This window comes from Cydia amplana, chromosome 12, assembly GCF_948474715.1.
Source record: "Cydia amplana chromosome 12, ilCydAmpl1.1, whole genome shotgun sequence".
Classification (NCBI taxonomy): Eukaryota; Metazoa; Arthropoda; class Insecta; order Lepidoptera; family Tortricidae; genus Cydia; species Cydia amplana.
In genome coordinates, this window is record NC_086080.1 from 4,394,308 (window position 1) to 4,538,486 (window position 144,179).

Consider the following 144,179-nt stretch of genomic DNA (forward strand, 5'->3'; position numbering starts at 1 on the left):
GCGTGCGGCGGAGTATACCCGCACCCGTACCCGCGTGCGGGCGCCCGCTCCGTGCACCCGCTCACGCTAGCGGACGCCCTTAATACAATGTGCCATTGATAAAACTTTAAATGCCTTTGATAACTTATGTTTTGTGTCTTTCTGACAAATTCAAATGTCCAATAATTTCGACTAAAACAGTATATTTAAATTTAAATGAGCTTTGTAAATAATTAATTGAGTAATACCCAAGGTCATGTTTACATTGCAAGTCAAAATATTAGCCTTTTGACCCCCACGACTATAAGTAGCACATTTTATTTTATATCTTAAACTTTATTAGAATGTATTAAGGTTCATTTTATAACGTAACCTTCTGGCGCTCAAACCGACGTCTAAAAAGGGACTCGTATAGAAGTAACTTTAAAACAAGGCCCTGAGATATCTAGCCTCCTAAGGCCCGAGGTCCTACCTATAGTACTTCTTCGGTTCGATGAAATTTAAACCATATTCAATTGGAACAGTTGCATTTCTTTTGTTACTTTAAACTTTCAAACAAATGAAAATCAACTCTATTCCCTGCACTATAGGTTCAAATTTCAGTGGCAAATTTAGGGATTTTATTTGTATGGCCAGCCATACAAATAACCTCCTAAGACCCAGGTCTTAGGAGGCTAGAGTTATTTTTTATTTGTCTAATATTTTCATTTATGTTTACACTTCAAATAATTTTTACTATACATAGAGTGGACTAAAACATGAATTGTATAAACGTATAATAATAAATAAACACTCTTACAACGCCAAGACATACACATCCTACAAATGAATGGAAGAGGTGGTCACTGTGAGACCACTTAATTTCACAAGTAATTTGTTTCTTTATTTCACAAGTTTTATTTTTACTGTCTTGTAACTTGTCTACTTAGTTGGCGGCGTAGATCACGCCGATTTACTGTGGCGTACCGTTAAAAATAATGCGTTTTAGGCATTAATTTTAACGGTACTTTACTTTTGCCAATAATATCATATAAAGAAACCCCTTTGATTAATATTGTCAAAAAAAAGTTCAAGATAGATACTCCGCACGAATATTTTTTTTAAACGATACATTTGACAAAATATATCGCGACAAGTCACACTAAAATTAACGCATATCAAAATTGCTAAACTTTACGTGAAACAATTTAGGTATAACAGAACGGAATGAATGTCAAATGACTGCCAAATTTAGGGTAAATTTCTCGATATACGTAGAGCCGAGTGCACTGGCTTGTTAATATAACTCAAATTTGTTTCTAATCAAAGCGTTATTTATGGCAGAAGAGATGTAGTCCGAGTTTGACAACTGAAGATTGAATTGTCAAACGTAAACTTTTGACAACCAGGCTACCGTGATGATCGAAAGTTCACTATCTGTCCTATTATTATATTCAAGCGATACAGCCAAATAGAAGAACGGGCGACCTAAGTGGTTCGCAACCCTCTAAATTACCGGACAATGTCAACTTCATCAGCTGTCAAAATCAAAGTACATAAATTCCTTTGAACGCCACGCCTTTCATGTGCAGCGCGTCATCGTGAACCTTGTTGGAATGCACGAAGCATAAGACTAGGAATCCTCTAGACGGAGTTTAGAGCAATTATTTCATGAAACCGATGCTGCCAAAAATACTAGGGTGCGGGGGACGAGGTGAGCGAGTCCCGTGCCGTGATTGGTCCGTTCAAAGACACAGACGTCACACAAAGACACTTTGACTCGAAAATGGAGTAAAACTACCGTATATTTGTGGCAGAGGGGGTAGCGCTACTATGCTCAGTCTGGAGGATGTCTTGTCTGTGGCACGAAGGTTTGGGCGGTCGAAGGATCTACACGTCTTCCTACCTGTGAACAAGCCTTTGTTTCTAGTCTAAAGTTATAGTTTGTAGCTTTCTAATAGACCCCGAAGGCTAATCCTATTGTCTATTGTTCAGTAAAACCGCACGTGCTACTTACCTGCAAAAAAGGGTCCTAATTATTCTATTTGGCACCTGAGCGCGGGCTAGTCCAACGCTCAAAAAACCAGTGTAGGTGCGCTCTCCGATAACGCGCCTTTGTTACGCATCTCGATGACACATTTTAGACTGGTTCTGTAGCGTTCGACTCGCCGGCACTCAGTAACCGAAGTACCGATTTTTTATGCAGGTGGTTGTGGCACGTGGCACGAGCGGTTTTTCTTAACAATAGACAATAGGATTAGCCTTCGGGGTCTATTAGAAAGCTACAAACTATACGTGCCGTGTTACTGTTCCTCCTTGTCATCGAGGTCCTGAGGGTCCACCATCTCAAAGTCGCGGTCGGTCGACGACCGCTGGCTGTTTTCGCTCTCCGACTCGGACTGTTTCTCGCCCGGCGAGGGTGCCTCCTCTCTGGAAACAAGAGATATTCAATATTAGTGTAAAAGACAGGTCGAAATATTCCTTTTCTCCAATATGCTCGGAAATGTTCACCTTATTGTAGCAAAAATAGTACCGGAAGTACTTCTTTATTGTCAAACTCTAATTTAATAGTACATTATTGTCGAGGTTCGGAAGTAGCTACTTGCAGGCTGAGGATTCGTTTTAAACGGACGACCTTGGGAGTCCGTTTAATTGAATCCGAAGCCAGCAAGTAGCCTTCCAGCCGAGTCATATATAGTGCTTTTCTCAAAAATGGTGCAAGAAATAGAAATATTTTACAGAACTTACAGAAGCAACGTTCTAATTTTCCATTAATTTTCACAGAAAAAAATACAACCATTAAAAAAATTAGCTTGCCGCCTTTAAAAAAAAAGAAGTGTATTTTTCTGCTGAAACTACGCCAACCTATTTGAGATACCTAAATAGTCGCGGTACCAACATTAAGCCTGTAACAGACTATCGCACCGCACCGCGACCTTGGAGCGTCGCACCCATAAGTGAGAGCGAGAAAGAGATATCTGTTTCTCGCTCTCACTTATGGGTGCGACGCTCCAAGGTCGCGGTGCGGTGCGATAGTCTATTATAGGCTTTATAATAATAAGTGCTGATCATCTGTTTGGCTGTTTAAGGGACCTAAGCCTTCATTTGATATGGCCATTTGAAGTTTTAAAAAGTTTGGAACTCGTTAAATAATGGAATTTGTATGCGACATTGCAGTCCCGAAATCGAGACTGCAATGTTTTTAACTTTTTAATTTTTTGTATTGTATGATATTTTTTAACCGGCAACGTCGACTTTGCCGTCCATTTTTGAGAAAAAAAATAAAACTATCGCTGTCCTGTTCTAGCGGACGGGAAGTAAAAAAACACTACAGTAATAACTTATTACTGTAGTGTTTTTTACTTTTTAAAAATAAAAAACGCAAACAGCTAGCCGCGGGCCGCGTCTACACGACCCGATCAGCTATCATTTCAAGCTATAGGATAGAGTGAGATAGTAATATAAACGACCTTACATGTCTCGTTCTTACAAGACCGTTGTGCTCGTGTATGATCGTGCGAATACTGCTTAATAAAATCAAAGATTATTTTTATATTTTTTTAAGGATCTCATCCGTGTTCATAAAGCTTATATTGTACAATTATAGTTTGACATAGACAGAGAGAATCATACTATCTTTGTCTTACACCAGTACTAGAACCCAAAAGAAAAGGATGAGTATAGTTTTTTTTTTGTTCTTATTTACTGACAATTTGGTTTGACCAACTATATTTTCAATGAACGAATATTGAATGGTACTGAATGGCAGAATAAGTTTGTGCCTTTAACTTTTAAAAATAAATTAAAGAGGGAAATTGTTTTTGACGTTTTTGATGTAAAGTTTCGATTTGAGTGATGCTCGATGCTTAAATAATTATTTCTCAAACATGCACTGAAATGTCGTCGCTCCGGGCGTTATATCAGGCTTCGAAGTATCACGTTTAGGGCGGAGCAACTCCAGAGAACTGTAAAGGAATTTCATACGAAATTGAAGGCCTAGGCCGGGAAGTAATTTTTTTTTAAATTCTAATGTAAACATGGAGTCTGTGTCCATAAACAGGCTAAACAGCCGAATTATATTTTTTTTTTAATATTTTTAGTGAATAAATGGTTATCGGACCAAAATATCCGTGTTAACGCCTGTTATACACGAACGTACTGATATTAAGAATACGAATCTGTATGATTCAATGTGTTGATGAATAAATTTAAAATTTTGTCTATACGTAATTCATCAGAGACCATAGACAATATTTAAAATCCTCTGCATTTATTTTATTTATAGAAATTGAGATTCTTATTATCAGATTGTGTATAATGGCCCTAATAAGGTCTATTCGAACACACGCAAAATACGGACGACTTCCGTAAAAAAAAAACAATTATGGCGGGATTGGAAGGAAAATTAAAAAACTTTTGTTGTGAAGTTAGATTTTTATTATAAAGATTATAAATTTTTTTTTTTTTTTTTGAGTGGTGTATTTTTTTATTTCATTGCATGTTTGAGAAAAGCACTATACATGCCTAGCCGTGAAAAGGTCTTGCCGGCTTCGTATCACTATCCGGCCTCCCTACGGTCGGCCGGCTATACCTACTCACCCGGCAAGCCCTTCTTTCCCGGCGTCTGCAGTAATGTACTATTATTTTACTTTATTTCCTCGCATGTTTTGGAGAAAAGCACTATATATGCCTCGGCAGGAATAGCAATTCGTGGATTCGTCTTCTTTGTCGAAAATCATCCACGAATTGCCCTTTCCCGGCCTCTGCAATAATGTACTATTAACAAATATGTAAATTGTAGGAATAAATCTACATTTAACTTAAGCACCATGCCTTGTGTTACGCGTTGTTGTGTGAATTTTTGGTAGATTGGAATCTTGTAGATCTGATATGTATGTAATTGTGCATGTAATACATTATCTACAATGTAACAATATTGTCGACTTGTACACTTGTAAAGTTTTTTGTTATAGGGCCCAGATGTCACGTAAAATGTTTGTAGAGATTTTTTGGAAGTAAAGCATTTTAATTTATTTAGAAATGTAACATTTCTGTATAACACTGTGGCCGAATATTCGGTATTTGGCCAAGACGTACCGTGGCAGACATTCGTGGCATCTCTCATTTGTATTAACAAATGCTGGGCGATCGGTAACAACGTCGATCGAAGTAGGAGGTATAAGTACAGTAGAGTCCGGTTATATTACGTCGTACTAACCGGACGTCGTACAAAACGAACTGCCAATTTTAATATTTTTTTAAACAAAATAATTACGTCATTTTGTATTTATTAATACTTATGCGACAATCAAAGAAAAAAAAAGATTTCCTTTAGAATATTTATTCCTTTAGAATATTTATTTACGTCAGTATTACAGCACTTTGTCTTAAATGGAGAGACTTGTGTGTTTAGAAGAAGCCACTTTTTAAAGGTACGCGTAGTCAATTCACTCGTCATCCGCAAATTACTCGAATCCCGTAAAATAAAAAGTCGTAATTCTTGGGGATCTAATCCAGCTGACGTTGTTTTATCACACAGTTCCTATGGCCATCTTCTGTGTCCATAGATCAGCTCGAAGGTACCTACCAAAATATTGCATTGTACCCAACTTATGTACATAATTAATGTATGTGAAGTTTAAGCTCAATTGAATAATGGGAATTGGGTTTTATTTAGTTTGCAAGATTACGAAAAGTCACATGTCTATTTCAGCTTGCTGCGTATAGGCAAAAGGGGGAGGGGAGCTTCTTACCAACTATTTATTTGTAAAAACTACGTCGCTCGTCGTTGTAACCGGACTTGACGGACGGATTTTGAGTCAATTTCCGTCGTTAAAAGCGATCGGTCGTTATAAGCGGAGTCGTAATAAACGGTTGTACTTTCATAGTAGCTCATTTTTTATAATTTATAATTTGACGATGCGTGTTGCGGATGACATATGTGACAAAATGCATTTTAATTTGACGAAACCTGAGGTGGATGAGCTTTCTGTATGATGACGAAGCCTGCGCTGTGGATCCTATGCTACCTATGCTGTTATTATTATGTTGGTTTAATTTTCAGCTTCATTCAAAAACTGATAGCAAAGTTGCATTTTATTCACATGTAATCAAATGCAAATTTTGAGTTGTTTTCTTATGTTGCTAGTAGAATTGACTTTTAAATGATAATTTTGAATGATAAATATTTAATAACATACATTTGGATTTGATTTTGTTTGATATCTTACAGTCAATATTTTCTTCGGGTTGGTGTGGTGAAAATGTTTGTGTTTCACTCGGGGGCAAATTTTGTTTAACCGCTCGTGCTTTGAAACGCTCGCAACGCTCGAGATCCCATTTTTCGAATCTTTCGCTTGCTCGGGTATCAATATTAGCACGAGCGGTTAACCTTTTCGACGCCGTGTCAAACACAAAAGCTGTCACGCTGACGCCACGTCACCGAAGTGTCAAAACTGAAATTGAACTTTATGCATATGCACGTAGGTCTATGTTGCTCTGTGGTCTGTGACCGATTAATCGGTCTTTGGCGTTGAACCTACGGTGCGGATATATCAGTCATTGGCGTCCAAAAGGTTAAACAACAACTACCCCCTTGTAAAACAAATAACTAATGTACATACTTGGCATGCACCGAAAACTCCAGGAAGAGCTATTGGTCAATGAAACACCTGATGAAGGGAGACCTACCTCTGTCACTCAAGCGTAGGCTCATGGACATGTGTAGTAAGGCGGCCAGGGGGCCTCCAACACTAATCGATGTGACTGGACAGTATTATTATACTGTCCAGTCACATCATCATGTCATGTCTGTATTATTGGACAGTATTCTGACGAGTGGTATGGTTGTGTTCGGTAGAGTTTACTGAGTACGAAATGAGAACTCGTCACTTTCTAAGACTGTGGAGGGGATAACTGTGACGTCACAAAGATGGCGGTCCCGGGTTTCAAAGTTTAGATAATTACTCGGCAAGTTCTTATCAGATTTTAAAAAATGAGGTGTCCTATGAAAGCTGATAAAATGTAGAATAAAACATGCCATGTAACTAAAAGTGTAATTTCATTAATTATTTTTTTATTTACAAAAATCCGAAAACATAACATTTGTCTTCTTTTTGTAGCCCAAAAAACACAATGACAACGGCCACTTAGATGAAAATTGTGTCATATAAATCATTTAGGTACATTAATACGCTATACGATACTTCTTGAATTTTGTGAATCGGATAATAAATAAGCAAGCTACGATGATTTTACCGCGGGCGCGGCGTATCTCGCGGCGCGCGCTCGGGTACTAATGGGCGCGGCCGCGACTGAGGACGCTGTAGTGTATAGTTTGTAGCTTTCTAGTAGACCCCAAAGGCTTATCCTATTGTCTATTGTTCAGTAAAACCGCACGTGCTACTTACCTGCAAAAAAGGGTCCTAATTATTCTATTTGGCACCTGAGCGCGGGCTAGTCCAACGCTCAAAAAACCAGTGTAGGTGCGCTCTCCGATAACGCGCCTTTGTTACGCATCTCGATGACACATTTTAGACTGGTTCTGTAGCGTTCGACTCGCCGGCACTCAGTAACCGAAGTACCGATTTTTTATGCAGGTGGTTGTGGCACGTGGCACGAGCGGTTTTTCTTAACAATAGACAATAGGATTAGCCTTCGGGGTCTATTAGAAAGCTACAAACTATACAGTGGGCTGCCGCTCGGCGCGCACGATTGTAGTGTCACATGGCGCTCGCGCAAAATTTAAAATACACAATGGCTTCGAAACTTACTTCCGCGAGAATCAGACATGCTATCTTCGGATAAAAAATGTATGTTTACGTAATCAACGTTTGTAATTCTTACATATTTATCTTAAAAACAATAAATCAGTGGGTATAGGTATAACAACTTGTCAAGTGATAACCCCGTGCCGACGCTCACAGCTCGGTCATAAAACTGCGGCGCGCAAAGGAGATTCACGGTTCGTGCGCGGTTATAAGTTTCAATTTTGCTTGCGGGCGGCGATATATGTGTAATTTTATACCTAAACCTGACTTTTGTGAAGGAGTGAATTTTCTGTACGGTAGTACTATTAGTTATTCTGTGCCCACGAGTCTAAACGGGAACCCGGCAGGCCTCGTCGGCGATGGCGGGATAACTTGGACTCCTTGAGAGACTGGCCAGATATTGCACTAAATAGAGACGAGTGGAGGAAGAGGGGGGAGGCCTTTGCCCAGCAGTGGGACACAGTGGGCTCTTTATAATACTAGTGGCTCTGTGAGCTGTAGACCTCGCGAGCAGAGCTTAAAACTGAATAAATGTATGGCAAAAATATTTATTAAAATATAGGTATAGTACATGTAAAATAAACAAAAAATTAAAAACTACATAAAGCTACAAACAAAAATTAAACGAATACGCTTAACCCGCGCTTGATAAATAAAAAATACAAAATTTTTAATTTTTTCAAAATAAAAAATAAAATAAAAAACAACTACTTATACGAAATTTAAGTATAAAAAAATACAAAAAGTTATGTAGCAGTACACAATTACTGGGGATGGAACCAGGGACCTGCCGATGCAAACAAAAAAAGCGAACGTTTGCAAAATACGCCATTATAGTTCTTACTAAAGCTGACGAAATTTAGCTACTCATTCTGGAGTAAAAACTAAATATCTAAATACCGCCAAAATCAGCGATACAAATTTTCTGAATTTTTGGCCATTTAATCTATAAACATATCTCAAAAAGAAAAAACTCTTATGATACCGATACGACTATTTGTTTAGGCGGGAGCTATCACAACTCCGCCATTTTGTAAAAATTTCCAAAAACCGGATCGACAAAAATTTTTTATTTAGTCATAGAATTCGGTCACAAAATTTCACGAAAATCGGTTAAGAATTGCGACCTGTAGAGGAGAACATCCGGACATACAAAAGCAAAATGCCCGAGTCAAAACGTAGACCTTCGCTACGCTTCGGTCAATAATATAACATACTTGGTATCGGTGGGCTCGCCGCAGGCCGACGGCGCCTCGCTGTCGGCCTTGCCGGGCAGTAAAGGCGCCTTTTCCTCTTCGTCATCGGACAGCTTGTCTTTCTTGCGTTTCTTCTTTTTAGATGACTTGTCACTCTCCGAGCCGGGGCCGCGGTATTCGTACTGAAAATATACATTTTCTCAAAAATGGACGGCAAAGTCGACGTTGCCGGTTAAAAAATAGGTCGCGAAGTGCGTAGTTTATGGTCATTCAAAAAATTAAAAAGTTAAAAACATTGCAGTCTCGATTTCGGGACTGCAATGTCGCATACAAATTCCATTATTTAACGAGTTCCAAACTTTTTAAAACTTTAAATGGCCATATCAAATGAAGGCATAGGTCCCTTAAACAGCCAAACAGATGATCAGCACTTATTATTATAAAGCCTATAACAGACTATCGCACCGCACCGCGACCTTGGAGCGTCGCACCCATAAGTGAGAGCGAGAAACAGATATCTCTTTCTCGCTCTCACTTATGGGTGCGACGCTCCAAGGTCGCGGTGCGGTGCGATAGTCTGTTACAGGCTTAATGTTGGTACCGCGACTATTTAGGTGTCTCAAATAGGTAGGAGAAAAATACTTCTTTTTTTTTAAGGCGGCAAGCATATCTTTTTAATGGTTTTACTTTTTTATGTGAAAATTAGAACGTTGCTTTCGAAAAATATTTCTATTTCTTGCACCATTTTTGAGAAAAGCACTATATATGACTCGGTTGGAAGGCTACTTGCTGGCTTCGGATTCAATTAAACGGACTCCCAAGGTCGTCCGTTTAAAACGAATCCTCAGCCAGCAAGTAGCTACTTCCGAACCTCGACAATAATGTACTATTATTTTAATACTAGACTCTGACCAGGCGTCTCACTCCGCGATTTCGTCGCTTTGCTACAGGTAGCTAAAAGTACATCCCCAATTTTGGGGAAAGCCATAAGCCGCGCGTGGCGCTGTCGCCACCTAGCGGCCATATCTGTGCTGATCGTAACAGACGCGTTTTGTTAGATAGTGAGTCTTCTGTACTTAGTACTATTATTTATTCTGTGCTCTGACTCTGATTTTTCAGACGAAAGGAGTGCCTGGCGTCCGTTGGCTTGGGTGGACGATATTCGGAAGATTGCGGGTCACTTCTGGATGAGATTAGCTCAGGACCGGGACAAGGGGCGTTCTAGAAGAGAGGGCTATGCTCAGCAGTGGGCGATAAAAGGCTGATATGATGATGACTGGACTCTGACCGCTCTAACTTTGCACAAACTTGGCAGTACCAACGTATACATATCCCTATAGACGTCATACTTGACGTAGCACTTGGCTTGAAACCTTAGCGTAATCAGACTCTAAAAATAATGTAAATGGACGCCAAGAAAGCTTAATGATTACACTGCATACGTAATAGGGTCCCGTTTTTACCCTTTGGGTACGGAACCCTAACTAGTGCCCACGCCAATTCCTGGGATTAGTTGCCAAGCGGACCCCAGGCCCCCATGAGCCGTGGCAAATTGCCGGGACAACGCGAGGAAGATGATGATGATTAATATGTAGTTTGATTTATTTCATTGGCGACGAGTAAATAAACATACAGTAAAAATGTCTGGAGTTTGAAGCACGGGAACTGAAATTTTTATACAGAGAGATTGGACATGTATTTTGCGGCTAATAATGTGAAAAGTTACAAGAAACTTACTGCGCTTATTTCGGTGATGAGTGAAGATATTTATGGGCTGTTACTAGTGTCGGTAGAAACTCGAGTTCTTTGTAGAACTTGAAGAACGCAGCTCGTTTTTACGAGACTGCGCTTAAAAAACTTCCGGGTCTTTTAAGTTAACTCCCGAGTCGGGTCCTTTGTCTCGGGAGTTCTCTGAAAAGGACCGAGTCTCTACAAAAAATTCGTGTCTCTATCAAGTTGAAAAGAACTTTAGTTTAGACTTATTATAAGAGTCTGTAAAACTGAGTCGAGTCTTGAAGCAGAGGACTTTAAGGACTCGAGTCCTACTTAACACTAGTTGTTACTGCTGTCAGCTTTTTTGCCAGTCCCGCACAGCCGAATGATTTGTTCTATGATCGCGCGGTCACTATTTTATCGCAACGTTTGCAACCAAAATCGTCTGTTAAGGCTGAAACGTACAAATTTAGATAGTGGCCAGGAACCCACCTTATACAGCGGCCAGAAGGAGGCGAAGAACCCACGTCCTCGGTCAGGTTGGGTAGCAGCCAGAGATGGTGCCGCGACAACGTTAGCAGCCACACTAGACAGTACACCACGAGCACGGCCAGCTATGATCAGGAACCCACCTTATACAGCGGCCAGAAGGAGGCGAAGAACCCCACGTCCTCGGTCAGGTTGGGTAGCAGCCAGAGATGGTGCCGCGACAACGTTAGCAGCCACACTAGACAGAACACCACGACGCGCAGTACGGCCAGAGCGATGATAAGCACCAGAAACGCGGCGGCCGCGATCGATAAGTAGTATACGCCTTTTCTGAAATACCAAAAAGAACATGAATTAATCAATTGTTCCGCTCACCGCTGTCTGGGAGAGATCGCTCTTTAATTTGAATTATTGTCCATTTTATTTGTTGTCCTTGTCTCGTGTCCTATACAACATATTTAGTATCTCACCTGACAGTAGCGGGCCACAGCGGGAACATGCACACGCCGATGGTCCCGAACACGACTAGCGCGCCGCACACCCAGTAGTACCACGGCATGGGGTCGTACATCTCTCTCACTCTTTATGTCCTTGTCTTGTGTCCTATACAACATATTTAGTATCTCACCTGACAGTAGCGGGCCACAGCAGGAACATGCACACGCCGATGGTCCCGAACACGACCAGCGCGCCGCACACCCAGTAGTACCACGGCATGGGGTCGTACATCTCTCTCACTCTTTATGTCCTTGTCTCGTGTCCTATACAACATATTTAGTATCTCACCTGACAGTAGCGGGCCACAGCGGGAACATGCACACGCCGATGGTCCCGAACACGACCAGCGCGCCGCACACCCAGTAGTACCACGGCATGGGGTCGTACATCTCTCTCTCTTTGTGGTCCTTGTCTTGTGTCCTATACAACATATTTAGTATCTCACCTGACAGTAGCGGGCCACAGCGGGAACATGCACACGCCGATGGTCCTGAACACGACCAGCGCGCCGCACACCCAGTAGTACCACGGCATGGGGTCGTACATCTCTCTCTCTCTATGTTGTCCTTGTATTGTGTCCTATACAACATATTTAGTATCTCACCTGACAGTAGCGGGCCACAGCGGGAACATGCACACGCCGATGGTCCCAAACACGACCAGCGCGCCGCACACCCAGTAGTACCACGGCATGGGGTCGTACATCTCTCTCACTCTTTATGTCCTTGTCTCCTGTCCTATACAACATATTTAGTATCTCACCTGACAGTAGCGGGCCACAGCGGGAACATGCACACGCCGATGGTCCCGAACACGACCAGCGCGCCGCACACCCAGTAGTACCACGGCATGGGGTCGTACATCTCTCTCACTCTTTATGTCCTTGTCTCGTGTCCTATACAACATATTTAGTATCTCACCTGACAGTAGCGGGCCACAGCGGGAACATGCACACGCCGATGGTCCCGAACACGACCAGCGCGCCGCACACCCAGTAGTACCACGGCATGGGGTCGTACATCTCTCTCACTCTTTATGTCCTTGTCTCGTGTCCTATACAACATATTTAGTATCTCACCTGACAGTAGCGGGCCACAGCGGGAACATGCACACGCCGATGGTCCCGAACACGACTAGCGCGCCGCACACCCAGTAGTACCACGGCATGGGGTCGTACATCTCTCTCACTCTTTATGTCCTTGTCTAGTGTCCTATACAACATATTTAGTATCTCACCTGACAGTAGCGGGCCACAGCGGGAACATGCACACGCCGATGGTCCCAAACACGACCAGCGCGCCGCACACCCAGTAGTACCACGGCATGGGGTCGTACATCTCTCTCACTCTTTATGTCCTTGTCTCGTGTCCTATACAACATATTTAGTATCTCACCTGACAGTAGCGGGCCACAGCGGGAACATGCACACGGCGATGGTCCCGAACACGACCAGCGCGCCGCACACCCAGTAGTACCACGGCATGGGGTCGTACATCTCTCTCACTCTTTATGTCCTTGTCTCGTGTCCTATACAACATATTTAGTATCTCACCTGACAGTAGCGGGCCACAGCGGGAACATGCACACGCCGATGGTCCCGAACACGACCAGCGCGCCGCACACCCAGTAGTACCACGGCATGGGGTCGTACATCTCTCTCTTTGTGGTCCTTGTCTCGTGTCCTATACAACATATTTAGTATCTCACCTGACAGTAGCGGGCCACAGCGGGAACATGCACACGCCGATGGTCCCGAACACGACCAGCGCGCCGCACACCCAGTAGTACCACGGCATGGGGTCGTACATCTCTCTCTTTGTTGTCCTTGTCTCGTGTCCTATACAACATATTTAGTATCTCACCTGACAGTAGCGGGCCACAGCGGGAACATGCACACGCCGATGGTCCCGAACACGACCAGCGCGCCGCACACCCAGTAGTACCACGGCATGGGGTCGTACATCTCTCTCTCTCTATGTTGTCCTTGTATTGTGTCCTATACAACATATTTAGTATCTCACCTGACAGTAGCGGGCCACAGCGGGAACATGCACACGCCGATGGTCCCAAACACGACCAGCGCGCCGCACACCCAGTAGTACCACGGCATGGGGTCGTACATCTCTCTCACTCTTTATGTCCTTGTCTCCTGTCCTATACAACATATTTAGTATCTCACCTGACAGTAGCGGGCCACAGCGGGAACATGCACACGCCGATGGTCCCGAACACGACCAGCGCGCCGCACACCCAGTAGTACCACGGCATGGGGTCGTATATCCATACGTAGGCGTCCAAAGTGTCCAGGAAAACTTGCTCCATGTGCATTTCTAGCCGGATCTTGCGTTTCTTCTTCTCTTTCTCTTTGTTGTCCTTGTCTTTTGTGTCCTGCAGAACAGATCAATGTATTTCTTAATAAAAATTTCATGGATTTTTGTTAGAAGAATAAAAAGTTATGTCCAACCACGTGTATGGCATCGTTCCACAATGTGCTACGAGCGTAGCTTAGCGTGATCAGAGTATTAACTAGAACTATAGAAATATAGAAGAAGATAATTAATAATACATAATATATTATATAGCAAGCTTTGGGACAAACTGAAGGGCGCGGGTGTACCGGCTGAATGTATATCTATATTATCTATCCTGATGTACTGGTACGGTCATCAACAGAATCAGGTGAGGTGGGGCTCGGCTTTGTCACACTCGTATGGCATGGAATGTGGTGTGAGGCAGGGGGGACTTACGTCTCCTCTGCTTTTCAACCTATATATCAATACCTCATAGGCGAGCTCAGCAACGCTCATACAGGCTGTCATATAGACAATGCGTGTGTTAACAATATCAGCTATGCGGATGATATGGTGTTGTTGGGGCCGTCGGTGAGGTCAATCCGAGAACTCGTCGCTATTTGTGAAGCCTATGCGACGGAACACGGGCTCAGATATAACTGTGATAAGAGTGAAGTGCTTGTTTTTAAGAGCGGTAAAATAAAGCCGATGAATGTTCCGCCCATTAAGTTGAACTGCAGCGCACTTCAGGTGGTGACTAAATTTAAATATTTAGGTCATGTAGTCACCGAAGACTTGAAAGATGACAGTGACCTTGAAAGGGAGCGCAGAGCATTGGCAGTCAGGGGTAACATGGTTGCTCGCAGATTTGCTCGATGCTCTAAGCCGGTTAAAGTGGCACTTTTTAAGGCATATTGCTAATCTTTTTACGCGAGCAGTCTGTGGGTGACATACACCCGTAAGGCTGCCAATGTTCTGCGCATCCAATACAACAACATTTTCTGTAGCGCATCAGGTATGTCCGCGGAGGCGCATACGGACGGGTTCCACGCCATCATCCGCAAGAAAGTGGCCTCCTTGCTCAGTCGCGTTCGAAGCAGCAGCAACAGCATCCTGGGACTGTTTGCGTATAGGTTTGACTGCCCCATTTATAACAAATAGAGGCAAACAATGCTCGGGCTTGTGTAAAATATATTAATTTATTTAGTTGTTATTTTAATTGTTATTAGTTTTTACTTTTTTGTATACTAACATAGACTAAGGCATTGTTACTAACAACTTTTTATGGGCCACAGGCCTGAAATAAAGGAATATTTAATTTATTTATTTATTTAATAATTATAGTAATAATTCTTCTACATGATAAATAAAACTGTGTATAAGTAAAAAAAAGATAATAGATAATAATGAACTATAAAAAGACAATAAGTAGTTAATACTATTACTTAAACATAGAAAACAACACGTTATTTTAATTTGTTGTTTTTACCGCAGTAGAAATACAGTCAACAGCAGAAGTTGCTAAGCGGGTGAGGTGTTCAAAATTACCTCGACGCGCTCTTATTCTCACCTTGTGTTTGTGCACCTTATGTATGAGTATGTACCTATAGTTATACAGGGTGCTTCCTGTAACAGGAGCAATAAATTAAACTAAAGACTGTACTCCTCAAACTGACCAACATTTGTTCAGAGACTTTTAAAAATTATGAATCCTTTAGACTTCCTCTTTTTCATACAAAATAAATATTGCCTTCAATGTACGCTGACATCAGTGTGTTTGACGTTGCTTGTCACGCTTTAAACATAACAAAATTTGCAATACATTGCGTCTTAGAATAAACTTTAAAGTGTAATAAAAATCAAAATATGAGTTATTTTCAAAAGTTGCTGAACAAATGTTGGTCAGTTTGAGGAGTACAGTCTTTAGTTTAATTTATTGCTCCTGTTACAGGAAGCACCCTGTATAATATCATTGTATATCTTACCTTTCCCTCACTCGCGCTGACCTGACTCTTCTCGTCCTTTTCATCGCCACTCTTGTTTTTATCTGCGTCCTTTTTCTTCTTGCCTTTTAACTCCTGTTCGCTCACTGGTACCTAAAATAATTATGAATTTAAATATTTTTAATTATCAGAGGCAACTAACTATTCCACATAGAGAAAGATCATAAAATTTGAATAGGTACACACTTATTGCCAATTTTAACTTGAAATTTGCACAGAGCTATCATGTGGAAGATAAAAAACTTGACCAAAAATGTACAGTCTTTTACGGCAGCTGCTAAGCTTTAGATCATTGGTCGGCAACCTTTTAGCAACCAATAGTAGTTAACGAAGTTGACGCGGGCCGTACTTTGTTAATATTTATGACATTACCAGACATTGTCGTTTGTCAATATTACATACAAAATAGCCAGGGAGGCTCGCGGGCCGCAAGGGACAGGTTCACGGGCCGCAGGTTGCCGACCGCTGCTTTAGATGCCAGACGTATAGTATTAACAAAATTTAACAAATACAGTCGAAGAGGTCATTTACCTAAAAAAATCTGAAGATTTAATGGCTTCGGAGAATTTTATACGTGATAGCACAGAATAAATAATACTACTAGGTACAGAAGATTTACTCTCTAACAAAACGCGTCTATTATGACAGATATGACCGATAGGTGGCGCAAGCGCGAGCAAGCGTCCGTTCCGTAGCGGTGCGCTACAACTACTATGGCTAGACACCAGAATTGGTGTGGGCCGCATGTACTTGTAGGTACTTAATTGTAGCGATTCGACGAAATCGCGGAGTGAGCCAAGTCTGGTGATAGTAGACATTGAGCTGAGATTTTATTTAGCTTTTGCCATGTTGCGCATATTGAGTGGTACTCATTTCTTTTACTAACAAGGAGATTTACTATAAAATATTTACAAAGTATAATAATTAAAACTTTCGCGTTTTGAACACATATTAACTCACATTTATAGACGGGTCTAACGCGAAATTTATTCCATTACAAACGTCAGTTAGCCGCGACCATGACCAGTGAAACCTGTGTCGAAACCACAGAACATATTAAAGGGTTAGAATGGCTATCGCACACAGTTAGTATCGAAACCTGTGTCGCCGCTCGTTCCTCTCCACATTCACATACTAACACTCGCGCAACGGTAGTAAAAACTAGCTAGCGCCTTGTGTGCGTGGTGAATGGATACGCCTCCTTTAGACAGATTTGATGTCTGGCTTCTTAATCTGAACGTTATTGTGGCGCAAAAGGCACATGCCTTTACAAGTAAACATTTACTTCGTTTTCGGTCAACGCGGGCGAGTAGCATGCGAGCGTTTGCTCAAAACCGGTAAATAAAGGTAATGGAATAAATTTCGCATTACACCCGTCTATAAATGTGAGTTTCTTAGCCCTGTTTGAGTTTGTGCAGCAGGATTCTTGCACGTCGCCAATTTTGACGACAAATAGATTCAGCGGTTTAAATGTGAAGAGGTAACAGACAGACAGAAGGATCTTACCTTCTTAGCCCTGTGGAAGAGATTGTGCAGCAGCATCTGGTGCAAGTAGTCTGTGACCTCGAGTCGCGTTGTAAAGATGGGATTCTGGCCCGTCGCCAATTTTGACGACAGATAGGTTCAGCGGTTTAAATGTGAAGAGGTAACAGACAGACAGACAGACAGAAGGATCTTACCTTCTTAGCCCTGTGGAAGAGTTTGTGCAGCAGCATCTGGTGCAAGTAGTCTGTGACCTCGAGCCGCGTTGTAAAGATGGGATTCTGGCCCGTCGCCAATTTTGACGACAGATAGGTTCACCTGTTTAAATGTGAAGAGGTAACAGACAGACAGACAGAAGGATCTTACCTTCTTAGCCCTGTGGAAGAGTTTGTGCAGCAGCATCTGGTGCAAGTAGTCTGTGACCTCGAGCCGCGTTGTAAAGATGGGATTCTGGCCCGTCGCCAATTTTGACGACAGATAGGTTCAGCGGTTTAAGTGTGAAGAGGTAACAGACAGACAGACAGAAGGATCTTACCTTCTTAGCCCTGTGGAAGAGTTTGTGCAGCAGCATCTGGTGCAAGTAGTCTGTGACCTCGAGCCGCGTTGTAAAGATGGGATTCTGGCCCGTCGCCAATTTTGACGACAGATAGGTTCACCTGTTTAAATGTGAAGAGGTAACAGACAGACAGACAGAAGGATCTTACCTTCTTAGCCCTGTGGAAGAGATTGTGCAGCAGCATCTGGTGCAAGTAGTCTGTGACCTCGAGCCGCGTTGTAAAGATGGGATTCTGGCCCGTCGCCAATTTTGACGACAGATAGGTTCAGCGGTTTAAGTGTGAAGAGGTAACAGACCGACAGAAGGATCTTACCTTCTTAGCCCTGTGGAAGAGTTTGTGCAGCAGCATCTGGTGCAAGTAGTCTGTGACCTCGAGTCGCGTTGTAAAGATGGGATTTTTGCCCGTCGCCCATTTTGAGGTCAGAAGCGCGTCCACGGCTTTCACTCCTGAAAAGATATTCGTGTTATTAGTAAGATCACAGAATAAATAATAGTACTAGGTACAGAAGATTAACTCTAGCAAAACGCGTCTATTACGACAGATATGACCGCTAGGTGGCGCAAGCGTGAGCAGGCGTCTGTTCCGTAGCGGTGCGCGGCAACTACTACGGCATAGACACCACAGTTGGTGTGGGCCGCATGTACTTGTAGGTACTTGTAGCGACGCGACGAAATCGCTGAGTGAGCTACGCCTGGTAAGATGTATTCTGGTAATTCCAAATCACTTCCGCTTTGTAACATGATAGACTTATGAGTGATTATTGAATTTTACGCAATAAGTTTTTGCCTTGAGCATAGTTGGTTAGTTGCCAAGCGGACCCCAGGCTCCCATGAGCCGTGGCAAAATGCCGGGACAACGCAAGGAAGATGATGATACTTGGTTATGAGGTACCTAAATAAAAAAATACAAAGTGCATTTATATAATTTTTCTAAGATTTCGTAGATTTTGGATACGCCAAAGCTAATCTTCTATTTTCCTATCTTATCTTATTGGTGTCGGAAATGAAACATGGAAAGGATACACCGATTTTAAGTATATTAGTTTGTCAAAGTACTGTCTCACTTCAAACATAGACAGAGAGAATCATACTATTACTAGCACCCAAAAAGAAAAGGATAAGTATAGTTTTTTTATGTTCTTATATTTACTGACCAATTTGGTTTGACCAACTGTACATCAAAATTGACAGTTATTCAAATAAGCCGCGACCGACATTTGTCGCCACAGCGCACAATGATTACATTAAACTTCCTAACATTTTTCAACAAACAATTTCAAAACTAGAGCAAATCCGACCGCTCCACAACCACATGGAGAATTGAAACAGGGGCGCGTGTTATTAAACATTTGCTCCGACAGTCGATAAGATGTGTCCAATCGATTCGATCTGTGCTTCTAATATCGATACCTAGGTATAATAAAAGATAAATGGCTGTAACATACAGGCAGACGGATGTATGGCGAAACTATAAGGGTTCCGATTTTGCCATTTTTGCTACGGAACCCTAAAAAGTGGACCACAAAATTTTGATGATCAGATGATCTAAAAGGAATGGATGGACGTAATGGGGTCGGCCGGTCGAAGTATTTAGCAGATAGCGCCATCATAGCTTGCCCTGTCAATCCCTAGAATTGTGTCAAATTTTTATTTTTCTAATGCACTGGACGTCAAAGGACAATTTGAAGTTGTTGAAACCTAATTACCTACCTACTGCATTTAACCGAATTATTTATAAACTTCAATATTAAATGTTATTTTCACATCAGCAGCTCGAACAAGGGTACTTTGCTAACTAAAAACAGTGAGCAAAATCGCACTCAGTGAGCAAAATGCGATTTTGCTCACTGTTTTTAAGTAGCAAAGTTTTGTTCGAGCTGCCGAGGTGAAAACTTAATTGTTGGTATATCTTAAGAAAACATGAGTGAATAGGTAAGTGATGGAGAAGGAATACATTTTTCGGGTTCTCTAATATGTTCTCACTGCTGAGGTGAAAAGTTTTGTGAACTACACGAGATCAAAGTTATTTATATCTCGTGCGCTTTTGAGTCCCTTACTACGCTCAAGATTCTAAATTAGATTCATTCGCTACGCTCGTGAATCTAGTATAGAATCTTTCGCTTGCACGGGACTCAAAATAAGCACTCGAAGAAATATCAAACTTTGATCTCTTGTTGTACAAATAACTATTTCATTATTATTTACCTACCATCGATACTCGAATCGGGTTAATCGACAGGCATTAGTTAAAACGCAGTTCCATTAAAGAACTGTCAAAAATATACAATGTGTATTTACACTTAATAATAATTGTAATAAGCCGGTATAACTCTTTCTCTGTTTTTACACACTTTTATTTAGCTTCACTGCGTATTTATGTTTCTTTGTATATGTGTAATATATGTTTGATTTTAATCTTGTAACTTCTACTTCCTGGGCCCATTTCTCAAAAGCTTGTAATACAAGCGGATGTCACTTTTTGACAGCTTTTGTTAGAAAGGGACTTCCACTTGTACTACAAGTTACAAGCTTTTGAGAAACGGGCCCCAGATATCTGATTCAGTAAAATTGAAGTAGGTACTTCCGTAACGACGTTGACGAGATCTTTGAAAATTAAACTGATTTTGTACAAAATTATCATGCATGTAACTTTACACTTTCTATGATGTCATTTTTATTACCTACTTTATCTGATGTACTTTTTTTTGTGATTGAAGTTTTGGAATTTTATTTATTTGTTGACATGTCCCGCTGTTATTTTATAATTTTATTACGTGTATGTATTAGTTTTCTAACACAATATCATATTGTTATAGAAATAAATAAATGAAATGAATGAAATGTCGACGACAACAATGCAATAATATGCTAACATGGAGCTGATCTGATGATGCAGTCGGAAGGTAACCAAAACAACTCGACGGAACACAAATTAACACATCCAGTTTAGGGTCATTAGAAAGGTCTCGAAAAGTACTTGATAAATATGTATAATTGCATAATATATGATGCATCGGTCACGGATATATAATGATTAGGAAAGCAAAAAATAAAGCATTCCGTTCAATTAAACATACGAATGAGCTGGACTCATTCGATACGGACGATAATAGTAAGATGAGTAAGATCAAAAAACATCAAGTGAACTGAAAGACACGTCCCGTCTTTCTTTAGTAACAAAAAATAGAAAAATAAATTTACGAATGAAACGAGTGGTGTTTCTATTTCGGGAGTCGTAAGCATGGGTGCATTTTCAGATTAGCTACGAAGTTTAAAAAGGATTCTGTGACACAGTTTAACATGACACGAGGCAGCGATTAGACAGTCGCCATCAGATATATCGGAGCGGCCAAGGCCTTCATAAGAACTGAACAAGCACTCTAACGCCTTGACAATAGAGGCGTGCTCAGATATTTGCGAGCACCTTAGGCGCTCCGATATATCTGATATCTGATAGTGACTGTACAGAAAATTTTAAGAAAATATCAAGCAGTAAATGGTTAAGTAGATACGAAGAATCAAGGTTTTAGGTTTTTAAACTTTAATTACATTAAAAAAAATTCGCAGTCAACCTACGTTCGTACATTTCCGTGAAAATACGATGGAAAATAATTGGGGCTCATTTAGAAGGTGCGAGAACTCGTATGCGACTTTCATTACATTGCGTCATTTGATCGGTCTGCTGGATTGATGTCAGTAATGTCACCTCAATAGTCCGCAATGTAACTAAAATCGTAAACGAGTTCGCGCGCCGTCTAAATAAGCCCTCATGAATTTGCACTACATCTGTACAATATTACTTACCTGAATAGCAAGTGTACCTAGTAAAGTACTTTAATGAGAATAAAAAAAATAGCCTATGGCAGCATGGTTTTTCTCTGGACTCTTCAAATTTGTCGGGTTCTTAAGTTCCACGGTGTATGACAATTGAGTATGTTAACATACCAGTGAAGTATTCCACATGATGGTTCAGGAACTTGGTCTTCTTGGTGGGCACGTTGGCCTTCAGCCACTTGGCCACGGAGTACTCCTCGCGCGTCGGCTTTTCTGACTCGGGGGGCTCCCCGTATTCCTGGAATGGAAATACTTGGTTTGTACAAGACACACGCCTCGGCCCCGTAACACACACTCAAGGGACCCACTGATTAACAGTCCGCCGGACGGTATCAGCCTGTCAGTTAGAACAAAAAGTTGACAGTTCCAAACAACTGACAGGCCGATATCGTCCGGCGGACTGTTAATCAGTGTGGGCCCCTTCAGAGCCAGCTTGACGCTGACGCCGACCGCTATACATTAGCTAACACAAATGTATATTGAGGCATTGAGCTGTAAAATTGCATGGCCATATTATGAATTAATTCATTCATTAAGTGTCCAGGCAATGTTGCAATGTTGCAGCTGGGTGTACGTCGGTCGGCGTCACGTCAAGCGTGCACGCTCAGCGCGCGCGTTCCGTGGCCCTATGATAAAGACATTTTGTTATTCAGAACAGTAGGCTTAATAGTACATGAACAGTATGTCGCGAGCGAGATAGCCTACTCGTCCCTCGTAATTTACATGGTCTGAAAAAGACAGGCTAACTCGAGCGCGAGATACATTCGCGGAACTCCTGTGCTAAGCTAAGGCTATTGACTTTTGTGAAAAGGCGGTCAAATAGATACGCTTGAAACATTAGGAAAAAAAAAACTCGTAGATAAAGGTGTGGTATTCTAATAACTAATAATAGTGACAGTGTTAACTTTACAGACCTTATAGTATATTACAATAAACAAAATTTCGTCAAGGTTACGTTATCTAATATGTATAATGATAAAGTCAAATTTATAATACGGTTAGTAAATCGCATTAATAGGATAAGTAATTTGTTAACCGATATTATAAAGTCCTGACATTGTACAGATGGAAGAAGCAAAATATTAGTTGTTCATGGATATTCTCCTCTAAACATCATTCTTTCTGACACAGTGAAAATACATCCTCTACTTTAGGTCCGTTTCAAACCGACCGAACACAAAACTAACTTACTAACCAATATTAACGAATAACCGTCGCAAACTTAATTCTAATCTGCACGTCATCAAACTTAATTGAAATATTTGAAATTGAGTCTTATCACAACATGTGTAAAGTTTAATATTCTACTTTCAAGACGATCTAAACGCGTAGCTTAAACAAAAAACCCGACAAATAAAATTGAGTCATATCACTACGCAAATAGAGTTCAACTTTAGTTACAGTTCGGGTGTTCCACTTGCCTACTTGATAGTTGGATAAGCATACTAATGAAACGGTTCAGGTGTGTATCACGATCATTGTCATGGTCAGATATTTAAGTAACAGTTACGACTGTGTTACTGTTATAAGGTAATAGTGTAATTAATTGACTAACTAAAAAGGGAAAGTAATGTTTTTAGAAGCAATCCGTCAGTGCCGCTTACGAACATTAATCTTTATGTTTGTAAGTGAATGTTGATGTACGTAAATGATTAACCAGGTTTGTTTTAATAACTTTACAATTGTAATTACCATGTCACCTGTATCAACATCAACTGTTAAAATCAATAAGAACAGTAAAGTCGTCCTTTTACATATTATAATATCTGGGTGATTTCCCTGAGATAAGACCTAGCCAGATTTTTCTGAATGTTTCGCCCCCCAAACCCCCATATAGCAAATTTCATCGAAATCGTTAGAGCCGTTTCCGAGATCCCCGAAATATATATATAAATAAATATACAATAATTGCTCGTTTAAAGGTATTAGATATGTAATAATACTAAAAATCAAAATACTCTATGTATTAGCTTACTGATTGCTTTTATATTTATTTAAGTTTAAGTTCAAGAGGGTGATTTTAGTTATTCGAGGGTTAAAGTAACAAGGAAAATAAGCCAGATTACAATAGAAGGGGTCATCCATTAATTACGTCACACGTTTAGAGGGAGGGCGGGGGTCAAGAAAATGTGACATGTTGTGACATGGGGGAGGGGGGGGAGTCACAAACATTGTGATGTCACTTTAAACTTCATCAGTAACCGAAAATTAATTTATATTTTTTTATTCGCTGTACAGTTAAATAATGAGATTTTGGATGTAACTTTCGTTGTGTTATAAAATTACTAATATTTATATATCAAAAATATTTTTTTATTAAAAAAAATAATGCCGATTTAATATTGTCAATTTCGTTGAAAACAAATTTGCCTAAAATGTGACCTCTCACCAAGGGGGGAGGGGTTTGCAAAATGTGACCAAGTGTGACAAGGAGGGGGGGAGGGGTAAAAAAACCTAGAAATTCGTGTGACGTAATTAATGGATGATCCCGAAAAAGATATCTACTCTATACAGGTCGCTACTATACTAGAATTCTCCACACATTCTCACAAACTTACACATCTTGACACAAACACAAAAAACAGAAATACATAAACTTAGACTTTACAACAACTTTTTATCAAGTAGCCCATCACACAAGCACTCATTCCGCAACGCAGGGGTGTTAAACATTTATAAAAATATAAAATAAAGCCGGACACTCACATACCACCGTTTAACCATCGCGAGCTTTCACGACCGCTCTCAAGCGCGTTAACTGTGATACTAGTCTAGAGTGGCTGGTGAAAGTACGGAAAGTGGGACATAAAGCCGCTAAGACATGTAGGCGCTTTGAATTGGCGCATAGCGGTCCTGATTTGTCTTTATTTTATTGGACGGAGACATATTAGTTAGAATTGGTTCGGAAAGAGAAGAGTCGTGAAATGTATGGGGCTCAATACATTTCACGTCTCTTCTCTTTCCGCACAGACTCTAAAAGTGTTACTCTTGTAATTTTTTTATTATCAGTATCACATGATTCGATTCGTTTAGATTAGTGTTGGTAAGAACTCGTGTCCCTCGAGTCTATATTTGAAAAACTCGACTCGTTTTTACGAGGCTCTGAGCTTTGAGATTCCATAGCGTGACGTGACGTACGCGTTTGCGTTATGTCATTTTGTAAGGGATTTTGAGTTTCCAAAACGTCCCGCTTGGCGCGCTGTTCAAAATCCCATACAAAAATAGACATTATGCGAACGCTCGTTACGCTATCGAATGAAATTTATTTACACTAGGGGTTCTGTACACAAATCATACAATAACGCATGTTGATTTAGATAAAACCACGATAAAACCTGCAAAATAGTTTATGGAATCTTTATTAAAACCGGCCAAGTGCGAGTCGGACTCGCGCACGGGGGGTTCCGCACCATCAACAAAAAATAGAGCAAAAAAATCGTGTTTGTTGTATGGGAGCCCCGCTTAAATATTTATTTTATTTTATTTTTAGTATTTGTTGTTATAGCGGCAACAGAGATACATCATTTGTGAAAATTTCAACTGCCTAGCTATCGCGGTTCATGCGATACAGCCTGGTGACAGACGGACGGAAGGACAGTGAAGTCTTAGTAATAGGGTCCCGTTTTTTACCCTTTGGGTACGGAACCCTAAAAAGAATGCAAAAAACGACTCGACTTACTACTTTGATGCGTGACCACTGACCGTGACCACATGACAAGAAAAGTCCTAGAACTTGAACCGAAACCAGGGCATAAGGAAGATCTGAACTTACACGGATGACAGTCATAAATAAAAAATACAAGCCTTCTCACAACCTTCAACAAGCCTTCTTGAGCTTACTGTGGAACTTAGTCAATCTGTGTAAGAATGTCCTATAATATTTATTTATCTATAAAACACCAAGAGGCGACCCAGAAAAGACCACTCTAGAGATTAAGGATTAGGAGAGCCGACTCCAAATAAGGATGGGAGTAAGGGTGATGCGTGTTGTCGAATGTGGATCTCTATAAAGCAGCGGTCGGCAACCTGCGGCCCGTGAATCTGTCACTTGCGGCCCGCGAGCCTCCCTGGCTATTTTGTATGTAATATTGACAAACGACAATGTCTGATAGTCATAAATATTAACAAAGTACGGCCCGCGTCAACTTCGTTAACTACTATGTGGCCCTTGGCTGTTAAAAGGTTGTCGACTACTGCTATAAACTACTATAAAGCACAGTAAACACCTGCTAGCCAACCTTGAGTTCTGTGTGCAACCACCCTTAAAATTGATTGCACTAATGCGCGCGTTACACATATTGGCCGAGCTGATTACTCTGATAAGAATTGTTACCTACATTGTATGCATGCTGTATGCTGTATATTAACTTTGTTAGTAAACATGACACTACACACGTGTTAGTTTACAGATAACAATTAATGCATGCTATTATATCACACGGAAGCTGAATGATAAAAGGAAATTCTATCAATTTGAAATCATTTCTTTCCTTAATAACGAAAACATATTAGTTACAGGTATAAAAAGTTACAATCGGAAATAAATCGCTTTTTTTTACAGATTACTTACGCGATATTGAAAGGTTTCGGTCTGTGGATCTAATCCACAAGTGGGTCTATACTATAAAATTACAAGCTACATGCGAAAACTTTTTTTCCTCACTGCGCTCAAAGATCATATTTAATATGTAATAATTTTGCTCAGTTTTCTAGGATCAGTATGCTTGTTTGACGTCATGTCAATGATTTAATGAGATAATCTCTTCTTACTAAGTAATATCTGGGCGACTGAGCTTTGCTCGGAAAATATATAAAAAAAACTCAAAATGTGCGTTTTCCCAGAGACTTTGCCAGAGGCCCAGAGATAAAACCTAGCTAGATCGATTTTTTGCCCCCAAAAACCCCTATACTTATAGCAAATTTCATCGAAATCAGATGAGCCGTGGCCGAGATCCCCGAAATATACATATAAATAAATAAACAATTGCTCGTTTTAAGGTATTAGATAGAATATCTGGAGAAATCCTTTCACCTCCGAAAACCCCCATATAGCAAATTTCATTCATACAAGACTTGCTTGTTTAAAGGTATAAGATATAAAGCATTTAAAATATGTACACAGATTATTTTTTACATTCATTCATTCAGTCTATTTGTGTTAGATTCGGTGAATTAACTTGTATCTATGAACAAAGTACTTATTTCATGGTTAGTGACCACTAACTGATCAGTATCATTACTTGTACTTCCATTACTTCCAACCTTGCGTAACAGTTGTTATTAAGGTAAATCTACAGGTAAAACTCATAAAACGCATGACAAAACGTACTATGTCGGCAATCACCAACACACGTTTATTTTAACTGAAATGCCTAAACTACTTTAAACTTCAGTTTTCGGCGTAATAATTATCTAGATTTTTTAGTCTAAGGTTTTTATGGTAAAATTTAGGAGTATTACATACTTAACAAATTTGTCCGATAAAAATGTGCATAGCGTTTACTACAGCGAAGTTCTTTCTTATGCTAACATAACTAAGCAAACACCTGGACCTCATAGCTCAAACACACCAAAGTGGTTTCCACCAATTTTTTATTTAGATTTATACATTTGTGATCCTACCATATCAAGTTATCATTTATCACATTTTAATTGGTAAGTTGTTAGTTTAAACCCACATAGACCTTTAAATCCAAATAACCATAATTTTCTAAAATTGTAATGTTAATTTAATATGGTTTTCCCCCAAAGGTCAATGTGGCTAATTCCTTCGTAGCAGTCCACAAGCGTTTATTTCTTTCAATCGTAGGAAAAAAAACCATTTGCTTTTGATTGCTGAAACTAAAAGCGATCAATGCTTTGTCGATAAATTTACCAATTTTGTTTGTTGTTCGAGAAAAACACTAATGGATGTATTAGCCACATTGACCTTAGTGAAATAATTCAAACTGGCAAACTAACCCAATAGGCACATAATATATACCAAACACAGCAACACATCAATATATTTTCTCTCTCTGCACCAATTGAAGGTATCTCTGTTTGGCCCTATGGTTGACTGGTAGAGAATGTCATTTGGCATTAAGTCTGCCATTTGTACATTGTTGTATATATTTTGTGCAATAAAGTTTAAATAAATAAATAAACACATCATGTAGTCAGCTGTAGAGGTACCACCCCTGCATAGAGAAGAATTATATTTGATTCTAAGACAGACTATGTTGTAATACCTTTCCCAAAACACTAACCCCCTTATTCATTAAACTTTACAAGCCACAATTAGTTAATTTATGTTTTTTTTATCCCTTCCTTACAAAAACACAAGTTTAAAACAGATTAAGCCAAGAAACGAATAAGCTCAGGGCTTCCCAAACTGTGTGTTGCAGCAACCTAGGGTGCCGTAGACAGTAGATAGCCAAACCGTGAGGCAATCCACCTCACCATGTTACCTATTTCGAAGAGCCAAGTTAGGTTATAATTTTAAACTTACAAGTGCGCTGCAGACTGAAAAAGGTTGGGAACCCCTGTATAGCTAATTGAAGCTTGTAACATGTTTATAAATAACACAATAATACTACAACACAAGTTCTTATAGTTCTTTGCTGCAAAGTGGTGTTCTAGACACAGAAAACAAAACACAGTGCAGTGAAACCGTGAGGAAATGTAAACAAACATATATCTAACCTTCTTTCGCTGGAATGGAACAAAACAAAGTAACATTAATTAAATTAATTGAAACGTGCATGAAATTGCTACATCCTACTTTACCATAAAAATCAAATGAAAACTTTAAATTTCTTGTCTAAACATACAATAAACATGCCATACTAACACAAGCAACCAAATTTATGTGATGTTTTATGATGCAAGCAAGCTTCAGAAAGTCAATAATAGACTCAGAATTAGTTATTTTATATGGGCTTTAAACTAAAGCAACACAATGAAATCACGGAGAATATAAATAACATGGGTTTCTAATGGAGTGCGGTGAGCGTGAATGTACATAAAATATAGAATGCGTCATTGAAAATGACACGCACGTGAAAAATATGCGACGCAAAAGCCTAAATTGAACGGAGATTCTCGAGACGTTGGGATAACAGGGAGTATCTTCTGGCACCGGGAAATCACGCGTAAGTACACAAAAACGTAGGCAAATCACCACAGAGAATACTTGAACTCTGTACGAGCATAGTAATGTTGAAATCATACCTCTTTACGTTTTTTGGTTTTTCTTTTGTCTGCCATGGTAAATTAAATTTGTCAACGTTGCAATGCGTGTCAATATGTGGAAATGTTGCTTATTTCGATTTTCTTTATCGTACTGACGGCGACCGATTGTTTGACAGTTCCACGACAGATCGACGAAACCACGGCAGTCGGCACGGCAGCAACCAATCGTGAAGTTCAAAAACTAGTAGTGTGCACTGGTACTGATATTTTGTTAAGGAACTATCAGCAAAATAGGAGATTTAGGCACAATCAAATATGTTTCATAAAAACATAACATTTTTATTTTTCATTAATCAGTCTCGTTTGAACTCCTTTCAAATTTAGAATATTTAATTCAATAATTATGATGAATAAGTTTTCGAACGTAACTACATAATTCTGGCAACATTAATGCCACAGAGTTGGAAACTTCTTTCTTCTTTTATATAAAGGGCGTTGTTCACTGTCCAAACGTTTTCAACTTATATTTAGCTGGTCAAGCATATCTTGTCAGTAGAAAAAGGAGGCAAATTTGAATAAAAAGCGGCCAAGTGCGAGTCGGACTCGCCCATGAAGGGTTCCGTATTTAGGCAATTTATGACGTATAAAAAAAAACTACTAACTAGATCTCGTTCAAACCAATTTTCGGTGGAAGTTTACATGGTAATGTACATAATATATTTTTTTTAGTTTTATCATTCTCTTATTTTAGAAGTTACAGGGGGGGGGGACACACATTTTACCACTTTGGAAGTGTCTCTCGCGCAAACTATTCAGTTTAGAAAAAAATGATATTAGAAACCTCAATATCATTTTTGAAGACCTATCCATAGATACCCCACACGTATAGGTTTGATGAAAAAAAAAATTTTGAGTTTCAGTTCGAAGTATGGGGAACCCCAAAAATTTATTGTTTTTTTTCTATTTTGGTGTAAAAATCTTAATGCGGTTCACAGAATACATCTACTTACCAAGTTTCAACAGTATAGTTCTTATAGTTTCGGAGAAAAGTGGCTGTGACATACGGACGGACAGACAGACGGACAGACAGACAGACAGACATGACGAATCTATAAGGGTTCCGTTTTTTGCCATTTGGCTACGGAACCCTAAAAATGTAGGCGCGAAGGGATATCGTCCCATAGAAAATTTGAATTTCGCGCCTTTTTTATTGACAAGATTTGCTTGACCAGCTTTACTTACTTTACTCTTTGCTCTTGACCAAAGAATACAATACAGAGTGCCTACCACCTACCACGAACCACGTTCGACGTGTTGCCTCTCTGTCGCACTTGTAAATTCGTACGTAAGTGTGACAGAGAGGAAACACGTCGGACGTGGTTCGCGGTAGACCCTCTGACTACTCTTGACGAAATGAAAACACGTCACTTTCGTATGCAATATAGAGGGTGGTGGATGGTGTTGTGTTTAAAATAAGGCGAGTATAGGATTTTATATATTTTTTATCATGCTAGCAACGTGCATGTAAATCCCCTGGAGTTGCACGCGTACTCAGGCAATGGTAATCGCGGCAGGTGGCCATTGTTTGGAACATGAGTAAAGTAAGAAACTATATTTAGTAAAACCAAATTTGTCTGTAAATAAGAACAAAAAAAAACCATACTCATCCTTTTCTTTTGGCTGCTAGTACTAGTGTAAGACAAAGATATGATTCTCTCTGTCCATGTTTGAAATGAGAGAGTCCTTTGAAAAACTATATATACTTGGTCAAGCAGATCTTGTTTTGTTAGTAGAAAACTTCGGCAAATTTGAAAAATGTAGGCGCGAAGCGATATCGTCCCATAGAAAATTTGAATTTCGTGTCTTTTTTTACTGACAATATATGCTTGACCAGCTTTTGGAGATTGTATCGTGAATAGACCCTTTATTCTGTTGTTGTATTTGCAAATTTTGAATGTAGGCAACATTATTATTATAAGTTGCGACGCCGACTCGCCGCGCCGCCCGCCACTTTTTCCCTGAGTAGTCGAAGCGTCAAGTCAATAACGTTTTGCAAACGCCGAAAGTTTGTTGGAAATCTATTGATAAACCGTTTTATATGATTATTCTCCAATAATGGCTGGTATTAAATCTCTTGCCGTGAGAGGCATACGAAGCTTCGGTCCGGACAAGAACGACGAACAACGCATCACATTTCAAACCCCTTTGACGCTTATATTGGGTCAAAATGGTTGCGGCAAAACCACTATTATTGAATGTTTACGCTATGCTATCACGGGGCAAATGCCTCCAGGTGGCAGTGATGAGTGCTTTGTACATGATGCTAAAGTAAATAAATCAACAGAAGTCCTAGGAGAGGTCAAACTGGAGGTGAGGTTACTTTTGTTTTATGCCGGGCGTACATACAGACTTCATAATAAGATGAATATTGTATGTAGTTGTTGTTTAGCAATGCAATATTAATTGCTCGTCTAATACGTAACAATGAACTGTTTAATATTAAAACAATATTTTCATAATTACTACCACTATGATATACATTCCTTACCTACCCTTTTACCAGAGGGAGTTAAAGTACTTAACACACACTCACATCATCACAATAGCTATCCATGACTCTTGATCTTTATTTTTTTTATCGATTGATCATTGATCTTGATTGAAGTTTCGAAAAAAATAACTAAAAATATTTTTTGTCTAATTGAAATAATGCAATAATTTGTATGATGCGGATGTACCTTATTAAATAAAATATAAAATGGAAAAACAATGGTGCTCCACTCTAAATTTGTGATTATAATGTTCACAATTGTGATCAAATGATAAATTATGTATGAGACTAGCTCAGGGCTGGGACAAGTGGCATACTCAAACCGTATACTCAACAGTGGGTGATCAAGGCTCATATGGTGAAGTGTGATTTAAGAGTTAATTTTTTTTATACAGATCTTAGCTCCAAACGATGAACAGCTGGAAGTGACTCGCGCCATGCGTGTGACTGCCCTGCCGGACCGCAAGGTGAAGTTCCAGACCCTCAGCTCGACACTGCGGCTGACCAATGAACATGGGGAGTCTAGGGATGTCACGTTGGATATGGATCTGAGGATGCATAATGCTCTCGGTAAGGACTAGAAAGCTGGAGATTATCCCATGAACCAATCAAATAGAATACTTACTCATTTTTTTTATTTAAAAACTACAAATGTTTATTACCTTAACACAAAAACAGTACAGCAATGGAAAAAACAGAAACAATATGGTGTAGGTAACTTAAACTATAGTAAAGTGTGGTACATTTTTAGTGTTTGTATTATTCATAGACAAGTATTAAACTCAATATCATATTAGTGGAATAATAAATATTTTATAAGTTAAGGTAAATATTATTCCTGACAATATATATATATAATAGTACAAAATATTTTTTGATTTTTAATTGCACTTGAAATTTTAAATCCCAGTGGTAAGTATCAAGGAAAAGCTATAAAAAATTAATTTCCTGTAATATATCCGTACTGGGCGGGAAGAAGTTGATAAGTCGATATATTTTATTGAAGAAATTTGAACTTAAAATTGCATATGGTTCAAATTTCTTCAATTTTTTTCCGCGAGTTATCAACTTCTTCCCGCCCAGTACGGATATAATCTTATCAATTTTCTGAGTTAATTTCACTAACTCGTCAAATTTCTACAAATACAAAACAGTTTAAACAGAACAGCAGCAAGGGCACTTTTACACGTCATCATTGAATTTACATACAGACAAATAAAAAAATAAATAATACATCATCAATTATAAAATACATCTAACTTCAACTACCAAATCAAACTAACGTATTACAATTACTTAGAGATGTATAAGGTCTTTTATTATTTTTCTATCATTCCAGGTGTCTCCGATGCCATCTTGAACTCCGTCATATTCTGTCACCAAGAAGACTCAACTTGGCCGCTGGATGACGGCTGGAAAGTCAAAGAGCGGTTTGATGAGATCTTCGACTCGGAGAAATACAGCGAGTGCTTCGAACATCTGAAAAAACTGAGGAAGGAATACAGCCATGATATTAAATTGCTTGGTAAGATTATTACTTATTAGTCTAGTATTTAACCATTTTAAATATCACTCCATTGTAAAGTTAACTTTATTTGAATGCATGAACGTTGATATTAAATGCTAACTGTGTGGACGTTTTTGGTGTTCGTAGGGTTAACTAATGGTAATGAAACTTATGTTGTGGAGACTTTAAATAAAAATACATAATTGAGGATGTTGTAATAAATCATGCTTAAACAAAACTTATAAACTATTATTAAAATTAATTATAAACTTACAAATATTAAAATACATAATTACATACGTAACTACAAGTCAAACCCGTTCCTTATCGCTAAAGTGCCCATAATGCTCACGGCATTACCCCGCTGGATGGCTATGGACAGCCTCTGCACCAGAAACGACAAATAACTAAATGCTTAAATAACATTAAATTCTTATGTCTCCAAATAATTTCCATTTGAGTTACAAGCCTTTTCTTAAAATCATGCTTAGAACAATAAGAACGAATTTGATTAATTTTAAAAATAGTTTATTAGCTGTGATATTTCTTTGTATCAAATTGATTATACATTCACTAATTTTGCCCCTTAATTTCTTTAGCACATAATTAAAAATGAATAGAGCTCTATTTCTATCTCTTTATCTCATTTCTGAGAAATTGATGAAATAAGTATAGTACGGCCCTTCTGAGGTGAACTTTTCGCTTCAAACCTTAATCTTTCAAACAAAGGCCATTGCCTCTATTATCGCAAAACCGCTAGCTCCAGACTTAGCACGTGCCAGTACAACATTCATTTTGAAAAACAACCGGTATCGTCATAGTATTAAGGTTCAAATTTAATGTCCCTGATATTCTAGATATTACGTTTTGGTAGTGTAGGACGATAGACCGCCCCGAAGCGATACGGCACTCATATTATTTTGATACTTAGTGTAGTGTTAAAAATGAAACACGGTTATTTGTTTGGAAGATTAAGGTTTGAAGCGAAAAGTTCACCTCAGAAGGGCCGTACTATAAAGAATCGTGGGCGATTTCAAGCAATATTACATAGTATACAACAAAGTCTGTCTGTCTGTATGTATGCTTAGATCTTTAAAACTACGCAACGGATTTTGAAGCGGTTTTTTTTTAAATAGATAGAGTGATTCAAGAGGAAGGTTTTTGTATAATTTGTTAACCCGTGCGAAGCCCGGGGGGTCGCTAGTTCATAAAAATCATAAATAAAGTAAAAATGCATCTAAATCTGTTTATTTGTGAAAATATCATTTTGTTTCTTATTGTAGAACAAGAAGTAGACCATCTATTTGAGAAGAAAGAAGAGTTAGAAAAGAAAAAGCTTGACGTAGAGAGCATAGAAACTCTGATCACGGAGGCCAATGCTAAAATAGAAGAGCTGACCAAGGAGCTGGAGGAAGTGTCCGCTAAGTTGGAGACTATTAAGACTATGGAGAAGAGCATTGTGGGTCTTGAGAACAAGAGGGATAAGATTAAAGTCAAGTAAGTTATAACACTGATTTAAACTTTCACGATTTTTACACATTATTAAATTATACAACGGGACTTAATCGCGTATCTAAGTTTTAAGATTTACCTCCGACGTTTCGAGGACGGCGTTGTCCCCGTGGTCTCGGAGAAGACTGGCTTAAGTTGACATCAGCATCGTCTAACCGCGCGAGTTTTTCGAACTACCCGCACTTGGTCTTGTTTATCCGCTTGAACGTTTTGCGCACTAGGGATGTCACTCTGTCGACACACAACACTAACGATATTCGATTTAACGTCGGAGGTAAATCTTAAAACTTAGATACGCGATTAAGTCCCGTTGTATAATTTAATAATAAGTAAGTTATACTTGCTAATTTTGAAGCTAAAGGTCAGCTCAGACGGGTTCAATTTTTGGGGACAGTGGTGGGTACGCAAACTCCAATTTCGCTCGCCGATTTCGACCGCCAATTATGACTGATATTACATGCGGACTCAATAATACCAATTTGTGACACTAATATTCGCGTTTGGGGGCATTTTTTTTAACACATTCACTACCAGACAAAAAACGGCGCACTACCCCAGAAACCGGTCGTCTATAGCTGCGTATAAAACAACCCGCCCAGCGGGTTGTCCGGCATCTGAGCAAAGTTTACGAGCGCCCACCAGGCGGGTTCCTGGTAGTGAATCTGTTAATTTAGAGCGCTCAAATATCACCATAAAATCTAAAATTGGAAATTGACGCCAATTTCTTTTCTGATCAGTTGGGTCGATTTGATCATCCCGCTGCAATGGTACCTGTTACCCCTGTGGAAAAAGGCTCTTTTCTTTGTGGCATCATCACATTAAAAACTGCAAATTGCTCGCTGCAAAGGTTAATCTATTTCATTTTCTGTTATCTAATAATCCAATTAATACATTGACACAAAAACATTGGGTTGCATCTGGTCTGGAGTCGCGCGCAAATTAAACAGGTGTTTTCTACATAAGCTGACTGTTGATTCTTTTCATTGGTCCATCTGTAACATTGAAAATAAGTAAACATGAAAAATATGAAAATACTTTTGTTTTCTGTAGGTTGGAGAATTTCCAGACTCAAGAAAAGGAATTGAAGATCACCATCAAATCTTTGTTTGAAGGAACCGTTGAAGAATTAAATGAAAGCATTGGTAAGATTTGTACATTATACACTTTAATAACCGATTTACACTCGCGTGCTAGCGGCGAGACGAGCCACGAGACGCGAGTGTAAAGACGCGATTAGTTTCACTAGACTTCGACCGGGATATGGACCTTACCTTTTGTATTGATGCATGTTACTGCGTCGAAATATCGGGAGCTCGAAAACAATACAAAAGGTAATCATGGTCTATAATCGGACGAGCGGTCTGGCTCTGGCCATAGAGAATAAAATCCATATATTGCTCACTCCAGGAGTGAGCACTCTTGTCTTACTATATTTCTCTATGCTCTGGCCTAGTGGGTAGTGACACTAGTGACCCTGCCTATGAAACTGATGGTCCTGGGTTCTAATCCCGGTAAGCGACGACAGTTCTAAAATGCAAAAATATGATCAAAAATTTAGTCAGGATCACATAGACAAGAGGTGAATAATGCTAGAAAAAGTAGAATATTTTTCTTCAGAATTCCCAGTTTCTTGCTAGGTACGAAATTTTTTTTTTCTTTCAGCGACCCACGACCAAACGGTAAGAGACAAACAAAAAGAGCTAATAGAGATCTACGAGAGGAAGTCGGCCTTCGACAGAGAGAGAGAGAAGATAGAGAACGAGATGACATACAACAAGGTTAAACTAAACGAGTTCAACTTCCTGGAGAACCAGAATAAAGAAAAGGTTGAAAGGAGGAACAAGTTGATTGAAGAGGCTCTGGTGTTAGCAGGTACCATAGACTAGGAATCCTCTAGACTGAGTTTAGAGCAATTATTTCATGAAACCGATGCTGCCAAAAATACGGGGGTGCGGGGGGACGAGGTGAGCGAATCCCGTGCCGTGATTGGTCCGTTCAAAGACACGGACCAATCACGGCACGGGATTGATTCGAAGATGGAGTAAAACTACCGTATAAGTGGCAGAGGGGGTAGCGTTACTATGCTCAGTCTAGAGGATGTCTTGTCTGTGGCAGGTACTATTTTATTGTGTTTATAAAAAAAAACAGTGCATGAAAACCAGGCCCCGTTATTATTATACTCGCTTTTGCCCGCGACTTTGTCTGCGTGGTGTTAGTAATTTGGGCAGCTTATTTTTACTGAATCTGCTTTTTATCGATTTCCCATACAAATTTCCACCCCGCTTGTCGCCCCCTTAAAGGGTGATTACTGGGATAAAAACTACCCTATGTCCTTCCCCGGGACTCAAACTATCTCCATATCAAATTACAACTAGAGTTGCACCGGATATCCGTTACTATCCGGTATCCGGCCTATCCGGCCGTTATTTTAGTATCCGGCCGGACCGGATAGTGACCTACTATCCGGCCGGATACCGGATAGTATAATTAACACATTTTGGGGTAAAAAATGAAATCTAAAAAACAGTCACGGTCATAACTCATAATGCTAAGGACACAGTAGATAGAAATGAATACGTAACCAATGTCACACAATACACTTATTTGTTTACACAAAAATACACGCGCGCACTCGTAACTATAAACGAACTTACTACGTAATGTAATGACATGATAAAACTCGTTACGATCCTAGAAATGTGTCCGCGCGTACGTTCACTACGAAACAGGTCGAAACCTGCACGACGCGCACCTGCAAAACTCGAAATATAGGTATAGTTCCGCCGGCCGAATATCCGGCGGCCGGATACCGGATATTCGGCCCGTGTCAGGGCCGGATATCCGGTATCCGGCCAAACAACTATCCGTTGCATCTCTAATTACAACTCAATCGGTTTAGCGGTTTAAGCGCGAAGAGGTAAAGGATCCCGTTTGGGTAAAGGCCTCCTCCCATTTCTTCCATATGCATTTCATTAAAATTTCACCTCTGATAACGGGGTCTGATGAAAACAAATAGCCAAAAGTAAAAATTGTATGGTTACTAAGGCCCACTTGCACTATTCTACTAACCCGGGGCTAACCGGTTAATCCTGGAGTTACCATGGTTACCAGTACAATTTGACACTAGGTTAACGGTTTAACCGCTTAACCCCGGGGTTAGTGGGATGGTGCTAGTGGGCCTAAGAATACTAAGTTATTGGACAGCCATCATCATAACTACCTATCTAAAAAACGAAAAAATCATCATCACTATCGGAATTGCAGAAATGGAATCAAAGGAGATACATTCAGAAGAAGAAGCAGACAAGGCCATCAAAGATCTCCAACAGAAAGTGAAAGAGCTGAACAAGGATCTGACCACTACCCAATCCCAGGCTGACGATGAGGCCAACAAGTTGCAGTCTTACGTGAACGCTTGTAGAGATGCTTTGGTAAGTCGAGATTTATAACTACACTAGCGAACCGCCCCGGCTTCGCACGGGTTAACAAACTATTGGTACATAAACCTTCCTCTTGAATCACTGTATCTGTTAAGAAAACCGCATCTAAATCCGTTGCGTACTTTTAAAGATCTAAGCATACACACAGACAGAGAAGCGACTTTGTTTTATACTATACTTGGTCAACCAGATCTTGTCAGTAGAAAAAGGCGGCAAATTTGAAAAATGTAGGCCCGAAGGGATATCGTCCCATAGAAAATTTGAATTTCGCGCCTTTTTTACTGACAAGGTTTGGTTGACCAGCTATATGTAGTGATATAGCAAAGAGGAGTTCAATAGAATTGCAAATAAATCAAATTATGTGAAAAAAAAACCTTAATTACTTTTTAAAACCAAACAGTATAGGTACTTAAAAATATTTTTATTATTAAAATTTCAGTGAAAACAACCTTCATTCTTCAAAATTTGTCATGTATTTACGCAACGCAATTTGCAATTTTTATTGTACTTTAGACGTAGGTAATGTATAAGGTAGCAGAGTACATAATACATGTCACCAAATCCTGACTATCTTAATATTATTTTTATTACATTTACTTTTAGATAGTTTTAATATATTTACAACACGAACTAAGCATAAATGTGGAGATTTTTGTATGCCGATCAAAGCAACTAAGCATTTAGTTAGTCACTGGCTAAGTAGTCACTATTTGACTCATTTTGACCATGATCATCTTCCTCGCGTTGTCCCAACATTTTGCCACGGCTCATGGGAGCCTAGGGTTCCGCTTGGCAACTAATCCCAAGAATTGGCGAATCATTTTGACCATGACAACTCAATTTACATCTTAAAAATCCTCATGTATTTCCTTATGCTGTAAAGGGTTAAGTAGATACCCAAGTTACATATCAACTACCTAGCTTGCATAAACATAAAGGAGCCTCGTCTGCCAACAAACCACTCTGTGGTTTGGCAGAAGAATATATGTAATTAGTTGTAAGCAAGATTTCTAAATAAACGTTTTTTTTTTTTTTTAGTCGCGACACAAGGAGAAGATATCAAACAAGGAGTTGGATATAGAAACGGCCAAGAAGCACATTCTGAAGAAGGATAACGAAATTAATGATGCCAACGTGTCCCGGTCCCGGCTCGATGAAATCGAGGCCAAGTTGAAGGCAGCTGAGGAGTGAGTATAACAATCATCATCATTTTTTTTTTTTTTAATTTATTCAAACATATTACACAGTATTACAGTGAGACACTAAGGCACTGTGGAATGTATACAATATGATTATTACTTATTCTAAAACGTTAACATAAAGTTGTGTTATACAATAACAATAATCTTAAAGACTAACTGAAGACGGACGATCATCCATCGCCTCACATAACCTCTTACATTCGTCACATACCATCTTCCAACTACTGGCAAAAACATCGCAGTCAGGTGTTGACTTGAGAAGTGCGTTTAGGTACTGTAAGGCGCGAACTAATGGTGAGTCATCATCATCATTTTGGTGATCCAATCGGGCGTTTTCAAAAATAAATATCGAAAACCTGATTCTTTCAAATCTGGACATTCTTGGGCTCATTCTACTCAGAACCGACAGCATTCTCCATCCTTCCATAAAAAAAATATGTCCCAAAATGTCCATTCCATTACGTCACATTTTATTATGAGAAAATTTTTCACTTGTATGGACGTGACGTAGTGGAATGTGCAATTTTCATAAATTTTTGGGACAAGTTTTTTTTATCATCAGGATTGAATATGCTAGTGATTCTGGGTTGAAAGAACCCAAAAACACCAGGATCTGTGAGAGTCGGGTTTTCAACATTTATTTTAGAAAACGCCCAAATTTCATGTAACAAGTTAATAATCTGTGATCCAATCGTGAATACCTTTTCCTGATTCTTCCACTCCTGTCGATTTTTTTGCGCGACTCATCCGGTCCCGACCTTCGTGTCGTCGGATGTGTCGTATTTTAGATTTTATTAACTCATAAATTATTGTTAACCAGGGAACATCAGGCTGCCATAGATGAACTAAACACTGAAGATCTACAGAAGGAAATGAATGAAGACGAGAAACTGATTGAACAAAATGAAAAGGAGCTTGAAGAGTTGAATCAGAAGGTAATTTCTATTTTGAGTTTATCTCAGTTTCAATAAAGTTAAACAACATGATTTAAATGGGGCATTATCTATGAAAAGGGACCTTATTGTCGAGGGCGCTTACGCCGCACAGCGTCACGCGACATTGTATTTATATCGGAGCACCGTTAATAATGGCGTAAGCGCCATCGACAATAAGGTCCCTTTTCATAGATAACGTCACAAATTATGTCAGGTGAACAATTTTTTTTATTAAACCATTATCAGGTGGTTCTGTTTTTAAATTGGCTATGTGCGAAAAGCGTAGTAGAGGAATAAAAATCGATAATAACTCAACATGGAAAAATTGCAAACATTTGTTGGCTAAAACTTTCATACAAGTCGGCAATTTTGGTATCACTTATCTGTGAAATAATTAAATGTGATTTTGGGGTCGCCATGCGGGCGCTACTGTGCCACACATAGGCAATCAGCTATTCCCGAAAACATGTCAACATGTCTATTTCTCAACAGGTGACCAAACTCCAAAAGCAAAGCGCCAAGATAGCCGAACGCGACACGATAGACCGCTCAATCAAAGACAAACAAGAACAGCTATCCGATCTCCTATCAAAACACAGCGCAACCATCACAGAGTTGCTCGGAGCCTTGCCCGAGGAGAATTATGCTGTCGCAGTGAATAAGGTTGAGGCAGAGTGGAGAGCGGAGGTGAAAACTAGCAAACAGAAGCTGAAGGAAAAACAGAAGGAGGTTGGTACCGTTCTTTCTAACTTGCATGTCTCTCTGATTAAGAGGCCGGTATCGATTTTAGTCCCAAAAATGTAAAATTGATAGATTTAGTCAATGAAATTGTGCACCTTTTGTTACGTAATAGAAATAACAAGTACTGGTATCTATTAGCACGTCTTCTTATCTTGCATTTGTACATATCATTTTTTTGAAAACGGACTCTCTAAATTAGTAATGATTTTTTTTCTGATGGACGTTTAGGTAAACGCGCGTAAAGCACTGATTTAGTCGATCTTATTTGTAAATTTCGTAAAGTTTGGACTGCTAAAAATGGTAATTTTGCATTACACATATCCTGTACTCCAACTTGCATAGACTACATTTTTTTATATGATATTGAACAAGAGTAAATGAAAGTTAGACGAAATCAATTTTCACCAGAAATTACTTCAAAACAAGTGAAAATTTTTCGTCAAAATCGACTTAATTTCAACGTAATTTTGATACTTAAACAATCTACAACATTTCCTGAAACTGTTCCTATACATCATTTTTTATAATCTATAACAGGGATGTTGCGAATATCCGCATCCGCAACCGCGGAACTTCCGCATTATTTTCAACATCCGCATCCGCATAAAATCGATGCGGATGTAATGCGGATGCGGATGTGGAACAGGTCGGTACAGGAACATCTTAGCATCGACGTAGCACTTACGTCAGACTGCTAGGTAATTTAGTCATTAACCAAAAAACCTATTAGAAATGAGCAGTCAAGCGTGAGTGGGACTTATTGTACGGAGCCCTTGGAATGCGAGTCCGACTCGCACTTGGCCGGTTTTTTGAAATAAAAATTACTGAAATGTAATATTTGACTTTTTTTTATGGTACTATCTTGACATCCGCATCCGCATCCGCGGATGTGAGCCTTTAAAAATCGGCATCCGCGGATGTCAAAAAATCGGCATCCGCAACATCCCTGATCTATAACTATAATTTTTTGACGAATTTTTAAAAACTGCCCCTTCTCGTCATATATTGCCGGTGACGCACGCTCGGGACCTTATTATTAAAAGGCAAGATGAGAAGACGTGTTAATAGAAACCAATACTTGTTATTTAGATATTACGTAACAAAAGGAGTACAATTTCAACGACTAAATCTATCAATTTTACATTTTGGCTCTGAAATCGTTAACGGAGCCTTAAGGGTCGGTTGCACCAAACTGTTCGTAGGTATCGTTAGAGTTCGCTAAATTTGTATGTATGGAAAGTTTCATAGTAAAGCGCCGGGGCGCGCCGGCTGACGTTGATCAGTCTGTCAAATGTGGTTGGTGCAACTGGCCCTAAGATCGTGAACAATAATCGAGTTATTAGGATCACTTAACCCAGGGGTCGGAAAACTTTTGAGAAGAGCCATCTGTAGTAGAAATCCCCAGTTTAAGGAACCTTAAGAGCCGTTTCGCACTACTACTAGATCCGTCTGATTTCTTTCCGAAATCGGATGACGGAGTGCGTAGATTACCATAGAAATAGTTCTACGGCTACTTCGGACCATATTTTCACGGATTCGTATCGGATGTAGTGCGAAACCGCTCTTAAGAGCCGCAAATGTTGTTTTCAGTGGTGTAAGAACTCAAGGGTTAATTTTATGGGTGACCTAAAGTCTATTTTTTTATTCGGTAGACTGAAATGACAGTTAATAGTATGAACATGAAATGTAATTTCATACTATTAACTGTCATTTCAGTCTACCGAATAAAAAAATAGACTTTAAAGAGCCGCAATAGGGTATTTGACTATGAGTCAAATCAGTTTCTTTTTCGAACTGTCAAAACGATTTTACTATTATATGTAAAATAATTTATTTTAAATAAAGTCAAATACTCTAGATTTAACCCTTTGCTTCCCATCGAATTGATACCGCAGCATATGGAATCAAAATTGAATGGCACGAATGAATGCTATTATGCTTACAAATTTATGTTTTTTTATTACAGTTAACCAGTCTGGAAGCGGAACGCAAGACAGTAGGCGAGATGCTCTCAGAGAAACGCGCTGAGATCGTCAAATCCGACGCCAAGATCAAGAAAGCTTGCGGCAACCAAACCTATGATGATACACTTAAGGAGCTCACTAGTCTACTAGAAGATTTACAGGTAAGGTTCAACAGTGTTACGACAGGACTGACCTGACAGGACCTTTTGGGACATTTTTTTATTTTGTCGTTTTTTAATTTTTCTCAGATTTTGATAAAATTTGGTGGATAGATAAGAGTTCCTTATTCTGTACAACATAAGCGCAATTTCACTGTATGTGCTACAGAATTTTCCACTGAGTTACAGAAAATGTATGGAATTTTCTAGAGATGCCACGAATATTCGGCAAGTATTCGGTATTCGGCCTATTCGGCCACTTTGCCGAATATTCGGTATTCGGCCGAATGTTGTCTACTATTCGGCCGAATACCGAATATCTGTTGCACCTAGGGTTGCCAGATGGTCGGGATTCGGCGGGATTCTCCCGATTTTTAGCATGTGTTCCCGATTCCCGACGAATTGAAAATTGTCCCGAAAAACAGCTTCACGTTATAAAACAATAATTTCAACTTCCGAACTGTCGTCGAGCGAGCAAGCGATCCGCGTCGAGCCCGTCAGCGCGCGCGCGGGGCGCGCATGGCGAGATTGGGCAGAGCAGCTGACGTAGTGCCAATAATGTAAAATAGCGTTGTTTTTAATACAATTAATATAACTTGATAGGTTTATTTCCCGACTTAAGGCCCAAAATCCCGAAAAATTAATATTTTTTCCCGATATCTGCCTTTGATCTGGCAACCCTAGTTGCACCTACTTAAAAAGAAAAATTGCACAATAAAAATAACCAAAAACTGTGTAGGTATATTTAATATGTGTTCTTAGAAAGTTGTTAAATATGAAATGACCCTTTTTTGAGCATTTGTTGATTAAAAAACATTTTATTTTTATCATGAGTCTGTTTTGTTTGACTCAATTCATTAATGCTGTTCTACAAAAATATATCTTAGCTAACGTCATATAACGTTTAGCTTTGTTAGCGATCAGTTTTCATAATAATTGTGACTCAAAATGTTCGCATGTCATGCCGAATATTCGGTCGCCGAATATTCGGTAATCGGCCGAGAGAGGGGCCGAATATTCGGTATTCGGCCAAAACCACTATTCGGGGCATCTCTTTTCCGTAACTCAATGAGAATTTTCATACATATTTTTGTCCCTAATTTGGATTTTGTGTTTATTCCAACCAGAGGAGCTTTTCAAACTTACCAATTTTTATCAAAATCGGACAATACCATAAAATCGACCAAGAAATAAAAAATCGCCCTTTTAACCTTTTCGCCGCCATTGACTTGATATAAAGTCAGCACATATCGTGCCCCACACGCCACGACTTCATATCAAGTCAATTTTTGACATGGCGTTGATGACGCTTTAGCACGTTATAGTATTTCATTGACCGGCGAAAAGGTTAATTACTAAACTCCCGTGAGACTCGAACATAGCTTGACGTGTTGCGATCCGTTTTGAACACCATACATTCTGCCAAATATACCGCAAATCATTCTTATTCCTATCATAAGAAAGGCGTGTTTCGTCCATAACGGATTGAAACGTGTCGAGCGATAATGGACCTAAATTGCATTTTATATAGATTTAGATTTATTTATTTCATAATATGAAATTACAATATAAATTATTTTACACTAATCTATACGAATTTATATTATGATCGTCAAGTAGGAAAATAACAATTGATTATAATTATACAAATGTCAAGCAATACACAATTTAAAAACTATTATAAGCAATCGATTAATTAACTAAATTATTAACAATGTCAATATGGCTAAGCTAAGCACGGATATCTCATAATGATCGTCAAATTAAAATAAAATAAAATGAAAAACAGGTCAATAGAGAAATGGATTACATTCAATTTGGATTATTTTTAATCTTTGCTTTTTCTTGTATCACCTGAATCATGTCTCACGAAGCTTATACAGATGTTGTGCATAATTATTTTTCATCGTATTTTCACAGAAACGTAGGTACGAACGTGTCTTGCTATTTCAGTCAGGCTCGGTACAAAAAGTACTGAGGTTGACTGAAGTAGCATGACAAATACGAGCGTTTCCGAGAAAATACGATGGAAAACAATTATGCACTATAGTTCGTTTTTTTAGCATTGGAAATAAGGTAAACAATCTTGATGTGTCTTTTAATTGAAAAACACATTTTAAAAATAAGTTACGGCAAATATGTAACAATAGGGATGTTGACATGAATCGCCAATATATAACATGTTATGTTTTTACCATAGCAGGGAATATTAGAACGCGGAAAATCATATTTTGCAAGTGTAAATACGCGTAATAAATTAATTAAAAATAATTAAAAGTATTTAAAATAATGCCCAGTATCACGTGACTGCAAACGCCAATCGGAGCGCGTGACGTAATCACAGTAGAATCACCAAAGACAAGTTATAAAACCTGCCTAAGTGTCTACAGATTATCGTACCGAAACGCGATCTTGGTGCGGTGCGGCGCACGAATCGATAGTGTGTAAGGTGGTGCGTTAAGGACGCAGCTATAAGTTAGAGCGAGAAAGAAGGTCGCTGTCCGATGCGGTAGTGTGTTAAGGCTTAAAAAAATTGTCAGTTGCCATATAAAGAATTTAAAAAAATGACTGACAGCAGTTTGTTTAAAACGTCGTTACGTCATCAAGGTCACGTGACAGTTTGGAGCGTTTAGGCGCGAAATTTAAACACGAAATTTATTATACATGTTTTTTTATTCAAAATTAATGAATATATTTTTTTAATATTTTTTTCTGTAATTATTACGTGTCTATCTACAAAATCAAACCAGTTCCAAAAAATTGTCAACATCCCTATTATGAATCTAATACGATCATTTATATTCTTCTGCTTTCATAAGTAATAGTTACTGATTTTTAAAAAGCGTTTTTCAATTAAAAGACATGTCAAGATCGCTTACCTTCTTTCAAGTTCTTTCTAATGCCAAAAAAAACGAATTATACATCTGTACTTGGTCTTCCTCATCTTGGCTTGTTAGAAAAATGTTCAAAGATTTGTACTCTTAGTAGTTTTGTCCTTCTCTCACCTAGTATGATACCTATCTAGTATCATCCTGTTTTTTTTTTCAGGAAAAACAAGCCGTATTGCAAGCATCAACTGTCGTCATCGATAAGTACAAGTGTTTGCTGAAAGACACCAACTGTTGTCCGCTGTGCAACCGAGGGTTCAACTCTGACCATGAGGTATGTAATACAATCCATACTTGTAGAAAAAAGCGTTATAGGCTTGTCAACCTTGGGGCCATTGGGGGCCAAGTGCGCGTCGGCTGTATAAGTGTAAGGCCTGAGTGGACGCTCGAGTTGGGCGTGCAGCGGGGCGGGGCGTGCGGCGTGCATGTTAAACAAATGCAAGCGTATAGGAGTGGCCTTAGTGCACGCTGCTCAACCTCAACCACGCTGCACGCCCCGCCGAACGCTCCGCTTCGAGCGTCCACTCAGGCCTTACACTTAAGATTTGTCGACGCGCCTAAATAGAGGCCTCGGGCGACCAGGCCCCAATTTCACCACTGTGACAGGCGCGACAATTGTAAAACATCACTGTTGCTGACGTCACAGGCATCCATGGGCTACGGTTACCGCTTACCATCGGGCGGGCCGTATTCCTGTTTGCCACCATCAGTGTATTATTTTTTAAAAACTTTATTATATAGGAAAAAACAGATATTTCTCTTACCAAGTTTCTGACAATTGTCACAAGATACACGACAATTGTCACATTCATTCATCATCACACATCATTTCCTGTCAAGAATTGCCGACAATTCTTTTAAATCTTGTGACAATTGTCAGAAACTTGGTAAGAGAAATATCTGTTTTTTTTTTCGATATAATAAAGTTTTTTTAAATAATACAATGATGGTGGCAAACAGGAATACGGCCCGCCCGATGGTAAGCGGTAATCGTAGCCCATAGATGCCTGTGACGTCAGCAACAGTGATGTTTTACAATTGTCGCGCCTGTCACCGTGGTGAAATTGGGGCCAGGAACTGGCCACTATTTCGCACAGCGAATGGGGTTGGCCGGTCGGAGTATTTAGCAGATGGCGTCATCATAGCTTGCCATGTCAATCCCTAGAATTGTGTCAATTTTTTGTTTTTTTAATGCCCTAGATGCCAGCCAATTAAGCCAAATCTCATAGAAAAAGGGGCAAGTTATGATGGCGCCTTCTATGGAAACCTTTGACAGTTGCCAACCCCATTAGTGTCGCTATACTCGTACAGCGAGGAAATACGGCCAGCCTTCTGGGCATCCTGCCCGTTGACGGCGATTTAGGCCAAATTTTTTACCTGTAGCACAAGTAATTTGGTGTGGTGTAGTAGGTTTAGTAAGTTTTATTATGTTGGTTTTTAGTTTGTGTTAATAATTAAATTTCACTTGTCATCATCTTCATAGCGTTATACCATCGTTTTTGCCACGGCACATTGATTTTACTTATTTATTTAGACTTTATTTCACATAAAATAATAAGTACAAATGGTGGACTGAGATGGAAAAAGAGATGTTTTTTAGGTGGTAAGAGACATATAGCCAGCAGACCCAACCCTATTCTGCAATCTTATCTTATCCCTTGCTAAGGCACTAGTTTTTACCCCCCCAGCTTTATCTCTGGAACTACGGATTTTGTTTTATAAGGCGTAGTGATTTGATTATTTCCTTATTTCCAGGTGACAGACCTCATATCCTCGCTAGGAAAGCAGGTGTTGAACGTTCCCGCCGAACTGGAGAAGGTGACAGAAGAGCTGCAACGCACTTCAGCCAAGAAGGACGAGCTACTCGCCCTCAAGTCCGTCAGCGGCAAGATCTCCGGCTTGAAAGACAAGGAGAGGGATATAGTGACGAGGCTAGAGGGACTTGATGAGGTAAGTCACACACATGTAGGGTAAATGACAAATATGACCTCTCTTTAAGCACAGTACACTAAGAACAGTAGTGAATCTAAGGCCGCTCGGCAAGTTATTTACCTACTCTTGCGATGGCGCTTAGGGTTGTCACTTTTATTTTTACTTAAATATTATTTGCGTATTATGAGTAGCACTAGGTTTCTATTTATATAATATAATGAAATGTTCTATCAATTCATAAATGAGGTATAAATTAAGGCCGGTAAGAGCAGGCAAATGCGAGCGTACTCGAATGCGCGCGATCACAGTCGCGGTACGGCCCACACTGCCGCCACCGTATTCCCCCGTATATTATGCGAATGTGTGCGTGGCAGCGCGTGCGTACACGGCGCCCGGCGCGCACGCACACATTCAAGCCGGCAGCGGCACATTTCTATGAAGATTCACTACTGTTCTTGTACTGTGCTTTAAGGCACTTAGAACACTCAAATGGAGGTGGACAGGACATATGATCAGGGGAAAAGAGAAATGGAGTAAGAGAATAATATGGTGGTTCCTGAAAGATAGAAAAAGAAAACAAGCACCACCAAAAATGAGATGGGAAGATGAAATTGTAAAATTCGCAGGGAGACATTGGACCAGACTAGCGAGAGACAGGGAAAAATGGAAAGGGATGGAAGAGGCCTTTGCCAAACGGCATACAGACCAAACCAATGTTGTCTGAAATAGTTTTAATTAGTAATTTGATAAATTGTGTTCAATAATAGTTAAACTCTTAAATTGTAAAATAATTGTCTGAATAAAAGGCTTATTTTATATTATTATAATTAAGGCAAGAGTGAATATGTTATTAGTGAACCGGTGAGCTCCATGTCAGGCTCTGTCTTCACTTTCCACCAGCCGGGCTAGCACATGATTGGCGCGACAGTATGTCGCCCGCGAGATAGACTACCCGTCTCTCTTTAATTAATACAGTTAGAAAAAGACGGGTAAGTTTATCTAGCGGGCGAGGTTCGACTAGGATAAATCGCCGGTCAGCTAATACATATTAAAAAAAAAGTAAGGAAACCTGCCATACTGGTTTTGTATGACGAGAACTTGGAATTTCCGTTTCCGGTATTATTTTTGCTAGGCAGCCACGAAACCGAAATCTGGTATTTACCGGTATATTTTTAACCGCTGAAAAACCTTGGTCCGTTGCATCTGAACTTACTTTGGTTTCTTCTTGAGACTTAAGCCAGGGGTCACCAATGGTTTCTTCACTCCAGCTTTTAAAATAAAATGACCACGGCGGTCCGTTTCTACTTGAGTTTATTGAATAAGCAAAAAAATAAGATAGGCAAGGTTAGATAAGATAGGCCCGCCATTTAGTGACCCTACTAATCTAAAGCTAATCCCGACTGGTGTCTACAATATTCACATATTAATATCAATTTAATTATGTTCCAGAGAATCAAAGGCCTCCAAACAACAGTTGAAGAGCTCACAGCAGCGCTAAAAGAGCCCGAACAGAAACTGCAGAACCTCAAGCAGATATCGGGACACATGCCGCTCTTGGACCGGTACAAAACTGAGATCGCTATATCTACTAAGAAAGTAAGTTGGGTCTCTATTGTTTCCCAAAAAGTTTCAAGTCATAATGTAATGTTTGCACGCATTTTCGTTAGTCATAATTTATTTGGTTCAGAAACGCGTCATATTTCAGGCTTGCCATAAAACAAACCTAACCTAACCTATCTATAGGATAACCTTACGTAAATCCTGAAAAGAGGTTTCAATTTTATGAAATATTTGGGTGACCGAGCTTCGCTCGGAAAACATATAATAACTCGGAAATGCGCGTTTTCCCAGAGATAAGACGAAGCTAGATCGATTTTTCGCCCCTGAAAACCCCCATATAGCAAATTTCATCGAAATCGTTAGAGCCGTTTCCGAGATCCCCGAAATATATATATATATATAAATAAATAAATAAACAAGAATTGCTCGTTTAAAGGTATTAGATGATAATACGACTTGGCTAACGATGATCGACTAAACAAATAATAACTGGGAGTAATAATATTTTGACCCATCACATCACACGAACGTTTTTTCAGTGATTCGAACGCAGGATCAGTAATTTCGCAGATTGAGTCACTATCATGTCAAATCTAGATTGACTGACACTTTTAACTCAACACTCAACTTCAATCGAGAAAAAAAAGATAAATCACATTCTCATTATAATTTACAGTTAGAAGACATCCGCTCCCAATGCGACAACGGAATAGACACCGACATGACTCTAGATGAAGCGACCAGCCGCCAGCGCGACCTGCGACACGAGACCAGCACGTTACGGACCAGGGTCCGGACCAGTCAGAAGAAACTCAACGCTCATGTTCGCAAGCTGCAGACCAAGGCTGATGCCAAAAGCAAGCTGAAGGAAAAGATGCTCAATATACAGAAGAAGGTAAGTTGTTATACATTATACATAATTTAGTTGAGGACCCAGTCCCGAGCTAGTCAGAAGAAATTCAAGACAACGGACTAGACATCAATATGACTCTAGAAGCAAGTGAAGCGACCTGCGACACGAGACCAGCACGTTACGGACCAGGGTCCGGACCAGTCAGAAGAAACTCAACGCTCATGTTCGCAAGCTGCAGACTAAGGCTGATGCCAAAAGCAAGCTGAAGGAAAAGATGCTCAATATACAGAAGAAGGTAAGTTGTTTTACTTCATAGATGATGCTAGGAAAAGCTCTGCTCGCGAGACTTGGAGACAAGCTAACTTGATGAGTACCAGGATCTGAGCCAGTACAGGTCGATTCACGAAAGCTGGCACGAATGGAATGTACGAATATTTCATTGTATGAGTGACACCTGTATCGGTATACAGTCAGAGCCACCATTTTATTGGTTATGTTAATACACACGTAGATACTTTCATTCACTCATTCATTCCGTTCATGCCAGCTCTTGTGAATCGACATTATGGGCTCGTTTAGACGGCTCGCGAACGCGTATGCGATTTTAGTTACATTGCGGACCATTGAGGTTACATCAATTCAGCCGACCGATTAAATGACGCAATGTAATGAAACTCGCATGCGAGTTCTCGCAACGTCTAAATGAGCCCTTAAAGGCCACGCACGTGTTTGCAAGCTGCATTCGAAAGTTATGTTATGTTTAGTATGTCGCAGGTGAAGTAATAGTTAAGTTTTTTTTACCTACACCAACAATGAAAAATGTGTACGTGTATGGAAGTCAGACTACTTAACTAGAAATTTGATCTGAAATATTGTCCAGAAAGTAATTATACGTAAAACATTTTTCATCAGGTCCAAGGCATTTGCACTCTCCAAGAGGCGGTGAAACAACTAGAACAAGACAAGGACCGCTACAATGAAGAACTGAAAGAGTTTCAGGCGGCCACTGACGGCTTCAGGAAGGACTTGCAAGACAAGGAGGATGCTAAGACTGATGCTGCCAAAAAAAACAGGTGAGTCGGTGATAACAGGCTCCCATTTAGGTCCTTTTTTTATCATTTATTTACAAACAAGATATATACAGTGTATTACTAAAAGAAATTAAAAACTAGCTTAAATCTAAAATAGGCCCTTGAGGCATTGTACCAAGGATGCTGGCGACATTTCCTCGCTGTATCGCAATGCTGATACGTTGTGCGAGGTAGCCGCCAGTTCTTCGGTCACCAGTTACGTCAACCAGACGCTTCGCGATTTCTGCGAACAACTTATGCGCGCTGGGACCCCATGGACCTAGAGTTTCAACTCCAAATGGTACAAAATGGTACTCTCTACCGAGGCTCTTAGGTCCTTAGTTACTGACTTCAGGCGGCCTAGCCAAGGTGACTATCGCTTCGCCATCGAATCGCTTTGTGTCTCTTTCACTCTTCCATATTAGTGCGACAGTGACAGTTGCGTTTCGATCGCTACGGAGCGTAAGCGATTGGCGCGTTGGCTACCCGGCCAGGGCATCAGCTTACGGTATTTCTATCTTTTTCAAAATAGGGTATTTGACTACTAGTGAAATCAGTTTCATTTTTCGAACTGTCAAAACGATTTTGCTACTATGGAAGTTATATGAAACACTAGCATGTTACGTCACTATGAAATTACCTACTCTTTATAGTTTTATACGGGTTTTAAAATAGAAATTTTGTCTAAAAATAACTGCTGTCTATATGTTTGTTGGTGCTTTATTTCATGCATGGTGTAAAATAATTTATTTTAAATACAGTCAAATATCTATAGCATATGATCTAACATCAGATTTTTTTAAAAACCGGGACACGATATTCCTCAAACCACTAACGGAGCGGCAGCTGACGTTCACGAGACTTCATTATCCATCTCCTTTAAATATTTTATGAATTATCGCCCGATACTCGCTCGGATCACGGTCTATTAGTCGTATTCATTGTGACAAACTCTTTGAGAAACACTGGGTGCCCCACAACTATAGTCTGTCAAGCTGGATATATCAGTAGCAAACTGAAGTTCGGTATGATATCCCTAGGAAACGAACAAAAAGCAGCAATGTACTTCGAACAACGATGAAATGTCAACAAAACAGTTCCACAGATAAGACAAATGATACGCGATTTTCTAAAAATTCAAACGTAGTTTTTCTAACAAGCGATTTATCAAATTTGTCGCCTTTTTTCTACTGACAAGATTTGCTTGACCAACTAGACCGCCTGTTACCTCTACTTGTGTTTCTGTTTTCTTTTTGAGGTGTGCAATTGTTGTGTGTATTGTATTGTATATTTACAAAACTTTCTCTTCACAGATTAATAATAGAATCGAAGCGCAACTACATCGCCAAAGTAGTGAAAGCCGTGGACAGAATCAAGACAGTACTATCCGAGCTACGGCAGCACGAAGAAAAGAAAATCCCGCTGCAGATGAAGATGTTCAATGAACTGAACGACAAGCTTTCAGACAAGAGGAAACAGATACTCATCGATGAGAGCGTGCTGGGGAAGCGGAGGCATATCTTGAGGGACGAAATTGCTAAGCAAGAGGTATGGAAAGGACCCTGGGCAACTTTGTATGGAGCCTGGACCATAGAGAAATATAATAAGACCAAGAGTGCTCACTCCATACATCAGTTCAGACTATTAATTTCAGTGTCTACATCTAGCATCGAGTAGCGGAACTATCAGTACTGCTACTTGACAATAGATGTAGCACCGACCGGAAAGTCTTATCTCAACAGCATAAGACTTTCCGGTCGGTGCTACATCTATTGTCAAGTAGCAGTACTGATAGTTCCGCTACTCGATGCTAGATGCTAATAGTCTTTTTGGTACTAAAACTGATGTATGGAGTGAGCACTCTATGTATTTTTTTCTCTATGCCTGGACCCAACGCCAAGAGAAATGAGAGTAAGGTCATTAGATAGGTATTTCTATGTACTTCATTTTGTTCTATGGGCACCAAGCGGAATTCCATTGCAGAACTGAGATATTGGTATTTTAGCCAAAATGTCGTCACCCTTATTACCTAGGCAATAGAGTCCAAGTAAGTAAATTAATTGCTGCAGGGTAGATATTCGCGCACGGGGGCGAACACACCGAATGATTTACCGCGCTCGCCCGGCGGTGGACTCTATTGCCTAGGTAATAAGGATAATTTTGACTAAAATACCAATATCTCAGTTCTGCGATGGAATTCCGCTTGGTGCCCATAGAACTAAACGAAGTACAGAGAAATAGCTATCTAATGACCTAACTCTCAACTCTGTTGGTTTTGGGACCATTTTGACGCATAGTCCTTTGTGGATATAATTATCGTGTTCCCTAGCTTAGTGGGGCTGGAGACACATTTGCCATCTTCTAAAGACGCAGTCAGGCGTGACTCCGCGATTTCGTCGCGTTGCTACAAGTAGTAGTAGTAACACAGTACATACATAACACAGAGAGAATACAGAACAAGTACATGCGGCCCACACCAATTTTGGTGTCTAGTCATAGACTACTATGCCGCGCACCGCTACGGAACGGACACTTGCTCGCGTTTGCGCCACCTATCGGTCTTATCTGTCGTAATAGACGCCTTTTGTTAGAGAGTGAATCTTCTGTACCTAGTACTATTATTTATTCTGTGACGCAGTACAACGGTATTTCTCTACGTAGGGTCGCTAAAACATACAATAAACGAATTATTTTTTCTATGTACAGTCAGCAGCAAAAGTTGCTAAGCGGGCGAGGTGTTCAAAATTACCTTGTCGCGCTCTGGTTCGCTTAACCTTTTGGACGGCAATGACGGATATATCAGCACCGCAGGTCCAACGCCAAAGACGGATTAATCGGTCACATACCACAGAGGAACATAGACCTACGTGCACATGCATAAAGTTCAATTTCAGTTTTTACACTTCGGTGACGCTGACGTGGCGTCCGACATCGTTTGTGTTTGACACGGCGTCGAAAAGGTTACCATAAAGTCGCGTCAAGCAAGATCAATTAGCAACTTCTGCTACTGACTGTATTATTAGGTGTATTATGTAAATATGTACTGTATGACTGATGGGCGAGATAGAAAATTGAAAATAACATTTCACGTTTTCTCCATAGTAAATGTATGAAAAAAGTTTTATTTAATCTGTGGCTTTTTAGTACATTACCGTAAGTTGACCCCAAAGAAACTATTAATACTGGATAGGAATGGAATCGATTGGCATACAAAAATAGCATGTGAAAAATAAGTTTTCATTTTCATACAAATTGTATGGGAAAAGTTTTCCTCGATTTGTGGCTTTTCTAGCCGGAATTTTTTTTTGGTTCCATACAAGCTTTTGATCCTCAATAGGAATGGGATCGATTGGCATCAAAAAAAAAGTTTGTCAAAAATACCCTTTTTCTCGTATGTTTTTTCGAAAATCTGTAAAAGCCAATCTTCATTAATTTGAAATCGAGGGAAGGTCTTTTAAGACCGTTTTCTCGTAGCAGCACGGGATCTGGTAGCTGCCCTCACTGACCCAAAAAGAAAATCCACCCTGTATATTATAAAGTTTCTTTTTTTTTTTTCCAGCTCAACCAGCGAGACTTGGCCGACAACCTGAAACTCCGCGGCATCCAGACAGAGATAGGAAATTGCGAGAAAGAGATCTCCGAGATAGCGGAGAAGACCAACGGTTTCAACATGGACCTGCTGAAGGAAAAAAGCGCTCTTGGAGCCAAGGAGAAGCAGATTAGCAAGGAAAAGGAACAGAATAGAGGAAAATTGAGTGCGCATAAAGTAAGTATACTTACTACATATTTGTAGTATGATTTACTGAGATAGGTTCGTCAGTTACATTGTGTTAAGGGGACATCACACGTTTAGGGGGAGGGAGGGGGTCAAGAAAATGTGACTTATTGTGACATGGGGGAGGGGGGAGACACAAAGTTTGTGACGTCACTTTAACTTCATCAGTAACCGAAAATTTATTTAAATTATTTTATTCGCTGTACATTTAAATAACAAGTTTTTAAAACGATAATCGTTTTTATTCGTTTAATTTTCTTTCCTAAGCAGTTTTGGGTTATAAAATTACTAATATTTATATCGTCAAAAATATTTTGATAAAATATTAATAATACTTAGGTACTTACTTAATTCGATTTGGCGGTTTCGTAGAAAAAATGTGACGTCACACTAGGGGGGAGGGGTTTGCCAAATGTGACCAAGTGTGACAAGGAGGGGTCAAAAAACCTAGAAATTCGTGTGACGTAATTAATGGATGACCCCTAATATGTTCCTTAGGGTGGTATTCCCCCTGTCCAATTTCTTTGTCCAATGTGTATTTGCGTCTCTTTGCTTAGTGAGAGAGTGAGACGCAATGCATATTGGACAGGTGGGATACCACCCCAAGAGAAATAGAAGCTCCGCGAAGCGGGGTTTCGTAGATTAGTTGATTCCATTTATGTCAATCTATCAATTGCGTTCCTGCCAAATTTCGTCGTTCGTCGTTTAGATCATTCAATATATTACAGATGACAAATGTCTAGTATTGCTGCATTAGTCAACCGAAATAAATTATTATAGTAATATTACAAAGACTTACAAGTATATATTTGAAGTACATATTTCAACGTTAGTGTGTGCTTGAGACGTGGTTTCGATGTAAGTCAATATTTAAGTAATACAGATCACCCAATCGTGTGATATTTGTAACAATGAATTTACGGTTAAATCATTAAATTATTTATTCATTCGCAAGATTGTAGTACACAAAACAAGTTCTTATAATATAAAATGTCCAATAATTTCATCTATACTAAACTTAATTAAATTATTTATAAACCATCTTATACATACAAACTAATAGTATTTTATGCAACCGTTGTTTAAGAGGGGTCAAAAAAGGCGAGTGGCGTGAGTAACAATTTGAGGCGAAGCCGAAAATTGTTAATAAAGACGCCACGAGTATTTTTTGACTCAGTTAAACAACGTTGCATACAATACTTTTTCTACGACCAAGCACTTTGAAATAAAATTGTAAATTTAACAAATATTTTTAATTCTTGAAGTAGCAAAAATGGAGGGTACGGGCGGGAAAAGAATGAATGAAATTAAAAAAAATACATGTTTATGGTTCACTTATTTGTCAGAGATGACATTAAAAATAAGGTTGGCAACGCTGTATTTCATTCAATATTTTTTAAGCGGTCATTACACGAAGTATCGTAAAATCGCCAAAAAGATACTTCGTGTAAGCACAAATTCTTTTTTGGGGAATAGACTAAAGACTTGTCTTGACAACTATAAGGTGGGGTTTTAAAGGTGTGTGCACGACCCTTTAAATGACAAATAAAAGTACGGGAGTAGAAATAGTTATTTTCGATACAAGTGCGAAAAAGAGGAAATTCGAAACGAGTGGCGATAAATTAAAACACGACCGAAGGGAGTGTTTTAAATCGACACGAGTTGCGAATTACCTATTCGCACGTGTATCAAACAACGTTTTACAGTACATATGGCACTTTAAAGTTTCGACATACGCACGAAAAGTGCTATTTTACGCACTAGTGCGGAAAAGTAGCCCCATATGTACTGTAAAAGATTATATCATTATATTCATTATACTTAGTTGTTTCAATATATATCTTTATCTTTTTACAGGACAGACTGAAACAGTGCAAGCAAGACTTACAAAACATGATAGACGAAGGCATAGAAAAGACCTACAAGGAGAAATACTACCAGCTCACGGTGACCAAGGCCATCAGCAAGGACATCAAAGATTACTATATGGCGCTGGAGAAGTGCTTACTAGAATTCCACAAGGAAAAGATGAAGAATATCAACCTTATTGTAAGGTATGAGGTTATATCTGCAGGTTTTTATTGACCGAAGCGTTAGCGAAGGTCTCCGTTTTAACCTTTTCGACGCCGTGTTGACAAAAGCTGTCACGCTGACGCCACTCACCGAAGTGTCAAAACTGAAATTAAACTTTATGCATATGTATGTAGGTCTATGTTGCTCTGTGGTCTGTGACCGATTAATCGGTCTTTGGCGTTGAACCTACGGTGCGGATATATCGGTCATTGGCGTCCAAAAGGTTAATTCGCCCATTTTGCTTTCGTATGTCCGGATGTTCTCCTCTACAGGTCGCATTTCTTAACCGATTCTCGTGAAATTTTGTGACCAGATTCTATGATTAAATAGTTTTTACAGTACATATGGTGCTAATTTACCGTCCTAGTGCGGTAACTAGCACTACGTTCGTATGTCGAAAATTTAAAGGGCCATATGTACTGTAAAACGTACAATACACGTGCGAAAAAGTAATGCGCAACTCGCAATTTATCGCCACTCGTTGCGAATTTCCTACTTTTCGCACTTGTATCGTAATATACTATTTTCTGTGGATCCAGTTTTAGGATTTTTTTCTAAATGCGAATATTGGGATATGCATATAGTGTCTATGGCGCTTAAAACCATTGTGAGTTCACTATGATAAGCTATAAGCGATTGTGTTTTTATCAGTCATACAATACAATACAATTACTCTTTATTGCACACCTCAATAAAATAAGACAATACAAATAAAACAAAAATACAAACAGAGGTAAACAACAGGCGGTCTTATCGCTAAAAAGCGATAAGACCGCCTAAAAAAGTAAAAACCTAAAAACTATATAAAAAGTTATATATTAAAAGTTTTTTTTTTTTAGAGAAATGTGGAGGAAGATCTACAGAGGAAACGACATAGACTATATCGAGATAAAGACTGATGGCGGCTTAACGGACGACGCGGACCGGTACAAATATAACTACAGGTAATTTTGAGTCTGTTATTTGTTCAATTATTTATGCTGCATCTCTTTATGGCAAAGAAAACGAATGCAGAACCAATTTTAACGATTAAATATTAGCAGTAATATTGTCTTTTGATGCAAAAGTATTGTAAAGTAGGTATACAATACAAATACAATGCATTAATATGCGAAATTAACAATATCAATTGCGTGGAGACTGAGTTGTCTTATAGGGTGATCTATTATACATACTTCTATAATAGGCTAGATGACAAATTTTCATTTATGGTATCAATCGATCAGGTTTGTTTTTGGGATCAAACGTCTATATGGGACTCATTGCATTAAAGCTATTGCTTCATTCAAAAGGCAGATAGAGTCAAAGGCCGAAAGTCGCACTTCACTCGCGAAACGCCCTTGACAAAAGTATAAGTGAACGTGACGTCAAGGTCACTGAGAGTCCATCTTGAAGTATGGACAAAACAAGAAAATTGCGTTTTTGTCGGTGAAATATTGCGTTAATCTATATAGTTGCTATACAATCTTTTTTTGGATAAAATGTAACGAATCGAATGGTATCCTTACTTATTTCCTTTTTGGAAGTAAAAAAAAAACTTAAATTTTGAAACTTTCAGGTCCTGTATTTTTGTATTATTTGCGTATATTATTTTAATATCCACATTATTGTGATAAATTGCTCGTTTGCTATCTATTTTACTAGATTTTGTTATAAAATTCAACATGTGTCATCATCCCTATTATTGTAGGAAAGTGACATTTCGTTAAAAGTAATTAATTCGACTAAAGTCTATTTTTTTATTTGGTAGACTAAAATGACATTTCATAGTATGAACATCATGTGTCATTTCATACTATGAAATGTCGTCTACCGAATAAAAAAATAGACTTTTCTCAAAAATGGACGGCAAAGTCGACGTTGCCGGTTAAAAAATTGGTCGCGAAGTGCGTAGTTTATGGTCAGTCAAAAAATTAAAAAGTTAAAAACATTGCAGTCTCGATTTCGGGACTGCAATGTTGCATACAAATTCCATTATTTAACGAGTTCCAAACTTTTTAAAAGTTGAAATGGCCATATCCGATGAAGGTGTAGGTCCAATTAAACAGCCAAACAGATGATCAACACTTATTATTATAATGTTGGTACCGCGACTATTTAGGTGTCACAAATAGGTTGGCGTATTTTCAGCAGAAAAATACACTTCTTTTTTTTTAAGGCGGCAAAGAAAATATTTTTAATTGTTTTACTTTTTCCAGTGATAATTAGACCGTTGCTCCGGTAAATAATTTCTATTTCTTGCACCATTTTTGAGAAAAGCACTATATATGACTCGGCTGGAAGGCTACTTGCTGGCTTCGGATTCAATTAAACGGACTCCCAAGGTCGTCCGTTTAAAACGAATCCTCAGCCAGCAAGTAGCTACTTCCGAACCTCGACAATAATGTACTATTAGTCGGTCGAATCACAAAATAAATACAGTACAGAAGTCAATCACATGTATGCACTTCACTTTTCATACCTACTCTCGGCGGTCGCTCTAGGGTTGTCAACTATGATTTATGCACAAAAAACTATCGTGGTAGTGGCACTCGTATCTAGTAGTGGCCGGGGCGGGGTGCTTACCTACCTACCTAACTGTTCTGTTTAACGTTAAAACGAACCATCTAAATACAAGCAGATACCTACTTACCTCTCTGAAACCACTGGTAGCTTAAAAAACGACAATTCACCATTTAATGTTGAATTTAAACAACCGTCCACTGAACAGTTATAATAACTTTTTTTTTGTTTCTCCATTATTGCACAAAAAAGTTCACAGACGCGTGTCTCAAGCGGTTGACACTCGCGCTCGCACTGGTCCCAACCGGTCCGAGATATCGTGTCTGTGAGCAGTGTCTATGTGTACGTTGCTCGAGTGCACTTTGTATGTAGATTGATTTCTGTACTGTATCTGTTTTGTGGTCGAATCCCCAATTTGAACCTTATGGAACGTGGTTGCAGAGTGGTGCAGTGCAAGAACGGCGTGGAGATCGACATGCGCGGGCGCTGCTCGGCGGGACAGAAGCTGCTCGCATGCCTCATCATCCGCCTGGCGCTGGCGGAAACCTTCAGCACCAGGTTAGTCATATTTTTCTCACTTGCTCCGTAATTATTATTATTATTATTTTATTCTTTTATTTATTTCTCTTCTTAGGTTGGTTTTTTACAATATGGATATAAAAATAAAATACAAAAACACTTATTATTTGTATCTCCTTTTTTGGGATCACGGGCCTATAAATCCCGGTCTTTTGATAGGCTTGCGTGGGGATATAGATCCAACACGTAGAGGCCCCTTGGAGAGATTTGATGTCATGTAGAACGCCTGCTGGAACCCGTTCATTATTATTATTTGTATCTCCGTTACAAACTCTCGGGTTTTTAAGCCCGGTCATTTATAAGGCGTGCGTGGGGATATAGATCGTATGCCTGCTAGAACGCCTGCTGGAACCCATTCATGGGTACATAAATAGATACCCATAAACCGGTTTCAGCAGGCATTATTATTATTATTATTTGTATCTCCTTTTTTGGGATCACGGGCCTATAAATCCCGGTCTTTTGATAGGCTTGCGTGGGGATATAGATCCAACACGTAGAGGCCCTTTGGAGAGTTTTAATGTCATGTAGAACGCCTGCTGGGACCCGTTTACAGGTGCAACAATAGACACCCATGAACCGGTCTCAGCAGGCATTGGGACTATTGTAGAAAAAAGTGAACAGAATACCGGTCTATGGATTGAAGTTTGGTTGGACTATGAGACTGGGCTATTGCAAAGACTTACGGGCACCTGCCATAACAAGGTTTACACAAGTTATCGAGGCAGGTGGTGACTTGCCGCGCACTAGATGGGCCCCTGAAACTGCCGTCGCGAAGACGACCAGGGGCAACATCGGTGTGAGCGGCTCAGGGGTGTCGAGAGGTGTACACCGCTTTCTACCCAGTGACTTAAACAGCCACTGTGCCAACTCGCGCTTACGCAAATTTCACTTCCACCCCTGGAGCATATAGCTCTAACGACTCCTCTCTGTACGGCCAATGAAGGCAAGCCAGAGCCGAGAGTCCTGCGGGTCCCCTTGGGGTTCCACTCCGACCGACGAAGACACGCCGGAGATGGAGACCCTGACCGACTCTCTGGAGCACTCGGGTCCGTGGGGTCGTTACTCCCCAATAGCTCGCCACAAGCTGCCCTGCGGGCTTATTATTATTATTATTTGTATCTCCGCTACAAACTCTCGGGTTTTTTAAGCCCGGTCATTTATAAGGCGTGCGTGGGGATATAGATCCAACACGTAGAGGCCGTTTGGAGAGCTTTGATGTCATGTAGAACGCCTGCTGGAACCCATTCATGGGTACATAAATAGATACCCATAAACCGGTTTCAGCAGGCATTATTATTATTATTTTTCTTATTTCTTTTATTTTCTCAGCATTTCATAAAATACTGGTGTAATGGGATGCACGGGCCAAAGCCAAGTGCATCTCATATTAATCTTCTAGGTGTTGGTCGTTTTGGGTTTGGTTTGATCCGGGTAGAGTTTATGTGACAGATGGACGTTGATTCTGTGTATTAGGGAGCTGTAGATCATTCTGAAGAAATTTCCTAACTATTCGGCATGTGTTCAAAATGACTGCTTTTTGCATTACTACATATGAAGACGGCGGCAAAGACAGGGTTTTTATGGAGGCATGTAGCTGTTGTGGGATAACACCTGTAGTGGACAAAACGATAGGAACTATGGTAACGGTTCTGAGTTTCCACATCCTGGCTATTTCATCCTTAAGGTCAATATATTTAGTTAACTTTTCTGCTATTGTACTTTGAAGATTATGTGTGTTTGGGATTGCAATGTCAATTTATTATTATTATTAAAGCCTTTTTTATCCCTTAAATGTGTTAATCTCTAATTTAAATATATTTAATTACATTATATATATTTTATATTAAGGACCCCTGTCGGGTATAGGCCTCCTCCATGTTTTTCCATTTATCTCGGTCTTTGGCCTTAATTGCCCAATTTTCACCGGCTATGTCTATAATGTCTTTTGACCATCTCGTTTTGGGTTTTCCTGCTGTTCTTTTCCCATACTTTTGCTCCGTAATATTTTTGCAAAATCATGCCTAATTTTTGAGGGTATATGAATGGTTTTTAGGACTCCCTACCTCAAAAGCTTAGCGTACCCTTCAGCACCAGGTTCTCCGTTCTAGTATCTCCGAAACTATTGGGTCTACAATTTTGAACAAAATACACAAAATAGTTCTTTACCTATAGTATAGATGACAGAAACCTATTAGAAATGTCAAGCCTAACTCGGTCTTAATTACTTCGTTTTTGATCCGACCCATGCGGGTTTTGTAAAGACATTTCACTCACATTTCACATAAACGTAAATTATGTAATGTACCCTTGGAACGCGAGTCCGACTCGCACTTAACCGTTTTTTTTTAGATTACACCTCCGAGTCGAATCTTCAAGCCTTTTACTCTATTATTTACTTCTAACTTTCTATTCTCAGGTTCGGCGTCCTAGCACTAGACGAGCCAACTACAAACCTGGACCAGGAAAACATAAAATACCTGTGCATGGCGCTCAACGAAATAGTCCAAGAGCGAATGGGCCAGAAGAACTTCATGTTTATCATTATCACGCACGACAAGGAGTTTATCGACTCGCTGGGACATATCGACCAGGTGTCCCACTACTATGAGGTATCGAGAAACAACAAGGGAAAGTCCGAGGTGAAGAAAGTGTGCTTCTCTTAATGTGCAATCTCAAAATTTAAAAAAACTATTGTGGAAAACAATTTTTCACCCTGGCAGTGATGTTTTTTGAGGGCAGTAAATGTATAATTAGCCACGTAAAATGTATGCGTTATTCTTAAGGAAAACTATAATTGCCTGCCAAAAACTTGAATTATTCAAGATCTTGGTGTAAATGTCTGATGGATTATTTTCGTGAATTGTTAACTGGACCAATGGTCAGGGCAATAAATAAGGGCTCATTACAGTGCGAGTACTCGCATGCGTGTTTCATTACATTGTGCATAATCTTTTACCAATTTTACCATCGTATTTTCGCGGAGACTACTTTATGCTACTTCAGTCAACCTTGTACTGAGACTGACTGAAATAGCATGACAAATACGAACATATTTGATCCCTACCCCTACCCTCAATAGTCGGCAATGTAACTAAACTTGCATGCGAGTTCTCGGGCTGTCTAAATGAACCCTACTCCTCAGACTGAATTTCTTTCCTTTAGTGTTCGGTATCAAACTTGGATCAGGGAACCAGGGCTCGGAACCGGTATTGAAAAATCTATTAATATCGTTCCAAAACCGTTATATTATTTCGTTCATTAAATACCGGTTAATTGATGGAGCGCGAACTAAAAAATTACGTTCTTTCTCCTAACCGGTAAGAAGAGGGAACGGAATTTTATGGTTCGCTAGGAACGATATAATACCGGTTACCCTTGGCTTTCGGAGACTCGGTTAAACTCGTTGACATACGTGAAAGAGATAGGAATACTTATTCTATCTATCTCGCTTCGATATTTTCAATTTAACCGGTTAATTTCGTCCCAAAAAAACGGAAGGCGAACGAATTTGACATAATTCAGTATCTCAATAGTTCTTTAACCGGTAACCGCAAACGGAAACGAAATCCTTTTCGTTCCCGAGTGAATGAACGTAACCGGTTTGATAAATAAAACGGTTTCCGAGCCCTGCATGGAACACATTTACTGTCTGAAGCGTGAAACATTAATTAGTTTTGCAGCCCTAGATGTGTGGTTGAGCCAGGGTGTATTAAGTTCACAACTTCCACGTATTTCGAAAGACGTTTTTTTTATTAAAATTATATATTTTTGTTCATAAAGGTTGCTAAGGGCTGTGCCTTTTTTTTTCTATAACGGAGTTGTATTTTCAAATCGATGATGAATATTGGTTTGTTTGAATTTCCATTATTATATGAATATGATTTATAAAGTATCTAATTAAAATTTAATTGAAAACTGATTGAGCATAGAACTATAGGTACTCAATAGGTTTTACCATACTTTTCCTAAATTGCGATATTAATTTCCTATTTTTTGACATTTTATTTCGATGATAGTTATACGAATTATTCTGATAATATTGTGTAAGTAATTAGTGCATTCTGTTTAATTATCATCCAACAATATGTGTAAGTGGCAAAATGTTCATACATATATGTTATATACATACATGTTATAATAATATACACTTATGGCAAATCTGTTAACCCTTTATTTGGTCATGTGCATTAGAATGCACATATTTTTTTACTATTTTTGTATTTTTGGCTAGTCTTTCTTTAAGGCTTGGAATTACAAATATTACAATCTTTATTTCTTAATCAGTATCAAATAAGGGGTTACTGCAGTGCTAAAATAATAGTTATACAAATGTATGATTTCTCCAGTAGAATAAATAAAATGTTTTAGGGTTGTTTGTTGGCAACTACACTAAAATTATTGGAAGTATATGCTTACTTAAAAAAGCTCGTATCCTCGTAAGGCCCACCATAATTTTTTTTTTTAAATTTCAACCTCGTATAGTAAATTGGAATGAATTTCGTTTTTTTGGGAAAGCAATGAAACGAAAGAAATGTTACTTCATTGGTATGAAAGGATCTAAACGAAACGGATTCTCTTCTCTTTGAAACGGAGTGTACACTGTAATGCACATTGGGCTTTACGAGGTTAAGATCAAGTATCAATTCAAAACTGAGACTAGTTGTTTCGAGTAGTGACAGATGTCCACGTAGTTGTCTAAATAGCATAATAAACATGTAAACTGATGTGATCAATGATTATTGGTCATATATAAATCGCTGATACGTACTTTATCGTTATTAATTTTTTGGATACTATTTAGTAAAGTGGTCAACACTAAGTGTAAGGCCTGAGTGGACGCTCGAAGCGGAGCGTTCGGCGGCGCGTGCAGCGTGGCTGTGGGCTCACGCGTGATGTGAGCAGCGTGCACTAAGGCCGCTCCTATACGCTTGCATTTGTTTAACATGCACGCCGCACGCCCCGCCCCGCTGCACGCCCAACTCGAGCGTCCACTCAGGCCTTACACTAAGAGTTCAGCTTGCTAACAATCCAATCTAGAAACCTAAATAATACAAGAGTTTGTTATATAGCGATCGTTTATTCATTGACGTACAGCGTTTGAAGGGTTAAGAAAGTATTGTATTGTGTGCTTGATTGTAAACAAATAGCTATTGTGTATTTGAGCACGTACTGCGGGCATTAATTGCAATTCATTGACATAGATATCTAGGGACTGGCTTTACGGTCAATAATAATGAGGCATGACAGCGTACAGCGGTGTGAAATCGCTACAACACGATTGGTTGATGAGTTCGCATCACGGCGCGATTGGTTGACGAGTTCGCATTACGCGCGCTATTGGTCACAACTAGTTGCGTTAGATTGCACGATTGGCTGGAATTCGTAAGTAACACCGCTGAACTATCAGTACCATTTTTTTAGTGCCCCATTAGCCCGTCCTTAGATATTATACGTCAATGTTACAATTATTAAAAAGGATCCTAAATTATATCTAAAACTGCCTCAGGATGCATATATTATTTGTCAAACGGGCCGTACATTTCGTGAAAATTTTAAAAACATTTTGAAATGTATTAGAGAAAGTATTAGTGTTAGCCTTTTTTTACTATGCCCCATGTACGAATTAGATTTCAAAATTGTTTAATAGTTTTAATTAGAATTTTCGTAATGTAGGTACCTAATTCATGTCTTATTTCTAAATAGCTGTAAGGAAAGGTGAATAAGCTATCAATTAGAAATAAACAGATTTCTATTTAACATTCGTTTTATTTGTTTTCAACATGAACCTAGTATTTTAACTGGATAAGGCATGATGGGTGGGGGAAATGAGCGAACGGGATAGTCTTATGTATCTTTCAGTAGGAGTAGCAGCGAAAGCGCTATTTTTGTTTGTCCTTGTCACAGTCTCACATTTTTTTTATTCTCCGCCGTAAATTAGTATGGGGTATGGGTTATTTTATCTGGGCAACAAATAAATTCGACCAATCATAGTGTCGCATTGCCCATGTTTTGTTCCTCACGGATACACGCGTATACCACTTCTATAGGATCATGAATCTAGTATAACTGGATTGGGCATGAGTGGTGGGGATAACTGACAGAACGGGATAGTCTTATGTATCTTTCAGTAGGAGTAGCAGCGAAAGCGCTATTATTGTTTGTCCTTGCCACAGTCTCACATCTTGTTTTATTCCCCACCGTAAATTGACCACCGTGATTGGTAGAATTCATTTGTTGCCCACCATAACAAATAAATTCGACCAATCATAGCGGCGCAATGCGACGCTATGATTGGTCGAATTTATATGTTTTGTCCCTCACGGAGGCACGCGTAGACCACTTCTATAGGATGCTACCTTCTATGTATAGGATCCTAACTTCTATGGTTTTCAAATGTTGCAAGCTATACTTGGTCAACCAGATCCTGACAGAAAAAGGTGGCAAATTTGAAAAATGTAGGCGCGAAGGGATATCGTCCCATAGAAAATATGAATTTCGCGCCTTTTTTACTGACAAGATTTGGTTGACCAGCTATAGATTAGAGCCACTTCCCATTACTTCTCATACATATATAGTCAGACCGAGAAAGGTCTGCAGCGATTTTGATAGTCCACGCAGTACAAGTGTCATTTTAAACGTCAAACTTCTATGAATTTATGACGTGTAAATAACACTTTCACTGCGTGGGCTATCAAAATCGCTGCAGACTTTTCTTGGTCTAACTCTATGCGAGTTGGTATAGGTGAACCAGGATCTATTGAGGGTGCGCCATGTTGCGGAATTTCACTGGAACTAATTATTTCATACTACACTGAATTGTCACCCTATACATGAGAATAACAGCGCCCTCTTGACAATTATCATATATTACTGGTCAGGCTATAACTGGGTGGTGGTGGGTTATGTTACAATCGAACTGATCTGATGATGGACATGGCATGGGTGGTGGCCATAGGAACTCTGTAATAAATCGACGCAACCTAATTGTGTTTGCTAGAATTGTCTAGATGTGTATGAAAGAAAAGTACAGTCAGGGATTGCTATAAAAATTAAACTGGATCAGGCATGAGGCATGAGGGTTGGGGGGAAATGACCGAACGGGATAGTCTTATGTATCTTTTAGTAGGAGTAGCAGCGAAAGCGCTATTATTGTTTGTCCTTGTCACAGTCTCACATTTTTGAAGTGAAAACTTCTTTAGCGGCGCTGTGCACTTTTTGAGGTGGGGAAAAAATGTTAAACTCGCGACAGACGGACACGTGACCGATCGAAAAACTGTTATTAAGTTTTCACTTCTGCCGGCACTCTCGGAGTGCAACCCGTTGTTTTTTTTATTCCCCACCGTAAATTTAGTATGTATTATGGTGGGCAACAAATTAATTCGACCAATCAGTGTCGCATTGCGTATGTTTTGTCCCTCATGGACGCTCGCGCACGTCTATAGAATCTTACCATCTATGCTCGTCTGGCTAATAATGAAAGATGAACCTGCAAAAACGCCTAATCGGATATTATTCCGATTTCATACACAGAGCACAGTTAAAACGGTACCTCAAACAGAGGTGAGTGATGTGACACATATGTGACATAGATGTGACACTGACAGAATCGTGTCGTGACGTGAGTGACACTAGGCGCCCGTTCGTCTGTCATGCATGGTTACTTCACTTGCTCGAGGCGTGATAATGGGATAGGAAATCGATAAATTTGCCATATTATCGTTGCATTACTTCGCCGACGTGTGACGCGCACACACTATTATATTAGTTAATTACTCATCCGCCGAACGGGGTTAGTTCCGTAACCTTTCTCGCGCGGCGGTCACCTTCGCTTGCAAGGAAATGGAATAAATTAGCGTTTTCCATAAAACTGCACTTTGACCTGTGGTGAAACTGTGTTTATGTTGAATTAGTGTGTCTATAAAGTTCTCTAAATGGCTGAAGGAAAAGTTAACGGGCATAAAATCGTGGAAGGTAAATATTAATATACTTAATACGGTTTTTTTTTTAAATTTGTTTCCCTAACAAATTGATTCTGTTTATATAATAGTTTTGTTGTTTCGTCTATTTTAACTATGTAGATGCTTGTTTTTAATACAAATGCTTAATTTTCTCATTTCTCAGTGGATCTTTTTATGAAAATTTAATACAATCTCTAAACTAAGACCTTTTCAATATGATTGCAAAAATTACAAGCAATTTAAAACCAAACTTTGTGGCTTATCTATAGTTCATCTTTTTTAGCATTAGAAAGACCTTGCAACAAGGTAAGCGATCTTGATATGTCTTTTAATTGAAAAACGCTTTTTAAAAATCAAAAACTATTACTTATGAAAGCAGAAGAATATAAATGATCGTATTAGATTCATAATTGTTACATATTTGCGGTAACTTATTATTAAAATGTGTTTTTCAATTAAAAGACACATCAAGATTGTTTACCTTATTTCTAATGCTAAAAAAACGAACTATATCTGTAACCGTACAGAATAGCAGTAGTGGGTAATTACACTTAAAATCCCTAAACCAATCTATCTGTTAATATTAGAACATCACACTTTTTTGTTACTACAAGTTTTTTTTTAATTTTCTTCATGTTATGGGCACTGTTGCACCAGTAGGCCTAGCACAGGAGGGGTGCGACAGTATCTCGCCCGTGATAGACTACCCGCCTTTGTCAAATTGAATTAATTAAATAGGGATGTGTAGTTGATCTCGCGTACAAGATAATGTCACGCTAATCATGTGCTTGCAATAAAGATGACTAACGATTTTCTTTCACATCTTACTTTTGTTTTATCTGTAATACCTTTGTATAATTGTATATGTACTTAACTCAAAAGATGTATTCATGATTGAATGATTACTTTCGTGGCAAAAAATACTAAAACTTCATTGTTTTCTTAACTAGTTAGAGTCACGAGTATAGGCAAACATTCAAGGCCACTAATCTAAACAAAAAATAGATTAATACTATTAAACCAGGGACTGAAAATCCGCAAAAGACCGGTAACCTAAAATAAAGGTATCAATTGAATAGGTACCCAACAATAACAGTACCCGAATAAAATGGCAAAAGAACGGTAGCTAAAATAAAGCTATCAATTGAATAGGTATTGAAGCGGCAAAAGAACGGTAACCTAAAATTAAGGTATCAATTGAAAAGGTATCCAACAGTAACGGTACCCAATTAAATAACATTTAATAGGTATCTTTTTAAACGGTACCGTTAAGGTTGACCGTTTCAGATAGAGGTACCCAAAGGTACCTGACCGAAAAAAACCGCTTTTCTAATTTTGAAATCAGGGCTGTAACCGCAAAAATCGAAGTTTGCAAATTGAGGCCATCTGTCTCTGTCTCTCTAATTTGGAATCCAAAATGTCTGCCGTGCACTTTGTCATAAAAGTCGTCATGGGTGTCGTTTTATAGGTTTCAGGGAGTGACGGTTTCGAAAATGATGACTATTTTGGAATCTAACATGTCTGCCGTGCACTTTGTCATAAAAGTCGTCATGGGTGTCGTTTTATAGATTTTAGGGAGTGCCGGTTTCGAAAATGATGACCATTTTGGAATCCAACATGTCTGCCGTGCACTTTGTCATAAAAGTCGTCATGGGTGTCGTTTTATAGGTTTCAGGGAGTGCCGGTTTCGAAAATGATGACTATTTTGGAATCCAACATGTCTGCCGTGCACTTTGTCATAAAAGTCGTCATGGGTGTCGTTTTATAGGTTTCAGGGAGTGCCGGTTTCGAAAATGATGACTATTTTGGAATCCAACATGTCTGCCGTGCACTTTGTTATAAAAGTCGTCATGGGTGTCGTTTTATAGGTTTTAGGGAGTGCCGAATTCGAAAATGATGACCATTTTGGAATCCAACATGTCTGCCGTGCACTTTGTAATAAAAGTCGTCATGGGTGTCGTTTTATAGGTTTCAGGAAGTGCCGGTTTCGAAAATGATGACTATTCTGGAATCCAACATTTCAGCCGTGCACTTTGTCATAAAAGTCGTCATGGGTGTCGTTTTATAGGTTTTAGGGAGTGCCTAATTCAAAAATGATGTCTATTTTGGAATCCAACATGCGAAAGTGCGAAATGCATGATGCGGATTGCGGTAAGCAAAGCAATCGCAGCGCATGCGGTGGTATAAATTGTCACTAAGAAACGAAAGATGTGGATTAGACCTTATTTTAATAGACGAGACACTAGATATTATAAGTCTAGAATAGGTCTTGATGATTGGGCGAAACATTATCCCGTCTGAACTTGCCTTAACGGACGTACGGCGATCTACTCTACACACGATCGAATGGCCTCAAACCGGACCAAGATCGCGGTCCGGTACGCCCGTCTGTTACGGTATATAAAACAAAATGTGCCAAATCAAATTATCAAATATGGCGACTTGGCGAATTTCATAGCAGGTAGCTAGGTAGGAATTTCATAGCTAGATATTTTTTTAGTTTTATATTTATATGAGCCTAGAGTGTCCCACTGCTGGGCAAAAGCCTCCCTTCTCCCTTTCCACGTATCCCGGTCTTGACCCGTCTCCCACCAGTCCCTGTCAATGGCGTCGAGGTCACGTCGAGGTCATCCCGCCAACGCGGTCGAGGTTTGCCGCGACCCCGGGTTTGATGTGGGACCCAATTGGTTGTTATTTTGGCCCACAAATCCTTAGGCATACGACAAACGTGTCCCGCCCAGTCCCACTTCAGCTTGGCGGCTGTTTCAGCTACGTCCGCTATTTGAGTTTTGGAGCGTAGTACAGTATTTTTGATGCGATCGGTCAACTTCACGCCGAGAATACTCCATGGCGCCCTGACAAACCTTAAGGGTGGATTTCTGAACTTTTGTCAAAGACCAAGTCTGTGCTCCGTAGGTCAGGATGGGAAGAATGCACATGTCCATGAGCTTTCTTTTTAAAGAGATAGGGAAATCTCCCATCAGGCCATCATTTGCTCCTTCATAGACCAATAGCTCTTCCAGGCACTTGCGGTTCGTCTTGCGACCTCCTTGTCCTGTCGTGCCTGGAAAGAGACTATTTGGCCCAGGTAAATGTATTCTTGGACATATGACGTTTCTTCTCCATCCACTACCACTATTATTTTTGGACTGTTAGTCATAAGCTTGGTCTTTGACATGTTCATCATTAATCCTACCTCAAGGCTCGCCCTGCTTAGGTCTTGTAGCATGACGCCGAGCTCCGTAGCTGAAGGCGAAAACAAAACTATGTCGTCAGCGAAGCGGAGATTTGTTAATCGCTGTCCACCGACGTCGTCGACTAGATTAATGGCGAATTTTAATCATTTTATGATTTTATTGATTATTGCAATTTGCGTCACGCGACACGTTGCGCGTTGGGCTTTATTCTCGTGTTCTTTCTTTTTTGCTCATGAATAGCTGCAGATTATTTTACAAGATGAAGGTGTTTCGTAGTCGAATTTAAACTGTTGTGAGACATACTAACATTGAATAATTTTACGGTTTAGACTCACTTATTTTAAGTCACTCGCGCGACTTGTTTCGGAGAGCCTAGGTCTCCTTTCTCAAGCACTAACATGTCGCGCGAGTGACTTAAAACAAGTGAGTCTAAACCGTAAAATTATTCAATGTTCAGTGTTTCGTAGTCTTTGTAGTAAGCCGGTCTCTGCTAAATTCAAAAGGATGCACTTTGCTTTGGGACGCTTATTTTACAAGATGAAGGTGTTTCGCAGTCTTTGTAGTAAGCCGGTCTCTGCTAAATTCAAAAGGAATCACTTTGCTTTGGGAGGATTCAATCGTAAGATTTTGTAATTATTCACCATTTCACTGAAATTATTATCTTATGTTTTGTAAAGTTAAATTAATGCATAATTAATGTATGTTCGTCGTTCGTTGTCTTAAAAGCACTTGCTCAGTATAATAAATCTAATAATTATTTAAGTACATTTAAACGAGCAATTCTTGTATATTTATTTATTTATTTATATATTTATATGTATATATATTTCGGGGATCTCGGGAACGGCTCTAACGATTTCGATGAAATTTGCTATATAACTCCCATATTCGGGGGTGAAAAATCGATCTAGCTAGGTTTTATCTCTGGGAAAACGCGTATTGTTGAGTTTTGACAAAGTGCACGGCAGACATGTTGGATTCCAAAATATTCATCATTTTCGAAACCGGCACTCCCTGAAACCTATAAAACGACACCATGACGACTTTTATGACAAAGTGCACGGGCTGCACGGCAGACATGTTGGATTCCAAAATAGTCATCATTTTCGAAACCGGCACTCTCTGTAACCTATAAAACGACACCCATGACGACTTTTATGAAAAAGTGCACGGCAGACATTAATTGGGGTATCAGATCAAACGCGATAAGGTACTTTTATTTAAAGGTACCGTTTGGACGTCAGCTTTTATGTAACGGTACCGTTTGGACTAAAGCTTGTTTGGATACCTAAAGTATTGATACCGTTACGAGAATGCTTCTTTAACGGTCGGATACATATAAAAAAATCCGTAAAGGTACTTGTATGTAACGGTACCGTTTGGACTAAAGCTTGTTTGGATACCTAAAGTATTGATACCGTTACCAGAATGCTACTTTAACGGTCGGATACTTATAAAAAATACTTATATTTAAAGGTACCGTTTGGATATCGGTACCGTAATGCTATTTTAACGGTCGGGTACCTTTAAAAAACCGGTCAAAACCGTTTTTAATGGTACCTTTTCAGTCCCTGATTTAAACTTAAAACAGACAGGCACAATACGTAGAGCTGAAGTTTGTAATTACATATACTTTGTTGTACATTGTACATTTGTATGTCACACATGACATACAAATGTACAATCGGTCTACAGGTCTAGCCTAGTGCGGGGACCCCTGGAAATTCTGTACTTTTTAACCCATGCTATGCACCTACCCGATGTCACATCAATTTCTGTATTGTTCTGTCTGTTTTGTGTGCAATAAACTAATTGAAGTGAAAACTTCTTTAGCGGCGCTGGGCACTTTTTGAGGTGGGGAAAAAAATGATAAACTCGAGACAGCGTAAGGCGATCACGTGACCGTAAGGTTTAGATGGCCACTCATTTAGATGGCATTTAAATCAATAAAGAAAAACTCAATGACATTACATGAAAAAGGTTATAATCTTGTACGGGCTCAAATACGAGGATCTCATAGTTACATTCTAACTTTATATCACTCAAATATAATTCAATAAAGCTACATCTTGATGAAATCGCTAATAAAAGTGAACTCTAGTACTGGTGAATAAAACTCAAAATATCATGACCAAATATATTTAGATGCGAGGTCTGCAAGGTAACTTTACAATTTCTATTCGAATTTTAAACAATTAGTTTCGACATACGCACGAAAAGTGCTATTTTACGCACTAGTACTGTAAAATATGTACTGTAATAGTTATTTTCGATACAAGTGCGAAAAAGAGGAAATTCGAAACGAGTGGCGATAAATTAAAACACGACCGAAGGGAGTGTTTTAAATCGACACGAGTTGCGAATTACCTATTCGCACGTGTATCGAACAACGTTTTACAGTACATATGGCACTTTAAAGTTTCGACATCGCACGAAAAGCGCTATTTTACGCACTAGTGCGGAAAAGTAGCCCCATATGTACTGTAAAAACTATTTTGTGTGTCCTGAGACATTTATATGGTTAAGATTTATAAAAAAAAACTTGTTGTTGAAAAATTAACTGTGTTAACAACATGAGTTGTTTGAAGTTTGAACTGTTTAGACGACAAATGTTTCACTCACTTGAATTTTTAGTCGATATTGGCGACATGTTCGGGCAGGGTTGTTAGGGGCAGTTTAAAATATGTCTCACGAAAGTTTAATATCGATGAGTTGTTTGGTAAATTTGTAACCATTTTCTAAGACCATGCATTAGTATAGTATGATCATAAAATAATCATAGAAAAAATATTTTCAATTATTTTTCTATTATTCTGTATAAGAATCTTGCACATAATCTAAATTGTTTTAAGTACAAAGAAATCCTATTATTTTTGATTGTTTAGTATGTACTTTCGTATTTTCAATGGAGTCATTAGTAGACTATTGTATTTATGTTAATAAAGTATGTTGTTTATTAGTATTGCTGCTTGCATAAAATAGATTTTTACATAACACTTGTATTGTAACTGTACGAGTCAATAGCTCAAGACATGTTTGTTATTTAGGAACAGAGTTTTTGTTGCTACTCGTATATGATAATTATAACAGGTTTTTGAAACATGGATTGTGAACGTGTTGTTTAATATTGTTAGTTAACAATTATTAACTTGATTTTTTTCTTGAAAATATTTGAGTAGTCTTAGCTAGATCAACCTAGCCCCAAACTAAACAAAATGTGTATGTACAGTCGCCATCAGATATATCGGAGCGGCCAAGGTGTTCACAATATCTGAACATGCACTCTAACGCCCTGACAATAGAGGCGTGTTCACATATTTGTGAGCGCCTTAGCCGCTCCGATATATCTGATGGCGATTGTACAATATGTACCGAGCGACAATATGTACCAAGTCTATCAAGCAATTTCATTCAGTAGAAAAAAGCCGGCACATTCAAAAAATGTAGGCGCGAAGACCTAGTCGTCGCAAAAACCGAAAATAGTTATTTGTACAACAAGAGATCAAAGTTTGATATTTCTTCGAGTGCTTATTTTGAGTCCCGTGCAAGCGAAAGATTCTATACTAGATTCACGAGCGTAGCGAGTGAATCTAATTTAGAATCTTGAGCGTAGTAAGGGACTCAAAAGCGCACGAGATGTAAATAACTTTGATCTCGTGTAGTTCACAAAACTTTTCACCTCAGCAGTGAGAACATATTAAAGAACCCGAAAAATGTATTCCTTCTTCAGCACTTACCTCTATTCACTCATGTTTACCAACAATTAAGTTTTCACCTCAGCAGCTCGAACCCTACTTTTCACTTAAAAACAGTGAGCAAAATCGTATTTTGCTCACTGAGTGAGCAAAATCGCATTTTGCTCATTTTGTCTCACTCAGTGAACAAAATGCGATTTTGCTCACTGTTTTTAAGTAGCAAAGTACCCTTGTTCGAGCTGCTGAGGTGAAAACTAAATTTCGTTATCTGCCTCTCTATCAGGGATGTTGCGAATATCCGCATCCGCAACCGCGGAACTTCCGCATTATTTTTTACATCCGCATCCGCATAAAATCGATGCGGATATAATGCGGATGCGGATGTGGAACAGGTCGGTACAGGAACGTCTTAGCATCGGCGTAAGTGCTAGACTGCTAGGTAATTTAGTCATTAGCCAAAAAAACCTATTAGAAATTAGCAGTCAAGCGTGAGTGGAACTTAATGAACGGAACCTTTGGAACGCGAGTCCGACTCGCACTTGGCCGGTTTTTTGAAATAAAAATTACTAAAATGTAATATTTGACGTTTTTTATGTACCTATCTTGACATCCGCATCCGCATCCGCATCCGCGGATGTGAGCCTTTAAAAATCCGCATCCGCATCCGCGGATGTCAAAAAATCGGCATCCGCAACATCCCTGCTCTCTATCGCTCGAAGAGGCGAGAGTGGTAGAGAGAGAGGCAGATAACGAAATTGGTATTTTCGATTTTTGCGGTTGGCCCTTTCTTTATTGGCGAGGTGACAGACTCGGCACTATGTACCTAATGCATATTATTATGTAGAGATACTAAATTATTAACAATCTATGACTTAATGTGCCTCTGGTCACTTATCACACACTCACACAGTCACACCACCTACAAGTTAAATAAATAAATATCATATTTAGGAATGTTAAATTTCCTAAAAGTTATTTAAAATCCAAATCATTATAACTTGCCTTCGATTTTATATAATGTTGGGTAAGGTCTAGTTATCTATTCCCTTATGATACTTACAGAACAACCTTGTAAAAAAATCTTTATTATCATAAGTAATCCATTCTATATCAATTGCACCACTATGGGCAAACTTCAAACTCCTAATTTGCACTTTAGACTTAGATAATATTAACATCTAATAGGCTTAGTATTATAGTATATCTGTTCAATGATGATAAGTAATTTATTAGGCGTTTTTATGGTTAGAGGCCTGTGCAAGTGTGCACACCTGGTGCGTGTGCGTAGACGTGAATGTACGCATTGTAATATACAGTTGCTTATGAGAGACGACACACCGCTTGCGTGACGTGTGCGTGCGCGGGCCAACATTTCCAGCCAGTCTACATCGTGCTTAAACGTGGTACCTACATTAAGTTGACATTATCAGCATAAGCAGGTATCACATAATATGTAAATAAATCGTGTCGTTGCCCCGACTACGATAAAAGCCAGGCCACACCGGCTGCGTATGCGTAGACGTGCACGTGCACGTACGCGTCCCGCTGCGTTGTAGAATACGAAAACTCATAAGAGAGGACACACCGCTTGCGTGACGTGTGCGTGACGTGCGCGTACGCGTGACTTGCACGCAACGCAGCTCCGACGAGACAAACCGGCTGCGTACTGCGTGCATGCGTCCACGCAGCGGAGCGGCAACGTCGCTTCGTTGCGTGCAGTGATGACGTTGTGTTTAACTGCGTTCCCTATGAGAGGGCGAACCGAGCAGGTTCGGACACGCACAGCTCGGTGCTGCATAGGTGCTGTGCGTGTACACGCGCAGCTCGCTTGTATTTATTTACAACTCGGTCGGTGCGCGTGCTGGTTTTTAATATGGATTCAGTGATAAAAGAAAAACTAATTAAAATCGTTTGTCAATACGAATTTATATTTACAACATAGCACAAAGATTACAAAAAAATACGTCTTATAAATATAAATTTAATTTGGCCTGTGGGAACAAATCGATGTTAGGTATTAACCAGGCATGTTATATGTGTAATAATTGCAATGGCGGCATTAGGTGAGCTGCTTCCATTTGCAACGGGAGTTATAATAACATGATGTAGGTACTGTCGCAGGAGTATCTTATTTTACTGCACGCATGACTGAGCTGCAGCGTGCACCTGCGTGGCGTGTGCAGCACACTGCGTGGCGTGCGCTGCGTGACGTGCGCGTCACCCGGTGTGACAGGGGTGCTGCGCACGTCACGCAGCGCACGCCACGCAGTGTGCTGCACACGCAGCCGGTGTGGCTCGGCCTTTATGTTCTGTGGATATAATGATTGCAATAATCACAAACTGCGCAAGTACAAGCGCATCTGTTATCACTATCTGTACAATGTTGATAAGTAATTTATTAGGCGTTATCAACGATGCGATTTAATATCGTCACCATTTTAAAGCAGGGATCTACAGAACCTAAAGCGAAGGAAGAATGGATTTAGGAATACAGGTGCCCCCATACGGAATCATATAAGGACTTAGGGAACTAAGGTCTAAAATGTGTATAAAAAATTATAGTTGTAACAATATGTATGTAACTAACTATTATCTACCTAACTAGGGAACAAATCAAATTATATTATGAGAATATTTTGATTTGTTGATTTGTTTTTAGGGTTCCGTAGCCAAATGGCAAAAAACGGAACCCTTATAGATTCGTCATGTCTGTCTGTCTGTCTGTCTGTCCGTCTGTCCGTCTGTCTGTCCGTCCGTATGTCATAGCCACTTTTCTCCGAAACTATAAGAACTATACTGTTGAAACTTGGTAAGTAGATGTATTCTGTGAACCGCATTAAGATTTTCACACAAAAATAGAAAAAAAAAACAATAAATTTTTGGGGTTCCCCATACTTCGAACTGAAACTCAAAAAAAATTTTTTCATTAAACCCATACGTGTGGGGTATCTATGGATAGGTCTTCAAAAATGATATCGAGATTTCTAATATCATTTTTTTCTAAACTGAATAGTTTGCGCGAGAGACACTTCCAAAGTGGTAAAATGTATGTCCCCCCCCCCCTGTAACTTCTAAAATAAGAGAATGATAAAACTAAAAAAAATATATGATGTACATTACCATGTAAACTTCCACCGAAAATTGGTTTGAACGAGATCTAGTAAGTAGTTTTTTTTTATACGTCATAAATCGCCTAAATACGGAACCCTTCATGGGCGAGTCCGACTCGCACTTGGCCGCTTTTTTAAGTAGTCGTACTACGACACTACTATATTTAAATTATAAACTGCAATAGATATCATACACCAAAGAAAATGTGACCAAACACACCGGTGGCCGAGCCGGGAATCGAACCCGTGTCTTCAGCTACGCGGCTAACTTTTCATATTTTTTGACAGTTTCAATATGGCGGTTTGTTTACTTAGTTAGCAAGTTCCATAGAATGACACATTACTTGGTAACGTTATCTTCATTATTAAATTGTACAACGGGACTTAATCGCGTATGTATGTTTTAAGACTTACCTCCGACGTTTCGAGGACGGCGTTGTCCCCGTGGTCTCGGAGAAGACTGGCTTAAGTTGACATCAGCATCTTCTAACCGCGCGAGGTTTTCGAACTACCCGCACTTGGTCTTGTTTATCAACTTGAACGTTTTGCGCACTAGGGATAAGGGATGTCACTCTGTCGACACACAACACTAACGATATTCGATTTATCGACTGTCGATATTCGTTTACGTTTACATTTACTAATGACTGGATTCCATGTGGATGAGATCTTGAAACCCTCGTCCCGATTGAAATTACTATGTTTTTTGATTTCAATGGCTTCCCGTTGTACAATTTAATAATGTGTAAAAATCGTGAAAGTTTAAATCAGTGTAACGTTATCTTCAAACTCTTGAATGCTGTATTTCGATTCCGCAAAAGATTGAAGTTGCACTTTGTACCTTGTTGTAATACCTATAGTAACAAATGTCGAAGGACTTCATCTCCAAGTACAAAGTACATTTAAATTCGAACGCGCCATGAATTGAATCTTATCGGAATGCACGAAGGTGGATATTGGGCTGTAGCCGCCCGTATCAGTTGAGGTCTTTGGCAGTCAATGAGGTAAAGACTGTTTTGTCTTGTTCCAGATCTTCCACCAGGCATTAAGGTCGAAGAAATCGAGATTCCGGTACCATGGGGGCACGTAGCTGGCCGCTGGTGGGGTCCGCGGAACAAACAGCCAATAATAGCTATACACGGCTGGCAGGACAACGCAGGAACCTATGACAACCTCATACCACTCCTACCAGTCACCACTTCAGTCCTCTGCATCGATCTACCAGGCCATGGACTCTCTTCGCACTATCCCACTGGTATGATTTACTATATTTTCTGGGACGGATTGGTCCTCTTAAGGCGGATAGTGAAGCATTTCGGCTGGAAGAAGATCAGTCTCATGGGACATTCTCTCGGAGGAGCTTTAAGTTTCATGTACGCAGCGTCATACCCCGAGGAAACTGAACAGATTATCTGCATAGACATCGCTAGTCCTGCCGTTAGAGAACCATCTTCCATGGTCAAAACTACGGGATGGAGTGTAGACAAACTTTTGGAATATGAGAAGCTTAATGACGATAAAATACCCAGCTACAGTTACGATGAAATGATCGATATAGTTGTAGATGCGTACAAAGGATCGATATCTAGAGAAAATAGTGAAACGCTTATGAAGAGAGGCATGTGCCCCGTTCCGGCGCATGTGAAAAAGGGGGGTTATCTCTTTAAAAGGGACCCTAGGCTTAAGGTGTCTGGTCTGGCCATGATGTCGATTGAAACCGCTTTGGAGTATGCTTCAAAAGTGAGGTGCAAAGTCCTGAATATAAGGGCTTTGCCTGGACAGAGATGGGAGAGGGTAGACTATTACTTGGATGTGATTGAGAAAATGAAGGAACGAGCTGACGTGAGACTTGTCGAGGTGGAAGGAACGCACCACATTCACTTGAACGATCCAAAAGCTATAGTTGACACTATTGAAGATTTCTTAGAAGAATATTAGAATTAGTTTAGACTAATTACTTTGTGATATCATGTGATCAGGTTAAGTTTAAGCTTTGGTCGTTGCTCGTTTAAAACATCTGTCTCTTTTTGTTAATTGAATAAGAAAGAGATGGATACCTATTTCACGTGACCGTTGTGTTATTTAGATGACATTACACATACTGTAAGACTGCAGAGTTGCTACTTTTGGGGTTAAATTCGTTTTACTTACATTGAGATTCATTGCCCATCAAGTATTTAACGGAACTTAGAACAAAAATTTGACGGACTAAATTATCGTCCTTAAATGTAATTAATGTCACGGAGAGAGATTTGTCCTCAAGGCAAAATGTAGGGATATGATGGTTGCGCTCTTATCGTCTATCGTGTCATGCATCACTGTCGCACGTCCACAATGTAAGAATGATACAGCCACGATGACACGATATATACGCAACCATCAAGGGTAACCATCAAGACCCACTGTATAAAATATTGAGATGATATAATTATATTATGGCGACTATAGTGACACGCTTTTATTGTTTGATTGCAAATATCTATAGACCTTGTATTTGCTTAATCGTTTCAACATGCAAAATAGTTATACAATAGTTATTTTCGATACAAGTGCGAAAAAGAGGAAATTCGAAACGAGTGGCGATAAATTAAAACACGACCGAAGGGAGTGTTTTTAATCGACACGAGTTGCGAATTACCTATTCGCACGTGTATCGAACAACGTTTTACAGTATACATATATGGCACTTTAAAGTTTCGACATACGCACGAAAGGTGATATTTTACGCACTAGTGCGGAAAAGTAGCCACATATGTACTGTAATAGTAGATTATACAACAAGGGCATAAAATGGCGTTTATGTGCCGGACGCCATGGCAGTTTCTAAGTAGGTTTTGGACTTTGCTAAGTCGGGTCGTAAATGTCGTAAGTACCTAATAGATTTTTTTGTTGTTGTATAATGTATTAATAGTTATTTGTTTTACAAGGGGGTAAAGTTGTTGTTTAACCGCTCGTGCTAATATAGATACCCGAGCAAGCGAAAGATTCCAGAATTGAACCACGAGCGTAGCGAGTTGTTCGAATAATGGTATCTTGAGCGTTGCGAGGGTTTCAAAGCACGAAGGTTAAACAAAATTTGCCCCCGAGTGAAACATAAAAATTTTCACCACACCAACCCGAAGCAAATATTAAATGTAAAATATCAAACAAAATCAAACCAAATCAATTCCAAAAATATTTATCATACCAAAATCATCATTTAAAAGCCAATTCTACCAGCAAACATAAGAAAATAACTCAAAATTTGCATTTGATTACTTTGCCTTACATGTGAATAAAATGCAACTTTGCTATCGGTTTTTGAAGTGCAAAGTAAGCCTTTCCGAGCTGGTGTGGTGAAATAGTTATTTTCGATACAAGTGCGGAAAAGGGGAAATTCGAAACAAGTGGCGATAAATTAAAACACGACCGAAGGGAGTGTTTTAAATCGACACGAGCTGCGAATTACCTATTCGCACGTGTATCGGACAACGTTTTACAGTACATATGGCACTTTAATGTTTCGACATACGCACGAAAAGTGCTATTTTACGCACTAGTGCATATGTACTGTAAAAATATATATTTCAAATAAACATAAAATGACAATTACATTCACTAATTATATAATAAAACTAATATAACTTAACCTAACTCGAAAAAAATAAAAAAAAACTACTTGATTGATTTACTTTATGCATTAGAAGGGCTCTCCAAACCCCCGCCAAATGCGGCCCGCGACGCATTCCAATCCGGCCCGCCGACACCCAAAGCCTCCGGCAATTTGTCATTTTAGCACAAAATTGGTACGGTCGGTGCCCCAACTTGTACCCAAGTTGCCATACCTACTAACAATGATTTATAACTCAAGATAGGTTATAGGCGTTCCAAAATTGAAGCGCTTAACTTGTGACAAATTGGACAAGTTGCCTTTAGACGCGGCTGGACAAGCGAGAAATGTGCACCTGCTAACGAGCTCCCGCACACCGAAAGAGAAAGAGACGACCTTATGTTTAACAACTAGTGTGACAAAGATGAGCGGAAAGAGAAAATTAATCAAAAATAACAGATTTCTTCGTAGGCACAGAAATAAATATGGAAGTATTTTTTATGCTCCTCAAGTATGAGTATAACCTATCTAATATATAATATCATTGCCTACTAATTGTATAGTGTGTATAGTAAAAGTGGATACTTATGTTAGGGGACCCTCGGTACAAAAAAGAGAAATAGATTTGCAAATCGAACCGTCATTTTATTTGGGACATAAATTACAGCTTATAAGGTAAACGTACTAGTGCTCGACATGCTAATGCCCAATAGATGGCACCCTGCTGTCACCTCTATTGACAATGACTTAAGTTTCAAGATGACATGTACTGGGACCACATCGAGCACCCGTACGTTTACCTTAGTATACATTTTTTTTACATAATATATAGTTGCGTCACTGCAGTATTGTAAATACAGCTGTATAATTACTTTTCACCTTGAATTCATTGCATGAATTACTTAAAACAAATATTGAATGTGTGAAGAATAAGGTTTAATTTGACGGTATTAAAAGTTCAGTCACCCACTGAAATGTTAATTGTATCTTATTTTAATTTTAAATCTTTTTTAGTCTCATAGTTGAACCGAGACGTACCTTTTCACTTTATTTAAAATTGTAATTAGCTACTTATTTTTAGCTAGCTACGTAGCTACCTTTTTTTTAACGTTGGACAGATAATTTATTTTATTATTCATATGCATAGGATGGCATAGATAAGGAAAGAAAAGGCGAACGAATAAAACGAACATAGATAGCTTATATTTTTAATACAATTACAGTAGTTATTATAGAAAATAAAAGAGGTTCCATCTGCCATTTGAATTAAAGTCTTATCTACAGCTGCACAAAATCGATATTCCTTCTAAACGTCAGTTGGGACCTTTCTATTTTGTAGCACCATACTGTTATTTCGATCACGATTTAGGAATAAAATGCATTATATTGTTAATGAGTTTTCCTTTTTACACGACGAAATACACTTGCCTTGATCGTTCATGTCATAGACATTGGATACCTGTAATAAATATAAGTAAGTACTTATTTACTATCATTAAATACACGGCCTGTTTTTATAGCTTTAGGTAATCTTCGTGTCTAATAAATAGGTACAATGGCTATTATTAAAAGCAAGTTCAGTCCTCTGAGAGGACTCGACTAGTTCTTGAGAGTCATTAGAAATTGAGCAAAGATTTAATAGCCACCGATTACACAAAAACCCATTATGATACGTTGAGTAATGGGCACGAGGTCACCACACAGGTGCAATAGGGTATTATACTGCATTTAAAATAAAATATTTCACACCATGCATGAAATAAAGCACCAGATAATTATTAGAAAAACAAGAAAAAAGTTATTTTTAAACACAAGTTCTATTTAATAAATCGGACACAAATATAAAAAGTAGGTGAGTTGACCGTGACGTCACGATGTAATGTTTCATATAAATTCCATATTAGCAAATCGTTTTGACAGTTCTAAAAAATATAAGCGGCCAAGTGCGAGTCGGACTCGCCCATGAAGGGTTCCGTATTTAGGCGATTTATGACGTATAAAAAAAAAACTACTTACTAGATCTCGTTCAAACCAATTTTCGGTGGAAGTTTACATGGTAATGTACATCATATATTTTTTTTAGTTTTATCATTCTCTTATTTTAGAAGTTACGGGGGGGGGGGACACACATTTTACCACTTTGGAAGTGTCTCTCGCGCAAACTATTCAGTTTAGAAAAAAATGATATTAGGAACCTCAATATCATTTTTTAAGACCTATCCATAGATACCCCACACGTATGGGTTTGATGAAAAAAAAAATTTTGAGTTTCAGTTCGAAGTATGGGGAACCCCAAAAATTTATTGTTTTTTTTTCTATTTTTGTGTGAAAATCTTAATGCGGTTCACAGAATACATCTACTTACCAAGTTTCAACAGTATAGTTCTTATAGTTTCGGAGAAAAGTGGCTGTGACATACGGACGGACAGACAGACGGACAGACAGACGGACAGACAGACATGACGAATCTATAAGGGTTCCGTTTTTTGCCATTTGGCTACGGAACCCTAAAAAGTAACTGATTTGACACACACAAACACACATTGGCAAGGTGCGAGGTCGGTGGAGGGGGAAGTGACGCTGATTCTCACAAACACGTAATCATATAGAATGTCGAACATTAATGCTATAGTTCGTTTTTTTAGCATTAGAAAGATAAACAATCTTGACGTGTCTTTTTATTAAAAAAATATTGAAACGCTTTTTTTTTGGTGACGGTAAGAGCGTTTTCGCATTGTCCGATCCGATATCGGATATCGTATACGATACGACCTGTGCCCTATTATATTAATTAATTAATTATTTGAATAAATAATAACTAATATTTGGGGGACAATTCCCCCACAATTTTACACAAATTCGTCCTAGCCCTAAGCTAGTCAAAGTACTATGGGTACTAGGCGACGATATACAATTATACACACTTATATATATATATATAAATATACATACTTAAATACATCAATAACATCCATAACTCAGGTACAAATATTCCTGATAACCGCACATACCGGGATTCGAACCCGGGACCGTGAAGCTAGGCGTTCGTTTTTTTTAGCATTAGAAAGAACTTGAAAGAAGGTAAGCGATTTTGACATGTCTTTTAATTGAAAAACACTTTTTAAAAATCAATAACTATTACTTATGAAAGCAGAAGACTATAAAAGATCGTATTAGATTCATAATTGTTACATATTTACCGTAACTTATTTTTAAAATGTGTTTCTCAATTAAAAGACACATCAAGATTGTTTACCAAATTTCTAATGCTAAAAAAAACGAAGTATAATAAAACCCCCGACTGAATGACAGCATACTTACATCAACAGTAGTTGTATGCGTTTCACACTTAAGCGTTATTTTGTCGCCTATAGCGTTTTGCTCCACCAGTCTCGCGTTGATTTGCCTCCACAGCCGACTAGAAGATTGCAATACGTCCATGTTTCCGAATATGTAAAAACCTGAAGAAAAAAAAATGGATACCTATTAGGTAATTTAGTAATTAAGTCGGTAAGCTTAGTGCAAATACAACGTTTACCTATAGGTACAGAATAAATAATAGTACTAGGTACAGAAGGTTCACTCTCTAACAAACATCGTCTATTACGACAGATATGACCGCTAGGCAGCGCAAGCGTGAGCAGGCGTCCGTTCCGTAGCGCACCGCAACTACTATGATTAGACACCAAAATTGGTGTGGGCCGCATGTACTTGTAGGTACTTGTAGCGACGCGACGAAATCGCAGAGTGAGCCATGCCTGCCTATAGCTTGGAGGATATAATCAAACGGAGACGCCATGTCTGTAATTTTCTGTACAAAACAGTCTGCCGATTTTTGCGGGGGAGGGGAACGTCAAATGTATGCGTAACGTAAAAATAGCCATGTCAGATAAACGTCAGTCCATACATTGTGTATGACCGTTGGCCGCCTATTTTCGACAGAGGGGAAAGCCTGTTAATGGCTACTCCGTTTAGTTGTATCCTCCAAGGCCTATAGGTACATTTTCTATCGCATAAATTACGCTAATAATAGTCAACACAGGGCGGTCACGTGTTAGGGTGGTATTCCACCTGTCCAATTTCTTGGTCCAATGTGCATTGCGTCTCACTCTTTCATTAAGCAAAATGTGAGACGCAAATACACATTGAACCAATAAATTGGGTAGGTAGAATACCACCCTTAGCACGGAAACCGTTTCAGTGTATATGTGAGAACGACTTGTTTCTATAGGTACGCATCACTGACTTAATATAAAAGAAATAGACACACAAAGCAGAACAAAAACGTCAAGAAATGTGGATCCCAATGACGTTTCGCACCATTTGCATTGATGATAAAAACGCTTACGTAAATTTTGAGTCAAGATAAATGTTTCGTACAGAAAAGAGCTTAATGTCGTAAGCATTAAGTGTCAAATTTGCAAACATAAGTACCAACACTGTTAAAAAATTTAGTCCGATGGCACTAAACGTAACGTATTTACGTCAAACAACGTCAAACGAGAATAATTAACGAATGGAGTCACTTTGGTACACTTTAATATGTATTACTGTACAGGAAAACCAATTGAAGTAATAAATAAAACAAATTTAATTTAATCGGGAGCTCAAATAAAATTAATTCGTGGTTCAAATTCAAACAAATTAAATTTTTAATTCGTAAGTATACGTCTTTAAATACTAATTTCCTTGAAATAAATTCTACTTATTAAATAACTGTGTATTTAAGATCTACATTTACTCATAGCGCGGGTGCACGGGGACATTTAGATACTGATTGGATTTTTTTTATAAAGTCTACCTATACTTTATAAAAAAAATCCTATGGTTTTCACTGTGTTCCGACAGGTTTAGCATTTACAGTTAGTCGATATAAGCCCTTATTGGTGGTGTATATGTCGGAAACAGGGAAATGGGCCGAACACACAAGTGCCGTTTTGCCTTGTTTAAAACTGCATCACCCCTATCTCTTGCTATAATTAAATAGCAGTCCACTTTGCAGTCGCATAGGTTTTCTTGGAAATCTTGAATTTAAACATAATATTATTTCTTATGAATTCCATATAAAATATAAAAAAATATTGACCTCACATCGACTCATTAGATTTTTGTTCCTTAACATCCCTTCTTTGGTACTAACAAATTAATTTATTCAAAACCATAAAATTACCACCAGATTACATAAATTATGTAATGCTATCCAAAGAACTAACCGAAAGAAATACATTCCATCCTTTTTCCTTGTTTTATCATTGTTATTTTTACATATTTTAACGGCACATTTCATAATTGTTGACAACTTCACATTTGAGCGTTTAAAACAAGACTAAACGAAAAAGTAATGCATGATCTGTTTTGACATCACTTTTGTGGGGCCATTTTTGGCGGCTGATTGGGTATCCAGTTCTTTATACTATATCAATGGTACGCATCAATGTATGTGTGCGTTCGTTAGGATAGTAAAATTGATAACATGATAACACACTATCGCACCGCACCGCGACCTTGGTGCGGTGCGATAGTGTGTTACCACTTTAAGTTGAAAATGTTTTGGGCGTAACCATGGCAACGTAGTACAGAAATAAGTGTTATTTACTGAAATAAACCGGCATTTTTGAACGCACCGTCATGCGTTGCTGATCGAATGTAAATTCGGTCAAGTTTGGGTCAAACTGCCGTTGCAGGGTCAGATCATTTACATACTACATATTAATACATTTACCCACTTATTCTGTGCTGTGCTACAATGCTAATTACCTTAATGAAATTTAAACCATATTCAATTGGAACAGAATTGCATTTTTATTTAATTATATTTTTTTATAAAAAGAAACTCGACCTTATTTCCTACACTTTGCTTGTATTTATTTACATTACATTTATATATTGGGTTCAATGTACTTTGCTCGGGAATTAACGAACCAAATAAAACAAATGCTACTTATGAACATAAGGTTGTTATTGCTACGCTTTGGTATTTGTCGGCTACGTTCACTTTCAATTTGAACTCTATACTTATACAAATAACGTCTTTATTACATCACTTACCCTCTTGAGCGCGGGACAGAGCCACACAGATCCTATTTTCAGCGGAAAGGAAACAGATATTGCCGTCTCTGTTACTCCTCACTAGCGGCAATATGACTATCATATTCTACTTTTGCAGTTAGATCTCAACGACTGACACTTTGAACTCTATGCATATACAGATAAGGTCGTTATTACATCACTTACCCTCCTTAGCGCGGGACAGAGCCACACAGATTCTATTTTCAGCGGAAAGGAACCCGATCTTGCCGTCTCTGTTACTCCTCACCAGCGACAATATGACTATCCTGTTCTCCTCGCCTTGGTAGTTGTCGACTACTGTCACTTTGACGTCTCGAAGGGAATCGTAGTTTTTGGTGAGCTGTGAAAAATTTAAAAACGTTTAAAATACAAAACAGAGAAAGGATATTGTTTTTCTCATATCTCTGAATTTACAAATTGACCAAACAGGGAGTATTACTGCAATGTTTTGCCGCCAGAGTGCCGCACTAGCGCCTTTCGTAAACCATAGAGTAACTATACATACTGTGCCTTAAACTGTTTTTTGACAAGTTTTCACAGACAATGAAATATGACATTGATACATCAAGGCGGTTGGTTTACAAAGGGCCTACTGGGAAACGGTTCCCAGTAGGAAACGCGAAATCGAAACTCGGCTATCTGTATCTTTATCGATCGAATATGCAAGGGTGATAGAGAGGTTAGATGAGCGTTTTTTTTTGTTGTCCCAAACACTTTTTTTTTCAAATTAGGGATTTTTTATGTTATTTCTACTCAGAATCACGAGCTCTTTCTATCCTAATAGGAGAAAAAAAGTGTCCCAAAATGTCCATAGATTTTTCGATCTTTCCATTTACGCGACCACCATACAAAGTCTATGAAAAATGGTGACGGAATGGAAATAAAAACCTTAGGACACTTTTTTTCTCCTATTAGGATAGAAAGAGCTCGTGATTCTGAGTAGAAATAACATAAAAAAACCCAAATTTGAAAAAAAAGTGTTTGGGACAAGAAAAAAAAAACAACGCCCAGATAACAAAATTTCGACTCTCTCGTTTGCGGTTTGCCGATTTTGGGAGTGGCGCCCACAATCGCACGCAATGACGCAGAGTTTCACGTAATATTCCCTATTGTCAGATTCTTTCATAATAAATCGTTTTACAATGAAATATTTACACTTCGCAAATGTGCAGGCCATACTGAAGAACTTTTATCATATCTGTGGTCATTTATCATATCTGCGGAACTGTTTTGTTTACATTTCATCGTTGTTCGATGTACATTGCTGCTCTTTTTCGTTTCCTAGGGATACCATACTTTAGTTTACTTTACATTGCTACTGACATATCCGGCTTGACAGACTATATTATAATTTTTTACCACCAGTTTTACAATCAATGAAAGTATCTTTATAATACCTCTTTAATGAGCGTCGCTTGTCCAGTGTAGGTGGCCAGTACGGTGATTTCCGCCGGTGTATACTTCATTTTGCGCAAGTAGTCCGCCAGCGCCACGCACCATCTCGCTTCGAACGTGTTCTTGTGGCTCCAACTATCTTCCAAACCCTGGAATCGATTACATTAACCTTTTCGACGCCGTGTCAAACACAAAAGCTGTCACGCTGACGCCACGTCACCGAAGTGTCAAAACTGAAATTGAACTTAATGCATATGCACATAGGTCTATGTTGCTCTGTGGTCTGTGACCGATTAATCGGTCTTTGGCGTTGAACCTACGGTGCGGATATATCGGTCATTGGCGTCCAAAAGGTTAATGGCGTTATTCATAAACGGCTGCTAACTTAATCAGTTGATGATCGTCGTTTGCCCCTATTTGTCGTTATGCCATAGAGAGGGACAAACGATGATCATCGGCTGATTAACTTAGCAGACGTTTATGAGTATTTGACGCCGTAAGTCAATAATGTTATAGATATGAGGGTTTTTCACGGACTGCAGTATGGGTTTCTTCAAAGGAGTGGACATGTTTCTAAAGGCGACACGCATGTGACACCTCGGGATTAGTACTCCTTCATTCCCCTCACATTCTTATACTCGAGTATGTACAGTCGCCATCAGATATATGGGAGCGGCCAAGGTGCTCACAAATATCTGAACACGACTCTATTGTCAAGGCGTTAGAGTCGTGTTCAGATATTTTTGAACATCTCGGCCGATCCGAAATATCTGATGGCGACTGTACACTAGGGTGCCTATCAAGTGCCTCATATATATCACGGGTACTATAAGTCTGAAGTTTGGTCGCATTCGTCTCTGCGACTTTTTCTATAAAAGCTTTAAATAAACTATATTTACCTCAGAATCCTCATACACATCATGGCTTTAAAACCACAAATTCTCCTTCATTCCCCTCACATCCTTATACTCGAACACACTAGGGTGGCTATCAAGTGTCTCATATATGACTGGAACTGAAGTTTGGTCGCATTCGTCTTTTGCTATGAAACTAAACTTTGAGCCAAATAATACCTAATAATAATAATAATATTTACCTCAGAATCCTCATAAACATCATGGCTATAAAACCACAAATTCTCCTTCATTCCCCACACATTTTTAACACACTAGGGTGACTATCAAGTATCTCATATAGGACTGGAACTGAAGTTTGGTCGCATTTGTCTTTTGCTATATAACTAAACTTTAGCACAGTAATACTTCAATATTTACCTCAGAATCCTCATAAACATCATGGCTATAAAACCACAAATTCTCCTTCATTCTCCTCACATCTTTAAATTCAAACACACTAAGGTGGCTATCAAGTATTATTATTATGATTATTTGTTTCAATTTGTTTTTCTCTCCAGTCGGAGGTGATTTTACTTCCATATTCGCGGGCTTTTGGCCAAACGAATATAGAAGGATATGTAATGTAATACCCTAATTTTCTAAAGCTAAGAATTTGCGTACTATCCGACATGTGTTCAATATAACAGCTTTCTGAGCAAGAATGTAGGTGAGTGGGTGTATATCGAGGGTTTTTAGACTGGTATGCAGAGTGCGAGGGATAACACCGGTAGATGAAATTATTACTGGTATAGTCTTTACAGTATTCACCCGCCATTGGGTTTTTATCTCTATTGACAAGTCTGCGTATTTACTAATCTTTTCAGTGTGAGTTGGAGAGAGGTTATGCGTGTTGGGTATGGCTACGTCAATGAGATACACAGTTTTTGCACCCTTATCGTGGAGGGTAATGTCAGGTCTATTGTAATGTATTGTTTTGTCGGTGATGATAGTTCTGTCCCAGTAAAGTTTGTATTCGGTAGACTCTAAAATAATTTGTGGGGTGTATTTATAGTAAGGGGACCTGTTATTAATGAGGTGGTATTTAACTGCAAGATATTGGTGAATGATAGCTGCAACATGGTCATGGCGGTGTTTGTAGTCGGTCTGGGCTATGGATCGGCATGCTCCTGTAATGTGTTGTATTGTCTCGGACGCAGCATGGCAGCGTCGGCACAAGTCAGTTTGTAAATTACGGTCGCGGATTATATATTTTCTGTAATTCTTAGTATCTATTATTTGATCTTGAATGGCTATGATAAATCCTTCGGTTTCCGGAAACAACTCACCTCTCTTTAGCCACATATTGGACGCCAGCTTGTCGACACTAGGGTTGATCAGGTCGAGTCGATGTCTACCGTGGAGTGACTTTTGGATCCATGCTTGTTGTTTTTGCTGGTGATCTACTATTACCTCACTTTTCTGTGTCCTGGGGTCGCATAAGTTCAATGGAGTACATTTTTTATCGGCGGTTACAATAGCTTTATGTATGTCGGAATTAATAGAGCGGTTGTGAAAAAAATTCCTGAGTGAGCTTACCTGTCTGTTGTGAAGATTTTTAATATCAATTAAGCCCCTTCCGCCTTCAGATTTTGGTAGGGTCTGTCTCTGGATACAGCTTCGCGGGTGGTGCTTTCGATATTTTGTTATTATTATTATTATTGGGGGTGTTGTGGGCCTTTGGATGCCAGCAGATTGTGACAGCCCTTTAAAGTTCACTACTAATGCCCGTTGAATCCAGGAAATTCCAGATTCTTTGGGCCGTAATGCTCTGTACCTCATAGGGTTCCAGTATGTGTCGCCCTAGGTAGGTACTTCTTTTGGACATTAGTGGTCCGCAGGAACAGATAATGTCAAGTATCTCATATATGACAGCAACTGAAGTTTGATGGTCGCATTCGTCTTTTGCTATATAACTAAACTTTAGCACAGTAATACTTCAATATTTACCTCAGAATCCTCATAAACATCATGGCTATAAAACCACAAATTCTCCATCATTCCCCTCACATCCTTATACTCGAACACACTAGGGTGGCTATCAAGTGTCTCATATATGGCTGGAACTGAAGTTTCGTCGCATTTGTCTTTTGCTATATAACTAAACTTTAGCAGAGTAATACTTCAATACTCACCTCAGAATCCTGATAAACATCATGGCTATAAAACCATAAAATCTCCTTCATTCCCCACACATTTTTAACACACTAGGGTGGCTATCAAGTATCTCATATAGGACTGGAACTGAAGTTTGGTCGCATTCGTCTTTTGCTATATAACTAAACTTTAGCAGAGTAATACTTCAATATTTACCTCAGAATCCTCATAAACATCATGGCTATAAAACCACAAATTCTCCTTCATTCCTCTCACATCCTTATATTCAAACACACTAGGGTGGCTATCAAGTGTCTCATATATCACGGGTACTATAAGACTGGTGAAGTTTGGTCGCATTCGTCTCTGTGTCGTGAGGGTACGCGCGTGTACACCGTTACGGATCATGCGCTCGAAAAGTGATATTTCCAAGTTGTAGTCTTTTGCTAGCTTGTAGTGGGCTGCTGATGGTTTTAGCTGCTTGTGGTCCCCTGAAATTAGACAATTATGATATTTATATACATTATACATACATCGATGAAAGCTATTTTTAATCCGGTTTCAATATCCTGTAAGTACATTCAGCAGCAGAACTTTTATTGTTAAGAGAATATAAGAGCGTGTCAAGGTAATTTTGAACAACTCACCCGCTTAGCAAATTCTGCTGCTGACTGTACTGTGATTCTGTTGACAATATCAGTATTCGTACTAATACCTTTTTACCCGCGTTTGAATAAAATAAGGAATGTTTATCTCTCGACTGCACATTTTTTTAGTTTTTTATTTGGTCGCGACAACATAAACCGTCTTAAAAGATTAATAACAGTCAAGATTATTAGATTTAAGTTTGTTATAAAGTAAATAATGTCACGAAGGATATATGTATTATTTTATATTTTGAACTTACCGATAAGTATCAAATGCTGGCAGCGATTCGTAAGCGACGCCACTATGTGAGCTTCCAATACTTCCGCTGCTTCTTCTACTATCACTGAAAAAAAAAGAAAAAGTCATACTTAAAAATTATTAAAAATTGATTGTGTTGTTTTTGAGATGCCCTGATGATTGATCCCAAAAAGTGTAAAAGGAAAGTATCAAATCAAATTTTTTGAATAATTAGTAGAACACTTTAAGCTTTGACAGCATAGCATATAGCATCGCAGTATTTTAGGGGGTTTTTCTGTAATGCATGACATGACTTTTAATGTGAAATAAATGAAATGAAATGTCTGCTATCTGGGGGCACGGCCGTGCCCCCGCCAAGACGAGGCAAAGGGCAAAAGGCAGTTCATATCTTTTCTCGGTTACTATTACAGTTAAAGTTGACGAAATATAAAATGAGCCGATCTTGTTCAAACTTGTTCGAGAGATCGTCTCTATATTTCGTAGGTACCTATTATGTATCGCGGCGCGGTATTATTGAGACACAGTAAACCCAACAGCCATGACTTCACCACCTATGAGTGTAGGTTGCAACACTCATAGGTGGTGAAGTGATCCAGACTCCAGACCTCCAATTCTTCCATTTCAGTAGATCGTACCTACCTATAGGCGACATGAGTCGTTTGAGCAGATCGTGTCTTCTAGCGGCAGCGGTGGTGGTGACCCCTACTACCCATGCCGTAGACATCACTGCACTATCTATGAGTGTTGCTACCTCTAATTCTTCGCTTACAGCTTAGTTACCTACCTATGGGTGACATGAGTCGTTTGAGCAGATCGTGTCTTCTAGCGGCAGCGGTGGTGGTGACCCCTACTACCCGCGCTGTGGACATCACTTCACCATCGATGAGCGTTGTTACCTCCTCCAATTCTTCGCTTACAGTAGTATGCTGGTCCTAAGATAGTTAGGAAATAAGAAAGTTATTTACATTACATATGTAATAAACATGTATTATTCGTTTTCTCAAGAGTCTCCCCAGATATATCGACGCGGAATCGGCAAAAGCCGATAGGAAAAAGCTTTATATGAGCGTTTTCCAAAAAAAGTGTACATTTCATTCATGTCTTCAAAATATTGACTTCTTGGGCTCATTTTACTCAGAATCATTTGTACATTCACGCCTCATACATAAAAAAATGTGTCCAAAAATTTCCTTTCCTGATCGTCACATTCTTGTATGAAATTTTTTTTTATTTGTATGAACGTGACGCACTGGAAAAAAAATTTTTCATACAAAATTTTGGGACACATTTTTTCATGTATGAGGCGTGAATGTACAAATGATTCTGAGTAAAATGAGCCCAAGAAGTCAATATTTTGAAGACATGAATGAAATGTACACTTTTTTGGAAAACGCTCATATATGCGCAATAAGAGCGAAAAAGTCGTCCTTCGGCTCGGCTCGCATCGGGCGGCGACTTGGACGATCCCACTAACCCAGGGTTAATCGGTTCAACCTGGAGTTACCAGTACAATTTGACACTGGGTTAACGGGTTAACCCCGGGTTAGTGGATGGTGCAAGTGGCGCTTACTTTTATCTATCAATTTACCATCAACTCGTTCATTTTCGTCACCAGTTCATTCTTTATATTGCCCACTGTCATGTGATATGTTTTCCAACGTAACTCTGGCTCCAAACTATGTAGATCGGAGACATTTGTTATCTGTCTATTTTCATTTTGTTGCAGCATATTTTTCTGAAATAAGATAAATACATTAGAGTTGGTTAGTAAAACCAAGAATATTTTTCTACTCAATCTCACAAAAATTGTTTCTTATGCAAAGATAAATAAAAACATGATAAGACTAAAACCGCTGTTCTTGAATATTTTTTTAAATCTATGTGGATATTTATGTCCACTTGATTAACCATACTACCTAAGAATGTCATAAGCGAACGGTACGGTCATCTCCCTCTATCACTCTTCCATATTCGTGTGACAGAGCTTAAACGATTGGCATCTTGGCTAGGCATCCTGAAGTGTTTGTTCAGCCAGGCGTATTATGGATGGCTTTACGTGATAAAAAAACTGTCACTTTTTAACACCGCGGGAAAGTGACGGACACCGTTTTATCACGCTGTCACGTAGATAAGAACGGCCATCTTATTCGTACAGATAGTCTTAGTGGATATTGTGGATGAGTAATATCTTAAATCAAATTATGGATTTTTAGTAATAACGCTGGTGTTGTTTATATAGTTCTTACCTTAAAACAATTCAATCTCCTCCTAACCCTATCAATTTTATCTAAAAATTTCGCCTCCATTTTCTTAGCCTCATCCAGGTTTTCAGTGACATCTTTTACATACTTTATGCTACTTCTCATACTCTCAATGTCTTTCAAAGCCATTTGTTCAGAGAAACAAGTATCCAACTTATCAGTACTGATGTCCAAATCAAACTTTTCCCAATCTTCAACATCGTCATCTTCAAAATTGTCATCTAAATGACTAAACAACCAAGTAAGAACAGAATCTTCATTTGAACTTTTCAATTCTAACAATTTACCATCAACTTTCAGGTATGGTTTTAAACTTCTATAGGAAATTATCTCCTTTTCGCATTTCTCGATCTCACTTTGCACTTCTGTCATTTCATTGAAAATCTTTTCTAGTTCTTTTCTTTTATTTGAATAGAGATAGCTATATTTGCATTTGATTTTCGTTCTCATACAATTCAAAGTGTATTGCTCCATAGTTTTATTCTTACTTTGACTTCCCAACCTCACAATATTATCTGTAACTTTTAAAATTCCTTCCAGGAATTGATCTAGGGCGTGATTCGTATAGCAGATAATCAACATTGGTGTACCTTCTAAGGATAAATTCTTCAAAATCGTTGAAGCGATTTTGACCCCTATGAATGTTTTACCAGTGCCTGGAGGGCCTTGTATGACAGCGAATTCTCTAGTTAAAGCTAGTTTATAGGCTTCTAGCTGTGATTGGTCGAGGTCGAAGGGTGTCGGCCACTGGTCGGTGTCTAAGACTGGGATGTAGGTGTGTTCTTTTGAGTCTGGTATGGTGTATATCGTTTCTGGGGTTAGGTAGGCTGGTGGTTGAGTTTGTGTCTACAAAACAAAATAATTTTTATAATTTATAATTGTAGTTAATTTAAGCTGGGGATAAATAGGAATTATGATTTTCTGCGTGATTTTAAAATATGTGTACAGTCAGCAGCAGAAGTTGGTAAGCGGGCGATGTGTTCAAAATGATCTTGACACGAGTTTATTGTTAAGAGAATAAGAGCGTGTCAAGGTAATTTTGAACACCTCGCCCGCTTAGCAACTTCTGCTGCTGACTGTAGGTATACTTTTTGTAAGTGACAGTTGGATTTCAGTCACTTTTTATGATTATACAGAAAATTGCTTCAACATCATAGATAAGAATGATTATACATCATTTAAAATTAACTATTTATATCAGTCTTCATTCTGGACCATCCTGAGTGTGTAAACTTTTTTATTCCATGTTCCCAGCTGTTAAAACTAAATTAAAAACAACCAAATTGTTTCCTTAGGTAAAACCATAAAAAAACGAAAACAAATTTATACTTGGTCAACCAGATCTTGACAGTAGAAAAAGGCGGCAAATTTGAAAAATGTAGGCGCGAAGGGATATCGTCCCATAGAAAATTTGAATTTCGCGCCTTTTTTTACTGACAAGATTTGGTTGACCAGCTATACCTGCACATCAACAATGTATTTTTTCATCGGCAAATTGTCCATAGACTCTTGCATGACCTTCAGAACTCTATGGTAGGGCTCGAAGAATACTTCACTCTCCACCATTAGGAACTGTTGCTCGAATATTGTCTTTGACACGGGGTTGTGAAACGATACTGCGATCTGAAAATAAGTAGATGGCGTTTAAATATAGCCTTTTCTTTTAAAATTTAGTTAGGGGTTTAGGGAGTTCAACCCTTTGAACGTGTGGCGCGTTATTGTAAACCTTGTCGGAATGCACGAAGGTTGATATTGGGCTGAAGCCGTGCGCGTCAGATGACGTCTATGGCGTTCAAAGGGTTAAAGGACGATGTGAGCCCGCGAGCCTTAATGTGTCCAAATGTTGATTTAGTGCCTAAAATGTACAATACTTACATATCCATCATTCAGCAAACTTGCTCCTGAATCCAGTACAGTCGCGCACAATATTGTCTCAAAGTTATCACTAGTGAACAGCAATAAAGACCCGAACATAAGTTGCTTGCTGTACGCATACTTCTTGCTGTCAAACAGGCCGTTGTTGATGCGGTCCGTCCATGCGATGTCCACTAGGTGACCGACTTTGTTGTTACTTATGTATGTACGGATGATTCTTACTTTGGGATATACTCTGAAATAAGAGTATATATAGCTGGTCAAGCAAATCTTGTCAGTAAAAAAAGGCGCGAAATTCAAATTTTCTATGGGACGATATCCCTTCGCGCCTACATTTTTCAAATTTGCCGCCTTTTTCTACTGACAAGATCTGCTTGACCAGCTATAAAAACTTATTAAATGTAACAGCTATATATTTGTAACTTCTATTTATAACTATGTTGAAATAGAAATCTTACCTGATATTTTCATGTCTTCTTTTATTTGGATTTTCCATATATTTACCTGTAATTTAAAAATAAAAACATTGCTAACATATTTAGGTTTATCCAACAATCTTAACGAATACATTATTGTACCTATGTAAATTTATGTCACAATACAAGATAACCTTCAGGAACAAGGTCCCCACCCCACCCTCTAAATGCCAGATTAAATTAAAAAAGAAAAAGGCGGAATAATCAAAACTTTTAAGCAGATAGTTTATCCCTCGCCTGCATTTTTAAGGAGCAGGTAAGTACAGAAATATTCTTACATATGCCCTCTCTCAACGGTCCAAAGCAATCTTCCCGCAACAACTTGAACTGTACATCTAAATAATGTTCCACACTAGCGTACGCCCCATTTATTATGTTCGGCTGAATGTGAAGCACAGTGTTTCCGAGCAAGTCCGCTTTAGTTGGGAAGATATTGAGGCTTTTGAAGTGGTTGGCATCTTTACTTGGGTTGGTTTGCAATCTTGTAGGTTCCGAGGACTCCTGGAAAATAAGTGATTTGGTTATTTAGATTTCTATAATGGGATGAACTTATTTTTGAGGTGGATTTTATAACAATCTTGACAAAAGACTTTTCACATAAAATTTAAAATTACAATAGGTTTAACGTAAATTGATTTAAGTAAAAAAGTTTTACTAAATAAATTTGCTATTAAAATTATGATTAAAAGTACTTCTTCTATTATTAATAACAGAAGTAAAAGATAGGCAGAATGTTAAGACTAATTGTGATTAACAACTAAAATATTTTTACCTTCTTTAAACTATTTAATAGCTTAGTTTTTAAATCCTCTATTTCAATAAACAGCTCATCTCTAAACCTCTCGGTATGCTCTTCCTTGACTCCTATTGCACTAGTTTCTAATACCTCCAATAGGGATCGAGCTTCACTCAAATACTCCCTATTTTTACCACTAAAATTATAAATTCTTTCACAAATAGCTAGGACATTAAAGTAAAAAGATTCTGCATCATCCCACAACTGGGAATTCATTCTTTTTTCTACCACGCGTACAGCCGGTAACCCACTTAGATAGTCTTTCAAGGTATTTAAAAAGTTTGACTTTAAAAACTTTGATTTCAACACAGTTATAATCATAGACTTTTCACCAGGTTCTAGTGATTTATACACATTGGCGAGAATTTTTACTATTAGGACTATAAAGTCTCCTTTTAATTCACTATCCATGAGGTACCAGAAGCTATTTTTATGTGATATTTCTAAGGTTAGAGCCGGCGGTTTGAGCATAGAGATATCTAGTAATTTCTTATAGCCTATAGGTTTTTTCTGGAACTGTGGGACTTCGGCCGTTGTTTGCGTGGCCGGTTGTTCTTCATCAGCAAATTCTGACGCATTTCGGCCGGTATTTGACCTGGTTTCTTCGATAAGGGTGCCATCGAACCAGTCGATACGAAGAGAAGGTTTGCTTGCGTCAGACATGTTTAGAAATATTTCGAGATGCACAGTTAAATTAAATACCTAACATAGAATTTGAGTATCACAGCATTTCATTATAAACACGATTGTATTTTATAAATTAAATAAATAAATGATCAGCACAGACAAACACAGTATTTTTATAAACGTCACTGTCAACCATTTGTCAATAATGTCAAGTGTCAAAAATCAGATTAAATAGAGTTACCAGTTAAAAAAAAATACGGACGGATTCTCAGTACGGGAATTTCGTTCCAATATTATTTAAGTGAAGTCCAGACGAGACAATTTTCGCCAATCTGATGAAATTGTCCGATCGAATCAGGCCGTGCGGACGCAAACGCCAATTTGATTCCCCGATCATATCAGCAGGTGCGGAAACAAAAATGCCAATTTTCGAAGTTAGTATCGATGGAATGCAAATTGGTGAATAAATTGTGTACGTGTGGACGCTAGATGAGATTAGCGCCAATTATTTTCCTGATCAAATTGGTCGATTTTGCCCAGCTCGTCTGGATACGGCTTTAATGACGCGCTTTCAAGCGCAACCAAAAGCTCAAAAGCGTCGATTGTCATTAAACAACCAGCAACCATGTTTTTCAGGCGTGGTCAAATTCGACGCTGAAACAAAGTTATGAAAAAATATTATTGAAGTTTATTATCTTCAGAGGCTCGATATCACTAATGTATAAATTAATTATACATGAATGAATATAATATATACCACTTGAGTTTTGTGCCCCGAGTTAGCCCATGAAGTAATTGTAGCGGAGTTTTACCTTTAGGGGGATGTAATGATAACCTCGCTACATGGATCTCTAAATATATTTTAACCCATTCAGGGCCAGCGACTCAGCGTATGGGTCATGCTCAAACAGTTCCGCAGGGCCAGTGACTCACATGTGAGTCCTGAATAAATTCTGATTTAAACTTAAACGAAACGTAATTTAATGTAATAACGTAAGTAACATATAAGCTAACAATCATTTCTATAAGGCATATTAGGATAAAAATTATAAACACGTTTTTTTTTAATGAAAACAGGGTCTCGAATATTCAAGTTCGGTTTACTATCAGTGCAATATAGTAAATATACTGAAATTCTAGATACATAATGCGATGCAAGCAAACAGAAAAATCTATATTGAAAAAATACAAAAAATATATATATTTCAGAAGTTATTGACAGGGCTCAAGGTATGGGTCACCGTGGCCTGGCGCTACTTGTAAAAACTGCTAATGTTTCCGTAGCAGGCTAAAATAAACTTTATTGGCTGGTTTTAAAGCTTATTTCATGTTGAAGCTGTTTGATATTGTACCATTTTACAACTGATTACTGTTTGGATGATGGTAAGCAACAATTTGTAGGAACCAAGCCGTAGTATAATAATATTTTGTTTTGTATGAGGGGTAAGGCAACGAGGATTTTTTCCCACTGTACTTTTATGTCATAATATTTGGTGATCGTTGTATTGTATCTTAGGCAATTACCTAGTAACAATGATGTTAAAGTTAATTTTTTTTCGTTTCAATATAGAACAAGGCGGTTGAAACAGTCACCACTAACTAATATGTATTGTATAACAAATAGTTTGTGACAAATATTTACAAGTTTTTTCAAACATCGTGGTTTCTACGGCAGATTAGAAAGTAAGTACTATAATACATTTTAAGTTCTCTATTGTTACTAATATAATGGCGTTTACCAAAACAAAGATAATGACCGACCAGGTGTAAGCTTATCGGACACACTTGGACAATAAACAAGGAATGCATCCGAACGGCGGCGGCGGTATTATCTTTCATGTGGTATTTGTCACAAGAGTTCAAGATGTGATTCATCCCATCCCCCCCATTAGAGATGTATTTTGGAGTAACATGGAAATATTATTTAGTCACGATTTATTCGTTGGCGACTTTATACTCCTCCTGTGCTGTTTAGCGATTTCGTATTTTGTTCATCATAATATTGCATTCGATTTACATACGTATGCAAAATTTCATCTAAATCGGGAAACGGTTCTAATTTAACTTCCAAGATTTGCCCTAAAAAACAACAACAAAAAACACGGCAAGTTAAATAGAATCAGACTAAGCTAAGTTGGCAGCGATTTTGATAGCACAGGCTGAGTACCTAAGTGTAATTTAAATGTCATACTTATATGAAATTATGACGTTTAAATTAACACTTGCACAGGCTGGGCTATAAAATTTGCTACCAACTTATCTTGGTCAGACATTAAACGCTTGTAGAAAGTAAAAATATTCACTCCTACAAACTGCAATAAATAGTTTCTTTTTTGATAGGCACAGAAAATCGGTGGTTAGTAAAAATGTTGCATAATGCTGTCCAACTGGCCGGCTTCATAAGCGGCGATTTATTTACCGTTCGCGCCAGGCTCGAGACCCATAAGCTGAGTCATGCGTTTTAGCTAAAAACGATTTGTATGGTGGCCTGGCGTATTGTGTACGCTCGGCGGTTCGTGGCCATGAATGGGTTAAGCACAGTATAAAATAGCTACCGCAATGACCATGAATCAACACTCGATGGGCGCACAATTCCATCTCCTCTCAATCTCGTATCTCTTGTTATGAATGAAACCTCAACTCTCTCAGGGAAAATTAGAAGGGCCCCAAGTCCCGTGGCTTATATCGGTGGATGCACGGCACAACTGAATCTCCACAACGCAGGAGAACTCATCGTGCATCCCGCAACTCATATACTCATGATATACTCTCATAATCTCATATATCTCTCAACTCATAATATGCGATGAGTCCCGAGGTGGGAACCATGTGGTCCCCGACGAGCCTCCACAACAACCCCTACAGCTCATCCATCAGCCTCCATAAAGAAACCTCCAGTGACTCAAACCGATAAACTCTAGCCACCTCACTTGTTACATTCAAACTCGAGCTACACATAAAGAATATCAGACAATTCTTCAACTCAGCTCTATCTCAAGGTCGTCGCTAATTCAAGGTCACTGCAATATCCATATATATCAAAATATAGATATGTTTAGCTTACCAAGAATCTCCTGTACGTGATGCACGCGCCACGGCGTCACACCACCTCATACATACCAGAAATTCAGATGACCTCTCTCAACTTGTCTCAACTCGGTTCCCGCCATCTTCTCCTCTGTCACCCATGACACTCACCGACCTCGATCGCCAGTGTTACCAGTAAAAGTACGCTAAGAGTAACAGTCTAAAGCTTTGGATTCCTCCGAAAACGGTGCCGTCATATGACGGCCGTCATATAGCGGCAGCAAAAGACGGCCGTCTTTACGGTGGCGACATGTGGAAAGTACCACGGCGTCATAACACACCGTCATCCACCAAGGTCAAAGCGGCAAATTTGAAAAATGTAGGCGCGATGGGATAACGTCCCATAAAAAATTTGAATTTCGCGCCTTTTCCTACTGACAAGATTTGCTTGATCATCTATAATTTACTTGGAGGATGAAATATCATCAGAAGAGGAAAATAATCGTAGTACGGAATCTTTTATTCAAATCTCGTGTCATTTATTCAAAATGGCGTCACCGCTATCTAATAAAACGTTCACGAAACTATCGACAAGGTCATGACGGCCGTCATCTTACGTTACGTTGACAATCAACGTAACGTAACGCCGTCTAGGAAACCGCGCCATCTTGTTTACATAGACAACGTTCTAGTGACGTCAGTCAACGCTATATAGCGGCCGTAATATGACGGCACCGTTTTCGGAGGAATCCAAAGCTTAACAGATAGGATACATACCACAATAACAGACTTCGCGATCTCCGCGACAGTAATAACATAATTATACTAATCTATGCCCATGAATGCCAATCACGAGCCAATCACACTTGATTCGAAAAGAAAACTTAAACTGAACTTGATTGCCATTATCAAGATTAAATGCAAGGTAACTGTTAGTCTGGCAAACCGGGTAAATCAATTTTGTTACCTAATTGAAAAAAGGGGCAAATTAATAAATAGACATATTATACAACAATTATTTATTATCTATAAACCAAAGCATACAAACGCAATATTAATAATATTACGTCTCCCATCGTCTACTTCCATAACTTTATACTAGGTAATACTTGGCAAAATACGTTCAAGTGTACCTAGAGTCAGACCAAGAAAAGTCTGCAGCGGATTTGATAGCCCACGCAGTGCACGTGTCATTTTAAACGTCAAACTTCTATGAAATTATGACGTATAAATAACACTTGCACTGCGTGGGCTATCAAAATCGCTGCAGACTTTTCTTGGTCTAACTCTACACACGTACATGATATTAGGATATTATAATTTTTGCATGCTCAATTGTGAGTAGAGTCAGTGCACTGTACTTTTAATTTTATGTCACCATCTACATACCCACTGTATTCTAGCGAATAAATAATTTGTATTTGTGCCCAATCTATGGAGGACATAATTAATAATTATATTGAAGTAAGACACACTGTGGTGTATGATCTTAATTAAAAGAACTTAACATTTTGTAAATCCATGCTGTGTGCAAAAACTTTGTCGCTTGCTTTCTCCTTTGACCTTGTTTTCAGTTTTTGTCGCGGGATATACATTCCTAGTATCTCAACTCAAATACCGAAATGAAAAAAGTACGACTCGAGTTGGAATAGTACGGATCAGCGCGCAAAAATTTAATTAAAAAACTAAGTTACTTTTCCTGCCACATGAAAGATAAAATTCATGGAAAATGGACCTGTGTTGGAGTGGAGCTGTTTCCAACCAACAGAAAGTAAAACAGTGTAGCTTTTGATGTTTTAACGTTACCTTATATTTTATAGAGATATAGGCACTGACTTAATATAAAAGAAATAGACACACAAAGCAGAACAAAAACGTCAAAAATGTGGATCCCAATGACGTTTCGCAGCATTTGCATTGATGATAAAAACGCTTACGTAAATTTAGAGTCAAGATAAATGTTTCGTACAGAAAAGAGCTTAATGTCGTAAGCATTAAGTGTCAAATTTGCATACATAAGTACCAACACTGTTAAAAAATTTAGTCCGATGGCACTAAACGTAACGTATTTACGTCAAGCAACGTCAAACGAGAATAATGAACGAATGGAGTCACTTTGGTACACTTGAATAGGTAGGTATTACTGTACAGAAAAACCAATTGAAGTAATTAATAAATAAAACAAATTTAATTTAATCGGGAGTTTAAATAAAATTAATTCGTGGTTCAAATTCAAACAAATTAAATTTTTAATAAGTAAGTATACGTCTTTAAATACTAATTTCCTTGAAATAAATTCAACTTATTAAATAAAATAACTGTGTATTTTAGATCTACATTTACTCATCGCACGAGTGCACGGGGACATTTAGGTACTGATTGGATTTTTTTTTATAAAGTCCATACTTTATAAAAAAAATCGGGTTGTTCCCACTAGTTACCACCAAGTTGATATCAGTGGTAACTACTAGGATTTTTTTCCCACCTTTTACCACTGGGAAAAATAATTCCCACTAGTTACCACCAAAGCGAGTTGGTGGAAATAACCCAAAAAAATCCTGTGGTTGTCACTGTGTTCAGACAGGTTTAGCATTTACAGTTAGTCGATATAAGCCCTTATTGGTTGTCGGAAACAGGGAAATGGGCCGATCACACAAGTGCCGTTTTGCTTCGTTTAAAACTGCATCACCCCTATCTCTTGCTATAATTAAATAGCAGTCCACTTTGCACGTCACATCGGTTTTCTTGGAAATCTTGAATTTAAACATAATATTATTCCTTACGAATTCCATATAAAAATAAAAATAAATATTGACCTCACATCGACTCATTAGATTTTTGTTCCTTGACATCCCTTCTTTGGTACTAACAAATTCATTTATTCAAAACCATAAAATTACCACCAGATTACATAAATTATGTAATGCTATCCAAAGAACTAACCGAAAGAAATACATTCCATCCTTTTTCCTTGTTTTATCATTGTTATTTTTACATATTTTAACGGCACATTTCGTAATTTTTGACAACTTCACATTTGAGCGTTTCAAACAAGACTAAACGAAAAAGTAACGCGTGATCTGTTTCAACGTTACTTTTGTGGGGCCATTTTTTGCGGCTGATTGGGTATCCAGTTCTTTATTCTATATCAATGGATATAGGTGGCAAAAGCTGGCGGAGGCCTTTACCCAAGAAGGGATCCCAAAATAATGTTATCTTATTAGATTGTTACAACCGCTAAAGGGACCACAAATAAAAAGGCTTTTTTTTTAAATATATATATATATATTCACCATCTACAATCAGCGTGCCGAGTTGGTTAAAAGATGTACCTACTTATTACTCTTTGAATAGCAAAGAATAATACTTACCTAAATACTTATAACGAAACGTTTATTCATTCACTTGGCTTTCCGCCAGAAGGACAGTAAATACTCTTACCTACGTACAAAATATATCGGCGTTAAAAAAGGAAAATAAATATTAGCCTATCAATCTGGGTCCTTAGCACACATTTACACATGGGATCCCCTCGGGGCACGCATCGTTTTCTTTTATTCAGGACGTTTCCTTGTTATCACAGAATATTAAGGCTTGACATTGCTCTTCAAGCTTTCTTTGTTGTATGATATATGTACCTATTGCTAAAATCCTATGAATATCTAAGAGTAGCTAAGTACCTACAATTTACGCCATTACAGTATATTGGAGTATTTTTAAATTGACAAATTCTTGCACAATATGAAATTCTCTAAGACTTTTATCTCGGTCAAGACCACTGCGAGGGCTGGGCGTTTAAACCCGATAAATCAAAACATTTTATTATTCAAATAAGAATTCTACGCATGTCACATAATAATGTCTAGTTCTAACTCCAAAAACCCTTTCACTCGACTTATCGGGTTTGATCACTCACCACTCTATGCATAGAATTAATTATAATTTTTAAGAAAAAAAAAACCGACTTCTATGCGGCCCGGTGAAAGATTATTGTAGATGGTGCGCTATGTAGAAAAGGAAGCATTTCGTTTCTGTAAGGCTCGCAGTTCTAACCTAACCTAACCCACTTTTGTTCGGTTCTGTGAGGATAACCTAACCCACTTAACGGCGCATGCGGTGCGGTGTACGGGGGTTTGAGCGGGAGGGGTTTGGCCTCATCATACTTTATACCTACATTTTATGGTAGGTAATCATAGTGGTTTATTTAGTTTAGGTATCATAGTGGTTTTCCGGGTCAAGGTCCGGGTCTGTGTCCGAGTCCGGGTCCGAGTCCGGGTCTAGTCCAGGTCCGAGTCCGAGTCCAGGTCCGGGCCCGGGTCCGAACCGGATCCGGGTACGAGTCCGGATCTGGATCCGAGTCCGGGTCCCAGTCCAAGTCAAAGTCGAAATTCGAAATTCGAAATCACCAAACATGTAGGTACTATGAGTCGTTGAAGAGTTCTGTTCTGATCATCATCAGCAGTTCCAGTTCATCAAATGCGACAGTTTTTAATGTTAATGCTTTATTTTATGATGAAAATACAGAAAATTCTATACGTGTGCCTTTAAGATTTGAGGAGTTCCCTCGATTTCTCATGGATCCCATGTTCAGAACTTGAGCTTGACATAAATATGGCTTAAAAACCTAACTTGCTTAATAAACATAACGAAGAGGACAAATCGCCAAACGTGAACTATGCGTCGTTCAAGAGTTCTGTTCTGATCATCATCAGCAGTTCCACTTCATCAAATGTCACGTTTCTGAATGTATATGCTTGATTTGTTGATAAAAACACAAAAATCACTATATGTATGCCTTTAAGATTTGAGGAGTTCCCTCGATTCCTTATGGATCTCATCATCAGAACTCGAGCTTGACAGAAATGTGGCTTAAAAACTAAACTTGCTTAACAAACATAACGAAGAGGACAAATCGCCAAACGTGAACTATGGGTCGTTGAAGAGTTCTGTTCTGATATCATCAGCAGTTCCACTTCATCAAATGCGACAGTTTTTAATAAAAATGCTTGATTTTCTGATGAAAATACAAAAATCTCTATACGCACACCATTAAGATTTGAGGAGTTCCCTCGATTCCTCATGGATCCCATCATCAGAACTCGAGCTTGACAAAAATGTGACTTAAAAACTTAACTTGCTTAACAAACATAACGAAGAGGACAAATCGCCAAACGTGAACTATGCGTCGTTCAAGAGTTCTGTTCTGATCATCATTAGCAGTTCCACTTCATCAAATGTCACGTTTCTGAATGTATATGCTTGATTTGTTGATAAAAACACAAAAATCACTATATGTATGCCTTTAAGATTTGAGGAGTTCCCTCGATTCCTCATGGATCCCATCATCAGAACTGGGTTTTGACAAAAACGGGACCAATCTGTATGCATATACATACAATCAAAAAAAGAATTTTCAAAATCGGTCCAGTAATGACGGAGATATGGAGTAACAAACATAAAAAAAAATAAAAAACATACAACCGAATTGATAACCTCCTTCTTTGAGATTTGGAAGTCGGTTAAAAAGGGATACGACATACACATTCAAGCCAAGCACTGTTTGGCATTATAAGAATTGTACGAAATTTTAAGAAATAATTATTAAATATGAAGGCCTGGTGTGTAGAACCGATAATCACTGCGTACCGGATGAGCAGTCATTGTGGGAATCATTGTAGGAGGCTTCTATTCATCGTTGGACGTCTTACGGCTGTTATGAATGTTATGATGATGATACACATTTTCATCCGGCTTAAGCTGAACGGAAAGCGGACGTGCGTGCGTGACGGCTGTGCGGAAAGGGGACGGCCGCTTCTCCATAAAAACGTAGTCCCCATTTTCCTCTCTATTGATATTATGGAAAATATTTTTACATAATTTGATGTATATTAACCACAGATATACTTTTTGTACCATACGTTTGACTTTTTTCGATAGGTGCGAAAAACAGATTTCATACACTTTTTTAAATGCTCCTAATTTGTATAATAATTATAATTGGACACAACAGGGGCTGTGATTGATATACAACAAGTTTTCAAAATATTTTCAATAGGTAATGTTAATATTCAGAGAGGAAAATGAGGACTAAGGCGATTTCGCGCGGGTCCTCCATTTTTGTCTTAATTCGGCAAAATTACTAGAACACTTTGACTCGTTTGGTTCTAAAATACTCAACATTGGCGTTCTAATTATTAAATGAACCCTATTAGTCCATTGTTGTATCTAAGAAGGCAAGAAATGTTTATGAAATCTACATAATGGAAAACTTCATCCTTTACTTCAGAATTGCAAGGGTTCTTGAATATAAAGTTTGTCTTTGTCTTACCTTCGAGATTACCCTTCGGGTTCGAATATAAAATTGAAATTGTACCTATCTAGGTATAAATAACAAATCTACGATTTTAATATAATTTCACTGCAGTATGGGGGTATTCAAAGCAGGGATGTTGCGGATGCAGATTTTTTGACATCCGCGGATGCGGATGCGGATGCGGATATTTAAAGGCTCACATCCGCGGATGCGGATGCGGATGCGGATGTCAAGATTAGGTACTTAGAAAACGTCAAATATTACATTTTTAGTATAAATAATAATAATTTATAATAATAGATCGATCGCAGCGCCGGGCCGTGCTCGTTGACATCACCATCCCCCATGATGAGAATCTCGTGAAAGCCGAGAAGGACAAGTCTAGTAAGTACCTAGACTTGGCTCACGAGATAACCGCCATGTGGGATGTTGATTCGACGATCATTGTCCCGATAGTTGTTTCAGCGAACGGTCTAATAGCGAAGAGTCTCGACCAACATCTTGAGAGACTCTCGCTAGGTGGTTGGGTCAAGGGTCAGATGCAGAAGGCGGTGATCTTGGACACGGCGCGGATAGTCCGCCGGTTCCTCTCTCTGCAGCCCTGACTACCGGCAGCTTGGGCCTTGCCTCGCTGCTGGCGGCACCCTAGGTTAGGTTTTTTATAATATGTTTATACGTATTTTGTATTGTTTTTGTAAGTGTTTTTGTATTTTATTTTTATATCCATATTATAAAATAACCTAGCCTAAGAGTTCAAATAAATAAAGAGAATAATAATAATTTGAGCCTATATACGTCCCACTGCTGGGCACAGGCCTCCTCTCATGCGCGAGAGGGCTTGGGCTATACCAACCCACCCCACGCTAGCCCAATGCGGATTGGGGACTTTACATACACCTTTGAATTTCTTCGCAGATGTATGCAGGTTTCCTCACGATGTTTTCCTTCACCGACAAGCTAGTGGTAAATATCAAATGATATTTCGTACATAAGTTCCGAAAAACTCATTGGTACGAGCCAGGATTTGAACCCGCGACCTCCGGATTGAAAGTCGGACGTCATATCCACTCGGCCACCACTGCTTTGCTGCTTATTTTTAGTATATTTTTATTAAAAAAAAACGAAACTTTTAGTATTTGAGCAAGAATATATGTGCGTTATATTTAATAAACAGTAACTTCGCCGACTTTTCTGGATCTAGACGATTTCGTTATAGGTAATGACGAAATTACCTAGCACTTACGCCGCCGCTAAGACGTTCCTGTACCGACTTGTTCGACATCCGCATCCGCATAAGCTCCGCATCGATTTTATGCGGATGCGGATGCGGATGCGGATGTTGAAAATAATGCGGAAGTTCCGCGGTTGCGGATGCGGATGCGGATGTTCGCAACATCCCTGATTCAAAGTTGTTTTAATGGACCATACAAGCAAGGTTTACTACTTAACTTTAAAATTATCGACACTTTTTGACTTTTTAGGGTTCCGTAGCCAAATGGCAAAAAACGGAACCCTTATAGATTCGTCATGTCTGTCTGTCCGTCCGTCTGTCCGTCTGTCTGTCCGTCCGTATGTCACAGCCACTTTTTTCCGAAACTATAAGAACTATACTGTTGAAACTTGGTAAGTAGATGTATTCTGTGAACCGCATTAAGATTTTCACACAAAAATAGAAAAAAAAACAATAAATTTTGGGGGTTCCCCATACTGTGAACTGAAACTCAAAAAATTTTTTTTCATCAAACCCATACGTGTGGGGTATCTATGGATAGGTCTTCAAAAATGATATTGAGGTTTCTAATATCATTTTTTCTAAACTGAATAGTTTGCGCGAGAGACACTTCCAAAGTGGTAAAATGTGTGTCCCCCCCCCCTGTAACTTCTAAAGTAAGAGAATGATAAAACTTAAAAAAATATATGATGTACATTACCATGCAAACTTCCACCGAAAATTGGTTTGAACGAGATCTAGTAAGTAGTTTTTTTTTAATACGTCATAAATCCCCTGAATACGGAACCCTTCATGGGCGAGTCCGACTCGCACTTGGCCGCTTTTTTGTCCTAGCACTAGCATGATACGTCGAAAAATAGGTAGGTATTTTTAGGGTTCCGTACCTCAAAAGGAAAAAACGGAACCCTTATAGGATCACTCGTTTTAAAGAAATGTAACGTGCTACCGTTTTAAAGCAAGTTGTTGTTACACTTTCACGCAACGGCTGAAGAAAATATTTTCGGGGTTTTCTAATATGAATTTATGAAATAACACAATGTTATTAGGTATTCCTAATTTCATGGCGTGATAGATTATATACTTTATACATACTTATATAGAAGTGTGATGAGCTGATGAGCTTGTTACATACAAACGAAGACGCAGGCATAACCTTACGCAGCGTATTACGTATGCGAACAACACGCGAACGCGGCGCGAGGTGAATCAATCAGAACGCCATGGGCCCGCCGCGCCGCGCCGCCGCTTCGCTTCGCGTTCGCGAGTTGTTCGCTCGTAAGACGCAGTGATATTAATTGGGGTGCAAATTGAATGACACTACACTATCTTATAATATTTTATCCTAACAAATGTAACTAGGATATATTACACTTGCTGATTGGACCCCTTGAGACTCAGCCGTACTTGGGCCGACGGACCCTTATTACCGGGCGATGTGCTAATTAATTTCACCCGTGCTGATTAATTAGCCAGCTGTAGTAGTTTAAAGTAGCTAAGACGGAATTGATAGTCACCCTTATTCACGCGGTAACCCTTTGAACGTAAATAATATACCTACATATACAGGGTGATTCAGGAGACGTGAGCAGGATCAAGCCTACGCATAAGTACAGTAAGTTATAAACAACTGTTTCGTACCAGTATTTGTGAGATTAACTATAATTTATTTTACACTGTTTAAAAAAAAGTTTTTAATTTATTTACGACATTTATGGTCACCCTCTTTGTTTTGTCCAAAACAAGTGCCAAATTGAATGTCATCGGAGTCTGGTTACTTTTGAAAAATCGTATCTCACTCAAGTGTGACATTTTATTTTCTTCATACTCAAAGTGATGTCATAACGGTTAAAAAGGTTTTATCTTTGTTAATTAAATGTTGCAGGGTATCCATAATTGTAGAGAATTGAATTTGTTCTTACCAAAAAGTATAACAACAGAAAAAAGCGTGATTGTTTTACTTAAATATTGTGGTGAACGATTCTTTTACATTTACTGATTGTGTAGGCTTAGTCCTGCTCACGTCTCATGAATTACCCTGTATGTTTCTGGTACATTATCTTATTTATAGGTTAGGTGCCTTATTGTCATAACCTGATAATACACATGGCTCTGTGAGTTATAGACCTCGCAAACTCTATAAATGTACCTCTGCCGTTTTGAAAACTTTTCAAAAAATACATCGACTAAAAAAATCTGTTTAATTGTTTTATTCGTTTCTAAAGCATTATAAAATATCTCATTACTTATGTAACAAATACGTTCTTGTCTATATCAAAATCAAAAAATCAAAAATCAAAATAGTAATTATAGAACCTATTCACAAAATTTCACGAGAATTGGTTGAGAATTGCGACCTGTAGAAGAGAACATCGCAGGACATAAAGACAGACAGACCTAGATACTAAAGCATTTTTGTCCAAGCTGAAATGGGGATCTTCGCTAACGCATTATGTATTTGCAAGTATGTATTTGTATGTACCTAATAATATTTATGCATATTTTTGGCAAACGACACCTTGAGTGCACGCCAATCACCAAGACGATTGTCAAGACGAAAACCATTACAAATTGTTAAATCTGAATCGGTCTCATTGTCTGTACTTATTTTGTAAACAGGTACAGTCAGCAGCAGAAGTTGCTAAGCGGTCAAGGTGTTCAAAATGATCTTGACGCGACTTTATTGTTAAGAGAATAAGAGGAGCGTGTCAAGGTAATTTTGAACACTTCGCCCGCTTAGCAACTTCTGCTGCTGACTGTACAAGGAAAATCACCCAGTCAATCTTAGTATTGCCTTAGGCTGACGAGGATCGTACATTTTGAGATCCCAAGGTAATCCAATAAATTTCTCGTAAATAGGTAGGTATCTCAGGTAATATCGCACCTACGACAATGGTACCAACAATGGAATCGACAATAGCCTAACATAATACGTGTATAGTATATGTATACATTGGCCTTAGCGTCTAATGCAGACGATTTATGGTGTAAAACCGGAGAAATATCCTATTACACCGCCTGGGACGAAATTAAGGAAACGCAGGGATGCCCAGCACCTGCATTAAGTACCCTCTCGGCTTCACTGTCTTAACCCACAGGAAAGGCGAGCCAATACGTGTGGAGCAGGGATGTTGCGGATGCAGATTTTTTGACATCCGCGGATGCGGATGCGGATGCGGATATTTAAAGGCTCACATCCGCGGATGCGGATGCGGATGCGGATGTCAAGATTAGGTACTTAGAAAACGTCAAATAATACATTTTTAGTATTTTTTTTATTTAAAAAAAACGAAACGTTTAGTATTTCAGCAAGAATATTAGGTGCGTTATATTTAATAAACAGTAACATCGCCGACTTTTCTGGATCTAGACGATTTTGTTATAGGTAATGACGAAATTACCTAGCACTTACGCCGCCGCTAAGACGTTCCTGTACCGACTTGTTCGACATCCGCATCCGCATAAGCTCCGCATCGATTTTATGCGGATACGGATGCGGATGCGGATGTTGAAAATAATGCGGAAGTTCCGCGGTTGCGGATGCGGATGCGGATGTTCGCAACATCCCTGGTGTGGAGGCAGGTCGGCTGCAGGAATCTGCCGCTTATTTCAGGTTGGACCCTACTCGCGCCTTACGGTAACTCCATACCGGGATTTAATTTTGGAGTATCCTTCTCTTAGATGGACTGCAAGCCAATGCTAAGAGGTCCATCTCACCTGTGACGAAACGGCTTTTTGCTTCGGTTGTGGACTTAGTCGCCTCGTACGACACCCTTATCCCATGTGAGGGTTGGCGCTATTCTAAAGCCGGCCACCACACGGCAACATAGCATAACATAATACGTGTATAGTATTTACTGTATATGTATAGATATTATCCAATGACAATAGCATAATTGTAGGTACAGGTATAGTATAAGGTCTATCATTTGTTAACTACTGATACCTACGGTTTTATGAAAATTTCGTTTTCGAACGTTTATCGTCTGACCGTACTTGGCATACTTTCTTTTTCATTTCTAGAAATCTAACGGTAACATATTGAAAACATGTGATTTTTTGGTACATACTTTAGAAGCGGTGGTGGCAGAGTGGATCTGACATCCGACTTTCAGTTCGGAGGTCGCGGGTTCAGATCCTGGCTCGCATTGGCTCGCACCAATGAGTTTTTCGGAACTTGTGTAATATCATTTGATATTTACCACTAGCTTTTCGGCGAAGGAATCCTGCATACATCCGCTAAGAAATTCAAAGGTGTATATTAACTACATTGAGTTCCCAACCCGCATTGCGGGAGCGTGGGCGTATTATAGATCAAACCTGGGCGTATTATAGCTCCCCCCATATTCCCATAATCTCATGAGGAGGTGTGTCCATTGTAAAGTCTTGGTCAGAAATGAATGTGATCACACATGGATCACACTAACGTCATAGTAACAAATCGTTTCGCCGTTTCATAAAGAGTACCTTATTTGCTTAGTACCCTCCTCCATATTAGTTGGAAGGCAATGGAGCCCCGTATCCGTCGCGTGTCGCGTCACGTGTTCCACACCGTCGTCACGCGTCACGGAGATATGTTAAACATGTTGATACGCTGTCAATAGCAGCTGAGTGTGGTTGAAACAGTGCGTACCTATGCGTATTCAATCTATGAATACACACCATCTGTTTCTACATTAGAGTCTGTTCGGAAAGAGAAGAGTCGTGGAATGTATTGGGCCTCATACATTCCACGACTCTTCTCTTTCCGCACAGACTCTAGTTGGTAGGTTAGTCGTGCTAATATTAAGCGCTGGTTGTGTCAGCCCGTCTGTCAACGATATTGTGATTGTGTAGTAACCGGGTAGGTATGAAATTATAGTCTCAAAAGAAATATTCACATTTGGTTTATTCTGTGTTTTTAACGCCACTTTTATAACATGCATAACTCTCGAAGACGATTTTGTATTGATAAACGTGTCATAATTTATTGCGATTACTCTACAAACCTCACCAATATTTGCATGCGATTAACGTAACATTGTGGCATTTGATGGAACGATTGAATTTGTTGCACCTACTTAGCCAGCAATGATCTAATACCGCATGCCATATTTTTGCAACGTCTGTAGAGTCCTTAAGTTGGCAGCCATGTAGTACGAATATACCCACATACTTCCTTAAAACGTGAGCCAATCTCACTTATTTATAGTCTGTGGAGTGTTGTGTCCACACGCGCGTTGTTTCACCGGACCCCGAGCAAACAGTCCACGGCTTTCAAAGCTAGCTCTCATTCCGTTCACTTGCCGAGAGCAGAGCTACCGAAAATCGATTAAGTATTTGTCTCTATTGCTATTCTTTTTTCGGTGATGATGTGAATCATATCGAGATGTTCCCATCTTCACCACTTTAGATGGTTGGCTGGCAAGTCTTTAATGTGCGTTTCTCCAGAAACTTCCTAGCTGACTGTGGAATGAACTCTCGTCTGTATTTCCGGACCGACACGACCTTCAAACCTTCAAGAAAAGAGCGCACTTCCATCTTAAAGTCAGGCAACGTGCTTGCCACCCCTAGTGTTGCAGGTGTCCATGGGCAATGGTAATTGCTTACCACCAGAAGTTTCGTCCGCGCGTTTGCCTCCTACGCCACTCTAGATCTCGAGATCACTATAGGGCCGGTATACAGACGGACTGCAATCCTACTGAAACTTGTATGGGAACTGCACGCCGACGTTGCAGTTGGCGTGCAGTTCCCATACAAATTGCAGTCGGGTTGCAGTCCGTCTCTACCGGCCTTTAAGGGGCCCACTGATTAACAGTCCGCTATGTATCGGCCTGTTAGTTGTTCGGAACTGTCAAAATTTTGTTCTAATTGACAGCAGGCCGATACCGTGCGGCGGACTGTTAATCAGTGGGGCCCTTTACAGTGGCGCCCGAGTACTCCCCGCACGCGGATCAATGGGAATACATTAGGAGTACCTAAGTATTGTGTACACAATTCAGGCTTTCCGGAATATAGCGAATATTGGGAACTTTGCATAATTGCCTGACGCGTAAAAGGCTATTTTTACTACGGCAAAGCCAAAAAAGTAAGGTTATGATTATAGCCGTTTACAAATTACATAACTTCATAATTTTATCGTCATCGAGTTATAGTAAGTTTCATTTCTCCTCGCACTTTATAAACGTCAAACCAAATTGCACCCGTCAAACCGGTGTGCTCCACCGCGTCCACCCTGGCATCGAATCTCGCTTGCGTCAATGATTTATAATTATAACTCAAGATAGGTTATAGGAGTTCCAAAATTGAAGCGCTTACCTTGTGACAAATTAGACAAGTTGCCTTTAGTCGCGGCTGTGTAGAAATGTGCACGTGCTAACGAGCTCCCGCACACCGAAAGAGAAAGAGACGACCTCATGTTTAACCTTTTGGACGCCAATGACCGATATATCGGCACCGTAGGTCCAACGCCAAAGACCGATTAATCGGTCACAGACCACAGAACAATATCGACCTACGTGCATATACATAAAGTTCAATTTCAGTTTTGATACTTTAATGACGTGGCGTCCGAGTGACAGCTTTTGTGTTTGACACGGCGTCGAAAAGGTTAACAACGACTGTGACAAAGATGTATGGAATGAGAAAATTAATCAAAAATAACAGATTTATTCCTAGGCACAGAAATAAATATGGAAGTATTTTTTGTGCTGCTCAAGTATGAGTAACCTATCTATGGTTATAATATCATTGGCTCCCATACCTACGAGTTCTACACATCAGTGCCTATCGTGAACCACGTTCGACGTGTTGCCTCTCTGTCGCACTTGTAAATTCGTACGTAAGTGGGACAGGGAGGCAACACGTAGAACGTTCGCGGTAGGCTCTCTGAAAGCCTAGCCTACAACCTTGACAAGCCGTATCTTATATCATATTTGATTAAACAAGAGTTGCCCGTAAATGTTATTTAAACTAAAACAGAAATTTAACGTTGAATAAAGCTTTTGCGTTAAGGTTAAGCCTTTTGAAGACGGACAATGTTTGACGTCATTAAAATTAAAGTATAAACCGTGTACTACAGCGGAGAGCTTTTCAGCTATTCAGCCTCAAGCTTATTAACGGACAAAGGCTTTCTGTAAAAAGATAATAATAAAATTCAAAACATTTTTACTCGTCGCTACTTACTTTATTTTTACTTAATGGCCGCTTTCTTTTTTAATAGGACCATAAATAAAGAGTGAAGTCAATCGGTGATAAAGCTACAAATGTAAATAAGAAAAATAAATTTCGAAAATCGAATCACAGCTGTCATTTCAACCACTGACCGAGTACGGGCGATTTGATGACTTTTTAGAACCAATTTAATTACAGTATCCCTCCATAGCCATAGTTGTTAGGATCTCGAGATCAAGTTATACTAGTTAATCTGAGGACTCCGTTGGTCTTTGCTCGTGCAAGCAATGACAATTACATAATACATTCAGCTGTCAACAGTGACATTGACGGATGAGCACTTAGGTTTTATTCGAACACTCCTCTGATGTACTGAAATTTGGTTTTTGGTTGTTTATCTCGTTTCCTCTTACGCACTGTCTATATGTGAGAGCGCGACGCTTTGATGTTCCAAATGGATTGGCATTGTATTTTTGACGCTGAATGGCGGTAATGGCCAGTTGTAAATAAATACATTGGAAAACATTTAAAACATTTGACGCCACGCGATTGGCTGATTGAGTTCTATTCCATTTCGTTCATTGTCATGAAATAAAATAGCCGAGATGCAATTGGCTACTTTCTACTAGTCAAACCAGCTTCTTTTTTAGAACTGTCAAAACGATTTTCTAATATGGAATTTATACTTGGTCAACCAGATCTTGACAGTAGAAAAAGGCGGCAAATTTGAAAAATGTAGGCGCGAAAGGATATCGTCCCATAGAAAATTTGAATTTCGCGCCTTTTTTTACTGACAAGATTTGGTTGACCAGCTATATATGAAAACGTGTGTAGTGACGTCACGGTCAACTCGCCTACTTTTTATGTTTCAATCCAATTTATTAAATAAAAATAGTATTTAAAAATAACTGCTACATATCTATATTTTTCTAATAATTATCTGGTGCTTTATTTCGTGCACGGTGTGAAATAATTTATTTTAAGTAGAGGAAAGTACCCAATTCATGAAGGGATAATAGTTATTTGTACAACAAGTGATCAAAGTTTGATATTTCTTCGAGTGCTTATTTTGAGTCCCGTGCAAGCGAAAGATTCTATAATAGATTCACGAGCGTAGCGAGTCAATCTAATTTAGAATCTTGAGCGTAGTAAGGTACTCAAACGCGCACGAGATGTAAATAACTTTGATCTCGTGTAATACACAACATTTTTCACCTCAGCGCAGTGAGAACATACCTATTAGACAACTTGAAAAATGTAATCCTTCTTCATCACTTAATACCTGCACTCATGTTTTCTTAAGATATACAAACAATTAAGTTTAATTACCGCAATGGAACACAAAAACAAAACGTAATAATAAATTCATTATAAAAAATTTATAATAAAAATAATAAACATTAACTGACACTTCAATCGACAACTTTTTTTTGTAAAAAAATCTTTGTAAGATACGGTCCGAATTGCGGATACGTACTATTTGTCAACTATGGTAGAAATTCTTAAAAGTAAAATAATTAATTTTGCGTGTTGATCTGTGTATTTTTTGAGTTCGTTATTTTAATTGTACAATAAAATACCTAAAATATAGTATTTTATCAGTTTTTATCAAATCTTAAACTTTATTTTTATTTATTAATTATTAAGAATTCATACTCGTACGTGGTTTGGAACGATGCGGTCTGAAGTTTTTCGGGGGTCTATTATAAACCGTGAATATACTGTTGAATGTCGTTTTAACTTTTTTTTGTCTGTTTCTTTTTGCTAACAGTGTGAAAGGGACAGAGATAATAGAACCCAAGTATTTCGAACTTTTATTAGACCCCGCATGTTGAAATGACATTTGACTATAAAGGTCACTTGAATGTCATTTTGTCTCACTCAGTGAGCAAAATCGCATTTTGCTCACTGTTTTTAAGAATCAAAGTACCCTTGTTCGAGCTGCTGAGGTGAAAAATATATTTTTTTAAATGCATTATTATTATGATAAACGTTTAACTGTCCTTTTAGGTGATGTCATAATATGTTTATAAAAGACAAAATATGTGTATCTGTTCAGTTAGTTTAATAAATTTAAAGTACATACCTTATTAATTACTATACTTCGTTTTTAGGGTTCCGTAGCCAAATGGCAAAAAACGTAACCCTTATGGATTTGTCATGTCTGTCTGTCTGTCTGTCCGTCCGTCTGTCCGTCTGTCTGTCCGTCCGTATGTCACAGCCACTTTTTTCCGAAACTATAAGAACTATACTGTTAAAACTTGGTAAGTAGATGTATTCTCTGAACCGCATTAAGATTTTCACAGAAAAATAGAAAAAAAAAACAATAAATTTTGGGGTTCCCCATACTTAGAACTGAAACTCAAAATTTTTTTTTCATCAAACCCTTACGTGTGGGGTGTCTATAGATAGGTCTTCAAAAATGATATTGAGGTTTCTAATATCATTTTTTTCTAAACTGAATAGTTTGTGCGAGAGACACTTCCAAAGTGGTAAAATGTGTGTAAAAAAATATATGATGTACATTACCATGCAAACTTCCACCGAAAATTGGTTTGAACGAGATCTAGTAAGTAGTTTTTTTCTAATACGTCATAAATCCCCTAAATACGGAACCCTTCATGGGCGAGTCCGACTCGCACTTGGCCGCTTTTTTTTAGCATTAGAAATAAGGTAAACAATCTTGATGTGTCTTTTAATTGAAAAACACATTTTAAAAATAAGTTACAGTAAATATGTAACAATTATGAATCTAATACGATCTTTTATAGTCTTCTGCTTTCATAAGTAATAGTTATTGATTTTTAAAAAGTGTTTTTCAATTAAAAGACATGTCAAAATCGCTTACCTTCTTTCAAGTTCTTTCTAATGCTAAAAAAACGAACTATAATGACTCCTACTAAATTTTTTTTTTTACAACGACAATTTTAATATCAGATTTTATTGGTAGCTGTCTTCGACTGCCTCTGACTCCCGTAGAAAGGCAATCTGGTCTTCTTTTTCGTTAGCATGTAGCATACCTACTAAATTATACTTGGTCAACCAGATCTTGACAGTAGAAAAAGGCGGCAAATTTGAAAAATGTAGGCGCGAAGGGATATCGTCCCATAGAAAATTTGAATTTCGCGCCTTTTTTTACTGACAAGATTTGGTTGACCAGCTATAGGCAAGTATACATTCGGTTCAAATTTAAATGATGACTAGAGTCAGACCGAGAAAAGTCTGCAGCGATTTTGATAGCCCACGCAGAGCAAGTGTCATTTTAAACGTCAAACTTCTATGAATTTATGACGTGTAAATAACACTTGCACTGCGTGGGCTATCAAAATCGCTGCAGACTTTTCTTGGTCTAACTCTATTGATTATTTTGGCGGGCAATAGGTACATAATGGCAAACCTCTATTCCTACAGAAATAATTTTCTATCACAAAAGAAAAATAAAAAGAATATTCTTAATAAAAAAAAATACTTTGTAAGAAACATTAATCTCTAGAAGCAAACGAAAGATAATAAATACAGATGGAAGCAGTGATTTTGGAGACTTCTCTTTTATGGCTGGTTGGACACGTGACAAAAATGTCATAAAATCAAACGGACATTTTTATGAAAAAACCTCTTTGATTTGAAAGGCGCTCGGCAGCTGCGTTCGCTTTTTCTTTATTAAAAAGTAAATAGGTAGGTACCTATTATCACGACTATAGGTACGTACTTACCTATAGTCAACCTATAGTAATAATTCGCAACGCGTATTTCACTGGGCATGTTTTCACTTGGCGTTTATTAAGTTACGTTAGTTAAAATGTGTTTTGTTACGGATTGTATTTCGCTGGGGAGTTACATAACATACATCTTATTTATTTAGGTTTAACCGCTGATTTATTTCTCCAAAAGAATATTAGGTATTGTGGTGGGTGGGTGTATTTAAACGGTGGTTACCATAGGACCTAAGAAGTATATTGAGATACATTTTGATTAAAAATACAATGAAAATATTAACTACTAGGTACTACTAAATTAATTCGGCCCGCAATGTAAATCATCACACAAGTTACGAGATATGAGCTTTTTAGAGTAGGTAACTGTCAACGCTTGTTGGCAGTTACTATAAAACGCTCATATGTTATAGTAAAGCTATTAATACAATTATATGATGAATATGACAATAACTAAGCTATAATTAGTGATGAGGACTATGTTGATTCACAAAAACGTAATAAATCTTTATAAAGTTTATGATGTTTGTCGACAAACATTAGCGTGACATGATCTAAAAACGATCATTTCTTCGTAAATTAGATTCAGCAGTGCCTCTCGCATCGAGTGTCACCAACTTTGTCATTGACCGATTGGTCCCAGCCCGGGCAGTTGGCAAAAACCGCGGATATCAAATAACTACTCTAATAAAAGTTAGCAAAACATTCCACAAACTTATCTGATGTCGTTGGAAAAATAGCTAAGCGACAAGATCTCATACGAAATGTATCTTTTTAAGAAAAGACAGCGCTTTTGTCAGCAGCAAGATTAAGTTTGTTGCCACAATAATGTTAAAGTTGGGGGTGATCGAAATATTGGGTCGCCTAGTTTTTTTACAAGTTTTATACAAGTGGACATTTGAAATTGAAGGTTTTTTGGACAATAGCTGTAAATTAAGCCTAGAATTTCGGGCTTTGTAAATATTCGTTCTTGATTTTGGCAAACTAAAATCTTATTGACTGTTGTTGGGTTCAGCCGACTCAGAATCGTTATCATTTTCAATCCCATCTTTACGAAAATTGTGCTGGATTTGTGCGTTCCACTATGTCACGGTTTAGTATGACTTATTTTACTTGCCTGTGCGTGACGTAGTTAAAATTATAATATCTAAAAACAATTTGGGAATGCACCGATAACTATTTTATAAGTAAGAAGAACCTAAGAATTACAAAATCTGTGGAAAAGGCTGATTTTTTCGAAAAGCACTAGCACGTTCACACAGTTTATAATTTTGTTGTTTACATTGTAAAGATAATCTAAATAACGTCGTAATATCAAGGCATCAGTCACCGGTCGTAAATTTCGGCGATCGCGGACAATGATTCGAAAGCTATAAAATTCAGGGTTGCGATTTGCGATGTGGAAAGTGTTCTAGCATGATACTAGCTCGTAAAAATGTACACATTTATGCAAGTTGCGCAAAGTTTCCTGAAATTTTGGAAAAAATCTCGGAAATTTCAGGAAAATTTGAGAGGAATTAAAATAAACTTTCATTTCGAACCCCATACGGTACTTACAAAAATACCTATATCAAATTTGTGAAATATTTCCATGCGGTAATTTCGCAATTTCGGAGACTTTCCGACAGCACATCAGTACCTATCCTATAGGTAGGTATACTATGTACCTATGTATAAGTATAAATGCTAGACAGTAGTCACAAAGTGCAACGACATGACACGAGACCTAGCGACTACATTATTCCATAACGGAACTGGAACGCGATGCTATAACAAAAAACAAAGGGCCCAGGAGGGCCCCCAGCAGCCGCAGCCCTAGAAAGGGCACAGAAGAGACACGCCCGTAACGGTCGGTGAAAATACCGCCAAAAATTCTGCAGGGATGGAAAGGCATCTCAATACTTCCAGAATGTAATGAAATACAGAACGAAAGTACATTTTACAAGTCAGAATAAAACGCAAATTATACAATTAATGAAAGAAGCGACAGCAGAGGTAGAAGATATTAGCCAATCGTTACAAAAATGCGTTTACTACTAACTTTGACATGCATGAACTATATCAATACAAATAATTTTCACATGCCATAAGGCCGAACATATCATGGGGCAATATGTACACTTAATAATATCTACTGTACCATATGTTCTCGTGAATAAACTTTCATTTCTAAACTTTCATTTCATAAACACCTACCTAAATCGCGTAGCATGCTAGCCCGAAGGTTCATTGACACGATACAATCCAATACCATGTATTCACAATACCCAGCGGACCCATTTCACAGTGCGGGGGATTGCGGGCAATGCGGGCTGCGGGTCACACCGCTTCCCGATTGAGATTGGAATGTGTGACGTATGTAAAAAGGTTTGGGGACAAATAACTTTTCTTCTTGTTATTCTGTCTCCTTGTCCTTGATAACTGTGACGTGTTGAAGATATCGTGAGCTGAGGGCTACCGCGAAAACCGAAATTCGCAAATAGGGAGTATTACTGCAATGTTTTGCCGCCAGAGTGCAGCAGTATTGACTTAAGTATACCATAGAGTAACTTATACATATTACTGTACCTTAAACTGTTTTTTGACAAGATTTCGCAGACAGTAAAATATGACATTGATACATCAGGCGGTTTGTTTACAAAGGGCCTACCCGGGACACGCGAAATCGAAACTCGGCTATCTGCCGCTTTATCGCTCGAATATGCAATAGTGATAGAGAGGTTAGATAACAAAATTTTCGACTCTCTCGTTTACGGTAGACCCTTAGATTGTGACTTATTGTAGGAGTGGCGCCCCCTACGCAGAGTTTCGCGTAATATTCCCTATTGCGGGGATCTTTCTCTTTGCGAACTTGGATTTTCGCGGACATAGCCCTGATTCGCTAATAAAAACGTAGAAGTCTTGCAAAATATGTACCACAAGTTTTCTCTCCTGTGGGCAATAGTTAACAGTTTGTACTTTGTGGACATGTAGGTAATAATTTTATCATAAGTACTTATCCCAATAAAAGGAGTACCTTTTCATGTGGATAAGGGTTAAATAAGAAAATTACCCTTTAACTTTTGGGTTTGTCTACAGGAAAGACGCGAACACAGTTTTGTGTTTGACCCACCTAAGTACCTAAATGTAAATAAGTAAGAAAACCATTACCTACAAAAAAATCGTAGTTTTATCGTAGTAAATAATTACCATTTGATTGCCTGTACTAAAAAAACTATGAAGAGTCCCTGCCGGCCTAGCCAAGCTGACAATCGCTATCGCTTCGGCAACGAAACGCTTTGTGCCTCTCTATCACTCTGCTATCTATATTAGTGCGACGATGACAGTAGCGTTTCGATCGAAGCGTAAACGATTGGCACGTTGGCTACGCGCCCAGCACTCCTAGCACATGATTGGCGCGACAGTATCTCGCGGCGAGATAGACTACCCGTCTTTTTCTAACTATATTAATAAAGGAGGGATGGGTAGTCTATCTCGCCGCGAGATACTGTCGCGCCAATCATGTGCTAGCCCGGCAGGAAAGAGCAATCAGAGGGGGATAAGAAAACGGTTGCCTTTTTCCAGCTGACTGTACCAAAATGCTAATTAAAGGGTCGGAGTGATATTAAACGACCCGAGACGGGATAAAGACCTCATTTGGCCTCCAGTCCGAATAAATACGGTAAATTATTAACCCTGATGGTTAGCCGTTTGTAATAAACCCTCTTAAGGGCCACTTGCACCATTCACTGACCCGGGGTTAACCGGTTAAACCTGGAGTTACCAAGTTACCAGTACAATTTGACACTGGGTTAACGGTTTAACCGGGATAGTGGGCCTAAGTAGCATATTGCTCGAAGAAACAATGGCCTCTGAGGGCCTACCACAAAACGAAAACCGAAATTTCGTTATCTGCCTTTCTGTCACTCTTGCCTAATCGAGCGAGCCTAGAGGGTTGTTGTTATTGTTGGTGGTTGTTGTTCTTGTTGTTCCATATTTTTAATCCATTTTGGATTTTGTAGTTTTTTAGCTAACTTTCGTTGCAAGAAGTGGTAAGTTAAAATTTTGTTAATAGATTTAGTTTGATATAAAAAGGTGTACCTAAAGTACTATAAATCACTTCTGAAGACTGTAGTAACTTAATATTTTCACTCTAAAAGTGCAGACTGGTAAATCATCTCAGGGCCCGATTCGGATTTTGTAATAGATATCTATTAGATATCTTTTGGACATCGCCAAGATACGATAACTATATGTTTAAGATCTAACCTGTCAAATTTGACATTTCCGTGATTCTGGAGATACTCTTGAACGATTTCCATAAGATATTACTTAGAGATCTAATTCACATCTATTAGATATCTAACACGATCTATCGTAAAAGTGACATTGGTTGCCCGAATTGCGCTGCAAAAGAGAACTAGTTGAAATCTAAACTATAACGTATCTAGAATGGATCTAGTACGTGTCGTCTCTTGTGAATATCTTGAAGTTCGAATACGGCAGTCATATTGCTTTATCCTAATAAAAGGACTCGCTAAAGAAACTTAGTACTTACTTAGTTCTAACTTCTAAGGCAAATGGATTTAAATCTAATCCTTTGTCGGGCTAACAAAGCCTTCATAAGCAGTGTTTCTGAAACATGTCTGTTTCAGGATACCTCTTTACTTAGCTTTCAGGGCGGACAAAGGTTAGTTAATTTATAATAAATGAACAGTAAACACTCAGGTACCTACATAGGGTTGCATAGTTACCTATCTTTGCTCAGACATTTACGATAATTAGGTAAGGTCAATGTGGCTAATTCCGTCATAGGGCCTATTCCGTCATAGGGGCTATTCCGTCGAGGGACTATTCCGTCATAGGGACTATTCCGTCGAGGGACTATTCCGTCATAGGGACTATTCCGTCTATACTAGCGTTTTTCTCGAACAACAAACTTAATTGATAATTTCATCGACAAAGCAGCGATTACTTTTAGTGGGGCGTGGTATATCATGTAGTGTGTTAGTTTTAAGCTGTTAGTATTAAACATAACGTCGAACTGACTGGTTGTTTAACTTACTCTGGCTCCGCCGCTACTGCCTTCCTCCAGGGATCGGATACCGGTATTTTTTGTATGGGAACGGAAACCAAAGGGAAACGGTATTTTTTCGTTCTTTGCTAATTACTTCATTTCTAATTGAGCAATCTAATAATACGAAGTCGTAACCTAAAAACACAACTGAGTCCTACATTTCGAGTATAAAATAATTCGAAAAATATGGTTATTTCTAAGTTTTTGCAAGAAACCGGTTCCGATCCCTGCCCTCCTCAGATGGCGATCCTGGCAGGTTTGCCATGTGAGGTGGGGATTAAGACAAACAACTGCTTGCTATGATATTGGTATAATGCACCTCAAATGATACATGTGTAGCCTTATATATTATTCGAACACTGTATATGTGTGGGTAAGGTATATAACACACTATAGTCTATTTTTTTATTCGGTAGACTGAAATGACAGTTAATAGTATGAAATGACATTTCATGTTCATACTATTAACTGTCATTTCAGTCTACCGAATAAAAAAATAGACTTTACATCAGTTTCAGCAATCAATAGCAGATGTTTTTTTCCTACGATTGAAAATCAAAGAAATATACGCTCGTGGAAGGAATAGCCCTTATAATTATGTATTTTTTTGACCCAAAGGTTGACTAGTAGGGAATGCCTTTTAGCATTAAGTCCGGTACCACCAATGCACTGTACCCTACGACGATTTATCATTATATGTAGCAGCATTATAGAAATTCTTCTGAGAGGCCTTTTTCCGTCAGAGGGCAATTTTGGCTAAAATATTATCATATTTAATAAACGATGATGACATGTGTCTTTTTAAGAATGTTCAACAATTTTCAAGTCAGGTAGGTACTCAATACTCATATCGAATTTCTGCTCACTTTGCTAAAAACTTTTTTATTAAAAAAACTCGTCGCTACAATAAAATCGAGGAGTTCGAGGACATTGACAACTTTATAACTTTTTTAAATCGATCCTTCAAAACTCTCGTATTACAGCAATTATCGTTATTCGTTAGCACACTTTAAACATTAGTCGATGAAATTAAACTGTTTATTTCCTTCAGACCCCGTATTATTAGTTACTAGCGACCCGCCCCGGCTTCGCACGGGTTAACAAATTATACATAAACCTACCTCTTGAATCACTCCATCTATTAAAAAAAACCGCATCAAAATCTGTTGCGTACCTAGTTTTAAAGATCTAAGCATACATAGGGACAGACAGACAGCGGGAAGCGACTTTGTTTTATACTATGTAGTGATTACCGTACACAGCCGAGCATTCGCTTCTAACCATTTATATTACAACTCAAAATTCTTAACAACTGGTAGTGCCTTTAAACCAATATTTATGCGGAAATAAAAATACACGGGGAAATATGTATGGGAGCCCTCAAGACACCAGAAGGGATTTTAAGTGGACTGTATGTTAGGAAATTAAAATAAGAAAGTACTTGTTTGACGCCCAGATTTAAGGATTAGGAGAAATGCCTGCGCACATACCTGGTGATCTCGTTGTAGGATTCTTCAGCTGGCCAGCACTTTATAAAACCTTTCCCAAACTTCAGCGTCAGTACACCTGTGCCACTTTCACTCCGTTTGTAACAGTTTTTGCTAATTTCACATTACATTTTGATTTACTTCAATTAGAAGATGCGTTTAGGTCCGCATCGATTCAGGAACTGATTCGCCAAGATGGCGTCTCATAGAAACTGCCGTGAAGCGAGACGGTAATACGGCTTTGTGCGCGTTGGCAAAGGATAGGTAGCTTGGAAGGGTATAGAACGTTTCACAAGTACCTACATTTAAAATAATAGGAAAAAACTACCTTAAATAAAAATATCAAATTTGAAACTCAACATCCCCCCGGCCTTGAAGGAACCCTTCAAAGAAAAGGATGTAAAGAGCCAAAGTGCTCAAACTATAAAAAATATAATCGCGGCATATGGTCATTGTGCCAAGTTACTTGCTAAGTTCGTAGTAAAAGTACAAAACAATAAATTAACCTAACACCTCAACCAAAGAAAAAAAAAAGGTTAAAAAATAATAATGCACAACAATCGTGCCAATAAACTAAGAAGTACAACGTACATATAAGCTAAGCTAACTTAAGTATTATATTTAATTGGTCTATATTAGACGCGAGCTAAACCTAAGATACTTAACTAAAATAAGACTCCTATTGAGTCGGTAACGGACATAACCGTATGACTGGACGTTTATACGTTCCAGTCTTCGTCTTTACTTCCGCCACGCGTATGACTCCGTCTTGGCTATTAGGATAGACGTTGGTTATAATTCCTATTGGCCATTGTAAAGGCGGAGCGTTATCAACGCTTAATATTACTACGGTACCAATTTTAATTGGATTTGAAGGAGTATTCCACTTTTCACGTTGTTGCAAATTATGTAAATACTCCGTTTTGAATCGCTTCCAATACGACTGCACTAGTGAGTCCATTAATGAAAACCGTGACAGCAAATCGGGGCGTTCATCAGATAAATCAGCCGCGGGTAAAAATTCCAACGGAGACGTGGTCAAAAAATGAGAAGGAGTAAGCGCGAGCGGTTCGGAAGGATCAGAGCTTAAAGCATACAAAGGACGGCTGTTAAGTAAAGCTTCTACCTGAGTAAGGACTGTTTCCATCTCCTGAAAGGTTAGGATCTGCTTTCCTATTACTCTGAACAGTAAGGTCTTAGTGCTTTTTATGTTAGCTTCCCATATACCTCCGAAATGGCTAGCGGTAGGAGGATTCATTTTCCAAGTAATGCGATGTTTCGCGAGCTCGTCGCTGAAAGTTTTATAGTAATCGTCCGATTGTAAAAGATCGTGAAGCTCTTTAAAATAAGCCTTTGCGGATACAAAATTTGTCCCGTTATCCGAGTAAACAAAGCTACAGGGACCTCGTCGCGATAAAAAGCGCTTGAAAGCGTCTATGAAACAAGCAGAGGTTAGATTTGAGGCCAGTTCTATGTGAACGGCTTTCGTAACGAGGCAAATAAAAAGGCATATATAAGCCTTAACGCTGCGTACGCCACGTTTTCTGTAAGGAGTAACATACAGAGGTCCAGCAAAGTCTATACCCGTATGCATAAAGGCCTTACATTGCTCTAAGCGACATTTCGGCAAGTCTGACATAAGAGGAAAAGTAGGTCTAGGATTTAACCTAAAACAGCGGTTGCATTTTTGTGTGCGTTGCCGAACAACGCGACGCGCGGATATAATCCAAAATTTAGTTTTTAATATTGCAACTAAATGTTGAGGCCCTGCGTGCAGGTTATTGCGGTGATAAAAATCAATTATTAAATCTACGATATGACCTTTTTTAGGTAAAATTATAGGGTGCTTAGATGCGTAATCGAGCGATGAGTTCGATAAGCGACCTCCAACGCGTAAAATTCCATCGGAAAGGAAAGGAAACAGTTTCTGTAACTTTAACGAGCATTTGCGTCCTTTTGAAATGGATTTCATGTCAGCTGAGAAGTGTGCATCTTGTACCGCTCTTATAATTTCAAGTTCAGCGGTATTTAGGTCATTAGCGGTAATTACATCATTTCGCGGTAACTTCTTTAGAAACCGAAGCACATAAACAGAAATTCGAAGAAGTTTGTTCCAAGTAGAACAGCGAAGGGCGAGCGTCAAAAGAGGGTGATCAATTTTAGTGACCTCCGTGGTCACGTGGGACAAAGTTTTCTCTTCGGGCAGGTGCGACCGATTTGGAACGAACCTTTGCATAGGCCAGCACTCTACGGGTTGTGATAACCAAGCGGGACCTTTAAACCAAAGCTCATGCTGGAGCAATTGCGAAGGAGTAAGACCACGTGACACGCAGTCACCAGGGTTTTGCGAACCTGCAACGTGATATAAGTTGTCAGGTGAAATATTTGTTTGAATTTGCGAAATGCGATTAGCGACGTAAGTGTCAAATCTATGTGGAGAGGCGACCGACCAACATAAGGCGACCTCTGAGTCTGAAAATGCATAAATATTATTTATTTTATGCCTATTCGACATAGTCTCGTAAACTTCCTTAAGAAGTTTAGAAAGAAGTAATATTCCGCAAAGTTCCAAACGAGCAAGAGTGACTTTGGGTTTAGCGGAAGCGACTCTAGACTTTGAGCAAAGCAACGTAACCACGGGCGGCTCGTCGCTATTCACGACGTGTGAATATATAACACAGCCGTATGCGGATTCGCTGGCGTCGGAAAAACCAACCAACGAAACTTGAGACCTCATTTCAATGCCTAAATGACGAGGAAAATTAAGCTGAGATATTTGCGGTAGCTCGGCTAAATATTGTTGCCACTGCTTAACAATGTGCGAGGGGAGCTCTTCGTCCCAATCGATAGAAAGAAGCCAAAGCTGCTTAATAATCAATTTGGCATACAAAATAACTGGGCCGACGAGTCTTAAGACATCGTACAGGCGTGCGGTAGCCGAAAGAATGGCGCGCTTGGTACAAACGGACGGAGGACTCGAAATGTCAAAAACAAAGCTGTCTCGTGCAGGTAACCATTTCAAACCTAAAACCTTAAAAGTACTTCCGTCATCGAAGGAAATAGATTTAGATTGTCGGTGCGACTCAGGTATATGTTCGAGCAATTCGCGTGAATTCGACGACCACTTAAGTAAATCGAATCCACCTGCCTTGAAAAGGGCGATCAACTCATCTGCTATCTTAACGGCTTCCTCGGGTGAAGAAGCAGAAGAAGCGAGGTCGTCCATATAGACATCTCTTTCGAGCACAGAGGCTGCCTTCGGCCATTTGTGCCGCTCATCGGCAGCTAACTGACGTAAAGTCCGAATTGCCAAAAAAGCTGAAGGTCGAAGTCCAAACGTCACACGCGTGAACGTTAACACTTCGAGCGGGTCGGTATCAAAAAACCGATATAAAATCCGTTGATATTTGCGGTGCGAAGAGTTCACATAAATGCATAAGTACATTTGTTTTACATCAGCGAAAAATGCTGTTTTATAAATTCGCACATTTAATAAAATGTGAAAAATATTCGCCTGTAGGTTACATCCAGAATACAAAATATCATTTAAAGATAAACCTGTATCTGTCTTTGAACTTCCGTCCAGGACCGGTCTCACTTTTGTACTTATTTTATCGCTACGTAATACAGGGTGGTGCGGTAGATAAAATCCAGGAGTGTTAGATTCGTCATCAGTTGACGCGCGGGTGAGTATACCTTTATCAAGATAGTCGCGAATAACTTCGTCGTATCCAGATTTAAGTTCAGGATTTTTAGCGAATTTCTTTTCCAAAAGTAAAAAACGCCTTTTTGCGGTGTTAAAGGAATCGCCCAATGTTTGAGGATCGTCTTTAAACGGAAGGTCCACGGTATAACTGCCGTCAGTATTACGGACAGTGGTTGAAGCGTAAATATTCTCACATTTTTGATCTTCTGGACTTAAAAAAGTACGCGAAGGTATTTCTTCTACTGCCCAAAAGTTCTCAACGAGCCTATGAAGAGGATCGCTAGTAAACGCGCAAAGAGTGCGAGAAGCGGTAGGCGGGTTAACTATAGCGGCGTCACCCATTATTACGTACCCTAAGGTCGTTTCTAAAGCGGTAGGTATGGTAGGATCCGAACTCTCGATTTTCTTAGAGAGCAATATTTTGCAATAAACATTAACCCCCAAGAGTATATCTATAGGTCCAGGTTCCGAAAAACCATCATCGGCGAGCGTTAAGTCACGAGCAAAATCCACAACCTCCTTATTTACACGCGAGTCGGGTAACTGTGAAGTTATGCGATCTACTATCAGCGGGCGGATCGAATATTTATAAGAATCATCTAATAAAGATGAAAAGGTGAGCGCGGTATTGCCCTTTGTCTTGAGAGTTATTTCTCCCAAGCCAGAGGCTTCAGTAATATGTAGCGGTTTATTCATAGCAAGCGAAAGACGTTTGCAACAAGCGACAGTAATATAGTCCGACATTGATCCCGGATCAATTAACGCGCGAAGGATATGCGTGCGGTTTAAGGAATCAATAACCTTAATTTTAGCGGTTGCGAGTAAAGCGGTGGTTAGGCATGGACCACTATTGTCCTTACATGCCATAGTGCGGATGGATGCGGAATTTACCTCATGAGGAGGCGGCAAGCTATTTTCGACCTTAACTGCGGCAATCGCAGAGTCTACATTAGCTTGAGCGGGGTTATCGGCCCGTACACCTGAACAGGCGGGGGTCGAGTCATAAGCGGTAGCGGGTGCGGGAGTGACAACATTATTTGTTGTCGCGGGAAAACAATTATTAGAAGCGGGTGCGGATACCACTGCACTAACGTTGCAGTGCGATTTCTCTTTCGTATTGAAATGTAACATCGAATGATGTCTCAACGAACAATGAGAACAATGGCGCTTGGAAGTGCAAGCATTCGTCTTATGTTTCACACTTAAGCAGTTGTTACAATAAGCGTTTGATTTTATAAAATTAAACCTGTCGTGCGGTGTCATTTTATTAAAAGATTGACATGAATATAAATGCTCATGTTGTTTATTTTTACACAGTGAACATTTATCGCTAGCGCTTGTGCCGTTGGCCGCATCTGTGTTTACAAACGATTTAGTTTTTTGCAACAAGCGTTGTTTAGCGGAATTATCAACCGGTTTACTAATTGTCGCATTTGGAGAACGGGATAAAACTTTGTTTTGTTCTTTGATAAACTCAATTAAATTTTGATAAGAAGGAATCTTCTCTTTGCGGTATGTAATTTCGAACAATTTAATTGTATCGGAATCCAACTTTTGCAGCGCTAAATGTAACAACATGAAGTCGGTTAAGTCACTCAGATTCAACTGCTTAAGGGCTTCGACAGACGAGTTAAATTTATTTATGAATGAATCCAAGCCGGCGGCGTTGGTTGCGGTTAATTGTTTAAATGTTAGCAGCTGATTAAAATACGCTGACGCTAACGAACGTGGATCATCGTATTTTTGTATTAATGCGTTCCAAATAATTGGATAATTTTCAGCGGTCGTGGGCAAGCCGGAGCAAACATTTGCTGCGTTGCCAATTAATTTGCCAACCAAATAGTACACCTTTTCGCTGTCAGTCAGCGATGCGTTTTCGTGAATAATACTTTTAAACTGTTGGTAAAACAAAGGCCAGTTTTTGACATCTCCGTCAAAAGAAACTAACTCCAATTTAGGCAGGCGGCATTTTGGTTTCGGAGAATTTGCCGGTTCAGAGGGAATCTTGGATTCGTTATCTATCAGAACTTGCTTAATATAACAAAACATTTCTTCAAAGGTCGTCCATGACTCGTAATCTATTTCAGAGTCAGGGTGCAGTTGCAATTGCAATAAATTATATGACTCTAAGACGGCTTGGTAGTCTTCACGCATCTTGTCTAAATTTAATGCACTCGTGTGAAATGCCCTATATTGTGTAGGATCGGTTTCCGCCTTGTAAGCAAGTTCCAAGATGTTTTCTACGCGCTTGTATATAACGTCGCGCCGAACTGTATAGAGGGCTAGCTGATTTTTGTTTGTATTGTAATCATCGCTAGAAAAGCCTTCGCTGCCTTTTCTATTCTTTGAATTCTTTGTCATTTTTATTGAGTAGGTATGAATAAGTTTTGCAATCAAACTAAAATTAAACCGTCGTAAATAAATAATGTACCTACGAGTTATTTGTATGAAGGTGTAGTGTACTATTTAGTTTAGCAATTCGACTAAACGTATTTATAGTATTTATATGGATGGAATAAAATATATGCGATTTAAATAAATGAGTTCCTGTTGAAAATAGGTATACCTAACGAATACTTAGCTGCGGTCAACGCCGTTATATAGCGAACGGAATATTTTTCTACCCGAAATATTTGAGCGAGCGGCGTGGCGTTATACTGTGCCGTGCAATCGTATAGAAGCGAAACGAGCGGAATGAATGAACGTAGCCGAACAAATCCGAACTATCACGAATGACTTGAAATAAGTATTTGCCTATTTCCAAGATGGCTAACAATTATGAAACGTGAACAAAGGAAAAGTGGAACACGTGTATAAGTATGTTTGTCATAAAAATAAAATAAAATAGGTAATAACCTACGATCTATCGTACTTCGCAACGCGGAGCGGAAACAAAATGAAATAACTGCCGATGCGGGAGATAAAATAGGATAATTTGACAGAATATTTCAGTTACAAAGCACAATGACCATATAGCTAGCGGGATATTTATGACAAATGGTTAAAAATCCGGTTCGAAGGACCAAAAATTTATGGTAGTGCCTTTAAACCAATATTTATGCGGAAATAAAAATACACGGGGAAATATGTATGGGAGCCCTCAAGACACCAGAAGGGATTTTAAGTGGACTGTATGTTAGGAAATTAAAATAAGAAAGTACTTGTTTGACGCCCAGATTTAAGGATTAGGAGAAATGCCTGCGCACATACCTGGTGATCTCGTTGTAGGATTCTTCAGCTGGCCAGCACTTTATAAAACCTTTCCCAAACTTCAGCGTCAGTACACCTGTGCCACTTTCACTCCGTTTGTAACAGTTTTTGCTAATTTCACATTACATTTTGATTTATTTCAATTAGAAGATGCGTTTAGGTCCGCATCGATTCAGGAACTGATTCGCCAAGATGGCGTCTCATAGAAACTGCCGTGAAGCGAGACGGTAATACGGCTTTGTGCGCGTTGGCAAAGGATAGGTAGCTTGGAAGGGTATAGAACGTTTCACAAGTACCTACATTTAAAATAATAGGAAAAAACTACCTTAAATAAAAATATCAAATTTGAAACTCAACAACAACAATGTGAATTTTGAGATCACTGTGATTCTGACATTTCTGACTCGATTACTTTGATAAAACGACTCCCACACATTTTGACATATTTTATTGAACTCTATCGCCTAGGTAATAAAGATCCAAATATTTAAGAACGAAGAATTCTTGAATAAAATATGCCGAGTAAAGGGCAGCCGTAAACTGGAGAAATCATTAAATTCGCGACCCCGACTTTATATACTCGTATACTTTTTTTTTTTTTTTTTTTTTTTTTTTTTGCTTTGTATATCGTATCTCTAACTTTACGAAGTTTTGCTGTTTTGGAGAGTTTCGGGAAAATTTACCTATTCGTCACTTTTCTGGACTGCGAGAGATTTCATACCAAAATAGGTACAGTTGCCATCAGATACATCCGAGCGGCTAAGGCGCTCACAAATATCTGAACACGCCTCTATTGTCAGGGCGTTATTAGAGTGCGTGTTCAGATATTATTGTGTAGGCTTGGAAATGTAACTTTATAACACCTCTATGTAAAACCCTTTTTTTGTGCAAATAAATGATTATGATTGTGAACACCTTGGCCGTTACGATATATCTGATGGCGACTGTACTGTACCAAAAACTGTTTTTAAAAACCTATATGGTTTTTCTCCTTATTTAACGACGCCTAACACCACACGGTTGAAGCAAAAATAATAAATCCCTTACATCGAGCCTTTCCTGTTTTATTTATGGGTTGCTTCCAACTTGACGGGATCCTAAAAATACAAATGGATATTTCGCTCGTAAAGCGATTTCCAAGTTGCGTGTGTATTGTAGGAAGTCTTATTGCACAAGAGAACAATACACACTTTTCCGGCGCGTGTGTAATGTAGCAAACGTGAGAAATACAGGGAGATCGATTCTAATTAAACAAATTGCTATGGTTTTGATACGACCTTGAGGATCGTCTTGGTGATTGGCGCGCACTTTCACACACACACACTCACGCTCGACTTTCAGGTCATTTCGTATGGTCTAATCAGCGAGAGCGATCTTTAAGGTCGTATCAAAATAAGATCAGAACCGTAACATGTTGTAAAATCAGAATCGAGTTAAGGGTGAAACAAAACTTGTGAAACGTACGAGCGCTATTGTTGCCTCGCTTTTGACCTTTTTGAAGTGCGATGTCGTTTAAGAACGGTCTGGATTTGTTCCTTAGAGTGTACTTTATTTCTGACATATTGTTGAACAAGTATAACCTCGTGCTGCCCAATGTACATTAGGATGTACACTCAGTTTCGATGGAATGTCAACCTTAATTAATAACAAAGAAGGTAGCATTTCATGTGTCTCGTAAAATTTTCTAACAAATGAAATTCAACCCAATTGAAAATATAACAAGGTTCAAACTTCCTTGGCTATTTTGTATGGTGGGCAGCACGAGGCTATGAAAATAAGGGTTAATTTGTTAAATTATTTTAGCTGGTAGTTTTCAGTGTCAATTATACTTTCGAGTATGTTATGTATGTACACTCTTCCGGTTCATGTTCATATAAAATGGTGTACATATCTATAGTGCATAAGTAATTGTTTTCCATCGTATTTTCTCGGCAGCGTTCGTATTTGTCACGTTAGCTCAGTCAATGTCAGCACTTTTTGTAAGCACCTACCGAGACTGACTGAAATGGCAGCACGTTCGGAAGTTTCCGTGAAAATACGACGGAAAATCATTATGCACTACATCTGTAACTACTTGCTGTCCTTGTGTGCAAATAAATACTAAAATGACACGAGAAACTCGCGCGTTAATGCTAGGAAAGAATAGTTGCGTCTCTTGAATTGGCAACGGGATACAAGATAGTTTTGCATTTTTTCCGAACAGAATCATTAGCACTATCATAGAGAAAAAAATATATAGAGTGCTCACTCCATACATCAGTTTTAGTACCAAAAAGACTATTAGCATGTAGCATCGAGTAGCGGAACTATCAGTACTGCTACTTGACAATCGATTTAGCACCGACCGGAAAGTCTTATCTCAACAGCATAAGACTTTCCGGTCGGTGCTACATCTATTGTCAAGTAGCAGTACTGATAGTTCCGCTACTCGATGCTAGATGTAGACACTGAAATTAATAGTCTGAACTGATGTATGGAGTGAGCACTCTTGTCTTACTTATTTCTCTATGGCACTATTGAGCTTCGATGAGGCTTGAATTCAGGACCTTTCACGTTTAGCACCAAATTAAGTGTAAAAGTAAGAGCCATGTATAGGAATAAAAATAACAGAATAAGAAATAATCTAGTACCACGTCAAGGGACGACTTACCCTTAGGCCTTCATTCATTAAATCGAATAAGAAAGGAAAGCTATTATTTCAACCCTTGTCACCCTGAATCTCGTTATACATACATATATGAAAACTTTACCCTCTTCTATCCTTATTTTAGGCTAATATTTTATGTGAGAATGTCTTTATTTGATTCTTGTTTTGGCTACAACAAAGTAATAGGAACAGATTTTAGCAATCTATTACCTATATAAAAAAAAATTGACGACCTTTCTGGCCTAGTCGGTAATGTGACCCTTTTTTTTTTAAGAGGGGAAAATGCGTTACGCATACCACCGAGGCGTGGGAACGAGCCCCGGTTATGTGGGACTCCCTGCACCATGGTTTACCCACTAAAAACCCCTCTGTTTGCCGCCTCCACACTATAGGGCGAGGTCCCAGGGACGCTATAAGCACGCTCCCGCGACCTCGCCAGCGGCCGTCCGGACTCCGGACCCGACTCGAGAGAGTTGTGTATACCTCTCTGTCCTCCTCAGTGGATGCGTCCTATGATGCACCCATCCGCTCAGGGACCATTGCGGTAATGTGACCCTGCCTTAACGCTTCATGATGCGTCATGTCATGGTCCCGAGTTAAAATCATTTTAATCATTTAAGTAGGGGATTTTAAAGCGCGGCCCGCCGCGCTCATTATTTCTTAACGAATTTTCAATGAATTGCAACATTAATAACGGGGTTTGATTTAACTAAGCCATGAGGTAGCGGCAGCGGCAAATAGCCAGTCCGGAAAAAATATTTTCGTTTAAAAACATACAAATTCATACGTAACTTTATGACTGCGTTCGAACCCGAGTTCATCTCTCAGGACGATAAAATCACCGCTTACACAAATCTGCCTCGGCGATTTTCTCATATTTTCTCGAACGAAATCAAATTGGCCAGGCGAACAAAAGATTCTTTATATGATCAGCCAGAACGGGTATTCACGAGAGTAGCGATAGGACAAGCAAACCAAGAAAAATATTGCATTGTAAAAGAGCGTTACACGGTGATTTTCTAGACCTATAATTCCTATAAACAACCATTTTTTTAAGGATTAAAAGCCCCATCATAAAGGACCTAATGAACTTGGTGCGCTTCTTAGATTGATTCAGAGTCAACCAATCAGTGAGCGGAAATTAAAAGTGTAGTACAACTTATGAATGAATTAGGCATACCTAATCAATGATCGTCCAGCAATGGCGGTGCAAGTTTCACTATACATGAGGTCAGGATACCTACAGCAAGAAATGTTTTGTGAACGCCGACGCCTTAGTGCAAAGGATATCGTACTTTCCGAAACATTTGGCTGGAATCGCACGGCGATCCGGTTCTTTATCAAACGAACACGTTTGGGAGAACAAATGTTTTCAACGCTTTGATACGTTATCGGATCAGAATTGTGGTAAAATGATTTTTTTGAGAAATGATTATTGGGAAAAATTCAGTGTGTCTTCATAGGTTAAGATGGTGAAATAATGTTAAATTTGCTATCAAAGAATCCTGTAGGTGTTTGAAAAAAAAAAACAAATTGTTGGATTTGCTCACAACTTAAGAATTTTTATGCTATATGAGTATTTTCAGGCAGGTACATGAAAACTAATAATTTATTAATATTTTTCCCAAGAAAGAAAATATTTTCAGAATCCCCTGAAGTCTATGATAGTTGCTTTGTCAAAAAACTATTTACGATGCTGCCTGCTGGAAGTTGGCGCTTGAAATTTTAGACTGTAAAATCCTGGCTAAACATGGTTCAACGTACATACTCGATCGTACAGTAAACTGCGAAATTGTATGGAGAAATTATGAATTAATTAATTGATAAATTCGCTTTGCACTTTTACGGCTGATAGTACATGTTCTTCCCAAAAAATACACTTTATACTCACTGATCGGACATGGGCCGTACGCTCGATTTCCGCCACCCGCAGAAGGCGGCGACCCGCGTGATGTGAGGGCATTTTTCAGCATCAAGTTTATGAAGCATACTCTTGGGGAGAAAATAAAATAGGCTCGAGTTGAAAATGGGTCGGATACAATCCATAAGTCGGATTGTAACAGTTATTCATGACATACTTATTACACGACTGCCCAAAAAAAGGAGTGTATTGTTTTCAGCGTTCATGTTTGTGGGTATGTAAGTTTCTTTGTTCCACCCTAGCAGCTAAATGCCTGGACCGTTTTAGATGTATGATATATCATTAGAATCCTTACGTCATCCCGGGTGACATAGGCTATATGACGTCATTATAAAAACAATATGGCGGACTAAATACGCCTTATTGCGCAACTTTAAGAAAAAAATATCTTACAAACCCATCGAGTAGGGCATCAAAATGAAGCGCTTTGAAAGACGATCAATAATATATATACAATATGAGGGTTTCAGTCTAATTTCGAGAAAGTAAGAATTCACAAAATATGTTAAGAAAAGCTAATCTCATAAAACCAAGCCAATATGTTCTAAATTGCGCTAAGGGAATAGAAAAATGTAAATAAGTTATTTGTAAAGAGTCTGAGATTGTAGAGTCCGTCTTCAGATATAACTGTGCACCGACTTTGACGGAACAAAGTGTGAAAGTGTCAGACCGAAGGCCGAGCTCCACGTAGGGATGACGGCCCGGAGCGTACGACAGATGTGCGTTTCCTGCAACATCCCCAAGTATTCAAATTGCAAAGGTCGAAAGCCGAGCTCCGCGTAGGGTTGAAGGCCCAAGCATCAGAAATAATTCCCGGGAATTCCCGGTTCTCGCCATACAAACTCAGTACCGGGAGCAATCCCTAGTCAGACAGGTGCACGGTTTTTGCAGTTTCCCCAAGTATCTTAATTGCGAAGGCCGAAAGCCGAGCTTCGCGTAGGGCCGAAGGCCCGGAGCGTAAGAAAGGTGCATGCTTTCTGTAGCTTTCCCAAGTTCCTTAATTGCGAAGGCTGAAGGCCGAGCTTCGCGTAGGACCGAAGGCCCGGAGCGTAAGAAAGGTGAACGCTCTCTGCAGCTTCCCCAAGTATCTTAATTGCGAAGGCCGAAGGCCAAGCTTCGCGTAGGGCCGAAGGCCCGGAGCGTAAGAAAGGTGCATATTTTCTGCAGCTTCCCCAATTTAAGTTTCTTAATTGCGAAGGCCGAAGGCCGAGCTTCGCGTAGGGCCGAAGGCCCAGAGCGTAAGAAAGGTGCACGCTCTCTGCAGCTTCCCTAAGTATCTTAATTGCGAAGGCCGAAGGCCGTGCTTCGCGTAAGGCCGAAGGCCCGGAGCGTCAGAAAGGTGCACGGTTTTTGCAGTTTCCCCAAGTATCTTAATTGCGAAGGCCGAAAGCCGAGCTTCGCGTAGGGCCGAAGGCCCGGAGCGTAAGAAAGGTGAACGCTCTCTGCAGCTTCCCCAAGTATCTTAATTGCAAAGGCCGAAGGCCAAGCTTCGCGTCGGGCCGAAGGCCCGGAGCGTAAGAAAGGTGCATATTTTCTGCAGCTTCCCCAATTTAAGTTTCTTAATTGCGAAGGCCGAAGGCCGAGCTTCGCGTAGGGCCGAAGGCCCAGAGCGTAAGAAAGGTGCACGCTCTCTGCAGCTTCCCTAAGTATCTTAATTGCGAAGGCCGAAGGCCGAGTTTCGCGTAAGGCCGAAGGCCCGGAGCGTCAGAAAGGTGCACGGTTTTTGCAGTTTCCCCAAGTATCTTAATTGCGAAGGCCGAAAGCCGAGCTTCGCGTAGGGCCGAAGGCCCGGAGCGTAATAAAGGTGCACGCTTTCTGTAGCTTTCCCAAGTTTCTTAATTGCGAAGGCCGAAGGCCGAGCTTCGCGTAGGGCCGAAGGCCCGGAGCCTAAGAAAGGTGAGCGCTCTCTGCAGCTTCCCCAAGTTCTTAATTGCGAAGGCCGAAGGCCGAGCTTCGCGTAGGGCCGAAGGCCTGGAGCGTAAGAAAGGTTCACGGTCTTTGCAGCTTCCCCAAGTATCTTAATTGCCAAGGCCGAAGGCCCGGAGCGTAAAAAAGGTGCACGCTTTCTGTAGCTTCCCCAAGTTTCTTAATCGCAAAGGCCGAGGGCCGAGCTTCGCGTAGGGCCGAAGGCCCGGAACGTAAGAAAAGTGCACGCTTTCTGCAGCTTCCCCAATTTTCTAAATTGCGAAGGCCGAAGACCGAACTTCGCGTAGGGCCGAAGGCCTGGAGCGTAAGAAAGGTTCACGGTCTTTGCAGCTTCCCCAAGTATCTTAATTGCCAAGGCCGAAGGCCCGGAGCGTAAAAAAGGTGCACGCTTTCTGTAGCTTCCCCAAGTTTCTTAATCGCAAAGGCCGAGGGCCGAGCTTCGCGTAGGGCCGAAGGCCCGGAACGTAAGAAAAGTGCATGCTTTCTGTAGCTTTCCCAAGTATGTTCATTGCGAAGGTCGAAGGCCGAGCTTCGCGTAGGGCCGAAGGCCCGGAGCGTAAGAAAGGTGCACGCTCTCTGCAGCTTCCCCAAGTATCTTAATTGCGAAGGCCGAAAGCCAACTAATAGGAAATACATAAGTATTTGCAGAGATATTAAGCCATAGCACTTTTCAATACGTCTGGTTTTTGGGTCCGACCTATTTACGTTTTTAAGCATGTTTTATGCTAACATATCAAAGTTCAACATGATGAAAGCTCCTTGAAGCAACTAAATTGCCTTAAATCATAAAAAATGTGGTTGGTTTGTATGGTCACTAAAATGTATAAAATAAAATAAATTAATTAAAAATTAAAAAACACGACTGCAGTTTAAAAGCGAACTGAAAAGCTAAAAAAAAATAAAATAAATTAATTAAAAATTAAAAAACACGACTGCAGTTTAAAAGCAAACTGAAAAGCTAAAAATAATGTTTAGTTATGTTAGCTACTCAACTTAATAAATGTAAAATATAATATAAGTGTTCAGTCAGGGTCATAAACAGCAAACGGAAAAGTTTAGGCTCATTTAGGATAGTGACTGTACTGTATATTTTATTTCGATTGCAGTCGGGGACCTTGATATATTGAAATGTTCCCACATTCACAGGTCCCCGACTGCAATCGAAATAAAATATCAGGTACAGTCACTATCCTAAATGAGCCTAAACTTTTCCGTTTGCTGTTTATGACCCTGACTGAACACTTATATTATATTTTACATTTATTAAGTTGAGTAGCTAACATAACTAAACATTATTTTTAGCTTTTCAGTTCGCTTTTAAACTGCAGTCGTGTTTTTTAATTTTTAATTAATATGTATAAGTTATCTTAGTACCAACGTGTCGGTATCCAAACAAAAGACACCCTTTGTCCTTTTATCGTATATTTAGATACGATAGAATAAGATCCAACCAATCGGATCTTAAAGGTCGCACAGAAAAACAAAGTTACGGGAATCTAAATTTGAAATGTCACTCGCAAGTGCGAAAGGTCTCTTAGAAAAATATCCCAAGAGATAAATGGTTCAGAAATGATTGAGCCCAGATCTAGTTCCGTCAACCCGCGGGATTTAGGGAATTTAGGGATAAGGTCGATCTTCTTTTTCATTCTCACAAGCTAGCGAATACAGGTCTCGGGCGGACCGACTAGATTTAGGCATAGAATGACCGCGTTTTTACATGCGACACTTTCACACTTACATACTCGTAATGTTATCAAGAGTTATATAATAGTCTAGATACCTAACATAGTTCATTCTACAGCGTGTGGCCTGTAACACGGGCAAAAAATTGAAACGTAGATTCTACTCCTCAAACTTTAGACAATGTTTGTTCAGCGACTTTTAAAAATAACTTGTGGTTTGGATTTAAAAAATTATTCGAACACGCAATGTATTACGAAATTGATTATGCCTGTACGGCGACAAGACTGACAGGCAATGTCAATTAGACGGAATTTAAAGTACATTGAAAATATTATTTACTTTGTTTGAAAAAGGGACAATCTTAAGACTACATAATTTTAAAAAGTTGTTGTACAAAAGTTTTATTGTCTACGTTTTAATTATTCGCCCGTGTTACAGGCCACATACATGCTAATGCTGTATAATGGCAAACAAGTGTTTTGTTTTGTCCCTCCCGAAAAGTTGACTTTTTTCACATCCGATCTTATGGAATTTGAGACGAGATTTAATTATGGTCTTTTTGAGCGATCAATTTCGTTGATTACGGTAAGGTTACACTTAAAGAACTTTTGCGGTGTTACATCCGGAAGGCCAGCGCGCTCGTGTACGGAATTTCCCGCAGACGGAATTGGCCGCACTGATCTTAGATGAGATCTTATTTCTTCTTTATTTAGCTCTCTTTTTTACAAAGATATCTAAAGGGTTTGTTTTAAAATTTAGTACGGATTACTACTTTCAAACAAACACACCTCGCCTGTAAATAAAGGTTTATTTTTGAGTACCTTTGAATACAAAGGGTGTACAAGTGTGGAAGGGCTCCTTAATGTTATAATTTAACAAGAGCAAAGTGTGGGAATTCGTGGCTGTAATTCGCAAGTATAGACTACTTTACCCAGACTCCGCATTGTAAAGAATTTTAGTAAAACTCCCGGCCACAACCAATGTGCGATAACGCCGCGTGACTCAAGGTAGTCGGCAGTAATGTCGCACTGCAGTACTGTAGCTGTAGTAATGCAGTCGACTCGACTACATTGCTACGGGAAGCGTCGAAAAGGTAATTTTATTATTAAACACTGCAAAGTACAATGTAATGTATAAATTGATGTTGCTACCCGGATTATTGACATTTGCGGCAGCAATGCAGTTGACAGTAATATTCCGCTGTAATACTTTTTTTATTTTGTTCACAGAACGAAAAGGGAAATACTCGTAATCTGCCATTAAAATGTTACCCTGTTACTGTTTACTGCTTACATAGTGGGCCCCACTCCATCTACTGGTGTGCCGTCGGAAAGTTCCCAAAATTGCAAAATTTCCACATGGAAATTTCTAAAACTATATTTTTGAATGGGAATGGAAATTGTCAATTTAGAAATGAAAGTTTCGCTTGTCTCGTGTGCAATTTTCTCCAGAATTGCCGAGATCCTGTCCAAATTTTTAAAATCTTTCTGCAACTTGTATTGACTAAGTCCATCCTAAGTATAGACAAGTGATCAGTGTGCGTAAGTGAGGTGTCACAGATCCTGAGTAATGGGAGCTCAAGAGCTTATCAGAATATGTGGATGAATATTTATGTGGAGTAATTGATGACATTCAGAAAATTACATGCTTGAGGATGTCGGCTTTTAGCAGTCTGTAGTTTTAGAGCTTTTAGGACGGAGCAAAAAAAAAAGGGTCACTGGGCCATTTTATATACGTATTGCACACTACTTTTTTATTATTATAGAGTGTAAGTATGTATATTATTTACGCACTGTTATATTATTATTGGTTTAAATAATTTTAATGACATAAAAGTTATTGTATTTTGAAATCGTTATTTAATTTTTTCAAAATAGAATGAATCATTTATTCTGGAACACTTTCAAGTTTAGGTACAGAAAATTACAAACTTATAACTAAGTAGGTAAATATAAAAAT

At 38.9% G+C, this 144,179-nt stretch overlaps 4 protein-coding genes across 4 annotated transcripts; 2 read left to right on the forward strand and 2 right to left on the reverse strand.

The window, feature by feature from the left end:
* Positions 1 to 2,261: 2,261 nt before the first annotated feature.
* Positions 2,262 to 29,164, reverse strand: LOC134652698 (translocation protein SEC62). The gene is made up of 8 exons (XM_063507861.1): positions 29,002 to 29,164; positions 21,901 to 22,027; positions 18,269 to 18,402; positions 15,900 to 16,010; positions 13,803 to 14,011; positions 11,269 to 11,455; positions 8,921 to 9,105; positions 2,262 to 2,388 (listed from the first exon to the last, which is right to left on the reverse strand). The coding sequence occupies exons 1-8, from the start codon at positions 29,035 to 29,037 to the stop codon at positions 2,262 to 2,264; spliced, it is 1,116 nt and encodes a 371-aa protein (XP_063363931.1). The 5' UTR covers positions 29,038 to 29,164.
* Positions 29,165 to 30,953: 1,789 nt separating this feature from the next.
* On the forward strand, positions 30,954 to 62,954 carry LOC134652804 (DNA repair protein RAD50-like). The gene is made up of 22 exons (XM_063507970.1): positions 30,954 to 31,332; positions 31,909 to 32,083; positions 32,853 to 33,038; positions 34,304 to 34,517; positions 35,583 to 35,674; positions 36,195 to 36,404; positions 37,797 to 37,963; positions 39,011 to 39,159; positions 39,995 to 40,109; positions 40,602 to 40,838; positions 42,817 to 42,975; positions 46,021 to 46,134; positions 47,616 to 47,810; positions 49,242 to 49,388; positions 50,029 to 50,247; positions 51,118 to 51,278; positions 52,589 to 52,823; positions 54,835 to 55,041; positions 56,908 to 57,104; positions 57,963 to 58,067; positions 60,067 to 60,183; positions 62,624 to 62,954. The coding sequence occupies exons 1-22, from the start codon at positions 31,078 to 31,080 to the stop codon at positions 62,868 to 62,870; spliced, it is 3,903 nt and encodes a 1,300-aa protein (XP_063364040.1). The 5' UTR covers positions 30,954 to 31,077; the 3' UTR covers positions 62,871 to 62,954.
* A 5,001-nt stretch (positions 62,955 to 67,955) lies between these two features.
* LOC134652841 (probable serine hydrolase) lies at positions 67,956 to 80,149 on the forward strand. Its single transcript, XM_063508031.1, has 2 exons — positions 67,956 to 68,178; positions 79,198 to 80,149. Exons 1-2 carry the CDS (start codon positions 68,139 to 68,141, stop codon positions 80,103 to 80,105), a joined length of 948 nt encoding a protein of 315 aa, XP_063364101.1. The 5' UTR covers positions 67,956 to 68,138; the 3' UTR covers positions 80,106 to 80,149.
* A 2,801-nt stretch (positions 80,150 to 82,950) lies between these two features.
* LOC134652855 (NFX1-type zinc finger-containing protein 1-like) lies at positions 82,951 to 99,274 on the reverse strand. Its single transcript, XM_063508053.1, has 14 exons — positions 98,501 to 99,274; positions 98,007 to 98,229; positions 97,711 to 97,756; positions 97,253 to 97,487; positions 96,839 to 97,000; positions 95,363 to 96,223; positions 94,705 to 94,851; positions 93,901 to 94,048; positions 93,118 to 93,201; positions 92,427 to 92,701; positions 89,223 to 89,369; positions 87,991 to 88,165; positions 85,078 to 85,217; positions 82,951 to 83,215 (listed from the first exon to the last, which is right to left on the reverse strand). Exons 1-14 carry the CDS (start codon positions 99,185 to 99,187, stop codon positions 83,138 to 83,140), a joined length of 3,408 nt encoding a protein of 1,135 aa, XP_063364123.1. The 5' UTR covers positions 99,188 to 99,274; the 3' UTR covers positions 82,951 to 83,137.
* Positions 99,275 to 144,179: the final 44,905 nt, after the last annotated feature.

Bases quoted from the DNA above. Each gene is read 5' to 3' on its own strand.
- LOC134652841 (XM_063508031.1), top strand. From the start codon at position 68,139: ATGGCTGAAGGAAAAGTTAACGGGCATAAAATCGTGGAAG. The intron at 68,179-79,197 runs GTAAATATTAAT...GTCTTGTTCCAG, and splicing joins CGGGCATAAAATCGTGGAAG to ATCTTCCACCAGGCATTAAG.
- LOC134652804 (XM_063507970.1), top strand. From the start codon at position 31,078: ATGGCTGGTATTAAATCTCTTGCCGTGAGAGGCATACGAAGCTTCGGT. The intron at 34,518-35,582 runs GTAAGTTATAAC...TGTTTTCTGTAG, and splicing joins AGGGATAAGATTAAAGTCAA to GTTGGAGAATTTCCAGACTC. The intron at 57,105-57,962 runs GTATGAGGTTAT...TTTTTTTTTTAG, and splicing joins AATATCAACCTTATTGTAAG to AGAAATGTGGAGGAAGATCT.
- LOC134652855 (XM_063508053.1), bottom strand. From the start codon at position 99,187: ATGTCTGACGCAAGCAAACCTTCTCTTCGTATCGACTGGTTCGATGGC. The intron at 97,757-98,006 runs GTAAGAATATTT...TTTAAATTACAG, and splicing joins ACCGTTGAGAGAGGGCATAT to GTAAATATATGGAAAATCCA. The intron at 94,049-94,704 runs GTAAATTGATAG...TAACTATCTTAG, and splicing joins CGAAAATGAACGAGTTGATG to GACCAGCATACTACTGTAAG.
- LOC134652698 (XM_063507861.1), bottom strand. From the start codon at position 29,037: ATGGCAGACAAAAGAAAAACCAAAAAACGTAAAGAG. The intron at 22,028-29,001 runs GTATGATTTCAA...TTTCCATTCCAG, and splicing joins AAACCAAAAAACGTAAAGAG to GAATACGGGGAGCCCCCCGA. The intron at 2,389-8,920 runs GTAGCGAAGGTC...TCTTGTTTCCAG, and splicing joins GTTATATTATTGACCGAAGC to AGAGGAGGCACCCTCGCCGG.